The sequence below is a fragment of the Uranotaenia lowii genome, chromosome 1, assembly GCF_029784155.1.
Source record: "Uranotaenia lowii strain MFRU-FL chromosome 1, ASM2978415v1, whole genome shotgun sequence".
Classification (NCBI taxonomy): domain Eukaryota; kingdom Metazoa; phylum Arthropoda; class Insecta; order Diptera; family Culicidae; genus Uranotaenia; species Uranotaenia lowii.
This window is the reverse complement of record NC_073691.1, coordinates 99,171,536-99,302,323: the sequence shown is the minus strand read 5'-3', so window position 1 is coordinate 99,302,323 and position 130,788 is coordinate 99,171,536. Positions and strand designations below refer to the sequence as shown.

General features: G+C 37.9%; 4 protein-coding genes and 4 long non-coding RNA genes across 8 annotated transcripts in view; 3 read left to right on the top strand and 5 right to left on the bottom strand.

Annotated features, from left to right (window-relative positions):
- Positions 1-10,126: 10,126 nt before the first annotated feature.
- On the bottom strand, positions 10,127-11,573 carry LOC129739858 (uncharacterized). Its single transcript, XR_008735994.1, has 3 exons — positions 11,098-11,573; positions 10,915-11,041; positions 10,127-10,854 (listed from the first exon to the last, which is right to left on the bottom strand). It is a non-coding gene; the product is annotated as an uncharacterized LOC129739858 (long non-coding RNA).
- A 290-nt stretch (positions 11,574-11,863) lies between these two features.
- On the bottom strand, positions 11,864-13,124 carry LOC129740404 (uncharacterized). Its single transcript, XR_008736231.1, has 3 exons — positions 12,978-13,124; positions 12,448-12,912; positions 11,864-12,379 (listed from the first exon to the last, which is right to left on the bottom strand). It is a non-coding gene; the product is annotated as an uncharacterized LOC129740404 (long non-coding RNA).
- A 476-nt stretch (positions 13,125-13,600) lies between these two features.
- On the top strand, positions 13,601-118,531 carry LOC129745158 (E3 ubiquitin-protein ligase UBR1-like). Its single transcript, XM_055738077.1, has 4 exons — positions 13,601-13,896; positions 64,685-64,861; positions 118,338-118,440; positions 118,506-118,531. The coding sequence occupies exons 1-3, from the start codon at positions 13,740-13,742 to the stop codon at positions 118,427-118,429; spliced, it is 426 nt and encodes a 141-aa protein (XP_055594052.1). The 5' UTR covers positions 13,601-13,739; the 3' UTR covers positions 118,430-118,440; positions 118,506-118,531.
- Positions 50,946-51,570, top strand: LOC129745173 (uncharacterized). The gene is made up of 4 exons (XR_008737093.1): positions 50,946-51,106; positions 51,169-51,293; positions 51,351-51,457; positions 51,517-51,570. It is a non-coding gene; the product is annotated as an uncharacterized LOC129745173 (long non-coding RNA).
- On the top strand, positions 77,627-81,268 carry LOC129745148 (uncharacterized). Its single transcript, XM_055738065.1, has 2 exons — positions 77,627-80,386; positions 80,454-81,268. Exons 1-2 carry the CDS (start codon positions 79,415-79,417, stop codon positions 80,577-80,579), a joined length of 1,098 nt encoding a protein of 365 aa, XP_055594040.1. The 5' UTR covers positions 77,627-79,414; the 3' UTR covers positions 80,580-81,268.
- On the bottom strand, positions 112,158-114,366 carry LOC129745168 (uncharacterized). Its single transcript, XR_008737092.1, has 5 exons — positions 114,151-114,366; positions 113,815-114,080; positions 113,242-113,749; positions 112,801-113,166; positions 112,158-112,272 (listed from the first exon to the last, which is right to left on the bottom strand). It is a non-coding gene; the product is annotated as an uncharacterized LOC129745168 (long non-coding RNA).
- A 7,665-nt stretch (positions 118,532-126,196) lies between the features above and the next one.
- LOC129737683 (uncharacterized protein K02A2.6-like) lies at positions 126,197-127,216 on the bottom strand. The gene has a single exon (XM_055728846.1). The coding sequence runs from the start codon at positions 127,214-127,216 to the stop codon at positions 126,197-126,199; it is 1,020 nt and encodes a 339-aa protein (XP_055584821.1).
- A 351-nt stretch (positions 127,217-127,567) lies between these two features.
- LOC129737682 (uncharacterized protein K02A2.6-like) overlaps positions 127,568-130,788 on the bottom strand; it is a 4,094-nt gene continuing 873 nt past the window's right edge. The window contains exons 2-3 of the mRNA XM_055728845.1: positions 127,859-129,246; positions 127,568-127,790 (exon numbers count right to left, since the gene is read on the bottom strand). Coding sequence (XP_055584820.1) covers positions 127,568-127,790; positions 127,859-129,246 — 1,611 coding nt within the window. The remainder of the gene's footprint in view (positions 127,791-127,858; positions 129,247-130,788) is intronic.

The window sequence follows — 130,788 nt, the reverse complement described above, 5'->3', positions numbered from 1 at the left end:
CGAGGATGCTGCAGTGGGAAACGGTGAGGCGTTAGATAAGCCAGCAATTGGGCTAAACACTGTGCTAGCAGAGCTCATGTGGTTCAGGCCAAGTCAAGTGGACAGTCTCAGATGGAGATTGGATTAAAGACGTTCCCGAGAAACGTTCTTTTGTCGCCGATCTACTGACATCGCGTATCGATTGTCCTACGCTACTAGAAGCTAATCCTCTTAGTGTGAGACCTCATGGACTGAGAAACCAGGACCTTCAACTGTATGTTCCCATTCGATTGAACAACTATGGAGCCAATAGTGCACTCATCGGTGTGATGAAAACGTTCAACCGCTTTTCCGAACTCTTCGACTTCGACGATTCGCGGAATGTTTTTCGAAGAAGTGTTTTAAGATTATCAAGAAATCATTAATTAGACAAACAAAATGGTCGAAAACCATCAACGCGAAACTTTGAACGTTCCTGTAGGTGTGGTACGAAGGAAAATCACAGATTAAAATCACCAAGCATGACGAGCTATGTGCAATTTCCCCATCAGCCCAACCCCCAAAATCCCCTAACCCATCTCCACCCCAACCCCCCATTTTAGGACCTAAAAAGAACTATTATTTGATATCGGATCTGATACAACCGAGGAAATTTTTTTGTTCACAAAAAGCGACATGTGATTGAAATGTTTGTATTTAATTAAAAGTAGAAGTAATTTCTTCAAAAAAATTAAAATTTCTTTTCTTTTCATTTGAAAATCCCATTAAACACAAGAAAAAATATGGCGCTTTGTTTCCACATAGCGCTGAGGTTGAAAAATAACCATTTTTCAACTTCTCGTCCAGTATCCCGCATAAATCAGTATTATAAAATAACGATTGCCATTATCTTCTTCCTAAGACACACGAAAGATTAGCTTTATAGTTTTGGATTATTAATGTACGATTAACGTAGTCTTTTTTCCATGAGATGGAATCGTTTGGGCGCACTTTACGATACAGCGAACGGGTCGTTAAGTAGAGTAACCATTCATTTTTTTTGCTTTTTTCTTTATCAAAATTGTAACTAAACGATAGATGTTATCGTTATTTAATCTTCAATTTCATGTTTTGCTGACGCTACAGCTGATCTTCTAAAGATCTTTTGACAATTAAAAATTATAAAAGGTACCTTCTATCTCCGGTTATTAATATTCCGAATAAATTCAAAACATCAGGATTTTTTCACAACTGTTTATTAAACATTTTTCACACAATATTGTTGTTCACATATAACTGACACATATAACTTCCACAACCGAAATTTCAGGTTTGGAGCAGCCGAGTGCTTGTAATGGAAGCAGATTGTGGTCGGTGCCACATAAATAAACAATTCAAAATTTGAGCTAAATTTTCTATTTTGGCAACATTTTCAAACCCCCTTTTCCCAGCTAGAACATGTGTGTCATTAGGCTTTCACTTACGCTTCGTTGGGGTTATCACCCGGGACCTGTCGCTCGTCTCGCAGCGTCGCCTCATGCTTGCGCGATCCTCCACTAGTGCTGCTCCTCCGTAGGAGGCGGAGGCCGCCACACGCGACCCTGTCGCGCCTCGTCGGAGCGCAACAGAAATGGCTGAGCCCAGCGTTCGATGGTGTTGATTCCGATAGTGCCTCTTCTGACACTGTTTCGCCTCACGCGACTCTGTCGGATCTTGCTCGAGTGCAAGCGAAGCTGCTGGCCCCCACACTTGATCCTGAAGCGCGCCTTGTTACTGATAGCGCCTCTTCCGGACGCTTCGTCGCCTCTCACCTGAGAGTAGCTGGTGCTGCCGGTCGCAGCGCACAATTTTGGCGCACCTGTCGTGCTGCTGGCGCCTCTTCCGGACTATGCCTTGCCTCACGCGACTGCCGCGTCTGCTTGCCGAGCGTAATCGGCGCTGCCGAGCACCACGCTCGATTTTGGCGCACCTGTTGTGCTGCTGGCTCCTCTTTCGGACAATGCCTCGCCTCAGGCAACCTTGTCGCGTCTGCTTGCCGAGCGTAACCGATCCTACCGGTTACCACGTTCGATTTTGGCGCACCTCTCGCACCGCTAGCGCCTCTTTCGGATGATATTTTTTGCCTTCCGCGTCTCTCGCCGATACTGCCGGTTGCCACACTCCTTTTCGGAGCACCTGTTGCGCTGCTAGCGCCCTCCCGACACCGTATGGCTCACGCGACTCCGTCGCGTCTCGCTGGCCGTAGCTGGTACTGTCGGTCGTCGCACTTGTCGATGAAAGGCCTGTGGTGCTGATGGTGCCAGCACAGATAGCGGAAGAAAAAAGAGGCCGCAAAGCGACCCTTATTCGAGCTTTTGCTTCCTTCCGCCCGTTCTGGTGGTCTTCCGACTGAAGTTGCCTGTGGTACTTGGTGGCTTTTATTCCTTCCGACCGTTCCTTTGCTGGCCTTCCGACAGGGGTGCTCCGTGGTGCCACGTTGCTTGCGAGGTCGCTTGTGTGCCGGGCTGGAGTTCGACTCTCTGTATTTGAGTCGACCTTCCGTCCTCCTGAACTGAATTCCAGATCTTGCTCTTGATTGATTCGGACGAGACGGAATCCGTTTCCCCGGAGAAGTCCGAACAGTGCACTCCGCGCGCTTTCAACGTGGTCACTCCGCGGTTAGTTTTTTCCTCGTTGTGCCGCCACGCGGGAATCCTCGTTGACAGTTCTTTCCATACACGCTTACTTTTTTCCATCCATAAGTGGCATTCTTTCTATCCATTTTCCGCTAAATATTTTCTGCATGGGTTTCTTTCTTGCGTAAGCCTGTTCAATGTTCTTACACGGTAGTGTTGCTTTAGTGTGGGATGGGTTATTTAAAAGAAGTTGTTGCCTTGTTGCTCGTATCATATCAGTTTAGGGACTATTAAAGTAAAATATAAATTCAATTGCAACACAACATTGCTGCTTTGGTAGAATTTTTCATGGATCATGATCAGGATCCATGAAAAATTCATAATCACGCCACTAGGAGTTCGAAGGAGATATGAAAATCGACAGCTGTGTCGAGAAAACCTCGTACTGATGTCACCCTGCAGTGGTGAGTTTCTTCAAAACTAAAGACAATAAACTATATCTCTACGCCAACGAATCTTGGCAGAATCCAACAAAATTTAGGCCAACAAGTTATGGCAAATGTGTCGATCATTACCAGTATATCTGGCAGAAAGAAACTCCTTCGAATCCTTAAAACAATCTATTTAATTACATCCACCTCAGCAGCATACGAAAATCCAAAATCAAATGGTTATTGATAGAGATAATAACCTAGATCTTACAAATAGAACTTAACAAACGAAATTTAGGTGGGAACTTAACTGGTTTATACTAAAAGCAACAGAAGTCTAAGGAAAAGAGGGATTTAATCCTCTAAATTACCAAGGGCCCGGAATAGAGGTTATACCGCGCCTCCAGATCGCGTTCCTTTTGATATTTCCTTGGCAACCCCCTTGACAACTGTGCATGATCCATTATGTATCATTTTGTGAGGTTGGTGATTTGTGGTCAAGTCTGAATCGGACAGTTGAACTGTCGACACCATTTCAGGCGAGGGTAATTTGTGGTTCCGCTGCGCGTATTTTGGGGTGTGGACCGTGGTAGATGGTGATCTCATAGCTTGTGGTCTTGACAAAGTTGGTAGATAGCTTTTGAGAATTTCGTCTAGATCGGGAAGTCGTAATCGGAAGTTGACATGGTTGGTTGAAGATGTTCTTGATCGGGAAGTCTTAATCGGGAGTTGACATGGTTGGTTGAAGATAGTCTTGATCGGGAAGTCTTAATCAGGAGTTGTCATGGTTGATTGAAGATGGTCTAGATCGGGTAGTCTTGATCTGGTAGTCTTGATCGGGTAGTCTTGATCGGGTAGTCTTGATCGGGTAGTCTTGATCGGGTAGTCTTGATCGGGAGGTCTTAATCGGGAGTTCCTTGTGGATGAACTTGTTCGGATTTCTTATTTCTGGGAAGCCTGGTCAGCTATGGTCCTCCGGACTAGGAGAAAGTCAGCAGGAATCTTGCAACCTCTTTCAAGCTACCCTGGGTGTTGTCCTGATTCGTCCTGTTGATACTGTGCTGAATAAGCAGGGTTCGTGTTAGCGGGACAAAATCGGATGTTGCTGCTGCTGCGAATAAGCTCCCTCAGACGGGCCCATCTTCCGGAGTCGTCGAGCAAAGCAGATGGTTGTGGTGCTGACGATGAACGTGTTTTTCGCATCGGCGATGCTTTTGTTGGCAACCTTGGGTAGCGGACATAGCTAGACTTGTTACTGTACTCACGAGGAGGTAGATAAGAGATATTGCTCACTGCGTTTTCCAGATGCACGATTTTTCCCGATCGGCCTAACGGTATTTCCTGCGCTGTTGCGCTTGGTTGACAGGCTTTGGCTGTGGTCATAGCTGAAGGGTTTTTGTATTGATTCGGAGATTTTTAGGGTTGGTGGATAATCTCCTTTTTGTGGTAGTAACGACTGGCGTGTTTTGACCTCGTTAGGCTCTTGTTGACTACCTTGGGTAGCGGTCATAGCTGGATTATTTGCGTGTGGCTTTCGATAGTTAGCGAGAGAGAGTCGATATGGTAGTAGCGGCCGTCATGATGTCTACTCCTCACAACTTCTTCGCTTAACTGTATTCTATGGTGCTGAATCCTCTTCTTGATGTCCTGACAATCCTTTCAATTGCAGCGACGTGGTGTTTGGAGCTGCTGTACTTGACTTTCCGAACATTCCAATATCCCGAACCTGGATGGGTTCTCTGCGATGGTGTGTAGCGCCTGGCTACGGTGGCTCACCAGTGCTACTATCCCCTGCGCTGCTACGCTGCTTCAAGATGACAGGATTGCATTCTGGACAATGAGTGGCGGCAATCCCAGGCAAGGTTGCCAGCCCTCTCCAAATTCTGACGAACTTCCTGGCAGAGTTCTCAGAGTCCATTCAGCCGACGCTGGTCCCGCGCAAGGCCGTTGTCTCCTTCATAAACGCCTACTTCGTTGTGTTCGTCGGTGTCCTAGCGACGAATTAGCATCAGCTGTGCTTCCTTGAGTTGTTCGAATGGAAGAGTTCTGCATAATTTACTCCGAGTTGTTGGGGGCGAGGTTTCAAAGATGATGTTGGTCCTTCAGCCTTCTCCATTTCGTGTTTTGTGCTCCGAGTGAGCTTGTGGTCAGCGTTGTTGCTTACATAGCTTGAATATCAGTCTGGTTTGATGTCCTTCACGTGGTAGCGGCCTCGCTTTCCGGTGACGACATCCTCCAGAGTGTAGAGATTTGCTCCCAGCTTTTCTTTAACGATAGCCGGAATAAATTTGGGGTCCAGTTTCTTGTTGATATGGTCCGCCTTCGAAGAAAGAACGAACGAGCGGCGCCATACTAGCTCGCCCGGTTGAAAGGACACAGTCCGCTTCTGTAGATCGTAGCGCTGCTTTGTCTTCTCGTGAGTCTTCTTGATCCGCTGTTGGATGAATTTGTGAATCCTGTTGATCGTGGACAACCGCATCTCCTGCGCGACCTTTGGATCGTCTGACACGTTTAAGTCCTGCAGAGTGTAGAGGTCCGTATGCAACAGCAGTTCCCTGCCGAAGTTGGCGAAGTGCGGGCTGACTCCGGTTGATTCGTGCTTCGCACTGTTGATGGCTGCGGTGATGGCGGCCAGGTTCTTGTCCCACTCTCGATGATCTTCTTCCAACAACGATCGAACACAAGTGATTAGAACTCTGTTCACTCGCTCGGCGTTGTTGACCTGTGGTGCGTAAAAAGCGGTCTTCATGTGGATGATGTTGTGACGGCTTAGCAGCGCTCGAAACACCTGCGACTCGAACTGCTTGCCGTTATCTGATAAAATAATCCTTGGTCTGGAGAACTTGAGGAACACCTTTTCTTCCAAAAACTCGACCATCTTGCTCGAATCAGCGGCTCGCATCGGGTGAGCGATGACGTATTTCGTGATCCAGTCGACAATTACTAGCAGCACAGTGTTGCCTTTCTTGGATCTGGTTAATGGTCCGACGAAATCGATAGAAATTAGCTCCCACGGGACCTTCGCTGGCTTGAGCTTCCCCATCTGCGGCATCATTCTTATATTGGGCGCTTTACTAGCCTTGCACGTACTGCATGCTTTGACGTAACGGGCGACGTTGTCCTGCATCTTCGGCCAGTAATAGTGCTGCTGTAGTTTGTGCCACGTCTTCTGGAAGCCTAGATGCGCTGCTGATGGTGCGTCGTGGTATCGCCGAATGAGTTCTGCTCGGTGGTTTTCCGGAACTACTTTCTTCCATCGATGCGTGATTAAACCAGCCTCATCCTTACAATGACAATTTTTGTAGAGCTCGTTGTTTGCGATACGAAAGTCGGGATATTTGTCGCCTTTCCTTTCTACCTGCTTGACGATGTTCTTGTACCATGGATCATTTTCCTCGGAAATCGAAAACACTAGCGAACAGACTACTCTGGATAGCGCATCTGGTACGGTGTTGCAGCTGCCCTTCCGGTACCTGATTTCGAAGTCGAACGCGTTGAGTCTCAAGAGCCATCTGCTCATCAAGGCTGTGGGGTTTTTCAAAGTTTTCAGGTAGCTGAGTGCGGAATGGTCACAGTAAACGACGAAACGTACTCCTTCTACATACCCACGGAACTTTTCTATCGCACGAATAACTGCTAAGCACTCTTTTTCTGTGACTGTGTATTTTCGCTCCGACGAAGATAGCTTCTGGGAAAAATAACTGATCGGGTGTTCTTCTCCCTCGATGTCCTGCGTCAATACAGCACCAATCGCGACATCGCTAGCGTCGCATGCTATTGAGAACGGTTTTGTGTAGTCCGGCATCGCGAGTACTGGCGCGGTGACTAGAGCTGACTTGAGTTTGAGAAAAGCTTCTTCTGCTGCTGTTGTCCATCGAAATTTGATCTTGGCTTTCGTGAGCTCCGTGATTGGTGCAGCGATTCGTGAGAACTCTGGAATGAAGCGTCGATACCATCCGCATAAGCCTAGGAATCTTTGAACTTCCTTTCGTGTACTTGGAACTGGAAATTTGACGATGCTCTCCACCTTTTCCTCGTCGTGCCGCCACGCGGGAATCCTCGTTGACAGTTCTTTCCATACACGCTTACTTTTTTCCATCCATAAGTGGCATTCTTTCTATCCATTTTCCGCTAAATATTTTCTGCATGGGTTTCTTTCTTGCGTAAGCCTGTTCAATGTTCTTACACGGTAGTGTTGCTTTAGTGTGGGATGGGTTATTTAAAAGAAGTTGTTGCCTTGTTGCTCGTATCATATCAGTTTAGGGACTATTAAAGTAAAATATAAATTCAATTGCAACATGCTTCTGCCAGGTTTTGTCCTCCAGCTCCATTTTTTTGTCTGCTCCATGATTTTAGAGACGCCTTTGACTGCTGCTCTCCAGCCAGCAACGTTTCATAGACTTTGCCTAAGAAGGCATGTGACAATGAGTTTGTGGCTTTCAGTAGCCCAAAATAAAATATTCAAAGTTAAGTTTGGTTGAGGTTATATTGGGGCAACAGTTTGAATAAAATCCCACACTTCCCCGTCCATGTGCGTGTACTTACATCAGGATTTCACAACAACGACATGCCAACAGGATGGCTCCTTTTTGTCCCGCCTCCGTCCGGGTGCTCCTCCTTGAGATCCGGTGTCGTGCTTCCAAACGGCTTGGATGGCGCCGATAGTGCCACCTGCATGACTGTGCCACTCTCCTCCCTGATTTTTCTGACGTCACTGATATGGATTTTCGCGGGACACTGCCTTCGCGCACCGCTGGAGCTGCTAAAGATGAAATCCAGCCCTTGGAACTGCTGTTGCCGTCCCGGCATCTGCGCCACGGAAATCGATGAGCACCTTTACCTTGCCTTGCAGCCGACCCATTCATCTCCGGATGAATCATCGGGCGGGAACTTGATGGCTAGTTGGTCAAAGCCGATCTGTCCCACACCGGATGGAGAATGAAAACTTTGATGCCACGCTACTGCTGATCCGGACCCTCTTTAGCAGTTCCCCTCCAATTGTCGATCTGATTGTTCAAGTTTCACTGAGGATCAATTCCGCTCCGGCCGAAGAAGGAACTTGTCACCGAAACACCAACAAAACAGTGAGGGGGTACTGGTGGAATTATCCGCAATGTCACCGTGGTTGATGGCACGGAAAAGGCGCTCCGCAAGCGACAAATGAGAAGAATCAAGGGTGTCAAAAAAAAGGCCGTCTGTGTGGGAAAGCGCACGTTAGACTCATTTCACTGGGCTACGGGGGTTTCGCTGCTTACCTGTGCGGCCCACGATTATTTTTGCCCGTTTGTTGCTTTGAAGTTCCGTCTGGACGACTCCAATCTCGGTTCCTCTTCAGCTTAACCGCTCAGCAAGCAACGTGGCTTAGAGTGCGTCTGGATGAATCTGCGAACAATGCATTCCCGTCAGAGTTTCGGCTGATTACCGACTAAAGGACGTACCTTCGCTAGCTGCTGGTGCGAACTGAAGCCCCTCGGTTGCGTTTTCCTCCCGGAATTCCGGGTTTTCCCAGCGACAAGATTTCTCCACCACTTGCTCGTGCGGCGACTTTTGTTTGACTCACCCGGAAACAGTGATGACAGTTCCTGGGCCGTTTCTACACGCTGAGCGTGGTATATTTTGTTTATTCACACGCCGTGTATATTCGATGTAAAGTTGGGTAAATTTTCAGCGCACGCCAATTCTCTACATGGGGATGGGTAATTTAAAAACTTTGTTGCCAGTATCGCTTATATCATATCAATGAAAATATTGTTATAAAACTCGAACGTAACACAACATTGCTGCTTTGGTAGAATTTTTCATGGATCATGAATAAGGATCCATGAAAAATTCCAAAAACGCCACAAGGAGTTCGAAGGAGATTGATCGGCGGTTGTATCGAGCAGACATCGATAATGTTTCACCGTGCACTGGTGAATATATCTAAAATAAACCACAAAATAATCATAATACTAAACTAGATCTTGACGCCAACGAATCTTGGCAAAATCCATACAGAAACTTAAACTAATCAACAAAACTATACGCCAACGAATCTTGGCAAAGGTGTCGATTTTCACCATCATATATGGCAGAAAGAAACTCCTTCGAATCCTGAAATTAACAAATATTTCAAAAGCAGCAAACAAAAAACAAGATCTTATATCATTCAATAACTAATGAAAAGATCTTACAAAGCTGAACTTTTACAATTTAAATTTTAGTAATTTGTTTCATCTGGTTTGGAGTTTGACACAGAAGATTAGGGTAAAGAGGGATTTAGTCCTCTAAACTACCAAGAGCCCGGAATAGAGGTTTTACCGCGCCTCCAGATCGCGTTCCTTTGGATTTTTTTTTTTCTTGGTAATCCCCTTACAATTGTGCATGATCCGTAAACATAATCGGTAGTGGTCAAAATTGGTAGAAGTCAAAATCAGTGTCGACAAAATCGGTGTTGTCACAATCGGGATATTCAAAATCGGTGGTGTCAAAATCGGTAGACATGATCGGGAAAGTCAAAATCGGTAGAAGTCAAAATCAGTGTCGTCAAAATCGGTGTTGTCGCAATCGGGATATTCAAAATCGGTGGTGTCAAAATCGGTAGACATGATCGGGTAAGTCATAATCGGTAAAGTTGTCAAAAATCATTTTGTTTTCGGTCTTGATTCGAATGTGAACTGCTGAGGCTAACGAATGTCCCCTGGACGGCTCTGCAGGAGTCGCTTCGCCTCGCAATGGATTGTGGTGAAAACGCATTGCGTGTTTTTGTGCCGGAGACGACCTTGTTGACTACCGTAGCTAGTGGACATAGCTGAACTTACGATGCTTGGCATTCATGATGTGTTTGTTGACATAACATTATTTCGTATATTTCGGATCCCAAACCAGTATTTAGATAACTAGTATCGAACGAACAAAACGATACTAAAACAAAGCAGTCAAATGATATGATATCTATGAATAGCGATAAAAAAAATGATCACATACAATTATTGAATCAAAATCAATAATAATTATAACTGGACAATTGAAAAGTCTTTAAAATTCAATCGAACTGATAAGCTAAAATGGTTCGATTTAGTTGGGCGCCATTTGTGACAATGAGTTTGTGGCTTTCAGTAGCCCAAAATAAAATATTCAAAGTTAAGTTTGGTTGAGGTTATATTGGGGCAACAGTTTGAATAAAATCCCACACTTCCCCGTCCATGTGCGTGTACTTACATCAGGATTTCACAACAACGACATGCCAACAGGATGGCTCCTTTTTGTCCCGCCTCCGTCCGGGTGCTCCTCCTTGAGATCCGGTGTCGTGCTTCCAAACGGCTTGGATGGCGCCGATAGTGCCACCTGCATGACTGTGCCACTCTCCTCCCTGATTTTTCTGACGTCACTGATATGGATTTTCGCGGGACACTGCCTTCGCGCACCGCTGGAGCTGCTAAAGATGAAATCCAGCCCTTGGAACTGCTGTTGCCGTCCCGGCATCTGCGCCACGGAAATCGATGAGCACCTTTACCTTGCCTTGCAGCCGACCCATTCATCTCCGGATGAATCATCGGGCGGGAACTTGATGGCTAGTTGGTCAAAGCCGATCTGTCCCACACCGGATGGAGAATGAAAACTTTGATGCCACGCTACTGCTGATCCGGACCCTCTTTAGCAGTTCCCCTCCAATTGTCGATCTGATTGTTCAAGTTTCACTGAGGATCAATTCCGCTCCGGCCGAAGAAGGAACTTGTCACCGAAACACCAACAAAACAGTGAGGGGGTACTGGTGGAATTATCCGCAATGTCACCGTGGTTGATGGCACGGAAAAGGCGCTCCGCAAGCGACAAATGAGAAGAATCAAGGGTGTCAAAAAAAAGGCCGTCTGTGTGGGAAAGCGCACGTTAGACTCATCTCACTGGGCTACGGGGGTTTCGCTGCTTACCTGTGCGGCCCACGATTATTTTTGCCCGTTTGTTGCTTTGAAGTTCCGTCTGGACGACTCCAATCTCGGTTCCTCTTCAGCTTAACCGCTCAGCAAGCAACGTGGCTTAGAGTGCGTCTGGATGAATCTGCGAACAATGCATTCCCGTCAGAGTTTCGGCTGATTACCGACTAAAGGACGTACCTTCGCTAGCTGCTGGTGCGAACTGAAGCCCCTCGGTTGCGTTTTCCTCCCGGAATTCCGGGTTTTCCCAGCGACAAGATTTCTCCACCACTTGCTCGTGCGGCGACTTTTGTTTGACTCACCCGGAAACAGTGATGACAGTTCCTGGGCCGTTTCTACACGCTGAGCGTGGTATATTTTGTTTATTCACACGCCGTGTATATTCGATGTAAAGTTGGGTAAATTTTCAGCGCACGCCAATTCTCTACATGGGGATGGGTAATTTAAAAACTTTGTTGCCAGTATCGCTTATATCATCCCGAATAGAATTGTACAATGAAAAAACCATGAATTCCATATTCACAAACCATAAATTTAATGGTTTACACAATGCTTATTATCGTCCACTATACCGTGAATGCACATTGGAATTCATAGTTTCCGACCATACATTTCACTGTTTTGGCGAAAATAACCATGAAAAAGGGGTATTGTTATGCAGCGTGACCATGAAAAAAATGGCGATTTCCCATACATTCGGAAACTCAAAAATATGAAGTTCATTGTCATAACAGCTTCCACTTTTTCATAATAAAACCATGAAAATACGTTTATTTCCATTTTTCTAACGAAGCTGGAAATCTAGGTTTTTCTATGGTGTGTAAATATAGTTCTAACCGTGAAATTTCATGGTTTTTAATGATCAATTTGAATAGTTTGCTCAAGTTATCACTCTTTTCAAGGAATTTTATTCACGATAAGTCGTGCATTTAATAAACTAGGCTTACATTTATTACAAAGCACGATCAATCATGAACAATATTCCTTAAAAAGAGTAATAACTTAAGCAAACTGATTAATTAAGATTGAATTATTGCAAAATCCCTTGTTAAAAAAATAAAACAAAATTCAAAATAATATACAACATACTTATTTGCATATGTATTGAAGTTGTAAGGAAATCACTATAATTTTAAAAACTTTTTCTAAAAAATTTCACAATTTTCCGCTATTTTTTTACACTTTGATTAATACCTGCACCACGATCGGAACCCGTTCTATGTGTTATCAGCACAGCTCCAACCTGCCGCAAGTACTGCGTGTTCTTTTCCTTGGTGGACCGGAAGCCACTTTTCATGCAGCCTGCATATGCGACAGCAAACCCAGTAGAACCGGATCCTTCGCGAGATTGTCCTTCCTTCACGTAGATGGGCGGATACAGCAAATTTTTGGCGGCTCGTTTTCCTCTGCTGGCTCCGCCAATCGTCCTCCCGGGCATTTTGTTAAAGCCGTGGATCAGCATCTAGAGGAAGAAAATATGTTTAAAAAATACAATTCGAAAAAACGTTATCAGTTTAAAACACTACTCACCATCTAAAATATTCTGTCCGAAATCATGAAAGTTGACCGCAAAAATTGTTTGCAAAAATGGCGCGCACAAACACGAATCTCTACACGATGATTTGAAAGTGTGTAAAAAAAGCAAAAAATTTACCATGTTCTTTTTGGTTTGGATTTACATTTTACCATGAAGTACATTGTAACAATCATTATCACAAGAAAATTATGGTGATACTGTCCTTCTGTCATTTTCGTAAACTATGAAATATTTTGAATTAACAATGTTTTTCACGGTGACTTTAAAAATAATGGTGGTTTCAAAATTAAACGCAGTCGAAAAATATTTAGATAATACGATGAAATTAAGTGTTAAATTGAAATTCATTGTTCGGTTATTTTAATACCATGGTCTTTGCTATTCGGGATATCAATGAAAATATTGTTATAAAACTCGAACGTAACAGGCAGGCCTGCGAGACACCCGTCTACCTGCGCCTGAAATAAAATTATTCATATTTAGAAAAATTAGCTACTAACAATAAATAAGTCGGTGTACTCACCCTCGCACAACCGGAACCGGCGCTGTCGGCTACTGATCCCTTGCTACGTCGGAACCGATGCTGTTGGCTGCCAGACCGGCTTAAAACAGTTATATTTACGAAAACTGTGCCGGGAGAGAATTTTTTGCGGCACAAATTCGGCCACGTGTGATATGACAGCAGAAAAATTGTGGGCGCGTTGCTAAAATAATCAATTTTATTTCATGATTATTAGTTTTATCTTCCAGGAACAATATTTTATCTTATCGGCGCGTTGCTAAATTACTCATTTAGTTTCTTGAAAGATTAATCGTATCTTTTAGAAATAGTTTTTACTCGTTTCTAGCGAAGGCACTTTAGCGAAAGAAATTCTAACTATTAATGTAATCAGAACCGAATAATTCGAAAGATTCATAGTATGGTTTTCTGCTATGCGGGATCCCATTCGGTTGAAAAATAACCATATTCGAACTTCTCCCCTAGAAGTCATTTTATGACTTCTCATGGAGAACTCATAAAATGACATTTCCCGGGAAAAGGTCAAAAATGGTTATTTTTGAATCGTAAATGGTTTAATAGTTTCTAGCGTGTGTGCAAAATATGTACTATTTGGTATCATTTGCTTAGCGTGTATAATGAATGAAATGTGTTTAAATGGTTGAGTGTGTAATAGCGAAGCAGCTGGTCGTGTCATTGTTAATAACTTGGTGGCAAATTTAACCTTGAATAAGGAATAGAAAAATATTAATAATTTTCATTCAAAGACGGAATAATCGAAATACAATGTACGAGATCGCTCCAATAGATAAAGAAAACCAATTGAAAATATGGAAAACAAAGTTCGAAGAAAATTCACTGACTCAGCTCGATTTTGCAACATTCATACAGTGCAAAGCACCTGATTTTCTACACGTAAATCAACAACCAAATTCCGATTTAGGTATGTATTGTCTGCCCGTATGAGTATATATAAAAGTAAATGATTTAGCATGAAGCGTTTCTAGTGCATAGGTGCATCTGAAAAAAATATTGTGACAATGATGTAAAATTTTGGAATAATAGTTCTTTTCTGTAGTGGAAGTAATAGAGGCACTTATCTTGTAAATTGTAATTGTAATTTTATTGAGTAACGATGCCAAATCTTTTATTTTTAGAAAGAATTCTGGATAGTTAACCATAGTTAACCTTTTTTTATCTCGATTTGGTTAGTATTTTCTTTGTTAACATTGAAGTGCGCTAATTGCATTTAAATTCAATAAAACTATTTATACTATACGATACTATTTATGTCAAAATTGATGTTTCGTAAAATGAAGGTTGAATTTTGCTTTTAATTTACATGGACAACCATAAACCACCCCAGGCAGTAAGAGCAAGATACAAATGCGGAAGTTTTTTTACTTAGTTGTTTTTATATAATCAAGAAATACGAATCAAATTTATTATAGATCTAAAATTGTCATCATTTATTACAATCAACTTAAAAGATGTCCTTTACGCTTGTGGATATTCTGTAGTCTGGATACGTTCAGACTTGACTAAAATATGAAATTTATTTATTAGTTCACAATAATTCATATGCATGTGTTACAAATTACTTACGAATAGGTCCCTGCACTCAAATAAGTAATTTAATGTAGTACTACAGTAGGTTATGTTTGGCCAATACTGTAGGAAATTATCTTCGGTAAATATAGGGCTTTTGCTACTCACACATACAAGAGGTCTGTTGGGCACACATCAACGGCTTTTATATGCAGCAAAGGCAAAATTCAACTAAAACTTCGTTATTTCCGTGAATGTATGCGCATTTTCTCTAAAAACGAGTCACTTCATCTAAAGCCCTAAAATAAAAGTGCACGGAAAACAATAAAAAGGTAAAATTTACCGAGTCAGCAAAGGTGAATGCTAGCAAAAGCCAAAAAGGTAACTTCTACCTATTCGAGGTGAAACTCACCTCACAGCGAGGTAAAATATACCTGAAACGAAGAATGAAAAAAGGTACAATTCACCGAGAAAAAATGTGAATCCAAAAAAGGTAAATTTCACCTCGTAGCGAGGTGAAGTTCACCTGAATTGAGCTGAATCAAAAAGTATAATCCACCTAGAAAGAAAGGTAAATCCAAATAAGGTAAAACTTACCTCGTAGCGAGGTGAAGTTGACCTGGATTGAGCTAAACAAAACGGTACAAATCATCTCGAAAAAAAGTAACTATTTGACGAATCCGTTTATTGAGGTTAAGCTGTTTTGCCGTTTAGGAACAAGTTCTGCTTCGTGCACAATATATGAAAATCGGAACAAAATGGTAAGTGTTTTCTTAGATTTCATTTAGTTGTGCTGGTTCTCTTCATAATACTTTGCTTTTGTTTCAGATCGGCCCACAGAGCTTCGTGTTGTATTCCCGTCAGCCTTCAGATATTATTCCGGACAAGCCGGACCTGCCAAGCTTGGCGAACAAAGGACTTGGAAACCAATCAAACAAACAAGCATTTACCTTTTAAATCAGTGAATGGGAAAACGGTATTATTTACTATTTTGCTAGGTGAATGAGAAAATGGTAAAATCTACCTTTTTGCTAGGTGAATTGAAAAAAGGTAAAATTTACCTTTTTGCTAGGTGAATGAAAAAAAGGTAAAATTTACCTCGAAAGAGGGGTGGAAAAAATTCACCTCGCAAAAAGGTAAATTCTAGAGTTTGTTTTGATTAAGTCGTATGAACCACCTGGCATGTTTTGAGAAAATCGATTTTAAAGTTCCGAAACTCCTTTTTAATTCTTACTTTGTTATTACTGGTCAAATTCGTCTGCAAATTCGAAATTTAATGTAAAACTGAACGCTAAACATGATGATGTACTTGAAACTTGCATTAATTCAGTTCTTATAAATGAAGTGGTACTTACGACATAATGCATTTCTCTTCTGGCGCAAATGTCCTTTTGATCATTTGATAATTCTGGTTACTAAAACTGATTTGATTGGCCCAAATCCTCAGTTTTTCATTCGGAGTTGTTTGATGAAAGGTTTTAAATGGTAAAGTATCCAATTAGCACGCTGAAATCGTTGAGCGATGGCATTTGTGATTATTGTATTGTGGGACTTGCCGTTGGGAGTCTACCCGGACATTTCCGACCACTACTATTGGCGCTACTGGCCGTTAAAGGAGTGTAAAAGAGCATCGCACATCTGATTTGATTATTTCGTTTGCCTCTGGAATGAAAAAATGATACTAACCATTCACACAGTGGAAAGTGAAGCTGATGGTACTCACCAACGCTAATTTGGAGCCAGTTATTTTATTAGGACAGCTTAGACCACTCCTGGACACAGTTTTCGATTGAATTTACACGAATTTTCACAATTTGACAACAAACTTTACGCGACGAAGCATAACGACGTAAAAACCAACCTGACGAATTGTTTTTAGCGACCTTTTGCATCCCGGCAAATACACGGAAGCGCAAAATGACGCATTATGTTAAGAATTATGTTAAGTATTATGTTAAGAATTATGTTATGTTTAAGAATGTTAAATTTACTTGTAATCTATCCAATAACTGTAAAAGAGATACGATTTTTCTTAAAATAAGTTTATATTTTCGATAATATCGGATTACACACAATAATCTTTGAAAGATGCCTTATTAATAGTACCATGATTTTTTTTCAAAATTTCGGACGGTTCGAGCAATAAAGTAACGTATTAAACCAAAAAAACACAAATTTGTTGAAAATTTCCTGAGGAATCAAAGGGAAAATCTACCGTCCCCACTTACCCCATAAAGCGGGGTAAGTGAAGACACCAGCCGTCCATAACAATTTACGTGATAACTTTTTTCGCTTTGCGTCTATCAAGCTCATCTCTTCCGCATTTGTGAACAACATGTTCTGCATGCCATTGAACACAATTTTATCAAAATTGACCCACTGCTGATTTTTTAATAATTTTTGAAAGTTGAACTATATGAAAAACCGTCCCCACTTACCCCGGTGTACCTTACATAATTATTATAAGCCTACATTGCACTCATACATTTGCCTAGATCTAGGCGTTTACTTGCTTGCCTACTCGATGGCGTTTCATTTCGTTGGAATTAGTTTTTCGGAGGGAAATAAAAAATTGTTAGGTGTTGGCTATCGAAACATTTTTGTAATATTTATTGTAAAAATAAGTAAAGATAAATATGCTACGTACGTATTAGGGACATGTCTCGCGTTCGTATTCCACTGGAAAATCAGCAGCCAAGACCCGTATACGAATGGTATCAAGCGACGTTAATTCCCGGTCGGCCCGTAGTCGGAGATAAGCTTCCTGTGGGGGAGAACAGAAGAGATCAATAATCGATATTTTGTTTTTAATAGAGTAATACTTACCTAATAAAAATGTTTTAATTAATACTTGAAAGGGCACACCAACTTTTTTCTCCCAGGGTGGCCATTTTGAACCCATGGTAATTTTCAAAGATGAAAATCATATAATGTATGTGGCAAAATCATATTAACTTCATATTTCGAACATACAATTTATGTGTGACATAATCGTATCTTTCAAGAATGATATTTTATCCGTTCTAGCGGAGGCACATTTAGCCAAAACGCAATGTGAAACGTTACTATTAATGTAATCAGAACCGAATAATACTAAAGATTCAGCATATCGTATTTGACTATGCGGGATCTGATTCACAACTACCACATACTGCACTCAGCCGAAATAAAAACTTTAAATTCACCTGGATTTTCACACTCAGCCGAAATAAAAACTTTAAATTCACCTGGATTTTCACGTAGGCGCTCACTACGTGAATTTTGGCCCGACTTACGTGAATCACTTCGAAGCTAATACAAATTCACTTGATTCGTACGTGAAATTCACATGGCTGTTTGCTGTCAAAACGAAAGCACATTCGATTTACGTGAAAATCCAGTGATCCACCAAGTACAAAGGGATTTGGTGCACTTTATGTGATGTTCACGTAGCTCTGAATAACTTACTCACGTAAAATCTATGTGAAAGAACACAGTTCGCAATATGGCTTCCATCCAACAGTTAGTGCAGGCAGTTAGAAAAATTACGCGTAATAGAACTGATTTTTCGTAAGTATATATCTAAAATTTTGTTGTATATGATTTTTGTTAACATCTTTATCCTTTTCAACAGAATTTGGAATTGGACAGCTGGGACGAACAGGCAACGGCTAACAAGGGACATGAATGGAATTGTCGCGGCGAAACATTTTAATTTAAATATAAGTGAAGTGAAGTGTATAGTGTGGTTATTAATAAGTGCGTGCTTATTCCAAAAAATAAAATGTGTCTGAAAAATCAATTTTTTTATTCATTTGTTCGGAAAAGACTAACTACGTTAACGTAGTTCATCTTTAAAATTTATGTGAAAGACATGTAGCAGAACGAATTCCTATTCACATTCGATCGACCTTATTTCCACATACCCTTCAAATAGAACTCACCTACAACACATATGAGAATTACGTGAATTTTGCTTGCTGTGCGAGCTCTTGGTTGCTACCTGAAATTCACGTAGGTTCCACGTGATTTTCATGGTGGCAAAAAACCATGTACATTTTCACGTAGCGTTCATGTGAAAAGTTTTTTCGGTGCACGTAGGCGCTCACTACGTGAATTTTGGCCCGACTTACGTGAATCACTTCGAAGCTAATACAAATTCACTTGATTCGTACGTGAAATTCACATGGCTGTTTGCTGTCAAAACGAAAGCACATTCGATTTACGTGAAAATCCAGTGATCCACCAAGTACAAAGGGATTTGGTGCACTTTATGTGATGTTCACGTAGCTCTGAATAACTTACTCACGTAAAATCTATGTGAAAGAACACAGTTCGCAATATGGCTTCCATCCAACAGTTAGTGCAGGCAGTTAGAAAAATTACGCGTAATAGAACTGATTTTTCGTAAGTATATATCTAAAATTTTGTTGTATATGATTTTTGTTAACATCTTTATCCTTTTCAACAGAATTTGGAATTGGACAGCTGGGACGAACAGGCAACGGCTAACAAGGGACATGAATGGAATTGTCGCGGCGAAACATTTTAATTTAAATATAAGTGAAGTGAAGTGTATAGTGTGGTTATTAATAAGTGCGTGCTTATTCCAAAAAATAAAATGTGTCTGAAAAATCAATTTTTTTATTCATTTGTTCGGAAAAGACTAACTACGTTAACGTAGTTCATCTTTAAAATTTATGTGAAAGACATGTAGCAGAACGAATTCCTATTCACATTCGATCGACCTTATTTCCACATACCCTTCAAATAGAACTCACCTACAACACATATGAGAATTACGTGAATTTTGCTTGCTGTGCGAGCTCTTGGTTGCTACCTGAAATTCACGTAGGTTTCACGTGATTTTCATGGTGGCAAAAAACCATGTACATTTTCACGTAGCGTTCATGTGAAAAGTTTTTTCGGTGTGGAGATTCAGCACGCTGAATGTTGTACATGTGATAGTTGAGTTTACTGTTGTTTACTGTTACAGCTGTCAAATCGCATACAAACGCAACGTACCAAATTTTTGGTACCAGAACGTCAGTGTGGTTCCCGAAATTAAACACTTCACCCCATAACAGACTCGGAATAGGGTAACATTTTGGTTGCCAAACGCATCTGTTGTTGTCATAGTGCAAATTTATAATCAATTTTAACAAGAATTATACTGAAAACTCTGGATTTTGTGCCCAACCATAATTTATTAATGTTACCAAAGATCCCTTTGATTGACATTCCCGAGCCGCAGATATCATTTTAAGGATTAATGAAAAATTGCCTCTGGTTGAAATTGTTGCAATGAAGACGGCCATGTTGCCTATGTACGTGTTTCACTCGTTTCAATTTTCTTCTTCCTGCAGGGTTCTTGACTGAAATCTTGGTACGGAAATGTTTGCTTTTTTCAGCCCCTTGGGTCAGGATGCTGCAATGAGATTTACTTAACCCTTTCCTTCCCACGAGGTTTTTCACGTTTTAAAAATAGAAATATTGATTTACAGCGAAAGTTCTAGAACAAAAGATGCATAATTTAAGCCTACTTTAATGATCCATTTGATAAATTTGGGTTTTGAGGTGGATCATATGTGCTCCATTGGGAAGATAACAACGCATAGGGTGCAAATGAAAAACAGGAAATAATTGCATAAAAACATGGAATTTCATCACTTCATTGATGACAAACTAAAACGATCATATTTGATAGAAAAAATTCTTTGGTATACGCATCCCTCGAAAGTCTATTTATTGAAATATTTGAAATTTTCATTTTTGCCTTGGAACAATGGCCGCCATGACACTTTGCGCAAGGAAAACAAAACATGCCGTTTTTCGAGAAAATCACGTATTTTTACAAATATTTCGAGACATGTGGTCATTTAAGCAGATAAAATAACTATCCTGAAGCGATTTTTTTGTTGACGAAATGATTTTCATGAGTATTGATAGAAGCTTCACTAGAAGAAAAGTACGTTTTGTTCCCAGTGTATCACCAGTGATCCACTTTACTTACTCAAAAATTTACATGTTTTAGTTGAAATCTAAGTAAACCATCATTTGATTCTGCTTGCATAAGCAACCTTCAGCACGTCAGTATTTTTATTTGAAAAAAAATATAAAAACTTGGCAAGTTATTATACAACAAATGACAACTTGATTTAAATTAGAAAAAAATCCGACTTTTTTGCAGTTTTTGATCTGCCCAGCAAAACCTAGCGAACCGATTTTCTTCAAATTTCGTGCAATGATTCTTCACTCTTATCTACACATTCGGTGAAAAAATGGTGCTGATCCAAAGCGCCCAGTTGAAATGCGAGCTTTGCAAAGTTGTGGATCACCTGTGCTACCATGGGAAGGAAAGGGTTAAAGTTAACAAGTAACTCGATATCACTGGAGATGGTTTTTCTAAAAATAATTTTGTTTGGCGACAAGTGTCCAACTCTTGCCAGTATCGTTTATGCTGGTTAGAGGACCAGGTTTGAATTTGGTTTCTGAACCAACATGGCGATATTGGGACAGCCGGCTCTGGTCCGTAAAATTCCTTTTCCGATGCAGCTCTTGCGAGTTCGTCGGCGCGTTCGTTTCCAAAAATTCCCTTATGTCCGGGTACCCATAGAAGGTTTAATCCATTGCCTTCGGCAAGTTCTTCGATTGCTTTCCGGCATGCGATTACCAGTTTTGATCTAGAACTGGAAGCACTAAGTGATTTGATAGCTGCTTGGCTATCTGAACAGAAATAAATTGTTCTGAACATAATTTTCTTTTGAAGTGCAATTTGCACTCCATACATAAAAGCTCAGCCTGAAAGACTGTACAATATTTTCCTAGAGGTTGAGCATGTTCTATGTTCAACTCGTGGCAGTTAATTCCTGCACCTGCACGGCCGTTTGATAATGAATCATCAGTATAGAATACAATATGAGAGAACATTTGGTCCTCTACGAAACTTGATAACCATTCTTGAGGAGAAGGAAATTTGACTTTAAACCCTATATAGGGAAAACTACTCGAGAGTGTTAAATCGTTTGGCGCTAAATTAAACTTGTTTAATCTAACTAATTCAGGCCACACATTTGTATGACTCGATGAACTTTCGATATTTCCTGACAGCCAGAAACCAACTGCCTGTAGACGAAAAGCACATGAGAAGGTTTCCTGTTTTAGGAACAAGTGTAGAGGTTTGATAGAAAACAGAGCTTCTAGTGTTGCAGTAGGAGTTGTAGTGAACGATCCGGACATCCCTAAGAGACACATTCTTTGAAAGTGATTTAGTTTTGTCCGAACTGTTGCAACTTCTCCTTTCTGCCACCACACTAGACACCCATAGGCCAGAATTGAATTACACAGAATAGACAACTTAATGTTTCTTCGTCGTTTGATGTATAATCACCACTAGGGGTTTTAAGGTATGAAACCTGATAATCGTTTGATTTGGCTAAGACTTTATTTAACCTACTTGCTTCCTGCAAGCCTGAAATGTTGGTGCAGTAGCTCTGCCAACTTGAGCGCTCGGCAGCTCTTGTTACTTTCCGGTAAGCTCGGCGAGCCAACTTGAAAGCATCAGAACCTTCCGTGCACCTTCGGTTCCAAGAGCGTCTGCAGTTCTTTCGTAATTTACTGAGATTTGAGTTCCACCATGGTGTACTGTTTTTGTTGAATTTCAACGTGCGTAAGGGACATGCTTCTTCATAAGAATTCAAAATAATTTCGGTGGTTTTTGCAACCACTTCATCCAACTCAAGAGGAGTAGTAATTTCAGGTGTATATCCATGAATTTTATTAGCAAGATGCTCCAAATATAGGTCCCAATTAGTTGTTCTTGGGTTTCTGAATGTAATTGTTTCTAAAAATTCACCTGAGTGTTCAAAATAGATAAACCTGTGGTCAGAAATCGATTCTTCGTTAGGCACATGCCAATTTGAAATTACCTGAGAAATTGTTCTTGAACAAAGTTTACTCTGTTGTGTTGTGAGCCTACTTGGTTGAATGATTCAACTGAATCAAAGCAATCGAAAGATTCCTTTTAATTCAACCACGGTATATCTAAATCAGTGCTGCTTAAATATTCCATTGAAATTGAGCCTCTCAGATTGATATCTGAGCTACCCCATACAAAATGATGAGCATTGGCACAGCCCATATTACAAGAGGTATATTTTGTGATTCACAGAATGAAATGACATTTTTTAAATCATCCGTAGGGGATTATTGTTCATATGGTGAGTATACTGAACAGTAGACGTATTTTCTATCAGGCAGCGAAACCTGAAAAACGCAAATATCTCTTGTTGTTAGATTGGGTATAAGTGTTGCATTTAAAGAATTGTTTATCAATATACATGCACGAGGCATTATTCGGGCATTAGTCATTCCAATTACACTGAACACAGTAAAGTTTGGTTTGAGCAAATTCCCTAAGTGAAACGTTCCATTTCGGAAATTGAGTAAACGACATAAGTTCAGTGTAGCGGTTCTTTTGTGCTGCAGATTTATCTGTGCAACCTTAGTAGAAAGCATTTCTATCAAAGAATTCCACACATATTTCCATCACACACAAAAACCACTGCACCTTCATATCAACGCATGAAGCGGGGTATCCCATACAGGATGAAAATTTGAAAATCGTGTGTATAATCTGAATCCCACGACTTGCCAGGAAAAATGCGGCCCTTTGCACCAGTGCCTGATGGCTATAGCGCAGACCTTAACAACGTTCTGCTTAAGGTAGGATTATTATACACCCTCCTTCCCCCACTTTGAGACCCACAGGCACAGAACCACCTTGGAGCGGGTGTTTACAAAATTTAAAAGAATTCAACTCGACAGTGTCGTTACACACAATCTTGTTAAACATGGTGTCATAATATGGCCTAAATTAGAAGAGGAGCTGGACATCTTTATTTAGTTTAAATTCAGCAGTAGGTTCAAAGATGTCTATTTTTTTTCATGATCCATGTTGATAAGATGAATGGGAGTTGAAACACTTGCCCTCCCTTCCGCAGAACAATCGCAACATTTGGTAGTGAAAGTATCACAATTTAACATAATAAAAGTTGATACTTTCAATAGGGCATAATTCGTTTGGTTAGGTAGTTAGATGGTTTAGTCTTATAGAATTAAAAATAGAGAAAACGTGTGAAAAGTATTACGATGTTAGGTAAAGGTTATGGTATTCGCCTCCCCAATGCTCTAGTAAGTGTGTATTTGCGGTTTATGAATTTCGTTGGCTTATTCTTAAATCAAGCATTTTACAAGAACTAGAGGCTCATTGGATGGGAATGCTGTTGTTTAAAAAATGTTATATTTCATTTGGTAAGACGTTTTTTTGCTTTTTATTTAATTATTCATTTTTAGCAAATCTTTACGTTTTTCGGTTTAGTTTGAAATTCATCTATGGAAGTATATATTAGAATGTACGGTTTTGAAGAATAACAATGAGTAGGTAGTCCTAATTACTGATTTCGGGCATTTTACAATAGGCATGCGGTATATTTTAATAGAACCCCTATGTAGATTTTTTTAAATTATGATGGATTTTAACATTCAACTATGTGAGGTAGGTAGGGTAGGGCGTTGCTCAAACGGTAAGATGTGCTCTTATATCCATATTCTGGTAAATTTTCATGATTTTGTGATGTTGTGATAGGAATAAGGTAGCTTACTTCTACTATTAATTTGAGCTAGAATTTTTATTAGTTTGAAATAGGCTTGCTCCAAAAAGCAAAACAGGCTCTCACATCCATATTTTGGTAAAATAGTTTGATTAGCAATGAAATGGAAAAACTCTAAAAAGAAAAACAAAAATTTCAAAATTTAGAAAATGAAAGGCAAAAAATTAGGGAAAAACAGCAAATAACACTTTAATTACTTCATGCAAAAACTAATTCCTTCCTTTATATTTCTCTTTCCTCTCCTTTTCTCTTTCTTTTAATTTCATATACCCCTGCGCATACGATTCGGAGTCATCTGATGACTGGACCCCGAGACAACTATCACGAAACCCATCACACATACCAGTGGAATTGGGGCGGAGCCACGAAGCAGACGTTCAACAGACGACGACGAAGGAAGGAAAAACATATAAGATAAGTTAAAATGATTCCTTTAATAACACAAAAATTAAATGTAGTTAGTTGCGTGGGGAGTATGTAGAGGCCAGTCTCGAACCCGCCCATGTCCTTCCTCCAACTGGTATCGGGAGGGGTTGGTTTATTATCTTGAACTGCATTTTATCCATATTCCATGGATATAATGAAGTGCTTGATGGTTTAACCAACGTCTCAAGATCGCTTACTATTCTACGCTGCCTCTCTAAACTTTAAATTTTCTTCTCCAAACTATTCTAATTTTCATTTCCAGCGTCAGCTCCCCGAGCTATTTAAACGCCACAAAAAAAAAAAAAAAAAATAAGCACAATTGGTGAATCCTCCCTGAAGAAAACTTGGCTTGGAACTTCAAAATTCCCCCCTCCCAATGTGATAGTCGCATTTGAAGAATGACTAACACATATGGGAAGTACTGGATGAGTCGCCTTTTACGACGTGGACTAGTATCCCAGTGGTAGTATTCTATAAGCCGCCACCACACAGGATGTTGGCCGTCATAGATTGTCACATGTCGCAAATCCCTCGGTCGCTCGAAATCACCTTGTATTGGCTTAAGGTGGTACACTTTATCACGGTGCAACTATTTCGACACTTTTTTGGCTGTGTGGCAGCGGCCTAAAGAATACTGCCACTGGGATACTGGTCCATGTCGTACGAGGCGACTTATCCAGTACTTCCCAGATACGTTTATCTCATATTTCTGTCTATTGGAAATCAATGAGGCTGTATCTGGGCGGGGGAGAAAATAGGTCAAGGTCAATTATTGCTGTTATGTACCGGGAAATGCCGATACACGAATTAAAATACACGCGAGATTTACATGCTAAAATGAGACTTTTATTGACGAACTTAAAAGGGACGTGCGACTCGCTTGGACAACAATAATAAAAGCACACTTGTTTGTGTTTTCATCCCGCTGGTTGGCGCGTCGATCAGCTGACAATAGGCTGCCAGCAGTGAGCCCAGCGGTTTTGTTGTAGGGTGTTTCACGCCCTAACATCTCCTCCCTTAATACAGCTGGTGCGGGTTAATCCGAATCGGCGGTCTTCTGGTCCAAGAAGAACGACGAGGCACCTGGACAGCTGTTTGATCGGTCGCTGACTGGAACCCTACCATATCAGCAGAGCTTGGTGGTGAGGAGTAGGAGATGTAGAGAGCAACGGGACATCGGTGGAAAATCTGGAGACTGTTCTGGATATCGACCAAGATTGTTCGGTGTCGCTGGAGGAATCATTGGTACCGATCTTCTCCCCTCTCGTAATTCCCGAATGGCTCGCTAATGTGTCCACACGTCGTTCGGCCAGACCGTTCGATTGTGGGTGGAAAGGTGCTGTGGTGAAGTGCTGGTTTATGCTGCTTCAATGATGTGGACGGTTTGGTGATCTGGTCGCAAAAAGACGAAATTGGCACAGACCAGAGCCCAAATGCGTCGAGCAAATCGATCCCAAGCAGGTTCAGCGATTTGTCGACAACGTGGAATGTGCCGCGGCGCTGCTGGCCATTGACGTTGACATCACACGCGAATTTGAAGAGCAGTTGGAGGGGGGCACCAGAAGCAGTGGATGCTTTTCCTAGTGCGGGGGTGGTGGAAGGCTTCCCGATTTTCTCCCACACACGCTTCGACACAACACTGATGTCGGATCCAGTGTCCAACTGGAGCTGCACTTCAGCACTGTTGATTGTTGCTTGCACGAATTTTCGTTTTTGTTGCGCTGATTGAATTTTTACAGATTGTGCCCGAAAAGTTTTGTTTGGCCTTTCACTTTTTTTCTCGGTTACACAATAACCTTCACGGTGTCCGTTTTGGCCACAATCACTACACTTGTGGTCCTTGTAGGGGCACACACGAGTGTAGTGCATTGCGCCGCACTTCCAACAAGGGGTTGGGGGAATGTTTTTGTTTGCACTAGTATGTTTCACTTTTTTCGGAGAATTTGTAGAAAATTGCTGCAGACTCTGCTTCACGAACTGCACTGCTGGACCGGTGGTCCCCTCGATCATGGCTGTATCCCGTTTGAGGCACATCAGCCGCTGGCAGTCTTCTGAAAGCTGCTCCAGGGTAACGTCGTCCCGGTCCTCGATTTTTGCTAGCAGTCTGGTACGTACGTCGGCATCGCACTCTGACTTCAACCCGCAAACAAACAACAAGCACTTAAACTGCTCCTCGGTTAATTTGCTCAGCTCGAAATCAACGCTGTTTTTGTTTACCCTGCACGAAAAGGTAACAAAATCTTCGGAGGGTGATTTTGTTGTTTGCAGGCACCGATACCGTTTGCTGATGAGTGATTCAGCCGCACCAAACAAGATTCCCAATTTTCGCACGGTTTCGTCGAATGGGTAATCTTTCGGCAGTTTGGGGAGAATAAAATGAACGTACCGTTCGTGTTCAGCAGCACCCAGCTTCCTGAGAAGCAAACGGACTTTTGCTTCGTTGTCGAGACGGGAAGCATCTTGCTCGAACAGATCGTTATATCTCGCGTACCAAGCAGCAAAAGTGATGTTGTTGTCCGGATCGTACCTGAATTCCTTTATATGATGGGAAAGCGAATCCAGGATCACCTCAGGGTTGGACGGTACCTGAATGCTAAGCGATGACATCGCACGGAGGAACATTTCCTGCTGCTGTCGCATGAATTCCTGCTGCTGGTTTAGCATTTGTGTTGCAAATGCTTGTTGCTGTTGGAGGAGCTGGGTGAGGAGTGCATCGGATGCTGAGAGGTGGTGTGATGATGATTGCGACGACTGCTGCTGCTGTTGCTGTTGCCCGGGGAACTGTAGAAGAAGTCCCGTCGGTGGCTGCTGACCGAACTGTGTGGGGCGAATAAAACTTTGCTGCATGCCAGCCGGGTGGAACTGCTGTCCACTTGGGAGACCGTTGAGGGACCCATTTGATCCAGCCGATGGATCGGGAGTGTGGTTAGAATCACTCGTATTCATTTCACACCGACGTCGTTTCCGCGTGGGGGAAGTAATTTCGCGATAATTTTACAAATTTCGCGTAAATTACACGACCGACTCGTCGCCACTGTTATGTACCGGGAAATGCCGATACACGAATTAAAATACACGCGAGATTTACATGCTAAAATGAGACTTTTATTGACGAACTTAAAAGGGACGTGCGACTCGCTTGGACAACAATAATAAAAGCACACTTGTTTGTGTTTTCATCCCGCTGGTTGTCGCGTCGATCAGCTGACAATAGGCTGCCAGCAGTGAGCCCAGCGGTTTTGTTGTAGGGTGTTTCACGCCCTAACAATTGCATGCAGAGTTCAGAAGTTTTTCAAGTTCAAAACATTGGAAGGAAATGTTTTGAATCTGAATCAGTTTTAAATTCTTGCTAGTATTTTTTAACCTTTGTACGTATTTTCTCTCGAGAAGGGTATGCCAATAGTGCATATGTAGTACTTGCATTTGCACAAGCTGTATTCTTCCATATTTTCTCGTTCTACCAATTTGGAATATGATTTTTCATTTAACAAATCTCTTTGCTCTCCTAGTAACTCCGTTCAATAAAATCTCTTACGGTCCCATTGCTTCTGGCTATCTGTTAATATTAACCGATTTGAAATCATAGAAGCATATGATCTAAATTACGTTAGTTATATCTGTTACGTCAAGCGCAAAATTAGTGTATTTTCCTTATAATGGACAAGTATTCAGTCCCTTCTATCTTTGGATTGGCAACAGAATTTTGTAGATATAAACGTCCGTTTATATAAAGATATTAAATTGTATAAATTGCATCATGGTTATTCAATCATTGAAGCCGTACAAATATCGTTTCCGTGGAAAAAAAAATTTCAAAAAAATATATTTTTTTTAGGGTTGCCTAAAGGCCTCAATGTTCCCTATTAAATCAAGTTTTTGATCAAAACTTGTACCGCATGTCGACAGTCATATCTGTTTCACCTAATATATGTCACTTCTCTTGTATTGACACATGTTCCCTTAGCTTTAGAATGGTATAGTGTTAAGAAGAGTCAAAGCTCCTCTAATATCGTACTCTGATATTCCGTATCATACGTCAATCCTGGTTCTGGAATCCACTGCTACAGCTTCGTGCAGTGTTAATATCGCCTGTTTCAAATTTGGCGTCACAGAAGCTCATTGAAGTCCTCTAACCAGAGCGCTAACTGGTCAGTTAAATAAAAATATATAAAATCAAGACTTTGTGCTCTGAATCTGCTTTATGGTTAAGCTATGATTCAGATGTACTATTGTATGTATGTATGTATGTATGATTCCCCCATCGGTAGCAAGGTCCAGCCTATGTCTATGTGGCTTGGCCTTCGAATTGACTTCTAGGGCTTCCACGGCCGATGGTTCGTCGAGAGAAGGCATCCAACCCTAAGAAACCTACAATGGTTGGCAATCCACTCCACTTGCAATAATCGCTATGATTCAGAGGTACTGTTGTACCTATATTTACCTTCCACTTAGTGTGTACATGTCCCTCTTTTGCCCGACTTCTTTTTTTTTTTAATGTATGTCAGAATTTAACAAAGGAAGTTTAAAAAAATGTACTTATTTCCAATATTTTGATTGAAAAAAAGCTTCATTGCTTAAAAATCCCTATGTGGATAGGCTAAATGCCAACTTTGCCATTATAAAATCGTTTATTTGCCCTCATGGTAGCATCCTGGTTAGAACATTTTCTAATCGTTGTAAACTCAAATCTCCTGAATTTTGAAGTTGTGAATCAATAAGGGGCTGTCCATTAATGATGTCACGCAAAATTTGGAAAAAATTAACCCCTCCTCCCCCCTCTGTCACAGATTGTCACAAATTCCGTAACCCCCCTTTTGTATTACGTCACGTTTTCCCAACCCCCCCCCCCCCCTGGAGTGAAATTTTCAACCCTTTAGAAGTTTGATTAAAAATGTTGCTTTTTAAAATTCATCGGTTTTATTCAAAGAATTAAAAAAAAAAATTACCCACTTTTAACAAGCCTTTAATCATTGCTTAAAACACATTTCAATCATGAGTCCAAGGATTATGTTGATGATTTTCCATATCAATGGCCGGGAAAGTCGAGACAGTAGCTGCAGTATCAGCGACGATGTTGAAACCATCCAAATCTAGTTCCTCTTCTTCAATCCATTCGCAATCCAAATCTTCTCCACAGGTTAGAATAGCCAAGCAATCCTGTTCACGTTTTGCCACAATTTCAGTGGAACAGACTTTCCTGAGTGTTGCAGTGAAAGTGTTCTTGTGAACTTTTCTATTCTCGTAAAATTTACCAAAAGTGATTACATGAGTATTATTATTCATTAAATGAATGGTGCAAGTATAGTTTTATTGAATTTGGTATTAAATTATTTGCTATCGTTTTGCTGATTTTTTGTAATGATAAGTGATGTCACGATCAAGCAGACCCCCCTCCCCCCATGTCACAAATTGTCACAAAAATCGAAGCACCCCCTCCCCCCCTAACGCGTGACATCATTTATGGACGGCCCCTAATGTATGATTCTTTTAGCTCATATATGCCTGTTTTTCGATTGCTAGAAAGCTTTTATGTACTCTCGCCTATCCTGATATAAGTGTGCCTCATTCTAAGAATTTAAACTAAAATATCAATCTGTCATTTTTCACCCAATGTGGTTATAAGCTTCAATGCTTCAAAATTCCTACGGGGATCGGCTTCATGCCCTAAATATTTATTTATTTTCTAATCCCTTTATGGTTTTCAGGTTTCTCAGGTATATGATGAAATCTGTAAAAAAAAGGCTAGGCACAATTTTCCCATTTGTTTGGATAACGTGCCGCTTTCAAGCCTACCCCTTTTCTGATACCTGATACCTGATCCCAGTGGTAGTATTCTATAAGCCGCCACCACACAGGATGTTGGCCGTCATAGATTGTCACATGTCGCAAATCCCTCGGTCGCTCGAAATCACCTTGTATTGGCTTAAGGTGGTACACTTTATCACGGTGCAACTATTTCGACACGATATTATGATTTCACTTTTGCGAACTAGTGGTGAAAGACCATGCATGTGTCGGGGTCTAAATTAAGTAGGTTCTCACTAATTGGTGTTGAGAAAACTTTTTACACGCGATTTCGCAAATTCACCAAACGTGCCTCTTCTAGTACCGAAAAAAGTGACCGAGACGCTTCCAAGAGGCTGCCCAGATCCCCCACAATCCTTCTCCTTTTCCAAATTCTCTCTCCTATTATCTCATAACTCCCTGATCCCGTAAATATCCGGTCCACTTTCCTCGTCACCCAAAGTAAGATCTGTTCAATGTCTCTCGATGTAGTCTGGATACTTTTATACGTTACTAGCTGATCCGGTGCGCTTCGCTACACCTTTCAAAACCAAATGATATTTTCAGAAATTATTCAAATGTTTATTGTTTTGTTGGCATTATTTTAAATCAAATTATAACATAATTCATGAGCAACCGGTATAAAATGAGAGCTGCAGCTGGAGTTTCGAATTGCAACACAAAGATAACTTAAACTAATATACTGAATCTTGATCTATAAATTTGTGTTAAAGTTCTGGTAATTTTAATCTGTTTCCTTAAGCTTCGCCCTGAAAAAGGAGGGTCTCAAATAAATCGTACGCAAACAATCTTACCTATAAAATATGGTTGTTTTTGCTTGATATGTTCTGGATTTAAGTTAAACAACTGATAAGAGATCCCCCTCCCCCCGCCTGTCCTTCCATTCACCCCCTGCTGAATGGAGGTCGTGATCTTTAATAATCATAGCCAAACCCATACAGCGTAAGGGTCTATAACAATCGTAGAAACATATCTCGTAGCCAAGTACACACTAAAATTGCAAAAATTCCGCTCGGGAATCTGACCCTCCGAATCACAGGAAAATGCTTCATCCTCACGAAATTCGAAAGGATATCTGATCGAATCTCGTAACGTTTTGTTTAACCTGACATCCAGTATTGAATGTTTACGAGTGCACAGGTACTCGAACAATCGTCCAGAAATTCAGGACAGTGCCCACATGTGCCACAGGCTCATCTGGTTTCGCGCGTTTTTTGCCAATGCCGATGAACAAGTAGCTGTTACTATCCTGTTTCTATCGTGTGCGGTGTCACAGCTGCATCGTAATTTTTTTTCAAGTTTAGTTTCAAATTTTCTAAAAGTGGATGTGTGAAGGAAGACTCGCCTCGCCCAAGTAAGTGTAGCTTGGCACAAAAACCCAGCGGAGAATAATCGCAGCAACGATAGACTGAAAACCGATTAGGAAAAATTGAAGCCTGTAAGAAACGTAAGAAAATATTCGAATGGCGTATATTTTAAGGTTTTTTTTGTGGTTTAGGCTAAACGTACGGCTTTCGGCAGACGGTTCAACTGAATAGCGTTGCAGAATAACCACTCAGCCTTTTCCCTTGAGATGCAGAATGGTGAAAGTGCAAGAAAACAATTCCACCCAGAGCATGAGGCAACAAGTCCTACCGACCAGGAAGTGGAATAAAGCACAATGAGGAATGCCACCACCGATCCAGAAAAGTGTGTTATTATACCTTCCGGTTACTCTATAATAAAGTGATTTAAAAGTGTTATTTTTAATGTGTTCTGTGTGAAAATGATAGTGCAAAATAAAATTTGTAGAATAAATTAAAGTTTGAACAGTATTTTTTATTTATTTTGATTCGAAAAAAGAGAATGCAAAACGATTTCAGAATTTCCAATAATTCTCGGAATGAGTCCGTTTCGAACGTTCAGGAGAATTTCAAAACTACCTGTAAATTGCCGGAGGAACGCGTTTCGAGCCTACAGGACAGTTTGACAGTTGTTTTCCTGAGCTCTTTTTCTGTCCCGAGATCGTCCTGTAATTTCAGCTGTTGAAAATACAGGACGAAATCGTTCCGACCACAGGAGAAAAGATTAAGTGTGTACCTTTCCATGCCATATTTGTTTCCATTTGTTGGCTTCCATTTACGTCGTCCATAATAATAATATATTCGGCAGTTAGCATAAATTGAGAACTGGTGTTAACAAAATTGTATTGGGTTCATCTCCCTCCTCCTATGTACCTACTGTGTCAGATAATCATAGAATCATACCAAAATGATTTTCCATATTAAGTTTTGTCAATTTCTCGGATTTTGTAAAAAAAAAGATAAATGTAAGCTTTCCTCTTCCCTTCCTATATTCCAAATTCTATTTCCTATTGCAAGAAAGGTATTGTTTCACATAGAAATATTTCTCTTATTCAAATACCATCCCATGCCAAATTTGGTTTTATTTGCGTAGTAAATTCTTGAGTTATGCATTAACTTGAAAAGAAGTACAATCCCTCTTTCCGTTCTCCACATTAAATGGAGAGGTGAGAAGAGTTTTTTGCGTACTCAAATCCTTTGATGCCAAATTTGGTTTCATGTGCTCGATTAATTTTCGAATTATGCAAAAAATTGTATGAAAATCCCCTCATTTTCCTTTCCCCCCGCTGGAAGAAGGAAGGGATCTCAAACAATCATTAGAACATGTCACGTTCCCAAATACCCGCCCATGCCTAATTTGGTTCCCTTTGCATAATTAGTTTTTGAGTTATGTGAAAAACTATAAAAGAAGCCCCCCCTTTCTACTGGAAAGAGGGAGGGGCCTCAAATAATCATTGAACTATTTTTCGTATTCAAATACCTTCCCATGCCAATTTTTTTTTTCCAATATCTTGATTAGTTTTCGAATTTTATGAAAAATTATAAGGTAGCCCCCCTCCCCCCTTTCTATCACCCCAATGAAAGGAGGGAGGGGTACCTTATATTCATAGAAATATTCCTCGTTCCCAAATACCACCCCATGCTAAATTTGATACCATTTGCTTGATGTGTACTCGAGTTATGCAAAAAAGTTTCTTTTATTTGGGAGGCCACTCCCCTCCTTCATAATAGAGGGAGGGGTCTCAAACCATAATAGAAAGGGGAAGGCTCTGCCTTCAATACCCTCATCTGCTAAGTTTCAAGCAAATCGGTTCAGTAGTTTTCGAGTCTATAGGGAACAGACAGACAGACAGAAATTAATTTTTATATATATAGATAACAGTTTAGTGCTTGTTTGGTCGTATGAGGTCCATCTTGTCGCTAGAGCGAATTTCAACAACAAAAAAGTTAAGTATGTGGTGAAAAATTCTTAAAAATTTCTACCCGCTCATCTTCAACACTTGTAATTTTCTTCTAATCTTCTTCTATCCATCTATAATTTTTAATTCTTGAAATGTTCTCACTATGAGAACATAACATTCACCGATAAGGTCGTAAAATTAATTTCATAACATAAAATCACGGTGATTAATCTTAATTAATACTTTAAAATTTTCTTCTCCAAAAACTATCTCTAATTTTCATTCCAGCGTCAGCTCCCCGAGCTATTTAAACGCCACAAAAGAAAAAAAAATTGTCATGTATTTTCATTTCATTCATTTTTCATTTGTCATAGTTTTGCAATTTTTGTGAATTTTTTCTCATATTTTTGTCTAATTTTGTAATATTTGTCATATTTTTGGCATAATTTTTTTACCATATTTGTCGTGTTTTATTCAAAGTTTTGTCATTTGTCACTATTTTGTTTGTCATATTTTTGTCATATTTTAAATTTTAGAAATAGTTATTCATGTGATTATGATATTTTGATGAATTATGATATTTTTGTCAATATAACTTTATTTTTATAACACTTGTCATATTTTTGTTTATTTCTTTTAGTGCTTTTTTCAATTTTCTATAAAAAATTGTTAAATTATTGTCATTTATTTTTCATCTACTTTTTGATCCCTTTTACTCATTTCTTATATTGTGAATAGTGCATGTGATTTTCAGTCATTTACTGTATTTTGAATTAAGTGAAAACTGCCATATTTTGTTTCAAGATGGCGACAGCCAAATTCGACTTCTACTTATTGAGCATTTTCATCCAATACCCATATTGTGGGAGTTTCACGTGCTTTTCAGTCACTTCCAGCAATTTAAAGTTGAGTGGAAGGGGCCATATTGAATTTCAAGATGGCGTCGGACAACGAATTCCAACTTCTATCGTTCAGCCCCTCCACCCTATAAACATACTGTGGGGCTTCCATGCCACCGGTCGTTTATTGCCAGTTAGAATTTGTTTCAATTGAAAAAGACTGAAACCGCGTTTTTTTTCGAAAATCCGTGCATTTTTCATAACCAACACAGAAACGGCAACGATAATTAAATAAATAAACTTTCGAAAAAGATTTTTTGATAAATAATCATTTGCGATAAAAATATCCGAGAGAATATTTTCAGTGTATGTCCGGATGAACAGGATGAATTCGCGCGATCGCTTGCACTGTGGCCGGTCGATGTTTTATTCAACGTGTTTCAATGAGAAGCGGTTGTTCGCGCGAATTAGAAATTCGCTTCGCGCGCACTGTGAACTCGACCTTACACAGCAAGAAAAATTCGTGTAATTTTAGACCGAAAACGATGCACGAAAACGGAACATCGATTTTGATGTAAAATTCTATCACGATGTATTTTTTTCAAGAATGTAATTTTTGAGGCGTGTAAATTTAGATCGAAAACAATGCACGAAATCGGGCGACGTAAGCCGTCGTGTAAAAATACACGGGAATGTAAATTTTGAAATTTATTATCGTAAATATTAGAAATCTTTGCTAAATATTCAGGTTTTGCTGTTGTCTATGAATAAATACGCTGCTTTTCAAATTTTAATTTCGCATATATTTCCAAAAATAACCTTAAAAGATATACACCATCACGCACAGCGTCAGCCTGGAATTTTTGTTCCATCTGATGATTCCCAGCACGGTGATGTTATACAGATGGCAGTCACCACTCACCAGGATCCTCGATTCGTCCCAGAACACCATTATTTTTCGGTCAGCGTCACCTCCGCCTGACGAAAATTTCTCCGAAAAATCACAGCCGCTGCGAAAAATCTGATCTTGCTGCAATGGAGAGAAAACTGATTAATTTCAACAGCATTCTTTTTTCAATATGACATAATTATGAACCTACCAGCTTTTGAAGGATTCTGGAAATGCTAGAGCTACGCCTACGACTCGTTTTCGAATAATTTTCTTACTTGTTTACTTTTTATCCGACGCGTGCCACACAAGTTGCACATTTCCATTTAATTTTAAATCAAACATACAATTTTACACTGTTTGTGATATAAAATTTATCGATCGCTTGATTTTTACATCATGGAATGTAAAATTATAGCAAAACAATGTATTTCTATTCACTTTTTGAAAAAAGACAAAAATTACATCAAAAGGAGTTGAAAATTACATCGTCTTCGATTTACACGTGTAAAAAATTAGACTACTCGTGGTTTAGATTTCGTATACTTTTAGAAATTTTTTGCTGTGTAGTATGTCTTGACTTCATGCATATTCGCAAATTGTCGTGAATTATTTAAAGGGTTGGAAATTTTAATGTGTTAGTGTTGTTTCTTATGATAATGTTAAACAAAAACTGACAAAATATTTTAACCAAAAACTTTACATTTACAAACAATATTTAAAGAGAACCAAAAAATGCAAAACAAATTTTATTTCCGTTTCTATACAAGTTTATTTTATTTTTCCAGGTTAGACTAATCTAAGAATCATTAATTTTTTGTGACCATCGTGAACCGTTTGGTAACAATTATCCCCCTGCTGAGATAGAAAATTTCCACAAGAAATTTTTCGCACTTTAATTTTAATCGTAGTTCTTACAGGTTATTAAGGGTAGCCGTTGGGTTGGAGAAATTACTACTGCAGCATCCTATTGATCACATCTTCTGTTCCTTTGCGTCCTACTTTAATTTTTTTTAAATATATTTTTTTCACGGGTTTTGATAGTTTTTTTTTCAAGTTTCGATCCAGAATGATATAATTTTTTCCCACACTGCCTAAATTTATTAGGCAAAACCTACACTTTTTTCTAATTTATTTGCATCATTCATTCCATCTACATTCATTTCATCACATGCATTCTTATTTCCTAACATTTGACGCGTTTGCTAACATTCATTCTTCCTTTCAATTAAACTATTCATAACACATAATTCTACGAGACTAACATATTGGTCATACTGACACAAACAGAACGATGGTACTCACAACCAACCAGTTCTCATAAGTTACGTTATTTGACTGGAGATGATAAGGGTCTTCTTAAATGGTGAATCTTGGGGTCATAGGGCATCAGCGTTGCGCAATTACAACTCCGCTCAGTTTTCAGGTTTGTCTGTGCTATTACAGCCTGTACTGGCCATCAATGTCGTGAGACTCCGGCCTCCAGCAAGACCACCAAGTTGAGTCAACAGCAGATCGATCACTCAGTCGCAGTTAATCGAAATTGTCTCGAATTGAACGATCTGAGCAGCTAAACTATTCTAATCCTCGTAGATCACTAACCACCCTATCTTGAATAGTACCGTGAACGGCCCTAATTCTGCGCAGTTAAGGATTTTTCAAATGTTTTATGTTATAAAAAAATTCACCTTTCAATGAATATCCTCAAAATTTTTTGTACAGTTGGGCTAACTAACAAACTTAACGGCAAAAATAATGAGAGCTCGATTTTGGAACAAAAATGTGAATTATTTACAACATTTGGAAAAAATGCAAGTGGCCCTTATTCTGCGCACTATTTTCTATTTGTTCCTAATTCTGCGCATATGTCCCATATTCTGCGCACCCAAGTAAAACCAATATACCACTCCGTACTGATAAGACCAACATTTAATTTACTTAAAATGTATTAAAAAGCATTTTTTACGCTATTGTAAATTGCGAACTCGTATTGCAAATTATGAAAAAGGGCTAATTCAAGCCTTGGATCTTTGATAGCTTATGTGACACTTTCTTTCACTATTTCTTACTGAAACTTTTTTCCTGCAGCTCGCTTACCAAATATTTGTTGACCGATCATGTTCTTCGCCGGATCTGGTCAACTAACTTGTTTCGTTGGTGTGCAGTGCAGACTTTTCCGACATACAGAAGCAGCTCCGGCGGGTCACAATATCGCCCAGCAGGGGCAACAACGCGCTGCTTAATTTGGCTTACTATCAGTCAGTATCAGCAGTTAGTCAACGAGTGAATCGAGAGAAGCTTCGCGTAGTTCCCCCAGCTGGGGCGATTTTATGACCCGCCGGAACTGCTTCTGTATATCGAAACAGTCTGACAGTTGGAACTGAACGATTAACACGCGAACACGATAGGGAACAGAAAACAAGATTTTCTATTGTTTGTCAACAAAACATGTAGATTCGAAGGGAGAACAACTCCCAACAACTTTACGGATATCCTATCTTCATAAAACTTATTAGAAAACTGTAATTAAAAGTCTCCTAACTCCCTGCATTCAATTCCTTGCAACTTTAACATCAGTTCTCTCCGGTGCTTTTCATTTTGCGCATTAGGAACATAAGTAAACAAATGGTGTCAAATTCTGCGCATTGCTTAAGGGCGTCTGTATTCGTGGTCTATTCTTGGGTCTAATTTATACAAGAATTGAACCAAAGAAATTAGATCCGATCCAATAAAAATACTGGCAACTGCACTCGTGTTCCATTAACTGTCAAACGGTTTAGAATTTGCGTCAAATTGGATCCAAATCTCATCAGTTTTTGATCAATCCTTATACCAGCTCTAAAAAACTGGTATAATAGATCACCAGTGCGGTTGCTCGGGTCGGAATTTGGGTCTAAACCGGCTGTTTGGACCACGGATACAGGTGCTCTAAAGCATTGTTTTGATTTGAAAAACCATTTTTATCTAAAATTTTTTTGGCAGTCATGTTCTGAATGATTTTATCTTTCACGTAAAGGCATTTCCAATGAGAAAATTCTGTTCAACACTGTTTCATTTGATCTTTTCGTTTTTCTGCTGCTTTTTCTGTACTGCAAACGGCGGCCATTTTTCAACGTTTGCTTGCTACATTTATTTTGATTTATTCCATTTCTCGCGAACAATTCATCAGTTTTCAAAATAATTGGAAGCATTTTGAAGATAAACAGTAACTGAAGAGATCCAGCTTGTTTCATGGATATTTTGTTCATCACATCTTGAAATATTTCTGTTTGAATATGAAAATGCGCAGAGTTTGGGACTGCGCAGAATAAAGTGGGCCATAGACTACACAAATTGGCCTGTACAAATTCGATGATTCCGCGTCGATTGTTTGATCTATGCTCGCCCACACACTATACAAACATATTTCACGCGAACACAAATGATTGCTGGCGAAAACAGCAACAGCAACAAAAAAAAACCACCTCCACCCCGGCTGGGAGAATGTTTTGTACAAAATATTTCGATCCCGACCGATTTTACTCCAACCGTTTGGGCGCTCATTCAAGCAGTGCCATACACGATGCATATCGTGCTCACAGCGACAAAATTTCATCGAATTTCATCGCATTTGTACAAACCCAGCAAACATTTATGAAGGTATAACGCAGGAACAACAGAATTATTGAAACAAATATACCAGATAAAAAGATTGTATTAAACTTACCAAAATAGCATATAGCTACAAAAGTGGAGGCGATATATCTACAATGACAAGATTCCAACGATTCGATTTTCCAACAAAAAGCAAAATAAACGAAAAAAAAATTTCCTCGACCGAGACTTGAACTTCAGTCCTCCGAGTTAGAAGACCGGTATCTTACCACGATGCCATCTCATCAGTTGATATGGTTAACGCTAAAGCTCTATAGGTAAAATTTTCTCTTTACGAACCGTTCAAAGGAACAGACCGGAGAGAGTGTCAATTGAAGGACCGCCCATTTATCGTAATTCAGTTCACTCAAATCGTAAATGTCGAATGAGCATGTTATCAACTTTTTGGAGACATATTTACGTATTGACTAAACTGCTATCCGATTCAATTTTTTTTTGCGCAAAGCTTGTCGTAAATGAATGATAGAAAATCACTCAATACCAACGTGTTTACGATGGTTATTGGATATGTCTCAATATTCGATTTTGATTATCATTTCTATTACGATTTCATGTTAGCTGGGAATGTTGTGTAGTCTGTGGCCCGCTTAAGGGCCGTTCACGGTACACCGAAAAAACTTTTCACATGAACGCTACGTGAAAATGTACATAGATTTTTGCCACCATGAAAATCACGTGAAATCTACGTGAATTTCAGGTAGCAAACCGAACTCGCGCAGCAAGCAGAATTCACGTAATTTTCATATGAGTTGTGTGTGAAAGAAACGTAGATCGCATGTGAAAAAGGATTCGTTCTGCCACATGCGAATCACGTAGATTTCATGGAAATATGAACGTAATAACTTTTTCGGATCTTATAAATAAAAACGTGCTGATTTTGCAGTTCATTTTATTAATTCTAATACACGAAACACTTTTCATTTTCACTATAGAATTTACACTTCACTAATTATTATATCCATTACTAGCACGTCACTTATTATTGAACATAGAAAAATAAAATCTTCGCGAAATTTTCACTTGGTTGCCTCCATAGTAATTCCACTGATCATACTGACAGGACACTTAGAACGAAAATTCGATTATTTTCTGGCTAATTTTTTTCGTCAAATTCAGCAGGTTCGCAATACCGACGGCAGGTGGCGAACCTATATTTTTTCCGGTAGAAATGCCCTGTAGGAAAAATGTACCTGTTTTGCACGATTTTATCGTCTGAATTGCCTGTTTTTTTGCGAAAGTCGGGTGGCACTTTCTAACTGGGATAGCATTTCTTCAAATCGATCGATGCGCACTCTGGAATCGATATTGCGTACTATCGATTCCAGAGTGCGTAAATTATCCAAAAAAAGAAATCGACTGTCCAGTCAGTATGGTCAGTGGTAATCCTGTCCGTCCGTCCTCCGAATTCCAAATTCTGTAAAATAAAATTGCAGAATATTAAAAATAACGAATAGGTATACCATCAAATTTTTACTACTCACGTGTAATTAGCTTCTCCATCACCTAGAATTTCTCTTTCTAATAGCACAAACTGTTGGATCCGCGCCATATTGAATACTGTATTCTTTCACATAGATTTTACGTGAATAAGTTATTCAGAGCTATGTGCACATCACATGGAATGCACCAAATCCCCTTGTACTTGGTGGATCACTGGATTTTCACGTAAATCGAAGGTGTCTTTGTTTTGACAGCGAACGGCTATGTGAATTTCACGTACGCATCAAATGAATTTGTATTAGCTTCTAGGTCATGGGTGGCCAAACCATGGCCCGCGGAGGCCAACTTTTTGTGGCCCGCGAAGCTTTTTTTGGAAAAGCCGTGGTCTAAGAATTTAACGTTTTTCTTGGATAAATATATTCCAATATAAATTAACTAAATTGAAAACAGACATACGACGCCAAGCCGCGAAGCCAGCCGGTCACGCAGAGTGGAAGTGGGAAGTTTTTTTCATTTTTATAACCGCGTCGTTGAATTCAAACAACAAGTTTCGGATTTTTAGAATAGTGGAGTGCCAGGAAAACTATTTAAAAAGAAATAAGTACAGTAACTAAGATAGAGGAAAAGTATAGGTGAGAGAAAAAAGGAGATAGATTTGTTAAGATTAGTAATCCAGAGCAAAAGGTAAGAAAGTGAGGTTCGAATCTAAATTGGTAACATAAATGACCTGACAAAATGGACGACGAAAAGCATAAAAAGAACATACCACCAGATAAACAACAGCTACCAAACTTACCTGACTTATCGACCACAGACGACGAGGAGGAGTTCCAAGGATTCCAAGACGCTCGTCGAGATGAGCCAGTACGTAACACCAGGAAACGACAAATTAAAAAAGCTGAAGAAATTAACAAAAAAACCAAAAATGAAGAACCAACTAAACAATTGGAAGAGGAAAATCATAAAACTCAACCAAAAACCCCAGATCAAAATTTGAAACCAAAAACTATTATTAATAATACTAACATTGATTCTGAAAAATGGATCAAAAATGATCTCTATAACATTATTTTTCTTGACCCGATCTCCACTTCTTCTGACGAAATGTTATTAGAAGCTATGGAAATAGGTAAATTCCTTTTTAATTTAAATTTGAACCAATTTTCTGAAATAAAAAAAGCGGGTAAATATAGATATAAGTTAATTTATAAGAATCCCAAAGATACAGAGAAAATATTAAATGCAAAACAATTACTTACCATTAATAACTACAGAGCCTCAATACCGCAAATGCTTAAAGAAACAATCGGTGTAATTAAAAATATTCCTACCACCATTTCGGAGGAAGAAATCCTAAAATTTGCTGAAACTGAAAAAAGAATAATAAAAGTAGAAAGAATCTAAAGGAGAAAGGATCAAAATACCTTAATTGAAACCAATTCAGTCAAAATAACATTCGAAGGTCCAGACTTACCAAGAAATGTACAAATTTACGGAGTAAACAATAAAATTGAATTATACATCTTCCCCATTAAAATTTGTAAAAATTGCTGGCGCATAGGCCATAGAGAAAAAGCTTGTAAAAGCACTAAAAACTGCGAAAATTGCGGAAATACTCTAGACAAAAATCATATTGATTGCTCCAACAACAAACCAACTTGCAAGAACTGCAAGGGAGAACATCTCCCAAATGCAAAAGAATTCCCTGAGTTGGAACGTCCAAGTACGACACTTAAAGGATACAGGCCAACAGCACAGAATCATCCAATACAATATCGAAACATAGTAAAAAACTTCCAAAAACAAAACCAAACCTCTACTGAAAAAGCATATTTAAAAATTCATTCAAATCAAAGAAATAGAACTTCCAACTAAACCAATTACTTCTAATCCACATAAAACAACAGATTTTGAAAAAACTACGGCCGAACTTATACAACAAACAACTAGGCAAATGATGATAGCATTAACAACCATCAACAAGAACATCACAAATATTGATTCGGACATCTTAGAAATAGAAATTGGATCAATTATTAAAAACATGATCTATCAAAATTACAAAATAGCATCAGATATTAACCAAAACATACAAAACAAAAGTTATAAAAATTAAAAAAAAAAATAAATAAAATAAAACCTAGATAAATATTAATTAGAATACGAAATCATCAATTAACGACCATTAATTTAATATTAGGATACTACAATCAACGAACAAAAAGAAATCACTATACTCATTTATATTTTTCTGAAACAAAAATGGCCACCTTCGAATCTAATTTGAAAATATCTCAAATCAATATTCGTAGTATTAGACCAATGCAAAAAAGAGAAATAATAAAAAAATACCTTATCGAAAACAAAATACATATAGATACTTATGCTCCAAGAAACTTGGATTAAAGAATCTGAAAACTTCAAATTTTTAAATTATAATTTTCCCAAAAAATGTCGCGACGAAGGATATGGTGGAGTAGGGCTACTAGTCCACCCTAAATTAATCTTAGAAGAAATCAATATTAGTAACGTAGATTTAGAATTAATAGCAGTAAAAATTAAAAACATTAAAAATCTAACAATATTTATATCTATATACATTCCCCCAGAAATTTCAATTTCATATTTTGAACAACAAATCAACAATCTTTTCCAATTCATGCAAAACTCTACAATTCCAATTATAATGGGAGGTGATCTTAACGCCCATCACCCAATATGGGACAACATTACAAACAAATTGAATAGAAGAGGATCCATTATAAGTGATCTATTAGATAACAACGATCTAATTTTCCTCAACAATGGAGAAGCAACAACATGGGCAGATGTAAACCATACTTCATCAGCCATAGATTTAACGCTAACTACAGCAGATTTGGCTGGAAAAATAAATTGGGAAGTAAACAATACACACTTCGACTCAGACCACAAAATGATAGAATTTGTCCTGATCAACTACAATAAATTCCATGATGAGAAACCGATTACTCTTGTTAACAAAAACAAAGCTATTGAGTATCTAAATAATTTAGATCCGTCGAGCATTGAAGATGAAAATGACATGAACTACAAAATTATAGATGCTATCAATAACTCTTTATATCAATTTAAATTTGATAAAAAGAAACAATTAAAACCATATTGGAACGAACAAATTAAAGAACTCTATGAAATTAAGAATAAGAAACATATCATTTTTAGAAATAATTTAACACTTGAAAACAAAAAAGAATACAAAAAAGCAGAATACAAATTTAAGAAAATACTGAAACAAGAAATTAAAAATTATAGAAAAGACATGCTCGACAAAATAAACAATGAAACACCAATTAATGAAATGTGGAAGATTGTTAAAGCGATCGAAGGCAATTTTAAACAGAAAGAAAATGACGAATTAATGACAAATAATGAACTAGCTAATAAATTTATGGAACTTAATTTCAAGAAAACGGATCTAGGAATATTCCAATCCAATAATTTCGAACCAGATGAAGTAAAATACGCGGGCAATATTCCAATTGCCAAAATGATAAACAACATTAAGAATAAAAAAGACCGCTCCGCGGCGGGTGAAAATAAACTGTCGTATTTTTTGCTTAAAAGAATCAATAGTGATCTACTTATTAGGATTCTCGAAATAACTAACAAAGTCTGGATGAAAGGCATTATACCAGAAGATTGCCTAAAAATTAAAATAATTCCAATCTATAAACCTAACAAAAACAAATCTTTAGAAACGTCATACAGACCGATAGCACTCATAAATACAAATTTAAAAATAATAAACTCAGAGATAAAAGATAGAATAGAAAAATTTATCAATGAAAACAAACATATTCCAAAGTACTCTTATGGATTTAGAGCAGGATACTCGGCAGTAGATTGTATAAACCACCTTAATTCAATAGTTATGGAAGCAAAACGAAACAAAAGGAAAACTATCACAATATTTCTCGACCTATCAAAGGCATTTGATTCCGTTGAAACGAAAACTTTATTAAAAATATTAGACGATATAAAACTACCCAAGAAAATTCTATTTTGGCTAGAACAATATCTTAAATCGAGGAAAGTATTACTACAAACCGAAAACGAAACCATTATTAAAGAAAATAATCATGGCCTCCCACAGGGTTGCCCATTATCCCCCATATTATTTAGCCTCTATACGAAAGATTTACATAACATAAATGACACAAACAAAAAAATACTCCAATTCGCAGACGACTTCGTTCTTACCATCTCTAGCGAATCGAAAGAAGCTGCAGAAGAAGAGTGCAACAGAACATTAGATGAACTAACTAAAAGATTGAATGATTTGAAAATCGAAATAAATATAGATAAAACAGCTGCGATACTTTTTGATGCAAGAATGGACGATCAATTAAATCTCAAAATAAATAACATTCCTATTAAACAAGTGAATAATCATAAATATTTAGGATTCATAATAGATCACAAATTATCAAATAAGACTCACATAAACTATCTTAATAATAAAATTAAAAAAAGAAACAATATCTTAAAAATAATTTGTAGGAAAAACCACGGTGCACATCCACAAACAGCTCTTAGTATAAGCAAAGCTATTTAAGATCCCAAATTGACTACGGGATTTCCATATATGGAAACACTGCAAAATCAAACCTGATTAAACTTAATACTACCTTCAATGATGCACTAAGAACCTGCTTAAGTCTTTTAAAATCCACGCCCATAAATGCATTATATGCAGAAGCTGGAGAAATGCCAATTAAGAAAAGGGCCCAATGGCTGGCTAAAAAAGAAGTATGTACTAAAAGCATTCTACAACAATAAACCGATAGTCGAAATATTAAATAAATTTTTAGAATTAGAAATACTACCAAAAAAAGTAACACTTTTAGAAACGATAACTTACCAGAACAACTATCTGATTATCCAAACAGCTTCAAAGAAAACCCACCACATTGATGAAAATCACAGATCAAAGATCAAAAACAATATTGAAGAGAATATTTTAGGAATTAAAAAAAATGAACAAAACAAATATGCAATTAAGTCAATAGTAAAAGATATTCTTAATAACAAATATAAGGAATACGAAAAAATATACACCGATGGGTCAAAATCAACTGAAGGCTGTGGAATCGGTATATTCTTTGAAAAAAATTCAGGAAAAATTTGCAACAAAGTAAACAATGAACTGTCAATCATGAATATTGAATTAATTGCAATCAATATAGCCATTGATAAAATCATAATTGAACCAGGAAACAAATTTCTCATTTGTACATATTCAAAATCAGGCTTACAATCCCTTAAAAATTTTAACATAAGAGATAACTTCATAGTAAATGAAATACTTACCAAATTATTAAATACGGATAAAACAATAAAACTCCAATGGGTGCCAGGACACTCAAACATATACGGTACCGTCAAACGGGGCATCATGCAACAGCGGGGTTCGATGCAACATTTATATAACACTACATTGAATCAATTTTTAATTTAATGTATTGTAATAAAGTTATCTTTTAATGATAACAAAATGATGATGACATAATTTCTCGCATCTTAAGCTAGTTGTCTTAAGTTTTATTTTTTTATGTAAAATTTGAAAAATCGAGCAATAAATGTACAAATTTTAACGTTTTTTGATGCCGAAAAAAACTTTACCCAGTATGACAGATCGGCTTGATGAAATTACCTACAAACTTTTTACAGGTTTCCTCATATTATACCAACATTGTTGGTGTGAAAATATTTTTCGAACAATCACCCAATTTTTTTAAATGAATATTTTTAATATTCAGTTAGGTGTCTGGGGTTAAATGCAACAAAATGCAAATCAAAGAAATACCTTGTAAATCTCGTTTCCATGTGTTGGAATATGAATGTTTTGAATCACGCGTTTGTAAACATTTAAATTTCATTCATCAAAACATTTATTTTTATGATTTCAGCTTTTAGAATTTTTCGTAGTATTATTTAACCCCTAAATGTATGCAGCATCCTTAATTTCAGAAAAAATGTGAAAATTTGTTTTTACAGACCCAAAAACTACTGCAATTGGTGTTGTCATGCGTAATGGTCTTTAAGACATCGCAAATATATTAAAAATTATGAATTTTCGTACGTGTTCATAAGATTTTTCATTAAAGTTTGTTGCAAGTTACCCCATTTTCTAAGAAGCGTGAAAATCGCATGTTTTTAGAAAATTAAAAATAACTGAAGAAACCAATAATTTTTTTTAACTACGCCAATTTGATGTCCCAGCATCCTTAAAACTTTTGATGCATAAAGGATACGATTAACTGTGAACATAAGTTTTTTAGAAGCTATTGAAGTTGAAAATTGTTGCATGTTGCCCCAGTTGACGGTAATGAAATCGCTGATCAGTTATCGAAACAAGGATGTTCTAACGAACAGATGATCCACACTCATATCCCCTTAAACGATGCTTTAAATTTAGTGAAAAAAGAATCCTTACAAGAATGGCAAGAGGAATACAAGATCATATCTCTAAATAAAGGAAAAGATCATTTTAAAATTCTACAAACTCCAACATCAAAACCTTGGTTCTCAAACCTTGATCTGGGTTCGCAACAAATAATAGCCATCGGAAGACTAAGAACCTTCCATACTCTAGATAAACAAAAACTATATCAATGGAAACTAACCGACAATGACAAATGTGAAATTTGTAACACGACAGATAATATAGAACATACACTATTTAGATGCTACAAACATACTCTCTCCAGGAACAACTTTCCGAGCTTAATACTTCATGACGATTTAGTTTCTCTCCTCACCAACGCAAACAGGAAAAGATACCTAGAAATTGCTAGATTTATTAAGCTTAACAATATTTCTCTCTAAGTCATTGAGATCTTATACCAACCCGATATCTTTTAAAAGTAAATATGTAACTGCCACTTCAAATCTAAAACCAACAACTTTCGTAACACAGTAACTTAAAAGAGGCGAAAAACTGCCCAACATAAACTTCCCCTTTCACGTTATGCGACAAGACTTGGCAGTATAGTTCGTAAACACAACGCGAACTCGCCATAAATTAGAAAAGAAGAAGAAATTGAAAACAGAGATCTGAAAAAAATTTTTTGAAGTGATATAAGCCAAAGGGGTAAAAGTGTATAAAAACAAATTTCGAGAAAACATGCTTTTAAATTGTTTTTAGCCATTTTCCATACATTTTTCGAATATTTGTTATTTTTTTTCGAACGTAAAAGTATATAATAAAGTAATTATAAAAATCTAAAAAGTTTACTAAATATTATTTGAATTTTCGAGAATCGTTGGCATTATGAATTTTGCACTTATACCCCTTTGGCTCTAAAGGTCTTATATACCTAATTTTACCAAAAAGTATACCGTCACTGAATAAAAAAAGCAATTAAAATTACAATTTTCAAATTATCAAAATTGTACGGTATTTGACACATTATCTGTAAATTTCACTACACATTTTCCAATGTTTTCCGATTGGGATTTGTTGACTACATATCATTGGTATAAAGAGCATTCAAGCGGACTCTAGTTTTTATATTGAGGATTTTGGATAGCCTCAGAAAGGTAGTAAGATTGTACCAAAATCATTTAAAAATCGTAAAAAATTCACCGAATCATATCAATATTATTACTAAAGTAACTTTTGCAAATATTGTAAAATATCGTAAGCTTGCTGTGAAAATTTTTTCAATTTGTTATTATTCGCTAAGTTTTATGAAAATTTAACCAACTCCAATTATATTTTAATTGGCATCTTGCTTTGTACACCCAAAATAATCCACACGTCGGGGCTACGTGAAAAACTACATAATTTTTATCCAATTGATTTTCACGTAGATGCTACGAAATCGATATGCGAACGCGTCCCTATAAGAATTGGTGCTTCATGGGCCGCACCTACATTCTACGTGATTTTTTTGTCAGTTCAACGCGGTTTGTTTATGAAAGCCACGAGGAATGTTTTTAATATCCGAATGAATTTAAGGGTGTTTTTTTCTTCTTGTTTTTGTTATTTACAATAATGATTTTAAAAAAACTAAATTTGTTGTGAATAAACTTTATTTTCACTATCTTTGCACATCTTAACACTACACTTTTTAAGTATAAAAACACTTATCTTTGGACATCCTGCAACGCAGCTTTCTTTTTGAAATCCTATAAAAAATGTAAAGTATACATTAATAAAAAATAAAAGTATTATTTGAATGAAAAATATTTTACCTTGTCTGTTGTTCCGTGAATGGTGTTCCGTTGAACATCTTATTCCGACAGTCCTACTAAAGGACGAGAGGTTATCAACAGTTCCAACGGAATAGCACTTGTATTCAGAGCCATTTCTATCAGAAAATGAAAAAACAAAAATTAGCTGATTACAATTAAGAATTTTTATCACTTACCAAAACGACAAATCCCAAACAGATGAATATCCAATCATGATGACAACGGCTGACGGATGACATAACGGCTTCGAAAAATTTCACAACATGGAACAAAGTAAGCTGACGGATCACAATTCCATATTCTAATTTGAATTTGCCACCACACGCTGGAGAAAAATGCACTAAACAGATTTGAAATCATCCACTTAGACTTTACGTGAAATTCATGGGTCAGTTATGTGGAAGTAAAGTAGTTGCTACCGGGACGTCCTTGCTACACTGGGGTTACTACAAAATTCACGTAGAATCGATACGATGCATCAAAATCTTAGTTTACGTGAAAAATACCGTAGAAATAATTTCTAAATTATTTTGGGTGTATTGATGTACAAATACATCAATAATGAAAAACTAATCAGAACTTACAGTTGGGTAGTAGAATTCAACTATATCCGTTTTGGTACTAACAAATCTCCCAGAAGAACGATTTTTTACCAAATGTTTTACCTACAAAAAGTTCTATGATTATCAAAGAATCAAATTCGTATTCGTCCTGTTTTAAGAAAGCTTTCCCAATACACTTGTCAAAGCGAGATACTGGAAAATTTTAAAAGAGTTGGATTGAGTTGAGGTCCGTACTTTGAAAACTCAATATTATTTATGATATAACTAGAGTTAGTTGAAAAAGAATTTTTTTAAATGTCAAAAGCATGGGAACGTTGCTTTATTTCAACAATTCCATTTCGCGTTTTTTTTTTAAATTTTCCTATCAAATTTTTCTAAGAAGAACGGTGAACTTGAAATCTTGATTTTTTTTTAAATATTTGAAACCATAAAATTGATTTAATGTCACCCCATTTGACATTTTTGGGATGAATAAACCAAGAAGGTTTTTATTGCCTTAAAAAAATTTACCTGAACATAAGTTTGGAGGGATAATTTATTTCATATTGCGTAATATTTCCACTATTTTTCAAATGGAGCAAAATTCCTAAAAATATGCAAGTAACAAAAATGACTTATTAAGATATCTATACTAAGGTTGCCAGATTTTTTTCAGCGCGTATTCAGGCCGGACAGATCCGGACTATTTTATCTCAAAACCTGGCATAGTCCGGGCATCTGATTTCAAAATTGCCACCAAAAATCCGGGCAAATTTGGTCAATATACAGGAACTACTCAAAAAAAAAATACCTTTCATAGTTTGTTTAATAAAACTTGCTCAAAAAATCTCGTTTTGGAGGCATAAATAAAAAAAAACACAATTCAATTTGTTTTTTTTTGTTCGATTCGGAAAAAAGAGAGAAAATCCGGGCATTTTTCACAGAAATTCAGGCAACCGCCCGAACCGGACTTTGCCCAAATTTTTTATTAAATATACGGGAAAACCCGATTGAAATCGGGTAATCTGGCAAGCTTTATCAAAACTTGATGTGTATAAAGCAAAAGTTTTTTTATTTTTATAGTGTTTAAAAAAACTGTTATTATTTGTTTTATTTCGAATGTTCCAGATCAATTTATTTGGCCCTCGCGTCAGTCTCATTTCTGAAATTTGGCCCGCCTGTTGAAAATGTTGGCCACCCATGTTCTAGGTGATTCACATAAGTCAAGCCAAAATTCACGTAATGAGCGCCTACGTGAAAATCAAGGGGAATTCAACGTTTCTTTTTCGGATGAGTGTAGAGATTTGAACCGTCAACCGAAGACTGCGGAATGACACGCACTATAATTCTCTTTGACTCAGATTTGAAGGAAAACAATTCAAAATGCGCCAAAACTAGGAAAACTCACATTTTGATTAGAGCGGCAAAACTCAAAAATGAATTGTAGGAGTTTTCGCGAATTCTGAGTTGTTTTGGTTCAAGGTGGTTTGGGCTTGATCATGGATCGACTGAATGAAAAAAAATCAAAAATTTATGACATTTCAAAGCGGTTTTGAATGGAATTTTTGATTTAAAAAAGTGTAGCATTATAATTAAGTTTGTCTAGCTATTAAGTTTTGAGCGTGTAGTGAGTGAGTCAAAAACCTACCAAAGATTGAGTGTTTAGAACTTAGAGTGTATATGTCAGACGCACACATGGGAAAACAACGGAAACAACAATCAACAAATCAAAACAACAGCAACCGAAGAAGAAAATTTGGATTTCGATTCGTCATCGCAGTGAAAGCGTTTATTGCTAAAATTCCGCCATTTGCTCGCATCCCAGAGTCGCTGCCAGAATTGAAGGAGGAAATAGCCGTATCGTTCGTCAGTAAGGTGAGATAAAGTGGATCAGCTTTGTTGGATTGGATAAATTCAAACGTTTCTTCGACTCGCAGGTAGCGGACAAATAATTGCTCCCCGAGTTGGGTCAGCAGAAACGGAAACCGAGCAAGGTAGCAGTAATCCGTCGTCACCGATTCGAGTAGAAAGCTGTGGAGGACTGGGAATTGCTGCTGCTAAGGTGAGATGAAAATTGCCCTGCGAGTAAAGGCATAACGAAGTGTTGTATTGTTTACAGACGGAATCCGAGTCTACCATTGCCAGATAATTCGGAAGAACATACAACCAAAGCTCAGGCAAAAAGGAAAAGAAGGAGAAAGAAACCTGCTCAGCCTCGAGACAAGGGTGAGTCTAACCTTAAAATCCCCTCCCATATCCAGTAAAGTAGCTGCTCGTTATTGTAGTGTCGGGTGCCCAGCAAACCACGTAACGGACGGTAGCCATAAATTTAACGGAAGCCAACGGCCCCATTGGGTGAGTGCCTTATTATTGTACTGCATGAGCCAATCCTAAAGTCGCAATGAATTTGAATAGGGTCGTTTTTGGAGGACTAAATTCTCTTTTTTCGGGACTCGTTTTTGTGCCACTTCTGGCTTTTTCGAGTCTCGTTTTTGAGAACGGAATTCCCGACGCCGTGAAACTCCAACGATTTGGATCCAGCCGGAAGCAGTCTACGGAGGTGCTCCGGGCAGTGGTGCGTGCCCGTGGAGCCGAGCAACCTGCCAGTGTTGCCAGATATTCCCGTGATCATCAGCTGTGATAAACCTGTGCCGTCCGATAGCTGTGATATGACTGTTGTGCGTTTGGGATGTAAAGTTTGTGAACTATGGTAGGAAACGGGCCCGTGAGTAATAATGTTAAGCTAGCGTAGGTTTTTAAAATGTCGTATTAGTAAATAATTGTAATTGCTACCGATTTGGGTTTTGAGTGTTTGTGCTTTGGGTAATAGTTAGTCGTGCAGCACACACTGAGAGTCAGTGGTGCTCAACCCGTTTCAAAAGAAAAAGACGATTGTAAGGTGTATTTAGAAGATGGATGCCTGCATTTTTATCCGGTTGTTTTTATTTTTACCACAAAAAAAATTAGTGCCACCGGGCCGTTTGACTGCATCCAGCTGGTGGAACTACGTGCTGTCCCACTTGGCACGCTCACCCGCCAGAACACTCTGTCTTTTTTGAGCTTATCTGAAAAGACAAGAAAAAAAGAAAACACCATTAGGTGAAAATGATTAACACTTCAAAATCATAAGAAAATTATACTTACAGTTGTGAATGATGGCTTCCGTGGAGATTGCTGGAAGGAAAAATAAACTTGTTAAATTTTGTATTTATCCTTGTGACACCACTTAATTTCTAGCCCAATAGTAAATGTAATTAAAAGTTGTATTAATTCGTCAACTGTCTCCGACCATCGCATCCCAACAATCAACACTGGTTTTTGGAACTTTCTGAGTTGTTTTCATCTGTTTTGTTCGAAAACGTATGCGTCTTCGCTTAAGCCTAGTCCACACTAGGCAACTTGGACTGCGATTTCGGTTGCTGAGACTTGTTTATGTTTACATCTTAGTTGCTGAAGGTCTCCCATACTTGTCGGGAGACTTGAGACGAGACGAGATGCAAATGTAAACAAAAACAAGTCTCAGCAACCGAAATCGCAGTCCAAGTTGCCTAGTGTGGACTAGGCTTTAGTTCCAGGCTTTTAAAGTCAACAGATGAAAACAACTCAGAATTTTGATGGATTCCAACTCAGTTGTTTTCATCTTCATACATGGTGCGACCGCTGAACCGAAATTATTCAGTCTCTGAATAATCTAAATTTACCGTGCGGACTCACAATCACATACACGACGTCGACGCTGGCAGCGACGCCGATGCTCACAATGTTTACTTCACGAAAATCAAAACAAATTGGCGAGCTAACAACTTCTACAAATTCACTATTTCTTGTTTAAGAAAGAAAAAATACTGATTACTTCATTATTTCTGGATCTGGAATACCGTTACTGACAAGTGTATCGAAGCCACTTTCAGGAAAAGGTAAGAATCGAGTGAAAATAGTGTAAACCAGGATTCTAATATTCGTGCACTTTTTATGATTGGTTGTTTATGAAATCGAACACGAAAGCAAAAGAACGAGCGATATTATTCCGATCTTTGCTTAGCTATAGCAATCTTTCTCGATGGACGTTGGTGCCGTCCCGGTTCCCTACCGGTTAATTGCCGACTTCTCCAGATTGATGCCAAGATTTCCGCTGGCAAGGCTCGCCGAACGTCTCGCTAACAATGACGATATCGTCAAGGTAGACGAAAACTGTTTAAGTTGAGACGAAAACCAATCACAGCAATCTTAATATTCTTTCCTAATTTCCTATTTTAAAATAAAAAAAGCAAAAAAAAGCCATTTTTGTGGGTTTGTTTGTTTGTTTGCTCATTTGGTGCTCATTAGGACCACACACAAAAAAAAAGCATAGTAAAATTACTAAATCCGTGGTTTAAACGAACAACAGGCGACCATATTTTTGAGTCAAATATGTTTTGTTATTTATAATACCTTAGGGCTGTCCCAACGGTAGATGCAAAACACTGTTTTCGACCACGCTAAAACATTTCGGCTGGCACCGGTGGCGTAAATTGCTGTTTTAGCACAGTTATCGATTTCAGAATTCCCAACAGTTATACGCCTTTGTTCCAAATTCATGCAAATTTGGAACAGGATTTCAAAATATACGACAGACCGATTCAGTTCACGGTGAGAAAATTTTAGCCAACAATGATTTCTTTCACACATGTTTGGGCAACATTGGGTGTGATAATAGTTTCTTTTTGAGATATTATTTGAATGTTTTTTTTCGCTTCAACCAGCCTATACGTAACATAAATTGAGAATAGATGTTAATAAAAACCATATCAAGTTTAAATAATAGATGTCACATTATTCTCGATTTTATAAATAAATAAGAAGCTTTTCATTAGGGCTCGACGAATTAGTTAATCCAGCCAGCGTTCTAAAATTTGAAAAAAAATAAACGAAAAGAAAATTTTAATACTTTTTCGATGAGGTAAAATAAATGTTTATTGTTTGTTCTATAATTTTTGTATTATTTGAGATATTGAGAGATTTTTACTGCCCCTACTCGCATAACAGTCCCATATGAATTTTCGTCAATTTTCATCTAACCTGACAGTTCGTCATTTTGAACATAGGGCTTCAATATAAAACAATAAAAAAAGAGATTTTGTTCTAGAAATTTCGAAAAAAAAAATCAACTTGTGACTGTCCCATACGGAATATACCCGCATAACAGTCCCATATGTGAAATACCACGAATTTGGTTACTTTTCAATGCTTCTTTCGGCGAAAGACTATTGATTTATTGCTTTGAATCATTTAAAAAAGATTTCACTCACTCGATGTCGAGTTATACACCCTAGTTTTCGAAGCCAGGTCAGTTAGAAGGAAGGAATGTCTTCCTAAGCGAAAAACTATCAGATGTAATCAAAAATCGTAAAAAGATTCAACTTACAATGCGGAATTCACGATATTTTTTTAAAAGTATGTTTCTTTTAATGAAAATTATATTGAAAGGTTCAAAAATGATCAAATTTAAGTCTTAGGAAGAAGCTTGGTGAAAAAAACATATTCTGTATGGGACTGTTATGAGAGTAGATTTAAAAAAGGTTTGAAATATGCTCGCATAACAGTCCCATAACGAAAATAATAATGCTTCCGACCTTACCAATGACCCAATTTTGAAAATTTCAGGTGTTACGATTTATTATGACAACCTAGAACACATTCCATCTAATGTTTTTCGTTTATGCTGAAAGTTGTGGTCACAATTTCAAAATATATTCCAAAACAGAAAAAGCTGATTTCCTCGCTTGCTTGTTTTTGCATATGGGACTGTTATGAAAGTAGGGGCAGTTTAGTTTCGTATGGATTGCTCGGAGTTTTCTTCAATATCAGCATATTTTTCTGTATCCATACATAAATTTGCAAATAGTGAAACAAGTTTTTGTCAAACAAAAATGTCGACAAATCAAAGGAAAATTTCCTTTGACTTAGGGATAAACATTTCTCGTTTCCTTATCAATGCCAGCAATAACTTGAAAAAAAAAATTGCTTTTTCATTTCATTTTAACAAAATTTTATTCCATTGATTCAAAGAAATTTGATTGAATAAATTGAAGAATTGTTTCAATTGACCTTTTTTCCTCGTTGTGTAGTCATTTTTGCTTTTGAATTAATGAAATCCTGGTAGAATAGTTGAAATCATTGCCCTGTCAAAAAGAATATTCGTACAGTTAACCGTGAAACTCAAACTTATGCAATTTTTCTAATAAAATGGGTTTTTCCTTCTCAATTATTGAGTGTCTGCAATGAAAGTGTTTCCGTTTTAAATTTGCTCCTACACCGGTGGGGAGTGGGTGTTTTAGCCGATTCTAAAATTTCAAGTTTTGCTAAAACTGGTATACTTAAAACCAATATTTACGCCTAAACCGTTGCAGGTGCTCTTACGCATAGCTATTTTACCATGTGCTCAATTTGGCTGCGCATAGTAAATTCGACTGCGTTTTAGTAAAATTGTCAATGAAATGATGCATTGTTTTACTTCGTCCCTAGTAAAATTAATATGTTTCATGATGAAACTAGTATGTGTTATGATAAAGATTAGGAGGAGCGAGGAGCTTGATTTAAGTAGTAAAATTACTATGTATATTTGTTTGTTTATTTGCATGCATGCATTATGACATTATTTGAAACATGAAAATTCACACTTCCGACACACGTCGGTCAATGTTAGTGTGTTCTCCCGATGCTCTGGAATGTTTTTCAAAGTTATGTAACTATAAAGCAGCTTAAAATTAGTTTTTTTTACAAACGGGTTTGATGAGTAATGATCCTGAATTAGTGTAAACAACAAGCATGTTTACCATAGTAAAATTATCATACGCACTTATGTTTTTGAGTCAAATATGTTTTGTTCTCAAAAGTACGATGTGCGTAGTATTTTGTTGATATGAATTGGTGCCACAATGTCAAAATTACTATGCGGATGGTAGTTGTGATAGAAATTATGATGAAATTATCATGACCATAGTATTTTCGACAACAAGCATTGAGAGTTATCGAAAATTACCACGTACATAGTAATTTCAATATTGTTTCATGCGCACTTTCACAAAATCGATGTTAAACTTTTCGTGGTTGAAAATACTATAGCGCTGAAATGGTAAAATTATCATGACAGCGTCTTTGGGATGACCACTCAATTTTTTTCCGTGCAGGAATGATGAAAAATGTTTTCAGAATTTCGGTTGACTCCTTCTTAAGGGGGTCGTCCATACAAGACAAATATTGTTTTCGCGTTTCACGTTATTTTTCGCCGGATCATGATGAAAATGTGCTCATGGGGGTTTTGAGAGATGGGAAATCGAATCCAGGTATTAAATTTTGGATCAGGGGCCGGCAAAAGGGGTCGCTTATATTAACTTTTCAATATTTTTGTGATATTGACGTTAGTGTATGTCCCCCCCTCGCGATGTTCCAACTCTGAGTGACAAAAGAAGGATTTGAAATTTGCTCCGGCCTTATTATAGATTGATTTATTTACGCAATTTTAACACTAGTGTCGTTCGCCCCTAAGTTAGCATCTAAAATAAAACACAACTTGCTTCAACCCTCTTGTTATTCTTCAAAATTTGTATGAGGCATCTTTGATTTAATTTTCACAAGTATTATCAATTTTGTATTCGCTATGGAAGTTCTAAATATATTTACCAAAAACCAAAACCAAAAATAAAATTATAAAAACTTTTTGTTGTGAAGCGTCTGGCTGACCCGGAAGAAAAAACAGAACGTGTGACATGAGTATAATAGCGGCAACAGAGCCCGAGAGCTCTGAAGCACCACCCGCATAAGTCAATACGATACTCTAAATCTTCCATATTATTCGTTTCTGATTACATTTATAGTAACGTTCACTGATGCGTCTTGGCTCGAAGTGCCTTCGCTAGAACGGATAAAATATTATTTCTGGAAGATACGATTAATATTCTGAAACACAAATTGATTATTTTTGCAACGCGCCGATATGATAAAAAAATATTTCTGAAAGATACAATTAACGGTCTTCAAAATGAACTGCTTATTTTTGCAACACGCTTCAATTTATCTTCTGTCAGAAACACGCGGTCTGCATGATTTATTTGAATAAGACAAAATCTTCGGGCAGTTTTGGTCGTGTAAATTTTATAATCTTTACGGATCCAATTTAAAGCCGAGGATCACAACAGCGCAAGCGTAAAGGTAAGTTAAATCACATAAAATTATTTTGTTTCGCGAAATATTTCAATGGTTTTTCTCAACCGGATTGTTCTAGGTTTGGAGGAAGAACCCTAATACCGAAAGTAGCGGTAAGCAACACCACCGTAGCAGCACTGCGAATCTGCGAATCCGCATGATGTTACCAACGACCGAGCGGCCCTCGAGATGGTCAAAACCAAAAGCAACACCCGCATACATACGGTGCTACACACAACATCCAGAAAATGTTATTCTGAGCAGCAGGATACGATAAGTATGTTTCTCAATTACTACGAATGAAATAAATGCTTTAAAACTATGTGAATTGTTTTCATTGTATACGAAAATCGAATTAAAATTATGTAAAATTAACAAAAACCCTTGAATCTTTTAATTGTTGAGTGAGGATTTGCTGCATCTTCATCATTTTATGGGTGGATCATTATAAAAAGATAACACGTATGATCGAACTGGTTCGAAAAAATTAATCTTCATTTTATCGTAACTCTACTTAACGACCCGTTCACTGTATCGTTAAGTGTGTCCAAACGATTCCAATACTATTTACTTAATCTTCCATTTATAATCCATTACTATAAGGGGAATCTTTATGGTGTCTCGGGAAAAAGATTACAGGAACGGTCAATTTATGATACTGATTTATGCGGGCAGTTGTATGAAACTTTAAGATAGTGCTCGTCGGACTAGGACGTTTGGTGGGCCCCATATGAGCTTCGAGTTCATCCTACCTCCAATTCAACCAAGCACTATGGTATCAAACAATGCTAGTATCATATGCCAACGCCTTGATTTTTTTTATTGCGTTTAAATAGCTGGAGGAGCTGAAGCTTAAAATAAAACTAAGTGATAGTTAAGAGTAGAAATTTATATTTTAGAGTACACAGCAAAAAAAGATTCGTGTAATTTAAGATCGGAAACGATGCACGAAAATAGAACATCGTGTTCGATCTAAAATTCTACACAGAAATTTTTTTTGACTATTACGTGTCACGTAAACTGCAACCTTTGAAATAAATCAACCTGTAATTAACAAAACCTGTAATTTTAAATTGTTTTTCTTAAAAGTTAACGAAGATTCATTTATTATTACAGCAAATTTCCTGTAAAAAAGTTGTACACGTGAAATTAAATGTCACGTAATTTGTTTTTCGACCTGTAAAATTACGGTAAATGTCCTGCTCCTTTTTGTTACAGGACATTTGCGTAATTTTAACAGAAAAATTTTTTGCTGTGCAGTCAAAAAAATGCGAAAAGCAAATAAATTGGAATAAATTGCACGGAAGCTTATTTGCAACAAAATTGCATACTATATCGTTGCACTAAACTTATAAATCAAGTAATTTTTATCGAATAATTCAATCAAATCAAGAAAACAGAAGGTGAAATAACTTCCATCTTCTTAAATTTGTTTTTTTTGTCTTGTAATCTTTCAGATATTAGAATTTTTTTATTAAAATTTACATAAATTACTTCAAACTTTATTTATTTCCCCCTTCGGGTTTGTTGGAAATTTATAAGGGGGGATGGGTGACAAAAGAAGGAATTGATATTTGTTCCAGCCTAATAATAATAATAATTAGATAACAAATCATTGACATTTCTTAGAACACCTGTACCCATGGTCTATTCTTGGGTCTAATTTATACAAGAGTTGAACTAAAGAAATTAGATCCGATCCAATGAAAAAACTGGCTACTGCACTCATGTTCCATTAACTGTCAAACGGTTTAGAACTGCGTCAAAACCAGCTCTAAAAAAAGTTGAGTTGAAACTGGTATAATGGATCACCAGTGCGGTTGCTCGGTCGGAATTTGGATCTAAACCGGCTGTTTGGACCACGGATACAGGTGCTCTTACATCAGTCTTGGACAAATCCTTATAGAGTCGTTTTTGTCATTTCTTATGCACACTTGCTGAGCGTGTTCAGATGAGACGGGACAATTAACCTCAAAAATTCTCGGTACAAAAAACGGCAGCCGATCGACACACATGATCGTTTTTGAGGTTCTTAAACCAAAGAATTTAGATTCAATCCAGTGAAAAAAATGACAACCCCACTCGTGTTCCATTAACTGTCAAACGGATTAGAATGGCATCAAATTGGTTCCAATTCCATATATTATCAGTTTTGGATCAATCCTTATACCGGTTCTAAAAAATGTTGAGATGAAACTGGTATAATGGAACATGGATACCAGTTGCTTGGGTTACTTGTGTCGAAATTCGAGTTCGTTTTTTTTTTGTTTTGATAACACCAATTTTAACATTTTTTTCCTTTCCAATCATTTGGAACTGATCGAAAAAAAAATCGTTATCCCTTTTTTCTGTGTTCTTTCCATAAGTATTTTAGGGGTCGAAAATACAACCTTTAAGCGCTTTTTGGTACCCCTTAACCCTCATCCGCATTAGAGTGTCATTTTGACACTATTGCAAGTTTGAAGGCTTGTAACTTTTTCCATCATGCTCATGATCATGATAGCACCATCATAACTTCGAAAGATGTACGCTTAGAGTTAAGGAAAGAGATCTCTTCAAAGAAATATGAAGTTTCACTGAGATCCTTTGTGTGTGTGTGCTCGTAAAAAAAAAGTTTTGAAATTTTTTTTTGTCAATTTTTAATCAAGAACAAAAAATGGCTATTTTGTAGAAGTTATATTCATAACGTCCTTTCAATAAGTTTTTCAAAAAAAACGAATCGCTAAAGCTCGTTATTACTCCTTGATCGATAAATACTTTTTGAGAGTACTTTAAATTCATAAAATTTAATTTAAATTCACTGTATTAAAAGATAAGAACTTTTGGATTATTTTATTAAATCAATCGTTTTCAAAGCTGAATATGTTTTGAAGAAGAACAATATGTTTTTTGAGAAAATTGAATTTAAATTTGAGCATTGTTTCGACAAATTTCGATCAAAACATTGGTTGAATGATCTCTCAAATAGCAAAATACTGTTACCAAACAGTTACTATAATAGTTATAAAACTATTTGAAACAGCGTAAAAAAAACTTTTAGAAAACGGTATCTGACATCGTAAAAAACATTCCACTAATTGTAAAATCCAAAACGACGGTCTGTTGAATATGGCGTTAAGTTATGTTACTGTTAAAAACTGTTAAAACACTTACATCGAAGAACTGATCAGCAAACAGTAGAGACAACGTTCAAATACGCTCATGAAAAACGTATTTTTTGCATCGAACTGTTTTTGTTACAGTTATTCTTAAAATTTAATTGTAACTGAACATTTACAGTAATAGTCGCAGAACGATTCGATATGACGTTCTTCCAACGTTATGCTTACTGTATTCTGAACCGTAGGGGAATGAAGCACGCACACACACACAAACTTTTTTCTTTAAGTGGAAAACAAACTCATTTTTAAATTTTATTTCTGTTCATTTTATTCGCCTGTACCATATGTATATCTTTATGAGTTCCTTCACTAGGTCCAATTTAAAAAACACGGGCGTTACGTTGGCGTAGCTGCTGGTCACTGCTGGATCCGAAAGTCGTACGGGACATTGCTCCTCCAGCTCCCGTCGCTGAAATAAAAAAAAACATCTTCATATATTTGCATCGATTTATACATACTGTTGATAAAACTTACCTGTTGCGAACATCACTGGTCTGGGTCTCATTTTTCCAGTTTTAACGTCCGTCTGTCCGTCGGTTAGACCCTAACCGGAGAGATATTTTGTTGCAGCTAGAGGAAGGAGCTGAACTTTTTCAACAAACAAAGAGCTGTTGTTATTTTTTGTGTTCTTCTTCCAGCTGTCGGCAGTGGTGCCGACTAGACCGACTTTTTGAAATTGTACCAATACGAAATTACAATGTGAGAACAAAGATTTAAAACTTTGACGTTTCTGTGTCGCCTGTTAGCATGTATGCTAGCCGACACACCAAATTTGTAATTGTTTGTTGTTATTTTAACGTACAATGAACTGAAATCACAATTAAGTCCATGGATTCGTGAAGAAACTTTCATAATTATCTTTCATAACCTCACTTGAAGCGTTAACAATTGTTTAAAGCATCTTGTTACGCGTGGTCGCGAATGAAAAAGTGGACTGTATATTTTCGGTTGGAATTTGCGGAAAGAAATCAAGACGCGTGTGGTTCAGTTGGAATCGAATTTTACTCTGATCTCTTTTTCTTGTATTAGTGTATAAATGTATCGTTCACTGATATTTCATTTTAACAACTGTAGGTTGGTTTTACTCGTCCAGGGCTGTAGTCTGGATGACTACACGATGAAACACATCTTGTAAATCAAATAGATGAACCTCGTTTAGTATGATGATAGTAAAAAAAATTAAAACTTTTCATAAATGTGCTCTGATTTTGTACAAAACCATCTGGCATCTCTGATCGGGCGTTTCGTTAATTTTGACGTGAATGACAGAAGGGGTGAACGGTATGTGTAACGGTTCGAGTTCGGTTTTATATAATTTAAGAAAAGTTGAAGGAAATCGTTGTATCATTCTAACACCATTCCAGATATCATCACATTTTCACATAATCGAACATATTTCGTTCTTATCGTTGGCGAACTAAAGTTTAGAAGAACAGCTACGTTTACAGATTCAATCACTTTTACTGAAGCCGTTGATGTATTGTATAAACTGTTTAAGATATGGTTTTTTAGTATGCGGGCTGTCATTTACCGATCGAAACCAATTTCTACCTGTCATTGAACAAACCTCTTACTAATTTTGAAGATTTGACCGATTTGACATTTCACTGCGGAATATTTTTTCACTGTGGTGAGTTCACGTTCACGTTCGAGTTCGAGTTCACAAGAACTGTAAACCGGGCTTTAGAGTGTCAATTTGACACTCCAAAAGTAAAATCTATCTAAGTCGTTTGAATTATTATGAACTTCATGTAAAACTTATATCAATAGAAACCTTGTAATGTCAGTAAAATATGTTTAGAACATTTAGTGGTATGAATAAGGTTTAGCAATTGCTTCGGTAGCTTTTACTTAGCTCGAAATCAATCAAAGCAAAAGTCCAAAGCATTTGCTTAGTTTGGTATGAATAAACATTTGCTTAGCGGATGTGTACTAAAGTCTTAGAACATAGCTTTTGCTTCGAAAAATAGAGCTATCCAACCAGCAGAATCTGAAGTTTTCTATAGTAAAATGAAAGAAGACGGTCAGAAAATTGAAAAGTACGACTAGAGTAGGCTTGAAGTCGACGAAGCGGGTGGTGGGTGTGAGAACGACCGGAATTTTTTTGTTAATGCGTGCTTGTATGTTGATGTTTAAAGAAAAATGAATACATACATATTCGAATATTGTCAAACAAAAAATGGCCTAACTTTAATATTTATCATAAGCTCTCCCACGTGTATTTGGATCGGGATAATCCGATGTTTAAAATAATAGGCAATAGGCCCGCTTTTAATTTAGATTTTTTTTTGTAAATCTTAGAATTATAAAAAAATATATAAAAATAAGATATCTGTATAATGTTTTAAATTATTACAATTTATTTCTAACTTTGATTCAATTGGGACTTCTTCCACGATAGCCGGATTTTTTTTTATTTGAAATATTTACTAATTGATTTGTTTATTTTCATCTTAGACGAATGATTTTATACAACGACAGAAATATGAAAAAAGTTGGGTTAATCACTTCGACTTTCTTTATCCATGTTGAAAATGCCTTTTTGGATTGTTTTGAAGTGAAATATTGCTAATTTGATAAATTCATGACGTAATTAAAGAATTTTTTATTGGAAAAGTCTGCTACCGAGCATGCTTAGAAAATAAAGCTATTGCTAGGAGATTGGTCGAGCAATTGCTTCAGATTTGAGCTTTATTCATACCAAACTAGCTTGTTCTAAAAGTAAAAGCTTCTGACTGAGAAAACAGCTGTCAAAAAAACTTTATTCATAACAACCGAAGCAATTGCTATAAGCGACTGCTCGACTGCTCGATTCAGTTTAGCAAAAGCAGTTACTAGGTTTTTTTCATACCACCCATTATATATAGCTAAAGCTACTAGTTTTCTAGTTATTGAGCTTGATAGAAAAAAATCCGAAAAACACATGCCTCAGGAAAACTGCTGTAGTTCATATATTACACGTCCAAAAAAATATTTGTCTTATGCATATGAAAGCTGAATTTAATGTCTACATATTGAAGCCATGAAATATTTTTTTAATTTTTTTTAATGAAATGGTCACACAAAGTTTAAAAAAGTGGTCTGAAAACCCTACTTTCCATTCGTCGTTCATCATCCAAAACCCTTCTTCATCATTATTTCGTCGTTCGGCTTGGCTCTCTGCCCAAATTACCACCTACGCGGAGAGCAAACAAACACGTTTTGCTGGACGCGCTGCTTGTGGTTCTAGAAATTCAGGAATGATTTTACGTTTATAATTTTTATATTTTTGTGAAATCTCACAGCGTGAATTGTTGCACCTCACTAGAATGTAGATTAAATTTGCTTTCCAATGAATATACTTTTTATTGGTCCAAACAAAGTAAAAGCACTGAACATCCGGGTACAACTTGACGGTGGACCACAAAAACAGATGAAATATCAATTTGTAAAAAAATCGCGCAAAGTAGTGATTTTTGAAAAATTCCAGTAAATTTAATTTTTGTTGCATGGAAAATCTAAAGACAAAAAATGTTGGAATTTTAATAGATTTTGTAGTCATATTTTTTTCAAAAACTTTACCATCGCTCAAACAGTATTTACTAGCAATCGAATGAAAAGTAGGTTTTTCAGACCACTGTTTTTTAACTTTTTGCGACCATTCCATTAAAAAATTTAAAAAAAAAAATTTCTTAGCTTCATGATGTAGACATTAACTTCAGCTTTCATATGCATAAGGCAAATATTTTTTTGGACGTGTAATATATGAACTACAGCAGTTTTCGTGAGGCATGTTTTTTCGGATTTTTTTTCTTTCATGCTGAATAACGAGAAAACTAGAAGCTTTAGCTATATATAATGTTCTAAACATATTTCACTGACATTACAAGGTTTCTATTGATATAAGTTTGGTTTAGATCGGTTGAACACGCCAAAAGTTCTAACGATTTTAGCTAGTAGTGTCAAATCGACACTCCTAGTGCTGATTAGGGTAATGAAATCTGATGCGGATGAGGGTTAATCAAGTCCGATTGAGCTGAACTCAGCATATCGGTTATTTAAATTCAATATAACCCACCTTTAGAAGATAATACAAACGGTTCATGTAATTCTTTCCTCTTTCTTTCAGGAGGCTACACGTATGATGAACAAGCTGCTCAAGAAAATGTTGTTGAATTACTGGAAACGATTATATGCGGAGAAAACTCACAAACTTTTTGGGACAGAATTAAACTTGATGACAATGCGACTGTGTGTGGAAAAGTATTCAAAATCGGTGAACCTACATACAGTTGTCGTGAATGCAGTAAGTCATATATTCTACCGTTTGATATTTGTAGAAAGAATCTTCCCAGATTCGCATTTCTTCCCTTTGCAATTCGCCAATTTTAGTTTCTTTACCAGGGTGGCCACTCTTTCGGGAAATGCGGGAAAAAGTCGGGATTTAAAATACATAAAAAAAGCGGGGAAAACTCGGGAATTACTCCAAGAAAACGGGAATTTTTGGTTCAGCTGCTCAGTGCATATTTTCCAGTGCTTTCAATGCTTCAGAGTAACTGAAAAATTATGAAACTAACACTTAGGGGAGATAAGGACATAGTGGCCACCTTAAGGAAAACGCTTATTTAACCTTAGAAAATAGCTATAATTAGGGTTACCATACGTACTCTTAAGAGTACATGTACTATTTTTCGATCGAGAAATAGGCGTACTCTTCTTTTTGTGGAATTTTACGAAATGTACTTTTTTATGAGAGCCATTTAATCAGAAAAGTGAACTTGTTTGTTTCAGTATCTATATGAAGTGTGTTTACTACATCTTATGACAGAAATACGAAAGTAATACAACTTACAAAAACTTTCAATACCTTACCTTAATACATATCCCGTATTTATGAAGGCATCATTGAATCGTTAGTTACAGGGAGCGCAATAAGCGCCTTTAAGTATGCAATAAACCCACAAACAGTTATCAAAGAGGGCAAAAAAGAGAAAAAGTAAAAAATGATCATATGAAAAATTATTTTTATTAAGTCACATCAGCGGTGTTCAATTCATATTTTACATTTAAAAAAATGTTTGCTCGTGTATTTCGATGAAACGAGATCAAGAATCAAATGTACATTATGTAAAAAAATAGTTGGTTTGGATTTCGCTCAGATTTTGGATAAATCCGGCATTTTTCCTTGTTACCGGGCCGGATGGAGCTTTTTCTTTTTTTTTCTTTGAAAAATCATGCAAACTGGAATGCTTAGTCATACCTACTACTCCCAAAAAAATGGTAGTATTTGAAGGACTTTAAATAACTCTGTTTTTTCATGTTTTCCTTATTTTTTGGATTGTTTTACCATTGTAAATACTCTTTTTACCATTGAGGGATATGGTAACCCTCATCCGACATTGAAACTCACTACGAGCAATACGGCTAGTGCGAATAAGTTGGATTTTTAATTGATTTTTCTGGACGTTATCGATTCCGTAGAAGTGCGATTTTCGGTTTTCTTGTCAGCAAGTGGACGGAAGCATTTGAGCGCGGTGAAGTATTTTGCCGCGAACTGTAAATTGGGCGTTAAACTCAATTCAACACTATTCACGCAACATCCTATTCGATAGTGTTGTTATTGTTTTCGTGCATCGGTTGCGACCCGCTATAAAACACTCGGAACCAGCACCCATAAAACCGACCCGATACTGCGTCGAAGGCAAGCCTACCTTCAGGCGTTTAACTCTAGTTCGAACGTTCGCATTCTTCCGCCAATCTTTAAATTACACTGAGGTTTTTTTTACGCGGTATTTCGTCCCGTGTAAAAATAAAACCGCGTAAAAAAAAACCGCGTTAATTCGAAAATCCGCGTAAAAAAAACCGCGTTAATTCGAAAATCCGCGTAAAAAAAACCGCGTTAATTCGAAAATCCGCGTAAAAAAAACCTCGTTAATTCGAAAATCCGCGTAAAAAAACCCCGAAATTCAAAAATCCACGTAAAAAATCCATTTTAATTAAAATGTCTCATGTCTCAGGTCTCATGTCTCAGGTGTCATGTCTCAGGTCTCATGTCTCATGTCTCATGTCTCAAGTCTCAGGTCTCAAGTCTCAGGTCTCAGTTCTCATGTCTCATGTCTCGTGTCTCAGATCTCGAGTCTCATATTTCAGGTCTCAAATCTCAGGTCTCATGTCTCAAGTCTCAGGTCTCAGATCTCAGATCTCATGTATCACGTTCTTAGTCTCAAAGCTAAGATTTTCTTAACTACAAGAAGATTCTAAGTGTTTTCCTTTGAAAAAGTCTTAGAATATTTTCTCTCAAAAACCGCGTTAATTCGAAAATCGGCGTAAAAAAAAACCGCGTTAATTCGAAAATCCGCGTAAAAAAAGCCGCGTAAAAAAACCGTGTAAAAAAAAACCGCGTAAAAAAACCTCAGTGTATAAAGATCGACTGGCAGATAAAACCACATCGCCTCCAGAACATATTTGAACCTCTAATCGAGCAAAACGAGACGCGGTACCTTCGCCCTTCACGTCTTCGTTACCGCAAAGGGTAAAGGGCTGTACTACTCATCCATTGAGTGGGTTTGCACATTGCATCGTAATAGGGTACCTTAGCCTCTTGCTATTACGATTCGCGGCAACTAGGTTAAAAGGCATATTTAATTGAAGTGCATTTGGACACATTGATGGTCTCTTAAGAACAATTCGGTACCTCGTTGGCCCGATGGCCAATTCAGAAGACCCGGGGGGGTCACCCAAGCCACCTCCTCCGGTAGTTAAATTCAACCGAAATTTACCTGATTGGTTCGGTCCCCAGAATGATTTTATTATTCTGCAACTGAGCCCAGTTGAAGGCAACAATCTCCCAAAGAATCCGTTTACCTTCAGCAAATCTCTACAACTTGATGGTGGCGATATCGAGTTTGCTAAGACTGAAGCTAGAGGCACAAAATATGTCATCAAAGTACGAGGCAGGAGATTAGCTGAAAAACTAATGAAGTTAGAGAAACTCATTGATGGCACACCAATACTGATAACCCCTCACCCACAATTGAACTTTGTGCGCTGCGTTGTGTCCTGTCAAGATGCTATCGAACTTGAGGAGGATGAGCTATTAGAGGAATTGAAAAAGGAAAACGTAACCAACGTTAGACGAATCTCCAGAAAAATCAACAACCAGTTAGTCAAAACCGCGACTCTAGTTTTGATAGTAGCTGGGACTGAAAAACCAGATTATATCAAATTTGGACTACTTCGCATACCAACGAGGCCCTACTACCCTTCTCCAATGCTCTGTTACAAATGCCTTATGTACGGTCATACCAAAGCCAGATGCAGCGCTGAAAAGGAAGTTTGCAAAAATTGTTCGCAAGAACATGACGGAGAATGCGGGAACCCCTCGTACTGCAGGCACTGCAAGAGTGGTCACTCTGCTGCAGACCGAAAATGTCCAAGGTACAAAAGGGAAGAAAACATTTGCAGAATGACAGTCGAGCTGAAAACCAGCTTTCCAGAAGCGCAGCGAATCTACGATTCCAGACAAAAGCAAACTACATACGCAGAAATAAGTTCAACCCAACATCTTTCCCAAACAGAAATCATCGAGAAGGACCTGCTGATCCAGAAACTGCAGAATGAGATCTCTGAGCTCAAGGCCACTTGTAGAACACTTCAGAACAACTTCCAAAAGGCAAAATCGTGGATACAAAGATCTCAGAGCCAAGAAAGAAACCAAAGCCAGGATCGAAACCACAACAAGCCATCCAACACCATCAAAATAGCCGTCCACCCTCCAAAATCAACAGAAATGAACTCGCCCACACCTTCAAATAAGCACTTAAAACCTACGGATCGTCAAAGTAGATCTTTGGCACCATCCCAAATGCAAGTCGACCGATCCATAACACCTACAAAAAGGATGCAAAGTGACTCACCCAAACGTACTTACCCCCCAGAGAAATACGCAAAAACACACACCAACGCAGAACGCGATGGTCCAACGGATATTGGACTAGAAGCGGAAATTTATACCACGGATTCCAGCCAGGACACGTCCTCACAACATTAAACTCATCGTTATGACCAGTCCCCAAAATACACATACAACACCGAACCCAACAAACCAAATGCCGTCAACAAACCATCATCGAAACCAACGGACCACGAACAGGAATCAACACCACTCTAAGATGGAAACGCTTGTACTTCAGTGGAACGTATGCGGTGCACGCAAAGCCGAACTGCAAAACTTAGTAAGTCGTTACGATCCGGTTGCACTTGCACTACAAGAGCTACGCACACCAAATCTTCAAGGGTATGTAAACAATTTTAATTGGTACCGTAAACTGGGGGAACTTTGATCACTTTTTTCAATCCTTTTTGAATATTTTGGAAGGGGTTGCCTTTTCGTAATACCTAAAAGCTTTAAAACCCTTACTGAGGTGAGGAGTATTAAACATAATAATTGATTGCAGTAAATTCAAACGACATTGGTGATTATGATTAAATGTTTGTTACAAAACCAGATTTCGAGATTCGGGGTAACTTTGATCACTATGGTTTTTACGTGTCTCAACATCTTCAAATTTATTGTGTTGATGCCATTTAGCACAGAAGGTTCAAAACATCGATAAAAGTAATTTTTTGTGTGGACTCAATTGACTTTTTCAACGTTTTCTTTAAAAATCAATCATACTGAAAAGGTGGACAATGTTGCTGCATACATTTAGGGGCAAAAGTTATAAACATTTCTCAATATTTTTTTGCCTCAAAAACAAACAAAATTTTACCTTCATGCAATTACCTTAGTCCTCGCACAGTTTCCATCTTCTTTTTTTCTTCAAACTTAACCATTTGATAGGGTTTTTAGCCATTTTTCTATACTGGATTTTTCATGGAAAATTACCGTTATTTTTTCAAAATCCAAAATTTTTCATCAAATGACCATAAAAATAACGCTTAAACTTTATCTAAACCAAGAAAAAAGATGAACTTTCACACAAAACAACCCATTTGCTCCTAAATGCTTAAATTTGATCAGGAGAGATGTTTGTTTATGAGCCTTCAAAAAACCCGATATTTTAAGATTTTAAAATTGTATTTTAAGTAATATAAAAAATCTTCGAATAAAAACCAAATTTAGCTTATTTGTAACTCAATTCATGTGCTTTCAAACATAGTGAACAGTTTTTAGATATTTTAACTTTATACTTAGTTAATGATGATTATCTTCAAAAATTTCATGTTGATCAAAGTTACCCCGCTGATCAAAGTTCCCCCAGTTTACGGTACTCAACACCCAGTCAATATCCCCACACATCAAGTGCTGGCCTCGGTATCCGAAACGACATCCCGCACTGCCAAATCACGCTAAATACAACCCTCCCTGTCTGCGCCGTTACCATCGAAATTCCGATCAGAGTCACCATTCTATCCGTCTACATCCCTCATGGTGAAACACTTCCTTCATTCAAAGCAGAGCTCGAAAATGTTATTTCCTCCATATCTCACCCTTTCCTGATTGTTGGAGACTTCAACTCTCATAGCACCACCTGGGGCGGAAACCGCACTGACCATCGAGGGCGTTTCGTCGAGAAATTTATCGGTGATAATGCACTTACATATATTATTAAACTCCATCGACCACACCTACTTCCATTTACCCCAACGGTACAACCAGTGCTATCGATCTCTCCATGGCTTCTGTATCGATCTGCCATCGCTTGTGCTGGCAAGTCGAAGATGATTTATGTGGGAGCGACCATTTCCCAATAAGAATAACGTTAAACGCACCCCCAACAATCTGCAACCGTCGCCCTCGCTGGCTGGAGACCAGAGCCGACTGGCAGGTTTTTGAAAACACCATACTCGAGGAGATCTCCCATAACGCAGTACCATCCCTTAGTACCATAACAGAAGAAATTGTAAAAGCAGCAAATGCAAGTATCCCGCTCACCACTGGTAACTATCATCGCAGATCAGTGCCCTGGTGGAGCGAAGAATTAGAGAAAGTTGTTAATGATCGACGAAAAAAGTTAAGACGCTTACGCAAACTCACACCTGGTAATCCTCAGCACGACGAAGCATTGAAAAATTTTCAAGAAGCTCGAAACATCTCCCGATTGAAAATTGCCGAAGCAAAGAAATTGAGTTGGGAAAGCTTTGTTAGTTCGTTCAACCCCGAAACTCCAATCTCAGTCATGTGGCAAAATTTCAACCTCTTCTCCGGAAAAAGAAAGTCGTCAAGAATTATTCTTGAAACTAGTAGTGGCATCACTAACGACCCCAAGAAAATCGCAGACTGTCTAGGAGACTATTTTCAGTCCATCTCTGACCAACCCCAGCTCCCTCTTCCACCTATTCCCAAAACCAGCCGACGAGGTCGAAATGCTATCTCAGAAATGGAACAAAACTTTTCTATCCAAGAATTCTTTGTTGCCACAGAAACAAAAAAAGGAAAAGCGTTCGGTCCTGACATGATTACCAACGAAATGATACGCCGTCTACCAATAGTTACAAAGACACAACTCTTAAAGTGTTTCAATGTTCTGTGGGATAGCGGCACCTTTCCTTCGCACTGGAAGGAAGCAACTGTCATACCAATCCCAAAAATAGGAAAAAACCCTAAAATCGTCGGAAACCAGAGACCTATTTCCTTAACAAGCTGTTTAGGAAAAACAATGGAACGCATGGTCAACCGTAGATTAGTTCAGTGGATAGAAAATCGCAAATTATGGAGCTCACAGCAATACGCATTCCGGAAGGGCAGAGGCGTAGATCAATATCTGGCAGAACTTGAAGCCGCGCTGGAAAACCCATTGAAGAAAAAACAGCATTCAGAACTAGCCCTTCTTGACCTCAGCAAAGCTTATGACACAGCCCAAAAAGCACCGATTCTCGAAACGCTTTCAAAGTGGGGGATCAACGGCAAACCTTATAAATTTCTACAAGACTTTCTCACTAACAGGTCCTTCAAAGTCCTTGTAGGTGGAACCTATTCTGACGAGAAACGGCAACAAAACGACGTTCCCCAAGGATCGGTGCTGGCGGTAACCCTCTTTCTTGTAGCCATGGAATCAATTTTCGAAAACATCCCCCGTGGTACAGGCGTGGTCCTATGGGGGGGTGATCGGCGTGATCAACCCCCCCCCCCCCCCCAAGCGGCAAAAAACCGTTACAAAATACTCGCAAACGTTGGAATTTCTATAAAAACTTTTCCTAGTGGGTTTTCTTTCGAATTTTCAAAATTTTCCACTCCGTGGGGGTGATTGTTAAAATAAATGAATTTAATAATTTCTTAAATTCTTAAAATTGGGTTCGCCAAACTAAAACAGCTGTAACTTGCAATTCCCTAGACCGATTTTCACCACATTACTTTTGTTGAGGTACTTACAGTGTTTAATTTAATTTGCTGACCATATATGTTTCTTTTATACATTTTTTATACATTCATATCTATTCAATTTTCTAAAAACATCAAAAATTCTACTTCTAAAATTTGAGGTGATGAACAAAATCTGATTAAAAATTGAGTTCAAGAATAAACCTCCAAAAACAGTTTTTCAAACATAGGCTCCGAAAACATGCCTATGTATCAATTTTTCCCAGATGAGATTAAACCAGTGATAATAATATCCCGTCATCACTTGACTGTTTTCTCGGGAACAAGGTAATCGCTCAAGACATTTTTCTAATTTTTGACCAACACGGCTGGAGTTCCAAAATCACACCAATTATATTGCCGATACTGCAGATCATCAACACAATAATGATTAAAATTTTGAATAGGAATTATTATTAAGCTAATTTAAGTTGCAAATCCACGCTGAATCTGCGCTCCAATCTGAAAATTCCGTTATTTCAATTGCAATTGATTAGGACTTTTCATTGAAAAATAGTATAAGCTTTAAGAAATGAACCCTTTATTATTATTTTTTTATTTTAAATTGTACAATAAGTTTGAAATTATTGAGTACATAATAATATACATATTGAGTGTACGAAGCAAAAATACGATTTTTCATTTTTTTACTAAATCATTCGCTTCAAATTTGTAACAATTTCTTTTGATTCAGTTCCAATAAATTTTAAAATCCATGAGAGCTTGAAATTTAAGAGAAAACAAATAAAAATGAAGCACCGAAAGCTGCATACCTAAGAATTTAATTTTAATGATTTTGGTTTAGAATTAAATTGATATTTAGAAATTGAAGAATCAAAACAAGAGTTTATATTAATTCGTTTTTTTTTTCGAATCAAGATTTAGCAATATACTCAAAAAAAAATTAAATATATTGTTCTAAATTCATAGCAATTGTTACTTACTTACTTACTTAATGATCCCGCGCCGATCCTCCGGTGCATAGGGCCGTGGTAAAAGACCTCCACTGTTGACGATCCGGAGCCAGCGTCTTCACCTGGTCCCAGTCAAGATTCTCGTCGACAGTTCGGATTTCAGCGGCTAGGCTTCGCCGCCACGAGTTTCTGGGTCTGCCTCTTCTTCGATGACCTTCTGGATTCCAATCTAGCGCCTCTCTGCAAATCTCGTTTTCATCTCTTCGCAGCGTGTGCCCAATCCATCTCCACTTACGTTCCCGAATCTCGATTTCTAGCGCCTTTTGATGACACCGGCGATGTAGTTCCTCATTCGAGATCCAGTTGCCAGGCCACCAAGCGCGGATGATATTCCGTAGGCAGCGGTTTACAAATACTTGCAGTTTTCGCGTCGTTACCGCATATGTGCACCAAGTTTCGCACCCGTACAGCAATACGGATTTGACGTTTGAGTTGAAGATTCGGATTTTTGTTCGTAGAGAGATCTGGCGTGACCGCCAGATGTTTCGGAGACTCGCAAACGCAAATCGGGCCTATCTGATCCGGGTTTCGATGTCTTTTCTGGTCCACCATCAGGCGTTATCTGGCTACCAAGATACTGGAAGCACTCCACTTTCTCAACTTGTTGCCCAGCTACCATGAAACTGGAGGGATTTCCTGTGTTGATCTCCATCGACTTGGTCTTTCCAACATTGCACAGTGGTCCAGAACAAACATTTATCGTGACAAAATTAATTACGCAAAATATATACGTTTTAGACATATGATGTCTTCTGCAAAGTTGTTCACAATTATGAGGGCCGTATTTTAGAAGAATAATTTATTAGGGCGTGTCATCCTCCTGGGAATTCGTAATGCTAATTTCTTTCAGGAGCTAGATAGAGCAAAAATATGTTCTACAATGTTGTAGATTTAAACATTTTAACAAACTTTGCTGAACACATAAAAGTCGTACGATGAAACGTTGTGATTTTATAATTTTTTTAAGATTTACATATTAGAACGTGTCGAAAAAAACAGTTTTTTGACCTTAATTTTTTCTAGTGAAGTTGTACAGTATAAGTGTATTCTAAACAATTGATCAGCATAACAATGCGCATGTTTTTCTCAAATATTATAGGGAGCTATTGTTTCATTTGCTAAAGTTAGGAGCACAAATGTGTTCAAATTTGACCATTTTTGAGCTGCAATATCTCTGATTTGTGCAAACCTAAAAATCTTAAATTTATTGCAAAATGTAGCTTAAGATATGAATATTCAATGCTGAAAAAATTGGAGATAGGTTTTTCTTTAAATTCGAGATTTATAATTTTGAAAATCGTAATTTCTCATGATTTTTTTTATGAAATTTTATCCAATCTTAATCCTTTTTTATCAGAAACACGACCAGTACCAATACACAAGCCAACCATGACTCGTGATATTGCTTAGAATTGTTTGTCTCCTTTTTTTACAATTATCTTAAACATTTTATTATTTTTAAAAATATTTGGAACAAAATTAATGAAATTCAATTGCTCTAAGAAAATTCAACTGTAGGTGATAGAGGATATGCAACATGATGGTCACAGCGATTTTATCTCTGTTTCCATTTGTTTGGGCGCACTAGTTGCTTTTTAAGCTATTATATTGGTCGACACAATGTTGTTGATGATGGATAATCATTATTCCAAATTGTACAAATTGCGTTCATTACACGTAGTGGCACCAAAGAACAAGCAAATATATGGGAATCATTATACTCTAAAACGTCTCCATACGCGTTGCTATCCAAAGTTACTTGCTTGTACCTCGAGTAGTTCGAGCTCTATCGCAACTCCACTTAAAGATGACCGTTGATTCGGTTAAGTTGTCTAAATCCGTTGACCTTTCTAGAAAGATCATGAGTCTCTTTATAGTAAGATCGACTAAATCGAGACTGATGATGGGCTTATTTCAATGCCTGTTGGGAAAAGTCAGGGTTTATCAAGTATTCTAACCAGGAATCAAGGAACAAATCGATAAGAGTTTCATCATGCACGCAAATTCAGTAGGGTTGCAAACATCGAAGATGTCTGTACCAACACATGAAAAAGATGTATCTCCATATATGGCGAATCGAGAAAAACGCATTTGAAAATAATAAAACCTATTTTAAATCGCTAATTAAAAATAACTTGAAATTTTTACATTTTATGAAAGACAAACGATTTTTAGAAGCATCCCCTGTATGTTAGAATAGCGGAATATCAATTTTCATGAAAAAAAACAACGCGCTATCGTAGGTTAGACTGTTTATACACCCTTTGCTTTTTTCTTATTTTTAGCTTTAGTTATACGCTCGCATTCGAAAAATTGTTCTGGAGTAAAGGGTGTATATCAATGTAATGGCGGTTCTGGTTTTAGAATGTTTATAGATGCTTTACTCAAATTAAGATTTTAATGTAACGAAATATTATTTTCTCAAAAGGGTTTTACCGTTAAGCAGTGAAAATGTTGGCCTATCAAGAGGTACTGAGAATGGTTTTTGTTTACTTTTGGAGATAGATTCTTTTCACGTGTTGGTACAGATGTCTTTAAAAGGTTGCTGATTACTTTCTGATCAGCTTATTTCATTGATCAATCGCGTTTCGAGGGTCAAAGAAATTCCTCCACTGCCTGAAGGTGCGGAAAATTTGTTGAAGAAAGTTGAATTTTCTTAGAGCAATTGAATTTCGTTAATTTTGTTCCAAATATTTTTATAAATAATTAAATGTTTAAGATAATTGTAAAATAAGAAGCTGAACAATTCTAAACAATATCACGAGTAATGGTTGGCTTGTGTATTGGTACTGGTTGTGTTTCTGATAAAAAAAAAGATTAAAATTGGATAAAATTTCATAAAAAAAATCATGAGAAATTACGATTTTCAAAATTATAAATCTCGAATTTAAAGAAAAACCTATCTCCAATTTTTTCAGCATTGAATATTCATATCTTAAGCTACATTTTGCAATAAATTTAAGATTTTTAGGTTTGCACAAATCAGAGATATTGCAGCTCAAAAAATGGTCAAATTTGAACACATTTGTGCTCCTAACTTTAGCAAACGAAACAATAGCCCCTCATAATCTTAGAGAAAAACATGCGCATTATTATGCTGATCAATTGTTTAGAATACACTAATACTGTACAACTTCACTAGAAAAAGTTATGGTCAAAAAACGGCTTTTTTCGACACGTTCTAATATGTAAATCTTAAAAAAATTATAAAATCACAACGTTTCATAGTACAACTTTTATGTGTTCAGCAAAGTTTGTTAAAATGTTTAAATCTACAACATTGTAGAACATATTTTTGCTCTATCTAGCTCCTGAAAGAAATTAGCATTACGAATTCCCAGGAGGATGACACGCCATGATTATTCTTCTAAAATACGGCCCTCATAATTGTGAACAACTTTGCAGAAGACATCATATGTCTAAAACGTATATATTTTGCGTAATTAATTTTGTCACGATAAATGTTTGTTCTGGACCACTGTGCATTGACATTGAGACCTGCTGCCTTGGAACTTTCGGTGAGGTCATCGAGTTTGCTCTGCATATCTGGTTGTGTTTGGGCGAGCAAGACAATATCGTCAGCCAGGTCAAGGTCGTTCAGTTGCTCCATTGTTGAAGGATTCCACGGCAATCCTCGGTTCGGTGCACAGTCAATCGATCCAATCAGAATCTCATCCATTACGATTAGAAAAAGTAGCGGTGATAGAATACATCCTTGTCTCACTCCAGCAGTTACCGGGATTGATTCGGACAAGACACCGTCGTGCAAGACCTTGAACGAAAATGCCTCGTACTGTGCTTCGATGAGATGGACTAGTTTCTCTGGGACCCCTCGTCGCCTTAGAGCCGCCCAGATGTTTTCATGGTTAAGTCGGTCGAATGCTTTTTCGAAATCAACGAACACCAGCAGAAGAGAGTCCTGGAATTCGTTGATTTGTTCCAGTATGATTCGTAGCGTTGTGATGTGGTCCACACATGATCGTCCGGATCGGAATCCAGCTTGTTGCCGTCTGAGTGTAGCGTCGATTTTCTCCTGGATCCTGTTCAGGATCACTTTGCAGAGTACTTTGAGGGTTGTACAGATCAACGTTATGCCTCGTTATGCCAATTGTTAACACTTTCTCAAATAAATGTTTGGATTTTCAGAGGTATTGTTGCTAAACGAGAATCACTAAAATATTGGTAAGAGTTTTGCGGTGATATATAGATACTCAAGAAAAATATTTTAGATAACTTGAGAATTTTTTCATTTTTTCTTCTATAAAAATGTGTGTATTTTTTCATTTGTAAAATTACATTTATATCGGAAGATTCTTTAAAGAGTTCTTAAATTGAGAATTTTTTTAAACTGCTGAATATACAAATGACGAAAATGATCTTTTTTTTATCAACAGTTGTTCGCAGTGAATGTTAAAGATTCGCAGATTGTTTTTTAAAGGGATGCATAAGTTGTTTAAAGGATATCAAAATATGTTTGTAGAGAAAGTTTTTTAAATTTCTCTAATTTCAAATTTAATACAAACCTCAAATTTAGTTCAATGAAATTTAAAGGGAAGAGGAGAAGCAGTGTGCATCATGGTCGTGTAATATTGTTTTTTTTTTTTTAAAGAAGTGTATCTTATCAAGTTCATCCAACTTTGATGATTAATCATTTAGATAAAAAAATTGTTTGAATCATTACAAATTTTATGCTGATATGAAATTTTTTTTTTCAAAAACGCATTTTCAGGCACAAGGTCACAGAATCAACATTTTTTTTAGATGAAAAGAATGCAAGAGCTGGTTTTGATTTTTGTTGGTGCCTGAAATTATTTTGAAATACGTTAAAAATTATTAAAGTAAATTCTGCACTCAGTTCTAATCGTGCACTCGAGCTATACGGTACGCGTCTTTTTATGAACTGTTAAAATCAATTGATTTTTATCGAATATCGAAATATCGTTCATACAATTCATAAACATTATCGGTGAAGCAGTGTTCTATGTAGTTCACAAAGTTTTGGAGCAGAAAACCCAAAAACTGTAGTGAATTAAAACTGCTAAAACACGAGTGCTTTTCTTCAATTATCAGCCATTGTTCTTATAAGTGATCCAAACAAATAGCACTTGAAGAATATTCGCTAGCAAGGAAACGCTATGGAGGGGCCACCTCCGGGCGACCCGCCCTATCCTGGGGAAAAAAGGTTACCGGCATACATGACTTCTCGACATAACGACGGAGTCCTCCGCGTTTTACAATTACGAGCCAAAGAATGTGAAAAAGAATGTGACAACTCTAACCTAGAAATTGATCAACCTCGTCTGCCTTCAAATCCTTTCGTTATTGCACGATCGATTGAAGCAGTAATTGGCTACGAAAACCGACATTTGGTTACTGCGGCCAAAGAAGCCCGAGGAGCTCGTTATGTACTTCGAACACAATCGCCAATTTTATACAAAGCCCTCACTTCTATGACGCATCTTGTTGATGAAAACAAAACCGAAGTTGAAGTAATCGACCACCCAAGGTTTAACTTCACCAAGGGCGTCGTTTCGATGTCTCGGATGAAGACCTGCTCCACGAATTAAAAGAACAAGGAATCACTTCAGTCAGACGGATCACAAAAAAAATCAACGAAAACGAAACAAAAAATACACCGCTAATTGTGCTTACATTCAGGGGAACGGTACGCCCGAACTACATCTACTTTGGGATTCTTCGCACAAATGTGAGACCATACTACGATGGAGTACTGATCTGCAGGAAATGTTCCGCTTATGGACATTCCACTAGGAATTGTACCAACGAAACGGTCTGCCTTACTTGCTCGCAAACACATACCACACCGGACAACCAGCAATGCAAAAACTCCCCTTTTTGTCGGCACTGCGAAGGACCTCACTCACCGGTCAGAAAAGACTGTCCGATCTTCCGAAGGGAAGAGGCGGTGATCCGACTTAAGACCGACAGGGGCATCACCTTCAATGAAGCCAGAAAAGAAATCGAGGAATCCACGAAAACTGCAAATTATTCGAGTAAAGTTCAGCATCGTCTATCAGAATTTTCTGACAAAGACAGAGAAATTAAACTCCTTAGAGAAGAGCTCGAAAAAGTCCGAAATCAAATGAAAGACTATGTGTCTCTTAAAAACGAGCTGGCAGAACTAAAATCCCAGATACAAACCGCATTCAAAAATCCTGATACTGTAAACTCAACCACATCCAAACCACTAAAACCTCTTAACGCTGAAACAATCGCCAAATCAAGAATTTCACGCAAAGATTCCGGCCCAAGCTACAACAACAACAACCACAACAATCCTCGCAATTTACAAAAAACATCTACCCAACAACTGCTCTCTGACTCTTCTCAAAACCATAGCCGCAGTGTTAGTCGGAAGAGAATTATGGAGACATCTCCACCTACAGCAAAACCCAAAAAAATAAACAACTGCCCTGAACCTAGCCATGAGATAGAGATCTCAACTGAGATTGAAATGCTCGATGATAGCGAGTAAATCACCAGCAAGTTCAATTTAACCAATATGAGAAAATCAAAATTAGAACCAAACCCCAACTACAAACACAACTCAAAAAAATCTCAGCGATGTGAAAAAAAATCACCAACATCACCATTATTAACAACTACCTGCCGTTCCGTCAAGCCCCATCTACTCCAAGCACAAGAGACATCGAAAAAAACGGTTACCACCACACAGCCAGGAACACTTCAGAACGACTCTCCCCGGGTTGACTACACAAGAGACATCATACCCCCCTCGCACAGCCTCTCACAGGCCCCACCGTTGATCCACAGGATCTCGGTGGCTGCTAGTGACTGGCAACCGAGGGGTGCTCAGGTTCGTACCCCCATCAATGTAAATCAACCAGTCTCTATCGGTGTTCAAATTGCAGCATCTACCACACCCACATCTGCGTCATTGCTTAGGACACCACAGCTCCCCAACCTTCAACATCCAATGCGACACTCTGCCTTTGATTCTTCAACAATCCAAAGGAGCACATCTGGAGGCACTAAACCTCCCCCGCACAGCCTTTCACAGGCCTCACCGATGATCCTCGGGACGTCGGTGACTGCTAGTGATTGGCAGTCGGGGAGTACAAAGGTCTGTACCCCCAAAATGATAATTTCAACAGCCCATATTGCCAAACGTATCCTCTCAGTCACCACAAGAACGTATACATCACCGTCCAAAAGATCATCGCTACACAAGGACCCGAACCACATCGTGCAACAAAATACGACAGAACTTTTACCAAGCTCAACATTACCACCACCACAGATTGAGCTTCGCGCAACTATTTCACCCATGCAGCGTTCGACTCACCATGGGGACCAATCCCGATTCACAGCACAAATTCTCTCAAGGTTTCAGCAGAACAGCACTCTTCAGGGTGACAACACAACACCCCCCTCGCACAGCCTCTCACAGGCCTCACCGTTGATCCTCGGGACTTCGGTGACTGCTAGTGATTGGCAGTCGGGGAGTACAAAGGTCTGTACCCCTAAAATGATAATCCCAACAGCCCATATTGCCCAAAATATCCCTTCAGTTGTCATAGGGACATCTACGTCACTGTGCCAGAGATCAACTTTTCACCACCCGAGCCACTCTTCGCAACAAAATACCACAGAAGATCTGCTCAGCCCAACACCACCAATACCACAGATCGAGTCGTGCTCGATGATCTCGTCTACGCAGCAGCGCTCAACCCACCAGAAGGACCGTGCGAGATCCGAAGCACTCACATCCACCTGGCCTCAACAGAGCAACACTTTCGAACTGCAACACCCCCCCCCCCCCCCCTCCCGCACAGCCTCTCACAGGCCCCACCATTGATCCACGGGATCTCGGTGGCTGCTAGTGATTGGCAACCGGGGGTCACTCAGGTTTGTTCTCATTCAAATGCAAACCGACCAGTTCCTTCCGTTATACATCTTCCAGAAACAACTTCAACACGGCTGAATAGCGTGACACTTCCGAAATCAATCAAACATGTTTTGATTACCGATTCACCCGACTGGGATCCAGGAGAAGGTACCAGCACTCGATTCGCGCAACATCGACGACACGTACACGAGAACCAGTCAAATAGCAACACGACCAACACGACGGATAGCCACCCATCCACCTTCGAGACAACTGCCCCACCCGACGTACCAACCGATAACTACCACAGTTCCGAATCTACTGGATCCTACAACTCTTCAAACGACCTACTGAACTACAGCAGCTCAAATCGATTTGCACTGCAGTGGAATATAAACGGACTCATAAACAACTTCAACGACCTCTCGCTACTCATCTCTCTCAATCCACCAGCAACTTTGGCACTTCAAGAGTTACATAGAGTAGAGACTAAAGCACTCAACTCCTGGTTTATATTATATTTATATTATTATTATTATTTCATCTGACATTCTGAGTCTACATGAATTCTTAACAAACTAAGGTAATTTAAAACTATACAATAAGAAACATCAACAATTTACATGAGTATAGCTGCGGAATAGATGAGATTTTCTTATGTTTGATTTGAAAGTCTCTGTGGACGTGTGAAAATCGTTTAACTGGTAGAACCAATTGAACACCTTAAACATAGCGCGTAGTGGCTCTTGTTGTCCGTAGTTGGTCCGCTGAAAGTTGATCCGAAGAAATTCCGAACTCCTAAAAGTACGAGGGCGTACATTGATATCGACCTGTCTAAGCAAGGCTGGACAGTCGATTTCTGCATTGATCAGCTTTTTCACAAAAACAGCACGTGCTATCACACGCCTTTCGTAGAGTGTTTCCATGTCTAAAAGGAGGCAGCGGTGTTTGTAGTCTGGAAGCTCGTTTGGGTTGTTCCATGGAAGAAATCGTAGGGCATACTTCAAAAATCTCGATTGAATTGCTTCGATTCTTTGAGACCAGTATGCTGTATGAGGGCACCACACAATTGAAGCTGTTTCAAGGTGGGAACGAACCAGCGAATAGTACAGCGAACGAAGGCAGTATGGGTCCTTGAACTCCTTCGATAGTCTTGTTATAAATCCCAAATTCCTGTTGGCTTTCGATATAAGACCGTTCAAATGCTCACGAAATGTTATTTTTTCGTCGAGAATGACTCCAAGATCCTTAAACGAGGATACTCGTTCTAGCGCCACGTTAGAGATTCTGTATGTCCAATTAATTACATTAGTTTTGCGTGCGAATGAAATTACAGCACATTTTGACACACTAATTGTCAGCTCATTAATCGTGCACCAATGCTCAAATGTATCAATGATGGATTGTAGTATGGTGCAGTCGCTTTCGGATTTTATTTTGTAGAAAAGCTTCAGGTCATCTGCATAGCAAAGTCGGCATTCATTCGGTAGATTGAGCAGTATATCATTAAAAAAGAGCGAGAAAAGTAACGGGCCTAGATTGCTGCCTTGCGGCACGCCAGATGGATTGCAAAATTCAGTAGATTCATAAGATCCTAGTTTAACCGTCACTTGTCTGTTCTGGAGGTAGGACGCTAGCAAAGTGATGAAAGCTTGTGAAACACCGAGTTTATCAAGCTTTGCTAGTAGCAGTTGGTGGTTCACTCGATCAAATGCTGCCTTTAAATCTGTGTATATCGTATCAATTTGAAGTCCGTTCTCAATATTTTTTAGGCAAAATGATGTAAACTGGGTGAGGTTAGTACAAATTGATCTTCCGGGAAAAAAACCGTGCTGGTCAAAAGAAATGTACGTTTTAATTTGACTCAGGATGCTTTGGGTAATGAATATCTCGAATAGCTTTGAGCCAGCGCACAAAGATGTAATCCCTCGGTAGTTCTGTATGTCCTGTTTATTCCCTTTTTTGAATACTGGAAACATCGTAGATTTTTTCCACAGAAGGGGAAACGTAGATGATGACAGTGAGCGATTGAAGAGAAGCGCTAATGGTGCGCTTAAATATTCCGCACAACGTTTTATAACGATCGGTGGTATTCCGTCGGGGCCCGGTGAGTAAGACGGCTTTAGTTTCCTTATTGCGTTATTAATCTGCCTCAAAGAACAATGTTTCACAGCAACATTAAGTGCGTTAGCTGGTACAAACGACAATGCTTGCCTAATGTTAGTCTCATTCACATTCTCTGTGGAAAAAACACTTGAGAAATGTTTTGCGAATAATTCACACTGGTCTGCAGTAGTTTCACAACTTTCATCTGCGAGGAACATCATAGCAGGAAGACCGTTTTCCTTTTTCTTTTCATTGACAAATCTCCAGAATTTTTCAGGATTTTGTTTTAAGTTGGTTTGCATTTGCATCGAATATCTAGAGTAAAGTAGGCGATTGTACTTTCTGTATTCATTACTTGCATACGTGAAGGCAGATTTTGAGTATGGATTCTTATCTCTACAGTAACGTTTAAGGGCGCTAGCTCTCTTGCGCTTGAGAGTTTTAAGCAGGTGGTTGGACCATGGTGGTTTGGGACGAGTGCGAGGTGATGGAGTATTTTGAATGATAAGTTGATTCACTATATCAGTGAATGTGATGACAGCATCATCAACGGAGGTGGCTTCGGTTAGAAATCGCCAATTAATATTTCCAAGCGCAAGGTTTAGTGTGTCAAAATCGGTTTTTCTAAAGTTCAGAGCTGGGCCTTCAGGGGGAGAGTAATAGCGTACTATAGGTGCAATGGTGACCTCAGCAACAATTACTGGATGATGATTGTCAATCGGGACCAATAGTTCCGTAGTTGTTCCAACAGAACACTTTTCAAATGCGGCGTCATTGACGAAAAGAAGATCAAGGGTGCGGTTATTCATGTTTTTTGAAGCATTGATTTGTTTCATATCTAATAATGTCATACGATCCACAAGGACAGAACTCGAAGCAGAAAGCGCAGAGGAATTTGGGTTAGGACATGCGTAGCCAGCAGGTAGCATGTTCCAATCAATATTTGGCTGATTGTAGTCTCCGAAAACTAAATGAAGATCGTGAGGATGCAGCAGATTTGAAACAGCTGTTGCAGAATCCATATGTGAGCTTATCGCACACTCGTTGGCCGCGTGTTCTGGACTTAAGTAAACAACACCGATAAAAATATTATAGTGTGACGTCATCAACTTAACCCAGAGTTGTTCGATATCAGAGGAGTTCTGAAGAGACACAATCTGTGAGTTCCATGTGTTGTGCACTGCCACGAGGACTCCACCACCACGTGACTTTCCTGATAGAGCGGGGTTTCGATCTAGCCGATACACTATATAATCGTGACCGAATAGCTGCGGAGAGTATATCTCATCGTTTAGCCAAGTTTCCGTCAAAACAATGACGTCATGGTCGGCGGCGTTGAGAGATGCGAAGAAATCATCAATTTTTGTGCGCAGTCCACGCACGTTTTGATAGTACAAACGTACAGTTGCATTTGTCTGCAATACGGACTTTTTTAATTGGTGTGTAGGTACTGTGAGGGCTTCGGCTGGGCATATACTGAGAGAGCTTTTACCTGAGGAACCAGGAGAATCGACTGGTTGAGATGTCCGTAAGCTGAAGCGATGATCAGCTGGTCGACCTTCGTTTGTGTTCGATGAGAATGAGCCAAGATGTATGGGTGCTCGAAGTGGATGAAGTCGGTGTGCACTTTCAAGAGAGGATGCTGATCCAAATTGTTGCTTAAGCGATCGAGCGATGCTGGCCGTGGTCAAGGTTGAGTTGAGATGTGGCTGGAAGTTGATTTCTCTTAATTGGTGTGTAGGGACTGCGGGAGCTTCGACTGAGCATATACCCAAGAATTCATTACCTGAGAAACCAGGAGAATCAACTGGTTGGGAGAGTGCTGAGCCGTTGTAGTAGTTAGATGATCGAGCGTCGCTGGTAATGATTTGATGATCCCAAAAAGAATCAGCTGATCGGTCGGCGTCTGTTGGAGTGGATGTTGATCCGGTATGTATGCGTTTGAAGATTTTTCGATGTGGCACAAGCTTCGAAGTTGATGATTGCTACGTCATAGATGGAACATTGCTGTAATCAGTTCGTTTTTTTGTTGCTTTAAGTCTACGTTGGTAGATCGGGCAATCTGAACTGGATGCGGCGTGATTGATATCAAGAATGGGCTCTTCATGTTTTGAATTCTCTTGTATACAATTGATGCATTTAGTATATGTGGACATACAGTCAGCTAATTTATGACTATCAGCGCAATTGGGGCAGCATAGATCTTTAGTGCATTTATCCGAGATATGACCGAATTCAGAACAGTTATAACACCGTCGCACATCTAACTGTTCGGAAACTGTGCAGCGACTCCAACCTATGTTGACGCGTTTCAGACCAAGAAGGTAACTAAAAGTTTTGGGGTCCGGTTCGATGACGGCAAATCGACGATTTGGTTGTCCAGCAATACAAATGATTTTCATGGCAGAAGTGTCGCAAATGTTGTTTTGCTTTACAAGCAAAGTCATGAATGAAGATTCATCGATGTCTTCGGAAAAGCCTGCGATTCTTAATCGGGGTTTCAATGGTGATTGAAGTTCGGTGAAATATTTTGTGTCTAGTGTATTTTTAGCGGCATCTAGTAGTTTTTGAGCTGACTCGACAGAGGCGCATCTGACTGCCAGATCACCACTCGGGAGAGACCGTGCATACTTAACTTGTAGTTCTACGGGGTCCAGCAAACTTTGAACTTCATTTTTGGTTGCGTTCGCATCCTGTGGCTCCTTGGGCTTGATGATCACAGTTTGTGAGACTGTAATCAGACGATTCGAAAGAGCGCGGGATACGGGTGACTTGGGTGTAGCGTATGTAGCAGTACGAGCTGTATGTTCAGTTGAGCTGAGGCGTGTTGTGGTACTTGGAGTGTTTGTAAATGCAGCAACAGGTTGGCGTTGTTTCCCTGATCTCAGCTTACCAGCTGTAGGCAGTGGTGTGGCCGATTTGGGGGTGAATGTGGCAGGTTTGGGGGTGAGGCCAGTAGTTTTATTATTAGTGCGCAGTTTCGAGTTTTCCGTAGCGGTCATAACAGCTTGTGCAAATGTTGGCTGGGTCGTTTTAGGGGTTCCAAGATGAAGAGCGATATCAGCTAGCAGATCTGTTTTGAAGTTGTCAATTTTAGTTTGCACTATTGACATCAGTTTTGCACATTCTGGATTCACATTTCGTCGCACACTAATGCATCGTGTACATACGTGTTTAAGTGAAACGTTTTCTTTAACCGCGGTGAGGCCGGTAGCGGTGAGTCCGGAACAGTGACAGTGAGAAGCTTTGCGGCAGACATAGCAATGCACTCGATCTTTGTCATCCGTTTTTTTGTTGCACACTGAGCAGAGTGTGGAGCTCATCACAGTGGATCGGTGTTATGAGATTCACACAATACACATCGATTCTAGTACTACGATTTGAGTCCACGGTCCGTCACAAAATATGTGCTTGATTATAACTGATGATTGGTTTAGCGGTAAGTACACGTGGTATGTAAAAAATGGTGACACGTGTTATCAAAACGTAGCACTAGCAATTAGGAATCCTACACCACATTCACTCATACAATTCGATTCCACTCTTCTCGCTATCGGGGCTGTATTGCATACCCATACTCCAACTACTGTTGTTTCGATCTACCTACCGCCTGGAAAAATTCCTGAGTTAGGAAAACAACTATCAAAATTAATCAGTCAACTCCATGGTCGATACGTCATTCTGGGTGATTTTAATGCACACCATCCGGTTTGGGGTTCATTGAAATCAGATCAGCGAGGAAAAACAATACTCGAAACAGCGGAGAAACACGATCTAACAATTCTTAACAACGGGATGGAAACATTCATCCGTGGTAAAAGTCGATCTGCTATAGATCTATCATTGTGCTCGAGAGAATTTGTCAATACCCTGGACTGGTTTGTTCACCATGACCCTCGGGGTAGTATCATTTCCCAATAGAAATCACCATTAGAGAAAACTCCCCATCTATCAGCCGTAGACAACGATGGGTCTACGATCAAGCCGACTGGGTACACTTTGAGACACAGATAGAAAACCATCTTGACCCACATGCTAGCTACGGAATCGAAGAACTTAATCAGATTTTTTACCAAGCTAGCCAAAATAGCATTCCAAGAACTGACGGAAAAAAACAAAAAAAAAAGCCACGCGCTGGTGGAATAATGAGGTTGCCCTTGCCGTGAAAATCCGCCGTAAAACTCTACGTGCTGTTAGGAGATTACCCCCAAACGACCCAAAATTCGAGGAATACCACACAAAATATTGTTTAGCCCGGAATAATTGCAGGAAAATCATTACTGAAAGCAAACAACGGAGCTGGGAGGAATTCTTGAATGGAATTAGCCCACAATCGACTAGCACTGAGCTTTGGAGTAGGGTGAATTCGTTGAATGGGAAAAGAAGAGCACAAGGATACTTCATCAAACTTAACGACCACTATACTGACGATATGTCTGAAATTGTAGAAGGTTTGGGAAATTACTTCGAAGAGCTCTCAGCTACACGAAACTACAGTTCCAATTTTCGAGCTCAAAAAGAACGCGCAGAAGCGAATGCAACTTTTTTCGATCACATGGACTACACCGAAGTGGACTACAACCAACATTTTACAATGGATGAATTTCTTTTCGCACTCCAGAATTCTAAAGGACGATCAGCTGGCCCTTGTCATATAGGATACCCGATGCTAAAACACCTTCCCAGTTCAGCAAAATCAGCTCTTCTCGCAACTTTTAATCGATTGTGGAACGAAGGCGATTTTTCTGCTATTTGGAAGACTAGCCTTGTCGTACCGATACCGAAAAATGGATGCCAAAGCCAAGAACCAAGTCACTTCCGACCAGTGATTGAAATCCTCACCAATTTTCTCATCAGAGGCATTCAAAATACACACTTTGAGGCCTCGCATAGCTATACAGGAGACGATACATATACATTCATTCAAACCTCCCCCCATGAGGAGGATCTGCTCTGAGAGACACTATCCGTTTGCTGCCCCGAACGAACTCTCTCAACGTTCGATTGCTACATGATGCATGAAGAAGACGAGGCACACATACTCATTTACGTTGTTGAATTTGAATAACTCGAGCCGACCGCAAAGGTTGAGGCAACAACAAAAACAACCGAACTTATTGCGTTGCACGGCCCGCAACGTATGGTGAAAGAGGGGGGAAGAAAAAGAAATGAAAAAACTAGCTGCCTGCGTGCGGTTGCTGTGCAATAATAGCAATAGCAGAAAAACCTCACGCATTCGATCCAGGCACAAACGAGGAGACTCGGGTTTGCTCTGCCTTTTGAATTCGGTTTTCTCAAGAATGTAACAGGAGATGAGTGAGAGCCATTCGTTTGGTTTTTTGGATTCGCTGCCTCGAATGTATACTGCTTCTTGAAGGCTTACCATATTGAGAGCGTATGCATCATCGGTTTTGTCGTTTTCGCTGCCTCAAAGCAACCTTTGCTTCCGAGTAAAGCAGTGAGCGAGAGAGGGTTGATCAATTCATGCTCAGCAAAATTCAATCACTGCTTCCGACCCATTAGCCTTATGTGTTGCCCCTCTAAAATCATGGAACGAATGGTGAACCGCCGACTTGTAACTCTATTAGAAGAAAGCGAACTGTTAGACAAGCGCCAACATGCATTCCGCCGAGGATATGGGACAAGTACGTACCTTGCAGATGTGGGAGAAATTTTTAAAGATGCATTTTCAAACGGCCACCACGTGGACATCGCATCGCTCGACCTTTCAAAGGCATACAACTGGAAAATTGGTGGAAAACTCGGTAAATTCGTACAAAACTTTTTAACTGATCGCACTTTCCAAGTTGTGATAGGAAATACACATTCTTCAATCAAAAAAGAAGAAAACGGAGTCCCTCAGGGTTCGGTTCTCGCTGTCACTTTGTTCTTGATCTCAATGAACACTCTATTCAAAAACTTAAACAAAGGGGTAAATATACTAGTCTACGCAGACGACATCCTTATTGTTGTGACAGGTCGAAGTATAAAATTAAACAGAAGGAAATTGCAAACAGCTGTGAGAAAAATATCGCATTGGGCCAAATCTATGGGTTTCACGATGGCTCCAGAGAAATGTCTCAGGAGCCACTTTTGTCTTGAAAAACATATTCCCTGGAAGCTTAAAATCGAATTGGACGGAATACCGATACCCTACAAAAAGAACCAAAAATCTTGGGAATAACCTTCGACAGGCGACTCACCTTTGATCCACACTGCAGGAAAATTAAGCAGGAAACACTTAGTCGTGTGCGCCTCATTGAAATGATCAGTAGAAAACGTACCATCTCCAACCGCAACACTATTTTAAATGTCGGAAATAGCATCGTCACTAGCAAACTCCTCTACGGACTAGAAATAACAAGCCATTCAATTGATAAAGTCATATCCATACTAGGACCCACTTATAATAAAATTATTCGTTTCGCTAGTGGACTGCTTCCAAGTTCCCCCGCTCTATCTTGTTGTGCAGAATCCGGTGTCTTGCCATTCCACTTAGTTGTGGCACTTACTGTTATTAAAAAAGCTATAAGTATTGCAGAAAAATCCAATAAAAATGTATCCCTCTATCAAAACGCTAGAGAAATATTCAGGAAATACACCGGATTGAACTTACCAAACACAGAGCGGGTAGTTCGCTTAGGAGATCGACGGTGGAACAGTCAAAAGCTTAAAAATTAACTGTTTCAATTCAATATTAGAAAAAAAATTTCGGAATTACGAAAAACTCTTCACAGACGGATCCAAACTAGGGGACAGAGTTGGCACTGGTCTTTATGGTAATTCTTTGGAAATTGCACGAAGTCTTCCGGAACAAATTTCGGTTTTTTCAGCGGAAGCCGCTGCAATCGCTTCAGCTCTACACAACAACAGCTCCACTGGAAACTTCGCAGTGTTTTCTGACTCGGCAAGTGTATTGCTTGCTATGGAAAACCCACGAAATCGGCACCCCTGGATACAACATATTCAAAAAACATGTGCAAATAACTTCACGTTTTGTTGGATTCCCGGACATTCTGGAATCCATGGTAACACCGAAGCAGACAAATTGGCAGCCATTGGACGCAACGAAGACCAATACGAAGTAGGAATACCGAAGGAAGATCTTTATCACTGGGTGAAATCAAAAGTTTGGGACTCGTGGATGACCGAATGGAGGTCTAATAGGAACCTGAATTTGGCCAAAATTAAAGGTGACCCCAGAAAATGGAACGACAGGGAGAACAGAAGAGAGCAGGTGTTGTTATCAAGACTTCGGGTGGGGCACACCAGAAGCACTCATCAACATTACATATCAGGTGGATCAGCAAGGATATGCGACGTATGCCATGTAAGACTCACGGTAGAACATATAATCATCGAATGTCCCGAGTTTCAAGGACCCAGAGACACCTACCAAATTGACACATCACTAAGAAATGCTCTATCAAACGATCCTGTCGAAGAAGAAAAAATTTTATATTTCCTGAAAGAGAGTTATTTGTTGAACGAATTGTAAAATATTGTGATCATTTTTCAAAGAGACGAACCAACAAAAGTTGAAAATCTCTATAATAAAGACAAAAAAAAAAAATTCTGCACTTTTCTGAAAAAATCTTTTAAACATTACAATTAAAATTCAAAATATGGGTTAATACCTTATTTCTTTCCCCAAGAACGCAAGTAATTTCGACTTCTGTGAAAAAAAATTGAACGTTCTCAATTCTGTAAAATAAAAGACTTTTAACGAATGTTTAAAGAATCGTTTTTCAGCCTTAAGCAAATTTTTTTAAATGAAATAAAATCCTTGTTTTTAAAAACTTTCTTTAGTAATGTCAGAAATACTTGTCTTTCCGAATTATTAAAAACTGTAGATTTTTCAGAATCAGTTTTTTTTCATGTTAACTTGTAAGTTCATCAATTATCAAATGATTGACTTCACTCAAAACTGATTCATTTAAAAAAAATTGTTGAAGATTCGAGTTCATCGCACCAAAATCTACTAAATCAATCATTAAAACATAAACAATAAAACGCATTCTCTTGAAATATTCTGGTAAGACGATTTTATTAGAAAAAAAAATTTCAAATGTTAAAAACTAATATTTTTTATCTTTATATTTATGAAGAGTTTAATCACCGTGATTTTGTTTGTTAATTTAATTTATCGACCTTATCGATGAAAATTTAAAGAACATAACTAACAACATTTTAACATTAGGAATAAAATCAGCTAAGTACCACTTGAACATTGATCGTTTCAAATTTCATTATATCTATATATATATAAAACAGGGAGAGAGACAGCCCATACAGAAATGTGCGAACACGCAAAACTCTTCACTGGATCATCCGATTTGCAAGCGATTTTTTTTGTTGTGTTCGTCTTCACGCGAAGAATAACACAACGGAGAGATAATTTCGAAAATGTTTTTGTGGAATTTGAAAAATTAATTTTTAGTTTTTATTCGTATCAAATAAAAGTCATGGCACCCAATTTCCATTTTTTTTTTCATTCGAATCACCCAGAGTAGGAAGGCGCCAAAAGCAATCAAGGCTTACTAATGTTCATCCGTCTCTCTATAGGAAGTTTTGGCGCCCATTTTCGTTACAAGTGTACTTTTCACGTGGAACCAGTAAAATGGATACTTGGTTGTAATTGTTCACCTTCCGTATGGGGTGAAAAAAAGAAGGCAATAAGCCGGCATGGAGTATATCTATTTTCGAAAAGTGTCATTTTTGCTTCAGCATCAAGGCAACATTAACACTTTTAAAGCTGATTTATCCAAAGCTAGCCGGATTGTCCGGTTTTACCCGGACTTGACCGGGTAATTGATAAAACAAAATTTAAAGGGCCTGGTTAAGTCGTCCAGTTGTCCGGATTTTGGTTGAAAAAAACCCGAATTTTCCGGATTTAGTCATTTCATTTGCCAATTAAAAAAAATCTCTTATTAAGTTATTATTTTTTAAATTTTGCGTACTAAAACGGAATTTTTTGAGCAACTTTTAACATAATAATCATGCACGGTTTCTAGATGCTTAAAATACGATTCGAAATTTCTGATGTTTTCCGAAGAAAACAAAATTATTGAATTGCTTTTCGTTTTAATTTTTTTTTTTGAGTAGTTTCTGAATTTAGCCCAAATTTGTTTGGTATTGCCCGAATTTTGGATTGACAATTTTGAAATCAAATGCCCGGATATTGTTAGGTTTTTAAATCAAATAAATTTGCCTGAACAGGATACGCTCGGGAAAAATTCTGATCTCTTTTATTTACTCCGTAATTTTGTTTTGTTTATTTTCCGGTTAAATGAAAGACTGTCATATTATTTATGAAAAATAATATTCTACGTATGACTGTGGAAGTATTGACATATACAAAACAACTGAACAGATAACAATGATATATTTATGGTATAATACCAAGAGAACGTCTTATTTTTAGTTATTAGAATAAGACGACCATAAATTGATTTACTTGGTTTTTGTAAACGTCAAGAATGTAATGAGTTAGTTCGAGAATAGAATGATATAAACTTTGTAATTCTATAAGAATTTCATCAGAATACCAAGGAAATGTTAGATACTATCCACTTCTTCCTTTCATACTAAGGTGCTAAAAAACTGAACAAAATTAAGGATATAAATAGGGTTGACTTTGTAAAAATAAAGTTCATAATTTGATCCAACACTCAGTATCAGAAATCAGGAACAGATAATTGGTTCAATAACATCTTCAAATACAAGAAGCTTGGAAAATAAAAATTTTAGTCTCGACGAAAATATGATTCAAGATCCAAAACAGAGATAACGAAAACTGAATTAGATTTGCAAAGACATTTTGAATTTCATTTCTGATTTTGAATTCAAGATCTCAAAGTAAAAAAAGATTTCATAACCGTTTGATTTTAAATTGCTGTGAATAAAAATTTCATGTACATACACATATATTGAATGTTCTTATTTTCTTTGTTCAGTGCTTGAGCATCCATTTCTCGATAAATATGATAAAGTTAAAATCGATGTAAAAAAGATGATTTTAAAAATTAAGAAGAAATTATCTAATACAGAGAACATATCAAATGCATGATAGATAACGAAAAGCAGAATGGTATATTGTTGATATTTATATATTTGCAGCTTAAAAAAAATCGCGAAATTTCAAATCATGAAAAGTATTAAGCCATTTCTACAAATTTGGTACCTATACGATAAAGAAAATTTCAAACATGGTTTTGGCGAAAAAGGAAAGACAGTTGATCAAAACTGCTTAAAATGACGACACATTTCAACAAAACATTTTTTGGCACTTATCTTCTGGTTAATATAAATTGAAACTATCGGTGTCAAGGATCCTCTGTAAATGAAGATATTCGCTTTCCAGTTTTGTTGGAAGTCAATCTTCTTCGAAAATTTTTGCCCCTGGTGGTAGGCAATGATTTGACAGAAGTATTACGAAAATATTCAAAAAACTGTTTACTCCGTTTGAAGGTAACAATCCAGTTTCATTAATTACAATAATTACTTCAATAATTACTTACCTATTTTCTGCTTATTTACATGTTCATTATTTTTGCGAAATTCAAAGGCTTAACGAAGTTTGCCGGGTCAGCTAGTTAAATAATAAAATAGCTTAACTTTATTATTGGGGACTAGTGGGGGGTTGGACAGGGCATCAAACGAGCGGAAAACTGATATACAATGGATTGTGGGTTCAAGCCAGCCGGAGTATCTCGGCAAATTTGGAATCAGGAATAGGTTTCTTAGGGACCTTTCCAGGTATCTTTGTTTGTTTCGAACAGTTTGAAGTGAGTAAGATGAGTCAAACCTGTCCCAAGCCAGTGGTAACGGACCCCTTGGTTGTGCTGCAATTATTGTTTGTGAGTTAAGCATGAACAATATTTGAATGTGTGATCGAGACTTCCCGTACCGCCTCGGGTCGAAAGACCTATCAGCCACTGGTGGGTTCAACTACATACATACATACATACATAACTAACAACATTTTAACATTATGAAAATTGTTGGCAAATAGGAAGTTAGAAGAAATGTATGGATGTTGAAAATGAGAGATTAGAATTTTATAAAAAGCATTTTAATCACATGTCATCAACTGGTTCCTCATGGATCCAAAAAATAAACAAATAAATTAATATGGTTAAAAATTAACGTTATTATCAATTATTCTGACCTGATCTGATTTTTTGTTAGAATTCAAGTTTAATTTTTTATCAAATCTGATGTTATATTTAATGTATTTTTCTTCTGGTTCAAATTATGGCTTCATTCCAAATTTTGGAAATTTGGAAATCAATTTGCTTATTTATTGTCCTTTTTTGGTATTGTTATTATTTCAAACAAACCATGGACGTGTCCTTTGCAGGGGTCTGGTGTGCAGCAAATATTTAAGTCTCATTTGAAACTGTAAACTCAACCCCCCCTCCACCCCCCTCCCCCCACTCGCTCTTTCCAAATGAACTTTTTTTCGCCATGTATTTAGATACGTTATTGACTGATTTTTGAAAATTTGGAAAATCACCCCCCCCCCCCCCCCCAAGAGCCAGCTCCAGGACCGCCCCTGCCGTGGTATTCAAGTGTACGTGTATGCTGACGATATTTTGTTGATGGTGTCTGGGACCCAAGTCAAAAGCACAAGAAAAAAATTGCAAAGGGCAGTCTCAGCTGTCGTTGATTGGGCCGACCAAGTCCGATTCACGATATCCTCTGAAAAATCAAGCATCTTGCATATATGCAACAGAAGGAAACATAAAACGATACCTGATGTTCGTATCCACAACAACAGTGTTCCTCAAGTCAAAAAAGCACGAATCCTAGGCGTAACGTTTACAAAAAATCTAAACTTTTCCCCCCATATCTTTGAACTCAAAGCAGCCCTTGAAACAAGAATAAATCTACTCCGAGCAATAGGTGGTCACCCATACGGTGGGAATCGCAAATGCCTGTTAACCCTTTTTAAAAGTATTGTCGTGTCCAAAATGTATTACGCAATAAACACGATAGCCAGAAAAGGCTTAAATTCTGTTAACCCACTGAAGCCATGTTACAACGCAGGCGTGCGTATATCTTCTGGGGCAATGCGTAGCAGCCCAGTACTTTCCATCCATGCTGAAAACGGTACTCTACCTTGGAACTTTAATTTCACCGAACGTCTAACTTGCCATGCGATACGACTTTTAGAAAAACCACATGGGAAAACTACTCCTGCCACTGAGAGGTCCCTACAGATCTTCCAATCGCTCACCGGAAAATCAATTCCAACCGTTTGTCGATCTTTTACCGTGGGTACTAGACCTTGGAACATAGAAGCCCCTAATGTCGATTGGACTATTAAAAAACAGTTTAAAGTCGGCGAAAACAACAACAAGGCGATACAAATTTTTAAAAACCGTATGGAAGCACGGTATCAAAATCATCTGGCTGTATACACGGATGGTTCTGTTGCAAATGGACGTGTAGGTTTCGGCATCACCAACAACTCGAGGGATATATCCTTCCAACTCCCGGATGAATGCAGCATTTTCTCGGCAGAAGCGATTTCGATATTGAATACTCTGAAAAATGTTTCAAATAAGTCAAGATACAAAACTGTTATCTTTTCGGACTCGGCAAGCGTGTTGACAGCAGTTGAATCTGGGAAATCCACACATCCATAGATACAGAGTATTGAACAAGAGCTGCGTAAACTAAAAGGTACTTTATGCTGGATACCTGGTCATGTTGGGATTGATGGGAATACTAAAGCCGATAGACTAGCTGCAGAAGGGAGAAGTGGTCCTAAAATTACAACGGATATTCCAGCGCAAGACATTATCAGTTGGGTGAGAAGTGAAATAAGGACAAAATGGGAGTCAGATTGGGATGAAAATGTTCAACTGTTCCTCCGACGAATCAAAACCTCGACGCTTGCTTGGAAGGACAGGAAAAACTCATCGGAACAACGAGCTCTGACGAGACTGCGTATCGGTCACACAGCCATTACCCACGCCGAATTTTTTACCAAAGGAATCCAGACCTGCGGCACCTGTAACGAACCACTCACCGCCTCACACATCATCGGAGAATGCAGAGCATATGCAACACACAGACAATCCAGCGGCATTGGACATAGGATAGAAGAAGCTTTGCATCCAGCCAATGAAGAAAAGCTAGTAAAATTTTTACAAAGTGCAAATCTAATATCAAAAATTTAGCTTTAAAACTTAAATGTAACAAATTCCTCGATACAGAGGGTGAATGACCACGAAGGTTTAAATCCTCTTTAAATAAATAAAAATAGAATAGAATAGAATAGAATAGAATAGAATAGGTAACCCTAGCTATAATATGGTTACATTATTGTTTCGTGTTCAGACCAGAGTGACAAATTTTCGTTTCAATCATTGAAAGCCGAACGCAACACAAGCTCAAAGTCGCGTAACACTTATTCCTGTCACAATAAAGCTTTTCGACTTTCAAGCTCACATGAAGCCATCATTGCTGTCAGTCTTTTCCAATTGAACGAATACGAGCCCGGCTTTCAATCCAATAGGAATGAAAGCTGGAAACCGCCTTTCAATTTTCGATGACTGTGTGCGCTGTTCATATTCATATTCATTTGAAATGCAGACATTTTCAGTCATGAAGGATTGAAAGAGCGCCAACACCCAAAATAATCTTCACTTTTTTTTTTTAAATTTATTGTTCAGTTTAGGTTTATGTACATACATGTTGTAATTATTCTACTGTCAAGTGAAATTCTAATGCATCTACATCTACTACACTATTGCGTTCACTTATAAAATCAATAAATTTAGTTAAAATTTTAAATATTGCAATGCGTTTTGCAAGCTCTACTCCATCAAGTAGCGGTACGATAAGATCATTCACAAGAACTATTTGATGATCGTTGAACTGCAAGTTGATCTTCTGTTGGAGTAAGCGCACGCCGGCTCTCACTCGCTGGCATGAAAAAAATTTGTGTTCCACTGTCTCTACCTGGCCACAGTATTCGCAGTTTTCGTCGGGCACACGCCGTTGTGTGTACAATAGCTGACGATGGGCTATTTTTTGGTTAGTCCATATGTAGAGCAGTGATCTCACGCCCGTCGATAGGCGAGACGATGAAATATTGCTCCACACTCGATTCCAGTTTACGGCTGGGAAGATCCTCTCTACGCGAGGCTGGTCTGTTTGGTCGATGAAAAAACTGTTCAAACTTGCTGCTGTCGGGTTTTCAATTATTTGGCTTGGTAATTGGGGATACGTGTTGAGAATCATCTTCAAGCAGGGTATGTTCGTGGGACGAGTTTGATCTTCGAGGTTTGCTTGTTGGATAAAGCCAGGGGCGGTCCTAGAGCTGGCTCTTGGGGGGGGTGATTTTCCAAATTTTCAAAAATCAGTCAAAAACGTAAATATATTGCGGAAAAAAATCATTCATTTGACGAGTGCGAGTGCGGGGGGGGGCTTGTGTGCAGTTTCAAATGAGACTTTAATATTTGCTGCACACCAGACCCGTTCGATGGACATGTCCATGGCCATGGGTGAGAATTAAAAATTAGTTAGAAATTATACCAAAAAAAAGGACAATAAATAGGCAAATTGATTTCTAAAACCCAATTCAAACCCATAGTCATCACACCAACTCGAAAAAAAGATGCTGATACGGATCAAAATAAATCAGAATCAAAATTTTAAATCAATTTTATTTCCGGTTAGGCATTAACAAATCATTCGAAATGTTGATTCTTATTCTGAACAAAAAAAACAAGCAAGTATATTCAAAACATCAGAAACGGAATGCGAATTAAAAATTGGAATAAAGCCAGAATTTGAAGCTTCTGACATAACAATCCGTGCACAAAAGAAGAATTGATCAAATATAGCACCAAACTTGATAACAAATTAAACTAGAACTCTTACAAAAAAATCCGATCAGGTCAGAATCATTGATAATAATGTAAATTATCAACCATATTCATTTACATTTCTTTTCTTCAATTACAATTGTAGTTTTGGTTGAAAAATTCAATCACAATTTGAAAAGTGAATTATCGATTAGGAAAATATATCAATTTTGAACTTTAGAGAATTTATTCGAAATTAGCAGATGATTAATTTAAAAATGAAAATAATTAATTCTATCCAGTTATCAAGTTATTAAGTTATCAAAGATAAAATCCTTAATAAATATTCAAATTCTACCAGTAATCATTATTAAAGGCAAGAAAAGTTAATTTTAGATTGTGTTCGTAGTTATAACTTAATGTATTTAAAATACAACAACAATCCATCATCACTGACAAAGTAAAATTTGGGAAATGGAAGAGTTCTTGAATGATCAAACACGAAACTGTTCCCTTTTATTTATTTATTTATTAATTTGTTTACCTATTTGTTTAGCCATGAGGAATGAATTGATGGCATGTGATTAAAATGTTTCTTATAAAATTCTACTCTCTCATTTTCAATATCCAAACATCTATTTGAAAAGAGTTTTCATAATGTTGAATTGTTCTTAGTTATGTTCTTTTAATTTCCATCGATAAGGTCGATAAATGAAATCAACAAACAAAAACACGGTGTTGAACTCTTCATAAATTTAAATATAATATGAAGATGAAAAAGATTAGTTGGTTTTTCCTAATAAAAACGTCTTTCCAAAATAATGCAAGAGATAGCATTTTTTTTAATTTTTTATGATAGTTTAATGGCATTGCGGTGAACTTTTTACTACGAAAATTTTTGATAGAAGAATTACAGATTGAAGAGACTTTTTGTCCGATTGGGAAGCACGTGCTTTGCCAATCCATCGGTTGGATGTATGGGTGAACGTAATTGCGCCTCTCGCTATTACTTCTCTCAGCCATTCAATTGATGCGGGACAAAGGGTCTAGAACGCACCTTTGAAGCTTTCTATAAAAATATGCTCTCAGCTCACTTTCAACATCTTTCAATTTTCTTTTATTAAGCATCTGCTTTGTCTCTCCGTCATTTAATTTCAATCTGTAATTCTTCTATCAATTTTCGTAGTAAAAAGTTCACCGCAATGCCATTAAACTATCATAAAAAAATAATAATCAACGGTGACTAACCGTTAAAAAGAGATAGCATTTTGGTGTTGTACGAACAATGGCTTATAGTGTAAATCAATTATTAGGTGTAACAATTTCATAGCGTGAGAGATAAATATTCAAATAAATTTTGGTTGCACTGGTAGGCTGACGGCGCAGCAATGAGCCGTTATCGGAAAGAGAAAAATAACTGTTTATCAATTCAGAATTGTTTATCAATTCTCGTTTTGGTGATATGGAGTTTTGATAAGAATCAGTTTTGAGTGACATCAATCATTGAAAACTGATGTACTTACAAGTGAACATGAAAAAAACTGGTTCTAAACTTGTTTATTATGCATTATTCAATTAAGGAATACTACTTTCATGATGAGGAATGATCTAAAAAAATCTACAGTGTTTAAAAATTCTTTAAAAAAAAAACAAGAATTTCTTACATTACTGAAGAAAGTTTTAGAAAACAAAGATTTTATTTCATTTAAAAATTTTGCTGAAGTCTGAAAAACGATTTGGTTTCTGCTATGAGGAAAATCTTAAATTCTATGTAGTCATTACTTCTCTAAAATACGTTAAAAGTCTATTATTTTCGAAATTGGGAATAGTAAATAAACAGAAAACTTCAATAAAAAAAAATTTCACAGAAGTCAAAATTACATGCGTTCTTGCGGAAAGAAATGTGATATGAACCGTTATTTTGAATTTTATTTGTAATGTTTAAAAATTTTGCCAGACAGTGCAGAATTTTCTTGAATAATTTTTAAATTATTTAATATTTAAATTATTTTTATCTGAAAAAGTGTTAATCCTGTGGCCATTGGCCATGTGAATTTATAAAAACCCCTTTGAACCTGGAGTTGAACATTTAGATAAAAAATAGAGGCTGAAGTTGGTTTCTTGAAAAATATTTCATATCAGCATAAAATTTGTAATGATTCAAACAATTTTTTTATCTTAGTGATTAATCATCAAAGTAATGGATGAATTCGATTGAATATACTACTAAAAAAAAATAATATTTCACGAACATGATGCACACTGCTTCTCCGCTTCCCTTCCAATTTCATTTTAAATTAAGAAGTTTAACTGCTCTTTTTGATATCCTTTTAAACAGCTTATACATCCTTTTATAAAACAATGTACGAATCTTTAATATTCACTGCGAACAATTGCTGACAAAAAGATAATTTCCGTCATTTGTATATTGCGCAGTTTAAAATTTATCAATTTAAGAACTCTTTAAAGAATCTTCCGATATAAATGTAATTTACAAATGAAAAAATAAACACATGTGAAAAAAAACAATTTATTTGAGAATGTGTTAACAATTGCTATGAATTTAAAACTGAATGTTTTATTATTTTTCTAAAGTATTTTGCTGAATCGTGATTCGAAAAGCTAATTAATATAAACTCTTGTTTCGATTCTTCAATTTCTAAATATAAATTTAATTCTAAAACAAAATTATTAAAATCAAATTCTTAGGTATGCAGCTTTTGGAACTTCATTTTTATTTGTTTTCTCTTAAATTTCAAGCTCTCATAGATTTTAAAATTTATTGGAACTGAATCGAAAGATATAGTTACAAATTTGAAACAAATGATTTAGTAAATCAGTAAAAAATTGTATTTTTGCTTCATGCATTCAATATTTTCAAACATAATGTATAATTTAAAATGAAAAAGATTAATAAAGGATTCATTTCTTATAGCTAATAATATTTTTCAACGAAAAGTACTTGATCCCGAAAAAATAGGCGAGTTATGACGGGATATTATTATCACTGGTTTTATCTCATCTTAATACATAGGCAAGTTTTTGGAGCCTTTTTTTAATCTGTTCTTGGAGGTATGTATATTCCTGAACTCAATTTTTATCAGGTTAGTTCATCACCTCACCATCACCAATTTCGAATTAAACACTGTAAATGCCTTAACAAAAGTAATTTGGTGAAAATTGTTACAGCTGTTTTAGTTTATAGGACCGAATTTTTTTTCCAATTTTAAGAATTTAAGAAATTAATAAATTATATTATTTAACAATCACCCCCACGGAGTGGAAAATTTTGAAAATACCAAAGAACACTCACTAGGAAATGTTCGAACTTTTCATAGAAATTCCAGCGTTTGCGAGTATTTTGTAACGGTTTTTTGCTGCTTGGGGGGGGGTGATCACCCCGATCACCCCCCCCCCCCCCCCCCATAGGACCGCGCCTGGATAAAGCTTCGATATAACGGCATGGAATCAGCTTCACGCATGTGTCTGTTGATTAGAAGTGCTTTAGTTTTCAATGCTGGCACATGTAGACCAAGTCCGCCGTTTTTTTTCGCTCGCGCTAATTGTTGCATGGGTACGCGTGCCACGGCGCCTCGCCAGATGAAGCTACCCATGGTTGCTGTTATCCTGCTTGTGTGTACGCAGTACGGGGGAAGGATTGATGATATGTACCATACTCTGGACAAGACAAACGTGTTCAGAAGGATTACTTTCTGGTACACGTTGAGGGAACGAAGAGAGTGGAGCCACATTAGTCGAGAGAAGCTACTGACGAGGGCATCCCAATTGAGCCTTATCATGTTGCGTATCGAATTGCAAAAAATAACACCCGATAAGTTGGTTGTGTTCATCGTTTCAAGCCATGCGATGCTGATGGGATTCCCATTTACAGATCCCACATCTATTGCTGTTGTTTTCGACAAGTTCAAAACTGCTCCCGCTACTCTCTGGAATCGTAAAAACAGCTCTCGCATTTGATCGATTTTTTCGGCGCTTGTTATTATCCCACTGATATCGTCTGCATAAGCAACCAAGAGATCAGAGCCACAGACCACCTGTACACACTACCAAAAAATTCTGTAAAACTACATCATATATGATGTAAATAAAAAGAAGCATCATATATGACGGAATTTCCAGTGTGAGTTGAGTATTATACGTCTATGAAAATAAACTGACGTGTAATATTCAACCCGCATGGAAAATTCCGTCAAATTGATGCTTCAATTTTTCCCATCATATATGATGTAAAATTACAATTTTCATTTAAAATATTTTTTTTCAATTGTGTGGATACGCATTAATGATTTGTCAAAGACACTATTTTCGTTCATGACTTTTTATTGCACTAATTCGTTTGTATAAAACATTTTCTTCTATCTTATCTTTGTCGAGCGCCTTTAGTAATCATCCCCAATTCTTTTTTGAAATGATAAAATTATCAAGAATGAAAATAGATCCTAATGCAACAATCAAAAAGAGATCAGAAAATCGATAGCCTGTTGTATTACAATCAGCTAATGTTTTGTTGACTATCATCCGGACTGCATGAACACGGAATGATTCCTGTGGTTTGTAGCGAAGCCTACCGGATGCACTCGATGTGTTGCGTTTTTATGTTGGCATGAAGGGTGATGCAGATACTACTTACTTCCTGAAGCGGAGATCCTATAATTAAAAATGAAAGTATGAGTAACGCTGGACATTAGTATTTATTTTTTTGTTATTATTGAAAAATTGAAAAAAAAAACCTACCATTTCTAAAGTTGGAATTCCCGAAGGTTTTTACGGCTCTGAAGCTTTCAATCAGCCATTCCCACTTGACAGCTGATTTCGTCAGCTTTCAATTTGTGTCCATCGTTTTGTCTGAGCTTACCAATCCATGTTGAGAACGTCTGCTACTTCCAGAACTTCTGATATGTGCATACTATAAATAACGGAGAAACAAAAATAGATTGTTTTAAATATGATAAATTAGCAATTTACTAAATTGAGGTAACGAATTTTACCTACATTTTCATGTGAATGTTGACACATTACGGAAGTTATTGTGTCATATTCTCTTCCGGAAGTTCAAATAGAATAGATTTGACGCTGACGGCTACATGTTCGATTGAACAGTCTATATGAAACTTAGCCATCAATCGTATCCTCGTAGCTGTTTTTACCTGGAAAATTGAATTTGCACTAGTCACAAAAGTTTTCACTTGATAAAAATGTCTTACCTTTTCTGAATTCACCCGAAGGTTGTATCGATTCCAATCAGCCTCGGCGGCTATCTCCGTCAGCTTCCAGTTTTCCCAATGAAGGATTCTTTTCTCCATGATCACTGCAAGTATTGAACAGTTACATTAATTACTTAGTAAAGTTTTGATACTGTTGGTAGATAATTATCCAAACTACCTGAGAAAACCAATCATTGCACAGCTGGTTGAAAATAGTTTTGCGCGAGCTGCAGGTGGACACAATTACAAACAAACAATCGTAATCACTGAAATAGCCATTTTCTTCCAAATTTAAAAACAATTTTTTCGAACACATAGCCAAATTTATCACCAATTTCAATAATAAACAGTTCGTGAAATGGCCTGGCTGTCACAGTCCGCCATTGTACCGCTGTACTTGAATTGTCAACCGCTCAAATAAATAGAACTAATCACACGGAAGTGCTCAACAAAAGAACAACGGAAGTGCTCACCGTAATAAAAACGAGCAATTATGTTGAAAACTGTTTGGCTGTTCAGATTTTGTTTTATCAAGCAGTATTAAAACAAATTTAATTTCAGTGCTGTTCAGGATACATCTATTTGAAATTTACATTACAATCTCGCGTTCAATTTAAAAATTGTGTTCTGTACTCAATTTCAGTTCTGCTAAAGATTCAATTTTTTCTTGATTATGTAAATTCACATCACAAAATAGCGTTCCATGTCATGAAATTTTTGTGGATTGTAATTTCAGTGTTGTTGAGGATTCAGATGGTTTTGCTATGATGGAAAAAACTGAAAAATTACATCACGTATGATGTAAATAAAAAGAAGCATCATAATTGACGGAATTTTACATTAGGAAATGTGTTCCGTCTCATGTAATATTAAGGCTTTTCAATTTCAGTGCTTTTAAAGATTCAGATTTTTTTTCTGTGTAGCTGTCGCAATAGTGGATGGATATAGAGAACGAACAGATGCATGGAGAGAGGATCTCCCTGTCGCACCGATCGGCCAATTGGAAAAGGAGCGGAGAGATGCCCATTTATCAACAGTCTCGAACTGGATTGCGCATAAATACGCGTCAGCAATTCTACTAGGCGCGAATTTATTCCCAAGCGTATCATCGTGTTGAAGAGAAAACTGTGGTCTACTCTGTCGAACGCATGGTCTAGGTCAGGCATGTCAAACTCGTTTAAGTGTGCGGGCCGCATTAAAAATCTTTCATTTCCAAAAATAATATTATTTCCTCTCGTAGCAAAAAAAAATCTTTTTAATATTTTGTGGCACGAAAGCCTGCGTACTTCTGTGTAGTAGGGAATTTTGTGATAATTTAAGACGGGGCTACGCGGGCCGCATTGACCAAGACCGCGGGCCGCATGCGGCCCGCGAACCCCCAGTTTGACATGCCTGGTCTAGGTCGAATGATATCAACTTTCCCCGTTCTTTTCTGGCGGTTAGTTGGGCTATTCGATCCTTCAGAGCCAACGTGGCTTGGAAGATGTTTCGACGATTGTTGGAGCACTTTTGGATATCACTGAGCACATGGTTTTCCTCGAGCACATGGTTTAGTCTCTCTTTGAGTATTTCGAGAGTATTTTGTAGTCACTGTTAAGCAGTGAGATTGGACGGAACGAGCCTGCATTGTTCCCAGACCCTCGTTTTTTCACTAACACGATAACCCCATCAACGAATTGAGCCGGAAAATTTCCACTTATTGCTTCATTCATAACCAAGTTTAATTCACGATGAATCACGTCGAACGTTTTCAGGTAAAATTCCCTGGGAATACCGTCTGGTCCCGGGGATTTTTTCGGTGAACTGAATTTAATAGAGTTCAGAATTTCAGTGGTACTTATACTGTTCATGCAGGCATCGTTTCGTTCATTCTCGTCTGGCACTAATTGAACACACGGGAATGTTTGTTCACTATGTTGATCTTCCATTGGAGCATGTGCATATAAGTTTTTGAAATACTCAACCATGTATTGCCATTGGATCTTCTAACACTTCACTTTCTTCGTTTTCCACTTTTTCAATCGTCGTTTTCTTCCTTATTCTTTCTCCAAGCTGGAACGTTGAGAGTGGCTCTCCGGAAACGTAGGTTTCATTTGCCCGCACGAATAGTGCAGTAAAACGACGCTGGTGTGCCAGCATCTCTGCCTTGATTCGGTTTATATTTTGGATCTCGTTGGGATGTTGATAGTAGCGTTCATATGCTTCTTTCAGGTACAGGTACTTCGTGGCTACGTGAAAAACTACATAATTTTTATCCAATTGATTTTCACGTAGATGCAACGGAATCAATATGTAAACGTGTCCTTATAAGAATTTGTGCTTAATGGGACTCACCTTTAATTTAGGTGAAATTTTAGTAGCTCCAACGCGGTGTGTTTGTTAAAGCTACTGAGAAAGTTTTCAGTTTTGAAATAAAATCTATGTCGTTTTATTTGCTTCATTATTTATTATGATTGAACTAAAACCAAATTTCACTATTAAAAAAATCTTATTTTGGATATATTTCCTCACTTACACTACAATCAAAACATTTCATTTTCTGCTCAGCTTGGTTTGTGGAATCCTGCAACAAAAATCACATTTATTAAAAAAACCATTATTATATTGAAAAATAACTTACCATTGTTGCGTTAAAGGTGTTCTGTTGAACATCCTATCTGGAGAGTCCTAAAAAAAGAGCGATCGTCACCAGGTCCAATAAAAGAAAACTTGCATCCAGAGCCATTACTGCCAAAAGATGAAAAACAAAAATTTAATCATTATTCAGAGTCATAAGCATCATTATCACGTACCAAGAAGACAAAGCTGAATCCAATTAAGTTCTTATTCGCAATTCGTTTTCCCGAAAAAGGTTTAAAAACTTCTAATTTTAATTTAATCATCAGACACAAAAATATTCACAACACCTAACGAAATCAGCTGGCTGACAACTCCCTTTTCTAATAAGAATTTACTGAGACAAATGAAACAAAACGGATATTAATCATCCACTTAGATTTTATGTGAAATTCATGCGTCAGTTATGTTGTAGTAAAGTAGTTAATACCAGGGCTTCCTTCATACACTGTGCTTACTCAAAACGCACGTAGAATCGATATTATGCAGTAAAATCATAGTTTACGTGAAAAATCCCGTAGAAAAAATTTCTTCATTACTTTGGGTGAAGCAACGCTTGGATACAGCAACTACAACAAACACTACTGCGTGCGGCAATGTAAAGGACATGATGCGGTGTATGCAAATGCACACAAGATTGTTTTGATGTGTGTTGTTTTCAGAGGTTATCTTGGAATTAAGGATTTTTTTGGCATATACATTAGAGTGCCCCAAATGACCCGACTTTTGAAAAAGTTATGCGCTGCAGGTTAAAATTGATCCTTGGCCTAGTACAAGATCTCATGCCAAATTTGGGCCAGATCGGATCACGGGAAGGGGTCGCTCAACGAGTCTGAAGTTTGTATGGGATTTCGAGACATTTTGTTCGGGAGAAACATGAAAAACCAGTTTTTCATCAATAACTTTGGTTTCCGTCTGCCGATTTCTTTTCGTGTTTTCTTAAAGCCCAAATTATGAAAAATATTTCATCCGAAGACTTCATTTCGATAAGAGTTAAGATTAGAAAGTTATTAAGCTTCAAAAATGGGCTAACTTTTTTAACGGTGGTATTGGCCTATCATATTTTACTATGCGGGAAGACAAACAGGAACAAGTATTAAATTTATTTTAAAGTCTTTTTCTTTTTGAAAGAATATGAAAGTTGACCTGTGATGATATCCATTTGCACTTGCCCCGATGTTTCTTTAATGGAAATAACAATTTATAATAAAAAAAAACAGACACTTAAATGTATTAAAGGTTTCGAGGTAAATTTACAGAAAATCTCCGAAGCAGAGGTGCAAAGAGATCCCTACATGTAGCATGCAGCGCACGACTTTTAGCCGACTCTAACAGCCCGCCGTCAGCCACGAAAGAATCGTCTAGCAAAGTTGCAAACTGATTCTTTCTGCCTTATGTGCAGAACGTCGAACGTGTCTGCAAGTAAAAGTCAGCCGCGCGGTAAAATCCTTTGACTGCACGTTCCGAAAATTACAAACGATTCTCCGAAGTTAGGAACAGTTGCAAACTTGCAAGCCCGAAGATAAAATCCCTTGAGCCGAACAGAAAGAATCATTTCCGAAGATAGCTACAGTCTGCAAGTTGCTTGCATGCAGCGGGATGGTGCGATGTACGTTTTCAAACTTGCAAGTTACAGAACGGTGGACCCGTTCTTGTGTGGTTGGATTCGTTCCACTAACCTAAGACCGACCGAACCGAATCCATGGAGGAAGAAAGTGATAGGCCGAGGTGCCGTCGACTATCATTCAGTTGCCGTTCAGCCATCGAAGCGTGCGTGCGTAGCGTATGTACATGGCTATTCGCATAACGCGCGGCATGCCGTACAACAAGAGCAAGGACATGATGGAGTTGTTGTTGTTGGTGCCTTCGTGTTCGTTTCGTTTTCTTCTAAGACGGATTCGAAAGGAAGTGGTGCCCAACTGTTATTTTAGTTTTCAGTTATCATACCAGGGTGATTGATATAAATCATCAAAGCTAATACAAGCAAATTAGTTTTGATTATAACTTTGTCATCTTACAAGTTATTTATGAACACAAATTTGTTAAATAAAACTGATCCAAACTATGTTGAAAAATCATCTATGATGTTTTAAAACAGTGCTGCGTTAAAATTCTTTGAAGTTTCGTCCCGAAAACTTCTTTGAAGTTACGTCCCGAAAATTCAATCGATTTTCCGAAGGCAGGATCACTTGATTAGTAGGATCACAGATTAAATTGTGTAAATTTCAAATTTAGAATTCAGTTTCATTTGCTTAGACATGTATAAGAATCACGTCATCTTTACCAAGTAATCTTGGGAGTCATGTCTTCTTCTGTGGTCTGCAACACTCATTTGGTTTTTTACAGAAAGTTTGTACAGCTCAGTTCAAAACTCAATAGAAATTCAGTGCTTGTTCGTCGTCATTCCAACCTTGAACTCAAAAACTCCACACTCTGTTTGATTCAAATCTTCTATCAATGTTTTATAACTGGTTTTGAATGATTTTGGCGTACTGAACTCGAATATTTGGTTAGATTTTGTCTATCGCATCCAGTTTTACTGATAAGGCTTTTAAAAAACAGTTCTATGATAAATCAATCATTGACTATATATTATGTATTACTTCTTTGCTGAAGACTGTAAAGCGTTTTAAGTTATACTTTGAAAAATATCTAAGATTCATTTTGGTACACATTTTCATCAGAATTTCGTTTCAATAGAAGGAAAAAACCAACAAAATTTCTTTGACTTCAAAGCCAAAATTACTTGCAATCTTCGTAGAAACTTTAATTTTAAAAATCTTACTCTACAGTTGTATATATTTCAGATATTACGAAACTGCTTATAAAAAGCTGGACGTTTCACGGTTAAACATATCACGCTTTCGACCATAAAATTTGGGCACCACTTCCTTTCGAATCCGTCTTAGAAGGAAACGAAACGAGCACGAAGGCACCAACAACAACTCCATCATGTCCTTACTTTTGTAATACGGCGCGCCGAGCGTTATGCTGATAGCCATGTACATACGCTACGCGCGCACGCTTCGATGGCTGAACGGCAACTGAATTGATGGTCGGTGGCGGTGGTTCTTCGGCCTATCACTTTCTTCCTCCGTGGATTCGGTTCGGTCGGTCTTAGCTTAGGTTAGTGGAACGAATCCATCCGCACAAGAACGAGTCCACCGTTCTGTAAATTGCAACTTGCAAGTTTGCAAACGTACATCGCCGCGCTGCAAGTCTGCAAGCAAGCAACTTGCAGACTGTAGCTATCTTCGGAAATGATTCTTTCTGTTCGGCTCAAGGGATTTTATCTTCGGGCTTGCAAGTTTGCAACTGTTCCTAACTTCGGAGAATCGTTTGTAATTTTCGGAACGTGCAGTCATCGCGCGGTTGGCTTTTACTTGCAGACACGTTCGACGTTCTGCTCGTAAGGGGAAAAGAATCAGTTTGCAACTTTGCAAGATGATTCTTTCGTGGTTGACGTCGGGCTGTAAGAATCGGCACTGCATGTAGCGTAAAGGGATCTCTTTGCACCTCTGCTCCGAAGCATAGAATGAACTCATGAAATCATCGCAGCCCTAACAAATTAGCTCTTTTTTATGTATTTATTTTTTTAAAACCTGCATTCCAATTAAATGTTATTGAATCTTGAAAATATCACATAATCTTAAATGAAATCGCAAATTACCTTCAACACTGTTCAGAATTTTTTTTAAATCAGACAACAATGGTTTAAATTGGCAGGTATGTCTTTTAGGATAAAAAAGAAAATATAAATGCTGTGATTCGGTTGAATAACAAAAAATTAAACATATTTTTTCTCCTTTCAAAACCAAATAAATTCCTTTGTTCAAAGGAATTTAATTTGCATTTTTCGCTCGAACAAATTACAAGAAGGGCGAACGTTTTTTTGGTCATGATTTTGATGCAAATATGGATTTTAATAACCACTGCTTCCAAGGGTGAGGATAGTGAACAAAAAGCTGCTTAAAAATGGTTTCTAAAAAATCTTCTCTAATGTTTTTTAATTTCTTTAGATCTAAAACATATACCATCTAAAACTACGCGGAAGCTAAAAATGCTGCGCTTGGCAGAATATTGGGCAAATACTCCAAAAATTGTCCCGATATTCAAAATTTTTCTTCCATAAAGTTTCATTTGCAACAAATTGCAATAAATGAGAAACTTTTGATTTCGATTTCAACCTTAAAGTGAACTCGAGTGAAGTGGAGTAAATCAACTAAATGGAATACAATAAATGAAACATAGGTATAATCAGCATAAAGCCATTTGGCATAAATTCAACTTTCAACCGTGTGGTGACTGTTTAATTAAACTTGAAAGATTTCATTTCTAAATTTTGCGGCGCTGCCGCAAACATCGAGGCTGCAAGGGGTGAGGCGGCCCAAAGCCGCCAAGGCTCCCCTATCCGAGCTGACCGCCGACCCGCCTTCGGAAGCGGCGGCCTTATTACATTGGTCTAGGTCTACTGGGGCCTCCTAGGTTTATGTGAAAGCTAGGGGTGATCCCTTAGCTCTGTCCGCCACGCGATAGCGCGAAGGACAATACTTCATGAAAGTTCGAGCGCGAAGCGTGAGGAGTCGGTTCCAGCTTAGGTCTAAACGCCTTACTTATTGTGGTTTTACAAAAGCCAACACGATGCAAACAAATAAAAAACAACAGCCTCCTCACGCTACGCGTTCACGTAAACCTAGGATGCCCCAGTAGACCTACACCAACGTAATAAGGCCGCCGCTTCCGACGGCAGGTCGGCAGCCACCTCGGATCGGGGAGCCTGCATCCTCGAAAACTTAGGATAAGAAAACTCGCAACTTTGTCCGAAAATTGAATTTCAACTCAACAGATGAATTTATGCCAAATGGCTTTATGCCAAATGGCCTTTATGCCAAAAGGCATTATGTTAAAAGGCCAAATGTCATACTCCACTTACTAAGGTAGAAAACCGGTAAATAGAGTTTTTATGCCTTTTTTTTGACTTTTTTTTGCCTTTCTTTCAGAAAGGTATAGTTATCGGTCGATTTGAGAGATCATTAATTATGGGTCTTAGATATACCTTTATAGGACCTATCGAATCAGCTCGACGAGTTCAGACGATGTCAGTGTATTTGTGTGTATAAGTGTGATTTTTTTGTAAACTTTGTTCCACGCGATTTTGTGAAACTAGGCAGTACAATCAAAATGATTTTTATCTTAAAAAAAATGATTTTTTTTCCCTCTTCAGTGTATAAAAGGTAGAAAAAAAACAAAATAGTTTGAAAAAAAAATTTCATACTAATTACCATAAAATGATCACTCCAAAAAACGTGTCGATTTGGCTTGCCTTCCACATCCAGACTTGTAAACCATCGACATTTTCTCTGACAGTCGCACAGTCTGCTTTTATCAGTTTCATTGTTCGTGCCATCAAACGAATGCGACCGAAAACTTGCCGAACAGTCGACTACCATCTAACGAAACGACATTCATTGTTCTTTGTGTGATTGTCGAACGAAATTTCGTGTCTTGGTACACGAGAGGGATAATTGGTGGTCACGGTGTACAATATAATAAGGTGATATCTTCCCGATAGTGTCGTCATTACTATCCATCTAGTGATCCTCGGTGTATGCAGCATTATCTTACGCGCGCAAATTTTTTGCCTGGCACGCTATAGGCAGATAGTAATGACGTCACTCGTTTACATTCAAACGAGTTGTTTACTCGAGTTAGTAGCCTACCTTATATATTTATACCGTGATTGGTGGTCAAACGACCATAATTCCCGACAGTTCACGACATCGCCTATCTCTTTCACGCAGCAGAACTTACAGACTCAATAAGCAAATGCAATCTTTTCTATTCACTCCCTCCTGTTGAAAAAAAAAATCGCCACTCTGCAGCGCCGGGTGATGTTTGGATGTGTTGGTCGAACAATGTGGAATGATTATAGCTTCGTTCAACCGTTGGTAAAAATCGGTTTCAACTGGTTTCGGTCAATTGACAGATGTTCAGCGAGCAAATGTTTTGGTCGAAACAAGTCGGGTCGTTGTTCAATGGAGCAAGTAGAAACTAGTCGAAACCAATCCAGCTCGGCAGCAGGATTCGTTTCGACCTGGTAGAAATCGGTCGAAGTCAATCGGAAAGAGACAGATGATCAACTGTCAATCCATTTCTACTTGTTTCGACTCGTTTCAACCAAAGTCCATTGAACAGACTATATCTCGATTATCTACGCAAGAGGGATGAAAGTCAAACGACTAACCACACCAAATATCAAAAGCTGCGTTCAATCGTAAGTAGCGATTGGTTTCGACTACACTGAACAAAATCGGGCTATAAGCATTATCGGGAATTCTAGTGTTTTTGCACTAAAGGAAAATCCAATACTTTTTAAAGATTGCCATGCAATGATGTGATCATTATTTCCGATTGATTTTATCGGAATTTCTAATGAAAGTAAAAAATAATCGTTTTAATATGTTCCATTATGAAGTTTAGTGATAAATAATGTCTAGTGAACGGAATAAAATGAATCGAACATATCAATGAAATTGAAAAAGTTTATTTCTCATGAATATGTGTTTTTTGCATCGAGATTTATTAGAATACAATTGAATGATATTTATTAAAATACAATGATTTACAAGGTCGAACATTTTTACATCACAAATTTTTTTCTTATTCTATCTAACAACATGAAATTTCACAGCACAAATTATATTCTTATACTACCCGACTACAGTATCCTTACGATTGTTATCTGAAAACACATTGAAAAAAAAAACGAATGATTATTTATTAACACACAAGTCATAATTTAATCAATATAAGTAATATAACAAACATTTGTACGAAAATTTGGTTCCGATTGTGCGCGAATAAAAACAAATGGGAAAGTGCATGATGATATGATTATAGAATTTCGTCGATATTTCTTCATAGAGATTAAATAATATAATAACGGAAATGTAAACTATAAATTGTTTATTTTTTTTTTTTCATTTAAATATTTCATATTATTCAAATTAAAAATCATCAAGTATATCTTAAATACTTCTATGTGTAATTCTGAAAACAAATTAAATCGAACAATTCAATTTAACAAAGAAGTATAAATATTACAAAATTTTTTTTTTCTGATAGCGTTTTGAAAATCTTAAACATTTTAAAAAAGCTTAAATTTCTGGCATCATTGAAACATATCTATTTCGAGACACAAATTTTTCAGGATTCTTAAAAGGTAACACATATGAATATTTTCAAAGGATCATTATGAAGGATATCTTACCTACACTTATCATTAACGCCTGCTGGAGGCTGATCCAGCCTATGTCAAATCTGATCATGACTTGACTGCCAAACCCTGTTACTTTTTGTTTTTGTTGTTTTTTGGGACACATCAAGAAAATCCATTCGAGCAGCAAAATACTGGAGGGATGAACTGCGTAAACTACACTGCCTTTGGTGGCGGGTACTGTGAAACTTTGGAAACTTCGACTGCGCTCAGATCTCTCTGAATCCAGGAAATAGTTGTGCTTTCTGTCGAGGGTTATGAAAACGGCTGTAGCACATCAGAATCACACAGTGATAATTTTTTTGTCAAATGTCACGACCTATGACTTGATTTATAGCACGGGACGTATCCAACGAATACCTAAACGAAAATCGGAAAGAATGTATTAATACATAATTTTGAATTAAAGGAATTCATTATATTTCTGATACCCACCACTCATCGCCTGAACTATTTTCATTCTCTCGCGCCCGAACGTCTTAGAAGTGCTTTTCCTCCATATGATCCGAGCGCCTTTGAGCGGTGGAAATGGTGGAAATCCTTAACAATCCCAGCTCTGCCATTCAGGTCCGCACAGTCGAGCCCTTCGAAAACTTTCCCTGGACAGACGGCCAAAAATATGACGCATGAGGAACAATCGCTTGGGAGCTGGGCAGCCACTTGCTAGGAACGGGACTATTTACATATTTCTAAACAACGGCACCGTTTCCGGGTTTTCAAAGTTACGATCGATTCTGCCCAGTCGGAATTTTTTCTTTTGGTTCCAGCTTGTTGATGATTGCAAATTTTTGAACCCCATCCGAAAGGAGCTCTTCGTGGTCGGCGATTTTCTCGAGGGTTCCGCTGAGGATGGTTGCTAGATTTTTACTGAGGATTGCTCGGGAACAGCACCGCCCGGTATATAAAATTATGGCATGCCTTTTCCCTTCGTCCAAAATTGATTCTGGAAGAAAAAAATTTTGTTTTAGAAAACTGATAGGATTAAGATGAAAAAAAAAACATGATTACCATTTCCGCATGTGTTGTCCTCCATGTATTTGCTATTCCGGCCACGAGCCCATTGCTATCCTTGAAGTTGGGATCAGAATGCGATGCAATCAAGGATGCGATGGAAAGTTGCTCATCCGGCAAAGGTGACTCGTCCAAACTCCAGACTACCACATTGGAACGCGCTGTTGTCCTTCATCCTAAATGGAGGTACCGAAGGCACGGGTTAACTTTTACTGCCGCTTTTTTTATGCTCGAGCTGCCGCCTGGAGCGTTTTTTCCACCTCCTAAAAATGTTGTTTTTGTTTTGATTAAGCAAAGTTTATGTTAAAATGCAAAACCAAATAAGATACTCACCATTAGAACCAGTGCCATCACTTTCCGATACAAATCTTTGCACTTTCCACCGTTGATTTCCGTCTTTATTACAACCGGCCATTTCCGACATTTTGAAAAGATGAAAATATTTTAACTGTATACAAAAACAAGTCGAGAGATTTATTTTATTGGAAATTCTGTTAAAATTTATCAATGATGGAATTTGATGGAATAAACAAACGTATTTCGGTGCAATGCATTTTATATTCAAAGCCTGCTTATAAAATCTATAAGTATTTTTTTTAACAAACAAAAGATAATTTATTGATTTTAATCAATTTAAATTTTGTATAAAAATCATTCATCATTCAATGAAATGTAGTATACTTTTTGATAGATTGTATCATTTTTTACTGTAAAAAGAATTTAACCGCAAGTGATATAAGTTAAAAGTAACACTCTATATATTTAATCGTCCGATTTGGTTCAGTGTAGTTTCTGTCAAGTGGTCGTTGTTCAACGGGCTCATGTTTTGGTCGAAACATGTCTGGTCGTTGTTCAACGGAGCAAGTTGAAATCGATCGAAACTAGTCGAAACCGATCCAGCTCGAAAGCAGGATTCATTTCTACCACACTAACACACATGCAGCGTGTGTGTCAGACAGAGAGCATGTTTTTGTTTCGTTTTCGCCATTTCATTCTCGTCAAGTGCTCTGGATGCTTGGTTTCAGTCGGCAGTCAGTTCTGTGTGTTTCGAGTCGGTGGGATTATTGCTGTGCTAACTCTTCCTGCAATTATTCCTGTGCTGTGCGGTAGAAGACGTTTGCACTTGCCCCGGGGGGAATGAATGAAATAAAAACTTGTCTTGAAGTTATCTTATTTTAAGAAATTTAATGGTTTTACCTCTCGAATGCGTTTGAAACACGTCCACGCAATTTTTGTTATTCATTTTTTGTTTGCGGACGGCTAAGACCAAGATGGTCTACTAATGTGAACACGTCCACAAAAAGCAAACCGCCAAAATGTCGCGGAACTCTGCAGATGCATGGGAAAATAAATTCAGATTGTCCCATCATCGCTTTTTCAGTCTCATTTAATATTACGAATTCAATTAAGGATTCCATGCATATAAGCTTGTTTTCTAACCCGTTACGATACGCGTCTAAATTTTCACGTGATCTGTTTCGGTCTGTCTAGAAATTCGTGTGCAAAACGCACAAAGCACGCATTAGTATTGGTGTAAGTATGTTCAACGGACGACCTGGTTGAAATCGGTCGAAGTCAATTGGAAAGAGACAGATTACCAACTGTCAAAATCCATTCCTACTTGTTTCGACCTATTTCAACCTGTTTCGACTAACTTCCATTGAACACACATAAAATTTCATTTAACATTTTTTTGCTCTCCGATCAAACGATTGCGCTCTCCACGATTGTCACGAACGATGTGTGGTGGTTGTCTCCGAAAAAATTCAAACGATGGTGACCACTTACAAGCCTGTCCACATCCAGCAATCACTAACCAAGATTATTGTATTTATGACGTCGCATTAAACATGACGTCATATATACGATGGGCGCGCTCGCTGTGAGTAGTGGTAAAAAATACAACCTCCACTTCCACTGATGATGTCATCATGCCAACATAACGAGTAAGAAAGAAGTAGTTGAAGGAAAGAAAAGTTATCTACCTACTAAATTGTTGAATTTTATATTTTGTACCAGTTCAGTATTAACCGAACCGGTTTCAAAAATTTTTGAAGCCGAAACTCCAAACCAAATTATAATAACATGGATTTTCATAAAGGGGTACGACCCCGAACTGTACATATCCAATCGACGCATCCGACATCCGCATTCTTCTGCAGCGATGGCGGGCTTCGATACTTCGCCCAACTATATTCGCAAGCAAAGGTTTCCCTTAGAAGGAAAAACCACATAAGGGACGCGAGCGGAGCACACCATCTCAATTTCTCTCATACCGCTCGAGCTTATGTCGTTCGTTCGTGGTCATGCTATTCAGCATGAGAGAAATTGAGTTGGTGTGCATCGTCCGAATCAAACGCCAAAAATTTCTCCATTTAGTAGCATTGACTCAAACTTTTAGCCTGTACCCAAACCGCGATCGTTTTGTGCTAAAATTTTAGAAGGGTTACGATGCAAGCGGGAATCTGTCATATAGTTTTGTAGTAAATTTTAAAAAGGGCGAACGCGCCAAATGTAAACAAATCTAGCTTTCTAAGGGCGAAACTAGCAGTTAGTTCGAGAAAAACGCGTTTGAAATTTCGGAACATTCAATTAAATCCTGCTGAAACATCGCGAGGGAGGAACATTAAAAAAATAATGTGAGAAACAAATAAATTGGAATAAATTGCACGAAAGTTTGTGTGCAACAAAATTGCATCCGCTTGATTCGCTTGATAGTATACTTTCAGGCGTTTGAGAAGTATATCAGGGTGACCAATAGTCGTGAGATCGATCATACCGGCCACCTAAAACTACTGTTTTAACACTAGTAGCCCTAGCTTTGTTTTGAACCAAGTGTTTACAGAAAATTTGCCACAAATTTTTAACCATGTTAAGCGGGATCACACGAATTGAACGACTGCTGTTGAAACTGGTATGTAGAACGAGGACAACGGGCGCACTTCACTACAGGTTGAACGAAGGTCTTAACCAAAATGCCGGGATGCTTCGGGACAAGTACTGGCTGGGAAGTCAGCACTGCAGACACCCGGATGGCTGGTGATGAATCAGCAGCACCAGTACCATCCATCCGGATCGCAGGGACATATGAAGCTGTTAGCATGCAGGTTGGTAAACTTCGGGTCACATTAGATTCCGGTTCACTGGGACATGGGATGACACTATCAGATCCTTGGACGCGACGAACCATTCGTAGCGTGTACTGGCCGGATAGCCAGCAAGCAGACGATGCCCGGATGGCTGGTTTTGGACCTGAAAACCAGTGCAATCCATCCGGGTTTCTTTATTCACTGTTGTATAGGCTGGATCAGTTGATTTGGGGTGGCTAGAGACTTATCTGAACCGGAACTGGGTCGTTACGGCAGGGTGCTGACGGGTTGCGGTACACCAAACGGATCGTGTTGGGTCAAAGCTTTGTTGAAGGCTCGATAATAACGGCGGCTTATCGTCGGACATTGTTCTTCAAGCGTGATCGAAGCTAGGTTAGGTTCAGGACGGGGTAGCTTAACGCTGCAAGAGTAACAAACTCTTGGCGAAAGCTTTCCCATCCTGGTCACGGCACCAAATGTTTATTCCAGGGAGAATTTACCGAGCCATGTCGGTGGAACGGATGTTTTCTTCGTTCAATCAAACAAATGCACACATTATTACAAACATACAAAAAGTAACGTTAACATTTTATTGTTTCTACAATTGGCTAAACCATCTACACTTAATGAGAGTTTAGAGAATAAGGGCGGAACATTATGGGGTCATCTACCATTACACCTTTTCCCTCCTAAACATATCAACGCCTCAAAACTTGGTAGACTGGCGACATGAATAGCACTTCAAAATAGAACCGGTTGAAAAGATGTGAAGTTAGATTTAAGGTGACCAACGGTGTTGAGAATCAACAACATAATTGCACAAAATCTATAAATCAAGTAATTTTTCATCAAATAAATCAATAACATCAAGAGTAAAAAAGCTGAAATAATTTTCCAAAATTTGATTTTTTAACTTGTAATCTTCTGGATTTTTGATTTTTTTTTCAAAATTTACATAAAACTTTCAAACTTTATTTATCGCCCCTTCGGGTTTTTTGGAAATTTCGAAGTGACAAAAGAAGAAATTGAGCTGTAATGTACACCCAAAATAATAAAGAAATTTTTTCTACAACATTTTTCTCGTAAACTATGATTTCGATGCATAATATCGATTCTACGTGTGTTTTTAGTAAACACAGTGTGTAACGGAAGCCCTGGTAGTAACGACTTTACTTCCACATAATTGTTGCATGAATTTAACGTAAAATCTAAGTGAATGGTTTAAATCCGTTTTGTGCGTTTGTCTTAAGCGTGTGGTTGTAAATTCTTATTAGAAAAGGGAATTGTCAGCCAACTGATTTCGTTAGCTGTTGTAAAATTTTTGTGTCTAATGGAACTGTGGAGTCAGCTTTGTCTTTTTGGTAAGTGATATGATCATTAATGATGCTTATGATAATCATGAATTTATTTTCGTTTTTCATCCCCTTTCAGCAATGGACACAACTCATCTTTCGTTGAACCTGGTGACGATCGCTCGTTTTTTAGTTGGACTGTACGGAAAAGATGTTCAACAGAACATATGAACGCAACGAAGGTGATTATTTTTTATTTCAATTATAGTTTTTTTTTAAATTAAATCATACTTTTAAATTTTTGCAGGATTCCAAAAACCAAGCAAGCTGCAGGAATTGAAGGAAAAGTGATAAAATTGGTGTGAAAATAAAGTTTATTCTCAATTAAATTTGGTTTTATTTTTCATCATAATAAACAAAATGAAAATACAAAGTAAAAACAACATTAATTTCATTCCTATACCAAAAATATGCTCAGTAGCTTTTACAAATACACGGCGTAGAACGTACCAAAAATTCACGTAAATTGTGGGTGAGTTCCATGAAGCACGAATTCTTATAGGGACGCGTTTACGCATTTTTTCGTAGCATTTACGTGAAAATCATTTGGATAAAAATTATGTAGTTTTTCACGTAGCCGCTACGTGCAGATTATTTTGGGTGTAGGTCTTCGAACGGTACTTTTTCACTCAGCTGACAACTCGATTTGTTTACATTTGGCCGTACGTCCTTTTTAAATAATCGATACCGTTGCTGATCTCATGCTGAGTAGGGAAAATATAATCTTATTGGAAAAAATAAAGTCATACTGGGATCAATTCATCTAGAAATAGCATGTATTCTGAGAAGTTGTTAAAGACAAATATCAAAAATACATATTTTAAATATTGTCGAGTATAAATTGGTATTAAGAAAATTGACAAAATTGATAAAATTGACAAAATTGACACAATTGGCAAAATTGACAAATTTGACAAAATTTACAATATTGACGAAGTTAACAAATCTGACAAAGTTAACAAATCTTACAAAATTGACAAAATTGACGAAACTGACAAATTGACAGAATTTAAAAAAAATGACAAAATTGACAAATCAGGATAATTCAGGACATTTTGAAGACAAATTTTCGAAAAACAGGACAATTTGAAAGTTTTTGAAAATTTGGACAACCTCTCGAAAGTCAGAACAAATCCTGAAAAATCAGGACACCTGGCACCTCTGACGTGCATTACAATAGGTCGATTCACGCACTGCCTAGCCTTCAGGGATGCCAGGTGTTGAGGAGTAAAAATCTGGGCAATTTTGAAAAAAAGTCTGTGTGTGTCTGTGCATAGGGAAGATCACAAATTTGGTACTAAACAAGAAATTTGTCGATGCGTGTGAGGAGAGGGGGGGTAGACTCCTGTGGTTATCCTGTGGTATTCAGGTTATTTTCGAGTAGAGAACTATATAACAAACACTGTTTCCTTCCACGTACCATGCCGATCTTATTTTAAAAAATAACTGTTTAATGAATGATTGGTCAAATACCAAAGAATACAAGCGAGATTTCAGTCTAATCTGGCACTTACGGATAAAATCCGATGCATGAATATTGATTTCATCACTCAATTTTGAAAACCTGTAAAATCTGTGCACTCTCAGCAAAAATCTGGGCGAAATCTGTGTCTGGCCAATATCTGGACGAAGGGTCAAAAGTCTTGGTTTTACAGACAAATCTGGGCACCTGGCAACCCATCTGGCCTTACTGTTTTTAACATTTCGCGATTCCTGTTTTGATTCCTTATTTTCCAATTCTACACGCTGAGGAAGCAAAGCAAACATTTGGGTCCTCGTTTTATTCTCATTCACACGTTTTTAGCAAAAGTTCTTGGCTCAGTTTTGTGATAAAAAAAATTGAAAAGAAAACTAGATGTTTGAAGTATTAAATAATGAAAAATTAATAATTTTGTTTGTAAATCCAGCTGGGATAAATGGACTTAAACTTTAAAGTTAAACCACTAACTGGACACTCGATTTCGATTTTTGGAGCTGCTCGAAAATGAACGAGAATGTCGATACCAGTAAAATAACATGTTCGAATTGCTGCCGCGCAATGTCGACGATAGGAGGCTTCTAGCCAAAAACAGAGAGCAATTTTGTTTTAAGTCTCATGTCAATGTTATTAGTGGTTTAACTATCTGACGTTATTTTTATTCCTCGAATATCGTAAAAAAATTATAATAGTTCAGCCTTTTCTTTCGGAATGTTCACCGGAGAATTTTCCCATATTAGATTCTTCTGTCCCTGAATAGTGTTGTCGTACAAGCACTGACCATACTGACTGGACACTCGATTTCGTTTTCTGGATAATTTTTCCAGCAGTACGCAATGTCGATTCCAGAGTGCGCATCGATCGATTTGAAGAAATGCTATCCCAGTTAGGAAATGCCACCCAACTTTAAAAATAAAACACGTAATTTCTACGATAAAATCGGGCTAAACAGGACCATTTTTCCTACAGGGCATTTTTTGTCAAATTTTTCAGGTTCGCCACCTGCCGTCGGTATTGCGAACCTGCAAAATCTGACGACAAAAAATTAGACAGAAAATGTTTGAATATTTGTTCTAAATGTCATGTCAGTGTGGTCAGTGGTACAAGTATATGCATTTGTTTACAGCTTCCGGTCAAAATAACACAAGAAACTTCCGGACAATCGATTCGGCACATTCGAATTCTTTAGAAGTTTCCACATTTGGACATTCGATGGGACTTTTTTTTCAAATAGAGACGCTTTTCGAAATTTTAAAGAATTTTCAAGTTTCTGTTCATTCCCGGAGAGATAACCATTAAAAACCAAAAAATGCGCTAAATTTAGTTTAGACTTGGTTTTTTGCTATACTCAAACTGAGTTTTGAGTTAAAAAACGGCGAAAAATTTTGCCGCACCCCATTTCTCGTTCGTGAAATTTTGTAAACAGGACGTGCGAACTGTCACCACAAAAGGGAACATACGTCATCGTGAATCGACCCATTCAAGGCGTGTAAAGCTTCAGGTGTGTTCTTATACCAATGCACGGAATCGTCCATCTTGTGACAGGCAATCGTAATCGTAGGCATGGTAGGCGAACAATTCGCTGTCAAAAAGCGCTCCGTCTCCACCCCTCACCAATGAAAAACTTTTGGTACCCCTTGCCTACTGTTCCTCAATATGCATCCACCCGTAGCTGGAGGCACTCTGTTACAATTGTTCAGTTGTTGTTGTTGTTTCTCTTGTGCTCAGAGGTTCCAGGTCAATGTGGTGGAAAGAGAGGTGATGAAAAAGAAACGTTGCAAAAGTAGAAGTAAAGTTTTTTCTTCGTAAACATAGTTACCATGACAGAAGTGACGTCACTACCGACCATTTTCTCGACGCATTTTGCCTAGGATAAATGAAGCTCCCTGACAACGACGCGTCGCGACGCAGGGATTGTTTATGTTTATTTTTCTTTTTTCTCTCTGACGTGCTATAGTGTGCGTTCCTTTGCGCCACCTTAGTAAAAGCACTGACCATACTGACTGGACACTCGATTTCGTTTTCTGGATAATTTTTCCAACAGTACGCAATGTCGATTCCAGAGTGCGCATCGATCGATTTGAAGAAATGCTATCCCAGTTAGGACATGCCACCCAACTTTAAAAATAAAACAAGCAATTTCTACGATAAAATCGGGCTAAACAGGACCATTTTTCCTACAGGGCATTTTTTGTCAAATTTTTCAGGTTCGCCACCTGCCGTCGGTATTGCGAACCTGCAAAATCTGACAACAAAAAATTAGACAGAAAATGGTTGAATTTTTGTTCTAAGTGTCACGTCAGTGTGGTCAGTGGTAAAAGTGTACCTCATTGGTTCCAGGTGGCTTGATTAATCAGGATTTGTCCTGATTTTCGAGAGACCGTCCTAATTTTTTTTAAACTCTCGAGTTGTCCTGATTTTTGAAAATTGGTGCATAAAATGTCCTGAATTGTCCTGATTTTTATGATAACCTCTAAAATTTAATCGAATTTGTTTTTAAACCATTTAAACTATGAGAAAATTTAATAAATCTATTATGAAATAGCTAACCCAAATTAACAGATGGTAATCTTCGGTTCAGATGATATTTAAATGGTGTTTTTTTCAATATGAACTGCAGGCCAGCCAAAAACCTGCGTACTGTTGTTGCATAAATCAAGGCGTTTACAGCACCTGTATTGTACCTTCATTAATGAAATTTAAGCAGTGCTGCATATTATTTCCATAAATCAAGAGGTGTCCTGAAAAATCCCGATTTTTAGCTTCGCGTTATCTTGATTTTTGACGAACCCACCTGGCTTGTGTTAAGCTTGAAGATAATTCCCTCAATATCCAGGGTAACTGGATGCTCGGTATACTATTCCGTTCGTTGCATATGCATTAGTAGGCCAATCAAAAAAAGTTTAAAAAATTTCATCTTCGATTTTTGTAAGATCTTAAAGTAAACAACATCCATTACCAGTTGTAACAACTCTTAATAAACGCGTATTTTTTTAAATGATTTGAAAAAAAGGTTTGGAAATTCCAAAATTATGCTAAAATACTATCGATTTCCGAAAAAAACTGTCCCGTTGTCCGAGTGCTAAAAGCTTTTGAACATAAATTTGACTAATTGCCAAACAATTTACTTTAAAGAAAATGACTGATTACTTTTCTGGGCAATAAAAGCATTCAATGTTTCATAAATCTTCATTTTGTTCGAAATTCCGTACATATTGTACGAAAATTCATAAATAATTTCTACCCTGCTTTACAAGGCTATGACAATTGAGATTCAGCGAAATGTAGTACCGTCTCATTTACTTATCTTGCTCAAAGCCGCAGCAGACTTGAGCGAAGATAAGTAAATGAGAAGGGCGTACATTCACCAGATATGCAGCAAAATTCATCAGATTGCGGCAGAATTCATCAAGTGTGCAGAAAAGTTCATCAGATGTGCGTTCCAGCTTTGATTTTCGATTTACATGGGATTCGATGAATACTTAATACCTCTAGTAAAAACATATACCTATTAAAATGTAGTTCTTTGAGATATATGATAAGATTTTTTTGGTAAAAAATATCAGCATATTCCATATACACATAGGGGAGATGGGGGCATAATGGCCACCTTAAGCAAATTGTTCAGGCACTCAAATAGTCTATGGCCTAATTGAATGAAACTTGAAAAAGTAGATAAAAACGTTTAAAAATGCATTTTAAAAAATTTTGCCGAAAGTTGAAAACCAGGCACTGTAGAGGCATAATGAGAAACCCCCCGAGGCAGTATGAGCACCATTAATGAAGGCATAATGAGCGTTTTCTGCCGGGGAATCTAGCAGCGAATTCGACTCGATGAAGTCAACTGACTAATAGAGCTACAGCTTAACTTGCATCGTCTGACGATTTGGCCTATTGATTAGATGTCTGAGAGGTAATCAGTAGGCTCGAGTTCGATTCCTGGTCGAGGTGATTTTTTTTTCATTTATCATTCATGATCATGATTGCACTAAACGGTGAGGCGTAGATTCATCAAACAAAGCAATAACCAAATAATCCAGGTCCGTTTGTAGAATTCAAAGAACACATGCTCATACATTATGTTTCTGGTGTTTTGTTTAACGGATGATGCTTTGATGCTATTAGCCGTATAATGTTACAATAAAAAAAATTAATCATGAATGGTATGTGCAAAAAAAAAATCCCCTCAACAGGAATCGAACTCGAGTCTACTGATTACCTCTCCGACACCTTACCAATAGGCCAAATCGACAGACGAAACAAGTCAAGCTGTAGCTCTATTATTCAGTTGACTTCATCGAGTTGAATTCGCTGCTAGATTATACAGCAGAAAATGCTCATTATGCCTTCATTGATAGTGCTCTGTTTGCCTCTAGTGAACAAATTAAAGTAAAAACGCGTTTCAAAATTGATTAAAGTGAGAAATCAAAAAATTTATGATCTTGAAAATTGAGAAACAATGTGTAGATCATGTTGCAGTGCGTACATTTCAGATCAAGATGATTTAAAGGTCATAAAAGCTTATTTGGTGGTACTCAAAAATTATAATATTTTCGTCACTTGAGAACCTAGCTGGTTATTATTTAATATTTCTGTAAATATGAAAAGGATATTTCTTTTTTGGTGAAAAATTAATACTATAGGTAGTACGAAACAAGTCCTTATGAAAATTTGTTTAAGAAAATACGTACACAGTAAACGAAAATTACCGAGTTCGGTAATTTTTTTACCGAAATCCTAACATGTGTAAATCGTTAAACTGTTCGGTAATTTTTTCGGTAAAAAATAAACGAACATCGGTAAATGAAGAATCGATTTACCGATGTTCGTTTATTTTTTACCGAAAAAATTACCGAACAGTTTAACGATTTACACATGTTAGGATTTCGGTAAAAAAATTACCGAACTCGGTAATTTTCGTTTACTGTGTACTTATATAGAAAAAAGGAGTGCTCATTATGCCCTGGGTGCTCGTTATGCCCTCATCTCCTAATCATCCTAATTTGTAATATTTCATCTTAAACCAGAAAAAAAACACAAAAAAATAAAAAAAAACTAAAATGGCACAAATTACCAATTTGTAAAAAAAAGTTGACAAAACACGACGAAAATGAACTGAGAGACAAAAATGACTATAATGACAAAAAGTCAAATACTACGAAAACAAAATATATATGACAGCAATGTAAAAAATGTGAAAAAATACTAAAATGAATTAACAAGATCAAAATAACAAATGACGAAAGTGACAAAAATGATAAATATTTAAATTATAAAAATGACAAAGTTGACAAAAAATGATAAAATCGACATAATTGAAAAAATTGACATTATTAACAAAGGTTACAAAATTGATAAATTTGACAAGAACCCGCACCGAAAAAAATTTTTCAGGGCAAAGGAATTTTCCTTTATTTAGTCGCCAAACAAAGAATTTTTTTAACCTAGGACAAATTAAAATTCCTTCGTTTCTAATTTGTTTTCCTTTACTTTAAAGATTTTTTTTTCTTTGAAATTAAAACAAATTTTATGATTTAAAGGTTTGTTTAGTTCAAAGAATAAACCCTTTGTTTCAATTTTTTTTCTTCAGAATCAAACTCATAATACTTTGTTTCAAATGAAAAGAAGTTTGTTTCAATATAACCTTTTTTTGGATCAAAATCAGTTTTGTTCTGGTTCCAATACCAAGTTTTCTCTGAGTGAATGTATTGTGTCTTGTAAATGAAAGACTGTTCTTTTCAATAGCTTAACTAAGAATGGATTTATTTTCTTTTTTGGATGGATAGCTCTTTTTTTTGAAGCAAAAGCTATGTTCTAAGACTTTAGTACACATCTGCTAAGCAAATGTTTATTCATACCAAACTAAGCAAATGCTTTGGGCTTTTGCTTTGCTTGATTTCGAGCAAAGTAAAAGCTACCGAAGCAATTACTAAACCTTATTCATACCACTAATTGTTAGAAGTGAAAACCATGGATTGCCTAGATTTCCACAAACTCATCTTGGATTGCTTGATCTCTAACATCTCCCCCTTAGAAAAGTTCGTAGTACTGGAAATAGGATGGCTATCGGCGCTTTCGGGGTGGCGTTATTTTCGCAGCTCGTTTCCTTGTAATCCGAACCTCTTCAGGAATTCGTGGATGAGATGGACCAGCTTCATCGATGATTTCTGGCAATGTCTGCAGTTGATCATGTTGTACGTCTGCTTCGGAATCAGCGGGTTGACCAACATCTTCATCTTCACTTCTGGACTGCGGAATCTTAAATTCTTCTAGCAAAACTTGAAGGGGAATTTGTTGCTCGGTTGAAGTCATGTCTGATGCTGCTCTACTACGCAATTGATTAATATGCGATCTTATCAATCCTTTGCGTTTGGGATCATCCAGAAGAACGGTATAGACGACTTGACCTTTTCGCTCGATGATGATACCTTGGGCTCAGTGTTGCTGATTTCGGATGTGTATCAAAGCAAACACTTTATCGTTCGGCTGGAACAACCGTGCTTCTGGTTGTACTGCTTGTTTTGATTCTCGTTCACCAAAGTTGGTTGAGGTCTGGAACGCTTTATCAAATCTAATTTGGTGCAAATTTTCCGACCCAGGAGAGCTTCAGCAGGAGATTTGTTCTGTGGAAGTGATGCGTTCGGAGTGTACCTGTAGGTTTCGAGGAAAGTCAGCAACACTTCATCTGGATTTTTCTCCCCCATCTTGAGGAGAGCTCGTTTGAGTGTGTTGACGAAACGTTCTGCTTGACCATTGGACTGAGGATGAAAAGCTGGAGTTCTCACGTGCTCGATTCCATATTCTTGACACATCTTGGCGAAAAGTTCGGATGTGAACTGGGTACCGTTGTCAGTGACGATAGAATGTGGACAACCGAAACGAGAAATGCATTCACGAACTTTCGCTACCGTTGTTGAGGCGGTTGTCTTGTTGGTTGCAAAAATTTCTGGCCATTTGGAACAAGCGTCTATAATAACCAGATAGAATTTACTTCGAACAGGACCAGCGTAATCCAAATGTAGCCGAGTCCATGATTCCGTCGGAATTGGCCAGGAAGGGAGCGTTGATTTCACCGGAGCTTTTGCTGCTATGGCACAACTGGAACATTTCCGAACAAAATCTTCTATGTCGCAATCGATGTTAGACCAATAGACGTAGCTTCTCGCAATCGATTTCATCCGCTGCATTCCTGGGTGACCCACGTGAAGTTGCCTTAGAACTGCTTCACGTAATGTTGCTGGAATCACGATTCGGTCCAGAAACATGACACATTCCTCGATTTCGAAAAATGAGTCCTTCCTTTTGAAAAATTGCAGCAAATCAGCGTTGGATGTGGATGATGGCCAATTGCTACGTAGAAACTGGAGCACGTTTTGGAGGGTTCTGTCCTGTTTGGTCTCGTGCAAAATCATCTGGTGATCGACTGGTAATACTGCTACAGATTCGGCTTGTACACTGCGTATGTCGGCTTCAAGTTGCATGCTAGCGATCACGTAGTCTTTATCTGGCTTGGAATGTTGTCCAATCAATCTTGATAAGACGTCTGCATGCCCGAAGCTTTCAGTTGATTTAAACTCGATCTTGAAATCGTATTGTAAAAGAACGAGTCCCCACCGTTGTAGTCTGCTTGCTGTGTGGACCGGCACACCTTTCTTGGATCCAAAAATACCAAGAAGAGGCTTGTGATCGGTGTGGAGGGTAAAATGCCGGCCAAAAATCATACGGTGGAACTTTGTGCAGGCAAAAATGAGGGCCAATCCTTCCTTTTCGCCTTGGGAGTAGTTTTTCTCAGCGCTTGTGAGTGTTCGAAAAGCGTGACAAACTGCCTTGATTTAAACCATCGGGAAACGGTGCAGTAGAACAGCACCAATTCCATACTGCGACGCGTCAGCTGCTACAATCATCTCCAGTTTGGGATTGTAGTGGGTCAGAAGTAAGTCGGATTGCAACAGTTTCTTGAATTTGTCAAACGACTTTTGACAATCTTCTGACCAGTTCCACTTGAATTCTTTCTTGAGTAGCGCATCCAACGGGTGACGTAAATCGTGCATGGACCTGACGAATTTCCCGTAATAGTTGGTTGCTCCAAGAATTTGTCAAACGACTTTTGACAATCTTCCGACCAGTTCCACTTGAATTCTTTCTTGAGTAGCGCATCCAACGGGTGACGTAAATCGTGCATGGACCTGACGAATTTCCCGTTATAGTTGATTGCTCCAAGAAACGAACGTAAAGTTGAAACATCTTTGGGGGCTGGCATGTCGATGATAGCTTCGACCTTCGATGGATCAGGACGGATTCCTGCAGCGTCAATTATGAAACCAAGGTACTTTATTTGTTGCATAAAGAAAGTACTTTTCTCGATTTTCAGATGGAAACCATACTCTTCGATGCGACGTAGCAACCGCTCGACTTCAAAAATGTGGCCCTCCAAAGTGTCACTTGTCACGATGATGTCGTCGAGATATCCGCTTGTGTCCTCCAAATCAGCGATCATGTTGTCGACAATATGTTGAAATTCTCCAGGTGCAGTTTTTACCCCCGGAGAAAGTCGGTTGAACTGGAACAGACCCTTGTTAGTGTTTATTGTCAACAGCTTTTTGGAAAATTCGTAGACCTCGACTTGAAGATAGGCGTCCGACAAATCGATTTGCGAGAAAAACTTTTTGCCGGCCAACTTTGGGAAAATGTCTTGTGGAAGCGGAAATGGATGTTGATTCGGGATGAGTGCTTCATTCAAGCCTGTAGAATAGTCGGCACAAATCCTCACTTTGCCGTTGGGTTTGCGCACAGCTTCAATTGGAGCGGCCCATACTGCATACGAAACCGGTGTGATGATGCCCAGGTTTTGAAGTCGCTCGAGTTCTTCTTCAATCTTGGCGGTTGATGCGTATGGAACCGGACGTTTCTGTCGGAATACTGGCTTGGCACCGGGCTTGACTGTTAAGGAAACCTTCTTCTTTGAACAAAGTCCCAGTTGGTCGCTGAAAACGTTGACGAATTTCTTTTGAAGACCATCGACTAGCTGAGCAGCTTGAGGGTAGCATTTTGTAGAAATCTGACGACACACCGCGTTGAACGGTACGTCCCAGGGACCAAATAGTTCAATCCATTCAGCACCGAACAAATTGAGACCGCTTGCGTTGGAGACAAAACATCTTCCTTCTTTGGCCACGTCGTGTAGGGTGATTGTACAGGGGAACTCCTTAATAAGACCCATACTGTCACCTGAAGCGTTGACAACGTTGATTGATGGTTCTTTACCAGGCGGACTGCCTAGTTGCTTGTAGACCTCTTCAGAAATTATGCTGATATCTGCTGCACTGTCCAATTGAAGCTTAACAGCTGTACCGTTGATGTCCGCATGAACAAATTTCCGTTTGGCTGCGATGTTCACCTGGTTGACGGAGTATATTCCTTGGGCTTGGGCTTTGGATCGCTTTGGTTTATTGTTTCTCCTCCGGCGAGACTTCGGTTTGAAACAGGCACAATATCCATCTTTATGCCCAATCTGTTTGCAAGTTTTGCACTCATGTGTTTGATATGGGCAAAACTTGGAATAGTACACTCAGGCAAAATCTTATTATAATTTTCATAAGATACGTCTTATGAACCCCTTTTGTGCGTCCAAACTATGTTTTCATAAGAGTCTTATGAAATTCTTTCAATTTTCATACGAAGTTCTTAGGAAAAATAGAAGAAACGGCATTGTGGAAAAATGATGAACACATTCATTCCATCAGTCATTTTTTAACCGTCAAACGAAGTTGTGGAATTATCAGTTTTATTCTTCTTAATGGTAAGTTTGAATTGAAGTTTATTTTTGTAATCGCTAAACATCTTTGTAAAGGTAAACTCTAATTTGTTTTTTGTTTACTTTTCAGCACGATGACCTGGAAAAAAACCCAAGGTCAGAAGACCGTATGCGGCCGAACAAATTCTTTAGAACCGGGTGTTGATGTGCTGCTTATAGTGTTTTACACGGAGCTAATGCACATGACGTCTACTACTGTTGGTTGTCCAGCAACGAATGTATCTTCCTGACTCATGATACATTAGTTTGCATGGCATACTTGTCTCCACATTTTCATGCATAATAAGAAAGGGCAATATGGTATGAAATACCATATGACAATAAGCTACGATACTACATTTACTTTCCTTTTTTTTCATTTAAATTATTTTATATTTATTCTCAGAGGTGCAAAGAGATCCCTTTACGCTACATGCAGTGCCGATTCTTACAGCCCGACGTCAGCCACGAAAGAATCATCTTGCAAAGTTGCAAACTGATTCTTTTCCCCTTACGTGCAGAACGTCGAACGTGTCTGCAAGTAAAAGTCAACCGCGCGATGACTGCACGTTCCGAAAATTACAAACGATTCTCCGAAGTTAGGAACAGTTGCAAACTTGCAAGCCCGAAGATAAAATCCCTTGAGCCGAACAGAAAGAATCATTTCCGAAGATAGCTACAGTCTGCAAGTTGCTTGCTTGCAGACTTGCAGCGCGGCGATGTACGTTTGCAAACTTGCAAGTTGCAAGTTACAGAACGGTGGACTCGTTCTTGTGCGGATGGATTCGTTCCACTAACCTAAGCTAAGACCGACCGAACCGAATCCACGGAGGAAGAAAGTGATAGGCCGAAGAACCACCGCCACCGACCATCAATTCAGTTGCCGTTCAGCCATCGAAGCGTGCGCGCGTAGCGTATGTACATGGCTATCAGCATAACGCTCGGCGCGCCGTACTACAAAAGTAAGGACATGATGGAGTTGTTGTTGGTGCCTTCGTGCTCGTTTCGTTTTCTTCTAAGACGGATTCGAAAGGAAGTGGTGCCCAAATTTTATGGTCGAAAGCGTGATATGTTTAACCGTGAAACGTCCAGCTTTTTATAAGCAGTTTCGTAATATCTGAAATATATACAACTGTAGAGTAAGATTTTTAAAATTAAAGTTTCTACGAAGATTGCAAGTAATTTTGGCTTTGAAGTCAAAGAAATTTTGTTGGTTTTTTCCTTCTGTTGAAACGAAATTCTGATGAAAATTTGTACCAA

Excerpts from the sequence above, each read along its gene's own strand:
- LOC129745158 (XM_055738077.1), top strand. The coding sequence starts at position 13,740 with ATGTACGAGATCGCTCCAATAGATAAAGAAAACCAATTGAAAATATGG. Across the intron at positions 13,897-64,684 it reads ACAACCAAATTCCGATTTAG|GAGGCTACACGTATGATGAA; the intron begins GTATGTATTGTC and ends TCTTTCTTTCAG. Across the intron at positions 64,862-118,337 it reads ATACAGTTGTCGTGAATGCA|CAATGGACACAACTCATCTT; the intron begins GTAAGTCATATA and ends ATCCCCTTTCAG.
- LOC129737683 (XM_055728846.1), bottom strand. The coding sequence starts at position 127,216 with ATGCAACTTGAAGCCGACATACGCAGTGTACAAGCCGAATCTGTAGCA.
- LOC129745148 (XM_055738065.1), top strand. The coding sequence starts at position 79,415 with ATGAGAAAATCAAAATTAGAACCAAACCCCAACTACAAACACAACTCA. Across the intron at positions 80,387-80,453 it reads GGCAGTCGGGGAGTACAAAG|GGACATCTACGTCACTGTGC; the intron begins GTCTGTACCCCT and ends CAGTTGTCATAG.